Genomic DNA, 144,179 nt, shown 5'->3' on the forward strand with positions numbered 1-144,179 from the left:
TCTTATAGAAACACTACTCATGCGACTATCCAAAATTCACCCTCATAACTGCTCTTGAAGAGAAAGTTGAGAACTACATTTCATTTGTTATTACCTCTAGAAACTTCAGAGATAGTAGAGCATCAACAACAATCTCAAATTACTGGATGAGACGTGAGGACAAAACAATGCTCATTTCAACAAGATCGAGTGGTAGCATGTAATTATGCCACAAATATGAAATGGATACCAGCCATAGTTTTAGCAAAAACAGGTCCAATTTCCTACATAGTTCAAACCAAAGATGAACTGGTTTGGCAACGCCATGCTGACCAATTGTTGTCATCTAAAAATGATTTCTCAGAATCATCTCCAGAAATGCCAACATCTTTAGTCCCCAGTGTTGTGAATACTACCACAGGAGACTTAGTTGAATCTGAGTTGCCTAATGATTGCATTTATACTACTGTACTATGTGAAAATGATGCAGAATTAGTTCAAAGAGAATTGCTGAAGGTCCAAATCATACTTCTAGGGTCAAGGATAGCCAAATTCCAGAACATCATATACAACCAAAGAGAAATAGACACCCTCCTGATCGACTTTGTTATTCACTGTTTATAATGATTAATGGTGCATAGTAGTGTCTAAAATATTATTGATCCTGTGTATAACATCACAGTAATTTGTCATGACCACAGGAGTAAAAGAGGAGGGATGTTATATATTTAAGTGCTTGCTTTAAGAGCCGGTCACATGATTTGATGGTGATGTCATTGGCTGTTTCACATGCTCCTGCTTTAGTTTCAGTTTCTACTCTTGTACCCTGGCTAGCCATGAATACAAGTCCACATTGATTATGTTGCTCCATTCATGGGCACAATGTCTCTGCTCGTTGTTGATGCGCACTCTAAGTGGATGGACATTTCTGAAGTAAAGTCTCCTACGTCGCATGCTACCATTGAAAGATTATGTCAATGTTTTTCCACCCATGGAATACCTGAAGTCATAGGGCAGAATTTTCCCACCCCACCAGGCTGTGGGAATTGTAGCGGGAGGACACGGACCATGTAAAGGTCTGTTGACTTCGGGCAGTTCTTTCCAGTCTCGGGGCGAGCGCGGCTGAAAAATCCCACCCATAGTGTCTGACAATGGAACAGTATTCACAACTGCTGGATTTCAAAACTTCACCACACTCAATGGTGTAAAGTACATTAGAACTCTTCCTTACCACCCAGCATCCAACTGATTAGCTGAGTGAGCTGTCTAAACTTTACGTCTGACCTAAAAAAGCAGTCAGGAGGGACCTGGGATACCAGAATCTCATAATTCCTTCTGGGTATAGGACCACTCTACATGCAACAATGGGAGTCCCACCAGCAGAGATATTAATGCACCATCGTCTCAGATCGAGTCTGAGTCTTGTGTTTCCAAACTTGCCAGGGAGAGTTGAGGCCAGCTATACAGTCAGAAGGCAAGACATCATTCATCCTAGAGTTCTAAAGGAGATAGCTGAAGAAATAGTGGAGGCGTTAGTTATGATCTTTCAAAAGTCACTGGAGTCAGGGAAAGTCCCAGAGGACTGGAAAATCGCTGTTGTAACCCCACTGTTCAAGAAGGGAACAAGAAAAAAGATGGAAAATTATAGGCCAATTAGCCTAACCTCAGTTGTTGGCAAAATTCTAGAATCCATCATTAAGGATGAGATTTCTAAATTCTTGGAAGTGCAGGGTCGGATTAAGACAAGTCAGCATGGATTTAGTAAGGGGAGGTCGTGCCTGACAAACCTGTTAGAGTTCTTTGAAGAGATAACAAATAGGTTAGACCAAGGAGAGCCAATGGATGTTATCTATCTTGACTTCCAAAAGGCCTTTGACAAGGTGCCTCACGGGAGACTGCTGAGTAAAATAAGGGCCCATGGTATTCGAGGCAAGGTACTAACATGGATTGACGATTGGCTGTCAGACAGAAGGCAGAGAGTTGGGATAAAAGGTTCTTTCTCAGAATGGCAACCGGTGACAAGTGGTGTCCCGCAGGGTTCAGTGTTGGGGCCACAGCTGTTCTCTTTATATATTAACGATCTAGATGACGGGACTGGGAGCATTCTGGCCAAGTTTGCCGATGATACAAAGATAGGTGGAGGGGCAGGTAGTATTGAGGAGGTGGGGAGGCTGCAGAAAGTTTTAGACAGTTTAGGAGAGTGGTCCAAGAAGTGGCTGATGAAATTCAACGTGGGCAAGTGCGAGGTCGTACACTTTGGAAAAAAGAATAGAGGCATGGACTATTTTCTAAACGGTGACAAAAGTCATAATGCTAAAGTGCAAAGGGACTTGGGAGTCCTAGTCCAGGATTCTCTAAAGGTAAACTTGCAGGTTGAGTCCGTAATTAAGAAAGCAAATGTAATGTTGGCATTTATCTCAAGAGGCTTGGAATACAAAAGCAGGGATGTACTTCTGAGGCTTTATAAAACACTGGTTAGGCCGCATTTGGAGTACTGTGAGCAATTTTGGGCCCCACACCTCAGGAAGGACATACTGGCACTGGAGCGGGTCCAGCGGAGATTCACACGGATGATCCCAGGAATGGTAGGCCTGACATACGATGAACGTCTGAGGATCGTGGGATTATATTCATTGGAGTTTAGGAGGTTGAGGGGAGATCTGATAGAAACTTACAAGATAATGAACGGCTTAGATAGGATGGACATAGGGAAGTTGTTTCCATTAACAGGGGAGACTAGGACGCGGGGGCACAGCCTTAGAATAAAAGGGAGTCACTTTAGAACAGAGATGAGGAGAAATTTCTTCAGCCAGAGAGTGGTGGGTCTGTGGAATTCATTGCCACAGAGGGCTGTGGAGGCCGAGAAGTTGAGCGTCTTCAAGACAGAAATTGATAAATTCTTGATTTCTCGAGGAATTAAGGGCTATGGGGAGAGAGCGGGTAAATGGAGTTGAAATCAACCATGATTGAATGGTGGAGTGGACTCGATGGGCCGAATGGCCTTGCTTCCGCTCCTATGTCTTATGGTCTTATGTCAGTCAGCACAGTCTTTTCTGGTGGATGGCGCTGTGTATGTGAGGAATTTTGGTAGTTGATAAAATTTGTTCCTTGGAATCATTGTCTATAATATTGGATGCCTGTCTTATCAAGTGGGCGTAGAAAGATCATCTGAAAACACATAAAACATTTGAGAAAAAGAGAGATGCCCCAGTAGCCAGTTTTGCCATTAGGAAGTATATTGCCATCAGGAAATGTTGCTGACTATTTTAGCATTGAAGTACCTGGTCATCCTGAGGCGGGCACAACCGACCTCTCCATGGAAACACATAGAATTGAACTGCCTGTGCCTGAAGAGGCACCTGTCATTTTGTTTTCCGCTGACAGCAACCCTGTGGAAGCGTCCCAGGAAGAGGAGTTATGCCACTCCACAAGGATTCAGAAATCCCAGAAAGACCTGATTTATAATTGACTACATTCATGTACTAAATGTTTAGTTACCTAGGACTGTGTGAATTGAATATTGACATTTCATAGAAATCATGGAAACCTAACAGTGCAGAATGAGGCCATTAGGCCCATCAAGTCTGCACCGTCAACAAACCCACCCAGGCCTTATTCCCATAACCCCACATATTAAACCCGCTAATCCTTCTAGCCTATGCATTCTAGAACACTAAGGGGCAACTTAACATGGCTAATCCACCAACCTGCACATCTTTGGACTGTGGGAGGAAACTGGAGCATTCAGAGGAAATCCATGCAGACACAGGGAGAATGGGCAAACTCCACACAGACAGTGACCCAAACCAGGAATTGACCCAGATCTCTGGAACTGTGAGATAGCAGTGCTAACCACTGTGCTACCATGCCGTCCAAAGTATAAAGGGACTTAGTTGGGGAGGGATTTGCAGATTGTTCTTTTAAAGATCAATCTGCAGAGTAAGGGGCTCATGACCCAGGGAACCAATCAGGGTTAATGGTGGGAGATCGCCCTGGTAAGGTGTAGCCTCTGTTCCAGAACCTTCTCAGGAGCAGATTGCAGCCACGAGGCTACCAAGCCTCTGTCTAATTTTAATCTGTAAATAAGAGAATTGTGTTTTCCCTAAACTGGTGAACAAGCATCTTTATAAATGAGTACTTCAACATTTTCAGATTTTACTTCAGATTTCCAGTGTCCACAGTATGTTGCTTGTTATTTTTGTTCTCATATCTCTGGAATGCGACCTGGGGCATAGATGAGCCATGAATGGTGAAGCAGGCTGGTGACAGCTGGATGAATTATTCTTATAAAGAACAGAAGCAAAACACAGTGGATGCTGAAAGTCTGAAATAAAAACAGAAAATGCTGGATAAACTCAGCAGCATCTTTGGAGAGAAATAGAATTAATGTTGTGGAGCCGAATGATCCTGTTTTGAACAATTAGGCAGGGTTTTCTGTACATCCCCCCCCCCCCCTCCCATATTTCTCAGGGACCATTGGCCAGTTGTAGGATCTTCTGATCCTACTGCTGTCAGTGGAGTTTACCGTTCTATGTATACCCCACCGCCATGAAATCCACAACAGGGGTTTCGCCGCCAGTGGGACGGGAAGATCCTGCCGACGAGAACGGCTGGAAAATTCCAGCCGTAAGCTCTGTTTCTCTCTCCACAGATGCTGCCAGACCTACTGAGTTTATCCAGCATTTTCTATGCCTATAAAAAGTTCTAAAGAAAGCTCATGACTTATTCCAGCCCCTGCTGCACCCACCCCGCCGCACCCCCCCCCCCCTCCCCAGTACTGCCTGGCCTGCTGAGCCTGCCCAGCATTTTCTGTTTTTATTTCAGCGTCTGAAGAATTTTATTTTTGGTTTATTTCTATGTTGTTCATGTGTAGAAACAGTGCCATCCTCAACCTCTTCATGTCAGAGGAAAATAGATTCTCACTCTTGGTGTGCCAAATTTTGACACTATGAATGATGTTACACAGTGTGCTAGCAATGTTGTTACAGTCAGGCTGATGATGATCCCACTGGGTTCACAGACTTCGTAAGAGTTTTAACAACACCAGGTTAAAGTCCAACGGGTTTATTTGGTAGCAAATGCCTTCGGAGCGCTGCTCCTTCGTCAGATGGAGTGGAAATCTGCTCTCAAAACATTTGCTACCAAATAAACCTGTTGGACTTTAACCTGGTGTTGTTAAAACTCTTACCCCTGTCCAACGCCAGCATCCCCACATCTTCACAGACCTCAGCAGACGCGCATGCCCAGTTCGTCCCTTGCCGCTGGTTAGGGTAATGCGCATGCGCACCAGATCCAGCGCCGCCGCTGCCTGCAGCCAAAGCTGTTCTTCACTGCGCAGCGCTGTCGCTGTCCAAATTAAAGTCAAGTAATAACGGCTCATTTTTTAACAAAAACACACAATATCTCTGGATATACCTCGAAATTTGATTTTTTTCATCGTCTACAATTTATTTTTTCATCAGGCAGGTTTTGGAGTTGAAAGGTTATCTGTCCCGCATGCGCATTGACGTTCCTTCCGGAGCACAGCAATGGCGGCGTGCAGCGGCAGACTGGTTGGGGTTTTGCGGAGCTGTTGCGGGTGTGCGGTGGGGATGAATGTTCCTACTTATGTCAGGATGTCTTCAGTGAGTGTTGGGTTTTAGTTCGTAGCTCGGAATTAGACCTTGTTGGTTCTCGCGGAAAAGAAGAGGTCTAAAGTCGGGTTTTGGTCCTTGGGTTGCTGCTTCTTCATTTCATTCCCACCTGGTTATTCACCAGCTCCAGGACCTTCTCAAACAAACACGGAAAATGCTGGAAAATCTCAGCCGTTTTGGCAGCATCTGTGAAGAGGGAATAGAGCCAACATTTCGAGTCTGGATGACTCTTCGTTAGAGCCTCTGATGCTTTCATAGGCCTGGCTGTGTTGCCGTTCTTTCACCTCTAAATTGGGAGTTCATGGGGACTCGGGCCTTAATTCATAGATTTGAACACATGTACTGAGGGAATGCTGCACTGTCGAATATGAAGTCTTTCAGGATGAGATGTTAAATCATAATCATCTGGTTGGGCACTTTACAGCTTTTTGGACTGAACGTTGAGTTCAACAACGTCAGAGTGTGAATGTTTTCCTCCAGTTCCACTCCAATTCCATTTTATTTAATTTCTTCTCAATGTTATTTTTCCATTTTTATTATATGCTCTCTTTATTTTTCCACTCCTAAAATCTCACTTCCCATCTTATTTCACCCCCCCCCCCCCCCCCCACTAAGTGCCACATTTCTCCACTCTGCACCTTTTTTCTGCCATTTATACATTCTGATCTTTTAACGGATTGCCATCAGCACCATTCCCAGCCTTTATCAGCACCATTCACATTCCCTTTTGTCTACGCCATCCCTATTAATTATAGCCACATTGCCCCCCCCCCCCCCCCAGTGTAAATCTTGTCCTATTTTTCTTGTCTTCAGCTCTGGTGAAGGATGATCCTGACTCAACATTGGGTGCGATCTTACCGACCATTCATGCCACGCTCCTGCTGCAGTGAAGTTGGAGAATTTGGCTCCCAGCCAAATCTCCATTCACTGTAGCAGGATGGAAAAATCCTGCCTCCGTGAGCAGTCGTAATATTTTGGCTGTTGGCTCTATTCTCTCTCCACAGATGCTGCCAGACCTGTTGAGATTTTCCAGCATTTTCTGTTTTTGTTTCAGATTCCAGCATCTGCAGTATTTTGCGTTTGCATTAAATCAAGGCCCCATCTGTCCTTTTGCAAAAGAGAATGCCATGTAAATTTTCTGAAGAAGAGTCATATGGACTCAACATTTGGTTTCTCTTCACAAATGATGCCAGACCTGCAGAGTTTTTCGAGTATTTTCTGCTTTTATTTCAAATTTCCCTGGTGTCCCGATTAAGACTAAAAGGCCATGGTGCAAGGGTAACACATTGGTATGGATAGTAGATTGGCTAACTAACAGGAAATGGAGTTGACAGAAATGGGTCTATTTTGTGACAAGTGGTGTGCCACAGGGATCAGTGCTGGGGCCTTAACCTTTTACAATGTATATAAATAACTTGGATGAAGTGACTGAAGGTATGGCTGCTAAATTTGCTGATGACACAAATATAGGTAGCAAAGTAAATTGAGTGGGTAGATCTGGCAAATGGAGTATAATGTGGGCAAATGTGCAACACTCCATTTTGACAGGAAGAGTAAAAAGTAAGTTTATTATCTAAATGGTGTGAGATTGTCAAGGCCTGAGATGGTGGGGGGGGAGGGTGGGTTGGAATATCTGGGTGTCGCAGTGCATGAATCTTTAAAGGCTAGCATACAGGTACAGCAAGTAACTGGAAAGCTAATAAAATGTTATTGTTCACCGTGAGGGGAATTGATTTACAAAACTAGAGAGATTATGCTTCAGTTGTATAGGGCACTGATCTTTGTGGAGTATTGTATACAGTAAGATGTAAATGCATTAAAACAGTTCAGAGGTGATTTACCAGGAATGGGCAGGTTGCCTTATGAAGAAAGGTTGGACAGGTTAGGTTTGTGTCCCTTGGAATTTCGAGATGACTTGCTTGAAACCTTGAAGATCCTGAGGGATCTTTGAATATTTTTAAAGCAGAGCTCGATAGATTCTTGATTAACAAGAGTGTTATCGGGGGGGGTAGGAATGTGGGGTTGAGGTTACAGTCAGATTAGCCATGATCTACTTGAATGGGGCAAGCTCGAGGGGCTCAGTGGCCTGCTCCTAATTCATATGTTTGTTAACTTTATCATTTAATTGCTGCCTGTGGGTCCTCGCTGTTGTTTCCCTACACTACACATTTTTAAAAGTATTTTCACTCTTCATTGAACCAGCCTGTGCAACTTCAACACCTTTACTGTCACCGTGTTCCCCCAAGGATTTATTTTGCTATATCTTTGTGATATTTGAAAACAGGCATCTCCTACCTGCATAATGAGATCTTGTTCTATCTCTAAAATCTCTGATTCCCCTTTCCCCTCTCATTGATATTTGTGTTCAATATCTTTGTTACCAGAAAGGAGCCTGTGCATCAATGTCTGTCTTCTACTCGCCTACAATATATTGAAGGGATTTGAGTGACCTTGGGAAGGCAATATTTATTGCCCATCCTCAGTTGGTGTCAAAGCCCTGCCAGGTAGTACTATACTGTGTAGGAAAGAGGTGGTGCTTTCCTGAAGGATATTAGCGGAAAAATTAGAAATTTAGTGAGAATCTGCTAGTCATTTTTAAAAGTTCATTTACAGGATTTACAGAGTGTCACTGACTAGACCAGCATTTATTACCCATCCCTAGTTACCCTTGAGAAGGTGGTGGTGAGCTGCCTTCTTGAACCACTGCAGTCCCTGAGGCGTAGATACATCCATGGTGCTGTTAGGGAGGGAGCCTTTAAGTGAGCTCTGAATGCAATTCAGGAGTTCAAAATGTTGAATGTATGAAAATAAAATGTGGGGAACAAGAAAGGAAAACAAATAAGTCCAATAAACTTTCTGAAAATTACAGGATGAATCGCAACTTTAAAATTTATATGGATCATCTTATATGACAGCTAAAAATGGAGGTAAACCATCTGTAATTGTGAAATGAGTATGACTATCCTTGAAATCTTGTGTGCCAGAACTAGATGAACCCCATGCCAAGCTTTTCCAGTACAGCTTCAACACTGGCATGTATCCAACAATGTTGAAAATTGTCCAGTCCTGTCCACAAAAACAAGACAAATCCAATCTGGCCAATTACTGCTCCATTAACCTCCTCTCACCTTCTATCACTTTGTTGAAGATTATCATTGACAATGCCATCGAGTGGCACTTATTTGCCAATAACCTGCTCACTGATGCGTAATTTGGGGTATTGGCTCCAGAACTCAAACTCCATTCAAGCATGGGCAAAAGAACTTCAGAAGGGAGGTCTGCCTGACTGCCCTTGGAATTAAGGCAGCATTTGATCGAGTGTGGCATCAAGGAGTCTTAATAATATTTGTAATTAGTGAAAGTGCGGGAAAATGTCCCAATGGTTGGAATCATGCCAAGCATAAGGGAAAATTTATGTGGTTGTTGGAGGCCAATCAACTCCGTTCCTGGACTTCAGTGCCATAGCTCCTCAGGGTAGTGTCCTAGGCTTTACCCTCTTCAGCTTCTCTCGAGAATGTCAGAAATAAGGATGTTCACTGCTCATTGCAACTGTAGCATTTGCAACTGCTGTAATAAAATAGTCCGTACCATCATGAAGCAAGGCCTGGACAACATTCAAGCTTGGGCTGGTTGCCAAGTATCATTTGTGCTCCACGAGTGCCAGGCAGTGACCATCTCCAACAAGAGAGAACCTAACCATGTCCTTTCATTTGGCATTGCTATTGTCTGCCGTTGAGGACTTCTTGCTGGTTGCGAAAATGGAAAAGGCAGCAGCAACAAGGTGGTCCCAGTCATTGTTGACACGTCACTGAAGTCTGACTGCCAACCTGTCAGACCTTGTGGATAATAATGGTACTCAAAGATCTCCACGTTAAACAAAGTTATGCATAAGATCTTTTGCCAAGTCCTGTGGCAATGGAGAATTGGCGGCAGGGCTGTGAACTGGGGAGTCCCTGGCAATAGATGCATGGAGGTGTTTGAGCACCTGTGTTGGGATAGAGTTGTCTTTGGGCAGCAGCATCTGTGATTGAGCAGTCCTCCTGAGGATACCCTCTGCTCAACCCAAATGGGGAGGGGTTACCTACTAAAAAGTAGGTGTCCAACTCTCCCCTGGCTGAGGAACTACACCCTGTGGAATCAATATCTTTGTGGTCAAAGAAAGAACATTTTGAATTTTTGGGTAATCTTGAATGAAGACCTGGAAAGAAAAACTGCAATCCTATCACGTGAGCTTTCAGGACTCCAAATTGACATCATGCTCAGTGAGACCCACCATCTGGGCTGGGTCAGCTGAAGGAACAAGCAGGGGGAGGCACCTTCTACAGTGAAGGAAAGGCTGACAGCAACCCTCCTGTCCACAGAGTTGGTTCTGCCACACTGAATTGGACCTTCAGTGCACTGCCAGAATTCCCCAGTTGTATAAATAAAAGAATCATGATACTTCACCAACAGCTCAGCTGTAACCAATATGTCAATGTTGTCAGTGCTTAAGTTCCAACCCTTGACTCGGATGAAGGTGTTCAGGGAAAATTTATCCTCTGATCTCATTGAAGTCCTGGCTGCCATCCCAAAAGAAAAGATCATACATCTGGTGGACTTTAATGCCAGGGTTGGCTGTGACTTTGATGTCTGGAGCAGAACTAATGGAAAAAAACGGGGTGGGAAAAGCTAATACAAATGGTGTCCCCCTGACAAAGTATGCTCAGTGTGGCCTGATTATAGCAAACATCTGCTTCTGCCAGAAGGACAAATTCAAAAGTACATGGAGACATTCGAGATCAAAGCATTGGCACTCTGGGCTTGTGTCACTGTTAGGGTAAAAGATCTAAGTGATGTCTGTATCACTCGCTCCATGCGGGGGACTCATGCTTTCTAGACAGATCATCGACTTGTTTGATAGGTGTGGAACATTCACCCAACAACAAGATATTGCAAGGTCCAGAAATCTAGGATGAAGAAGATAAATGTCAGTTGTAAAGCAGTCTGACCAAAGAGAGGAATTCCGAGTGCAGCTCGTGACCATTCTGAAAAATCTCAACATGTCCAACCTCCAGAACAGTGGGATCAGATAAAGTCTGCAGAAATCTACTTGTGTGACCAGGCCACTGAGTATCAGCATCATTGTCACCATGACTGCTTCAGTACAAATGATACTGAAAAATGTAGCCACTGGAACAAAAAGAAGCAGCCTTCATTGTCTGTCAGAACAGTCTAAGGTTGCAAGTCAAGAAGTGCAGTGTTCGCATGTTCTTCCCATGTCTGCATGGGTTTCTTCTGGGTGATCTGGTTTCCACCTACAGTTCAAAGATGTGCAGATTAGATGAATTGGCCATGCTAAATTACCCCTTGATGTCCAAAAATGTGTAGATTAGGTGAATTAGAGGTGGTTAAAAATGTGTGGGGTTACAGCAATAGGGCAGGGGGGTGGGCCTGGCTAAGATGCTATTTCAGAGGGTCAGTGCAGACTCGATGGGCGGAATGGCTTCCTTCCGCACTGTAGAGACTCTATTGAAGACAGCATTCCAACAATTGACGCCCAAAAACAAATCTATAAGATAAAAGACAGTGGAGGGGAAACAGTCCAAGAGTTCCAACAATATGCTGGCCATCATGATGTAAAAGTTTTTGTTTGAAGCTGCTGAAACCATCTATAGACCAAGGCCAAATATGCAAAATCCCCATCATTCACAGGGTGATATAATTGCACTTAAATGGATGAGTGTGGCACCAACAATCAAGAAACTGAACAATATCCAGGACATGTCAGCCTGCTTGACATCACTTTAAATACTCCCTCCACTGGCCCATGGCTGCGGTGTGTACCATCTACATGATGCAATGCGGCAAGGTTATAAAAATATTATTTATTAGTCACAAGTAAGGCTTGCATTAACACTGCAATGAAGTTACTGTGAAATTCCTCTAGTCGCCACACTCTGGCGCCTGTTCGGGTCAGTGCACCTAACCAGCACGTCTTTCAGACAATGGGAGGAAACCAGAGCACCCGGAGGAAACCCACGCAGACACGGGGCGAACATGCAAATTCCACACAGACAGTGACCCAAGCCAGGAATCGAACCCGGGTCCCTGGCGCTGTGAGGCAGCAGTGGTAACTACTGTGCCATCGTGCTGCCTTGGCAACTTCCCAAGGCTGCTTTTAATAGCACTTATCACCTAGAAGATCAGGATAGCAGATGCATAGGAACACCACCACCTGGAAATTCCCCTCCAAGTCTCCCATCATCCTGACTTACAGGTTTATTGCTATTCTTTCAATGGGTCTTAATCCTTGAGCTCCTTGCCTTACAGCATTGTGAAATAACCTGCACCATGTGGACTGCAACGATTAGAGGAGACTCACCACCATATCCTCTTGGGCAAACAGTAAATGCTGGTCTTGCTAGGCTCTGATCACATGAACGAGTTTAAAGAAAATACTCTTATTATGCTCCTGGGATGCTTCAGACAAAATTTAACACCAAGCCACTGAGATATTAGGATAGGTGACCTAAAACTTGGTCAACAACACTGTTTTTAGGTGGAGTCTAGAGGAGAGGCAATGGTGAAGCATTGAAAATTGGAGATGTGCAAGAGGCCCAGAATTGGAGAAGTATTACGATCTCATGGTTATAGGCCTGCAGGAAGTTACTGAGACAGGGTAGTGTGAGGTCATGGAGGGATTTGAAAACAAGGATGAGGTATTGAGGAGTTGCTTGCTGAATTATAGACCTAATAAAGGAGTGCATGGGTGATGAGTGAACGGCTTGTGAGCATGAATACAGGCAGCAGCTGAATTTTGGATGACTTCAAGGTCTTTTGGCTAAGATGAAGCTTAGATCAAGCCCAGGAGGGGATGCAATGCCTCATCCTGCCAGCTTGGATCTTGTTTGATCAAGCTCAAGAAGGGGTGCAAGGACTTGTCTTGTCAGCTTGGATCTGGTTTGTCCCTCATGTGGGGACCATGATTGGACTTGATTTGAATTGAGGTTTTTTTGATTTAGAAATAAAGTACCGAAAGGTACCAAAAAAGGTTTATGGAGGGTGAAAGATTGTGGGAAATGGGGTGGTTGGCAACCAGAAAATTGCGAGTCACAATTTGCCTCTTAATTCATATCTAATTTGTGTTAATTATGAGTTTTAGCATTATTTCGTATTTGCTTTGTTTAACTTTTGTGTAGGAAAACTTCTGTGGAATTTTGTGTTCTCATTCTTTCAGTAAATAACTGGGATTTATTCACCGACTATTGCTGTAAATGGTTCAGGTAGAAGGAGTTTGTGGGATAAGAGTAATGTCTCTGGATTAGTAATCCAGAGGCCCAAGCACTGGTTCACATCTCTCCATGGCAGCAGGTGGAATTTAAATGCAATTAGTAAAATCTGGAATTGAAATCTAGTCTCCGTAATGGTGATCATGAAATATGTACGGTCATGGAATGTGATCTCCTTACCTGGCCTACATGTGACTCCAGACTATCAGCAATGTGGTTGACTCTTACATGCCCTTTGAAAACGCCTAGCAAACTAAGGAAGGGCAACAAATGCTGGCCTTGCCAGTGACACCCACATCCAATGAAAGAAATTAAGTAAAGGCTGATGTTTTGGGGACTTTTCATTTAATGTTGAGTACTCCTAGCTAAAGTTACTTGAAGAACAGACTTGGTAAGAAAAAGTAATATCGTCTGTTCATCGTGAAGTACTTAACACTGCAACAGAAAATACTGGAAAATCTCAGCAGGTCTGACAGCTCTCCACAGATGCTGTCAGACCTACTGAGGTTTTCCAGCGTTTTCTGCTTTCATTTCAGATTCCGGCATTCGCAGTAATTTACTTAACACAATTAATGTACATGCAACAGGGTCATAACATGAATTAGGAGCAGGCGTATTCCATTTGGCCCCTCAAGTCTGCTCTGCTACTCAATAAGATCATGGCTGATCTGATTGTGCCCTTAACACCACTTTCAGCCCACCCTGATACTTTTTGATTCCTTTGTTAGTCAAGAATCTACCTACCCCTGCCTTAATAATATTTAATGTCCCTGCCTCCACTCCTCTCTGAGGAAGACAATGTTACCGACACATGACCCTCTGAGAGAAAACATTTCTCCCCATCTCCATCTTAAATGGGCAGACCTTTATTTTTCAACACTGTCCCTGAGTGCTGGTCTTTCCCACAATGGGAAATATACTCTCAGCATCCACTATCATGTCCCCTGAGGATCTTTCATATTTTAATAGGATCACTTCTGAACGTCATTGGGTATGGGCCCAACCTTTCCTCAATAAGATAACGTCTTGATCCCAGGTACCAGTTAAATGAATTTCTCTGGACTACTTCTAATGCAGTTATAGAACATAGAACAGTACAGCACAGTACAGGCCCTTCGGCCCTCGATGTTGTGCCAAGCTTTGTCCGAAACCAAGATCAAGCTATCCCACTCCCTATCATTCTAGTGTGTTGCATGTGCCTATCTAATAACCGCTTGAAAGTTCCTAAAGTGTCCGACTCCACTATCACAGCAGGCAGTCCATTCCACACCCCAACCACTCTGAGTAAAGAACCTTCCTTGGACATCCCTCCTATATCTCCCACCATGAACCTTATAGTTATGCCCCTCGGGTGAATGTAGTAACAGCTACATTCACCCGAGGAAATAGTCTCTGAACGTCCACTCTATCTATCCCCCTCATCATCTTATAAACCTCCATTAAGTCGCCTCTCATCCTCCTCCACTCTAAAGAGAAAAGCCCTCGCTCCCTCAACCTTTCCTCATAAGACCTACCCTCCAAACCAGGCAGCATCCTGGTAAATCTCCTCTGCACTCTCTCCAATGTCCTTAATTAATTAACGAAACCAGAACTATACATAATCAGGACTCTAGATGTGGTCTCACCAATGCCCTGTACAACAGCAGCGAAACATCCCTACTTGTATCTTCCGTTTCCCTTGCAATAGACAACATATTGTTTGCTTTCCTAATCACTCGCTGTACATGCATACTAACTTTGATTCATGCACCAGGTCATCCAGATCCCTCTATACAATGGAGTTCTCTCTCCTTTTAGGCAATATGCTGATTTTCTATTCTTTTTGCCAAAGGCGTAAGTTCTCTTTTTCCCACATTATAGCCTATCTGCCAAAATTTTTGCCCACTCATTTAACCTACCTATATATCTTTGCTGGCTCCTTGTGTTCTCTCCACAACTTACTTTCTTACCTATTTTTGTGTCATCATCAAATTAGCAACCATACGTTCAGTCCCTTTGTTTAAGTCAGTAATATAGATTGTAAACCATTGAGGTCCTAGCACTGATCCCTGTGGCACTCCACTCATTGCATGTTTCCAACCCAATAAAGATCCATTTATGCCTACTTCTTCCTGTTAGCGAACCAATCCTCTATGCATGCTAATATGCTATCCCCTACACCATGAGCTCTTATTTGTGTTGTGACCCTTGATTTGATACCTTGTCAAATGTCTTCTAGAAATCTAAGTACAAGATTAATGAGCTGTTCACTTGTTTTACCCATGCTGAGGGATAAATATTGGCTAGAACACTGGGAGAACTGCCTTGCTATTCTGTGAATAGCACCTGAGATGTCAAACCGAACTTTGGTTTAACATCTCAACCAAAAGGCACACTTCCCATCAATGCAACACTCCCTGCTTACTGGCCTGAAATGGCCCAGATACAGGAGTGTTGTCACTGAGCCATGGCTGGATACCTAACAGAAAAGCAACCTCCTATGTGAAATATATCAACTGAAAAGAAGATTTCAAATGCTATTTGAAATCGATCTATTTTTAGAAATCTGTAAAGTTAGGCTTTTCTCTACACTGTTATATCACTACATTGTTATATTACATAACAGCCTATGTGAGCTGATCTTTGTAAACCGTATGGTGCATATGCAGTATTTCTTGAAAAAGTGGCAATAGGACAAAATGTTAGTTTGGAAAATTACAGGACATTTGGAATAAATGGTAGATAGCACTGACTTGATCAAAAAGATCTCAATGCTTCCCTTTTATATCCTTAGTAGTACTCTTCTGGAGATTCTACTAAACACTATCATTTAAAAAAAATCATTGACACTAAAACCACTGGCAGTGCATCTTCCTGGTGTTTTTATTATTGGTAAATTTTTATGCTCATCAAAGTAAGAACTGTCTGTGGAGGGAATAGAACATTTATTTTGCATTTAGACGCCTACTATCGATCACAACCACCAACAGAGTAAATCATAGTATAGAATCCCTACAGTGCAGAAGGAGGCCATCCAGCCCGTCGGGTCTGCACTGACAACAATCCCACTCAGGCTCTATCTCACGTATTTGCCCCGCTAATCCCTCTAACCTACACATCCTGGGACACTAAGGGGCAATTTAGTATGGTCAATAAACCTAACCCGCACGTCTTTGGACAGTGGGAGGAAACCTGCGCAGACACGGGGAGAACGTGCAAACTCCACACAGACAGTGACCCAAGCCAGGAATCAAACCCGGGTCCCTGGCGTTGAGGCAGCAGTGCTAATCGCTGTGCCACCCCCTCTGCTTACTCATTCATCAGGGTTTCCTTAGTCCAGAAAACTGTCCTACTGACCATGTCCTACTACTTGAATATGAAATTTCAAGTTCCCACATTCACATCTTTGGGATTCAAGGCTAGAGTTTTAGGTTTTACTGAATTGTGCAAAGTTTTGTGCCCAAGGATGGGTTGAGGAGTTCAAACTCATTTTTTGAGGGACTTTGTCAATGTGTTATGCGAGGGAACCTAGAAAGGCAATCTTGCTCTACTTGGGTGGAATAAATGTTTTTAGTTGGAAATCTGAATTGTTGGTATGTAAAGACAATCCGCTATGCTGGATCATAAGCTAAAAGATAATTTTTTTTGTTTTATTCTAGCTGATTAGATCAATCTGCAGCAGCTCCTCTTTACATAAGAAGAGTATGGCAGCTACATTCCATGCAAAATACACTGAAGAATTCATAAAACAGCAGATTGAAGAGTTCAATATTGGAAAAAGGCATCTGGCTAACATGATGGGTGAGGATCCAGAAACAATTAACCAAGAGGATATTGATGTAAGTTGGTCTCTTTTACTGTTCGCAACAAATTGCACATTTTCACACTCTTTCCCACCCTATATTTAACTTTGAACTTTCAGCTAGGGATCAAGTTGTAGTCTTGCTTAGTGTGATTGTTGAGGTGCATTTGTACTGGAATTGTATGAAGACAGGACCATACCAGAAGCATTTTAAAGAAGAACATAGATGAGATAGGTCAGTGCGTAGAATTTTAGAGCTCAGGGACAGGGTATTTGGTCCAACAGATTTGTTTTTTATTGATTTGTGGGATATGCGCATCATTGGAAAAACCAACATTTGCCCATCCCTAATTGTCCTTGAGAAGGTGGTGGTGAGCTGTGTACTTCAACTGCTGCAGCCTGTGTGATGTTGGTACACACACTGTGCCATTAAGAAGGGAGTTCAAGGTTCTTGACTCAGTAACAGTGAAGGAATGATGATAGTTACAGGTCAAATTGGCGGCTGACAAGGAGGGGAGCTTGCAGATGGTGGTGTTCCCATGCATTTGCTGCCCTTGTCTTTCCAGCAGTAAAGGTCATTTGTTTGGAAGGTGCTCTCAAAGAAGCCTTGCGCTGTGCCAGTGGTGAAGGGAATGAAAGTTTAAAGTGGCGGACAAGGTGCTAATCAAGTGGGCTGCTTTGTCCTTTGTCAAGCTGCACTCATCCAGGCAAGTGGAGGGTATTCCATCATTAGTCCTGATGTGTACCTTGTAGGTGGTAGTCAGGTTTTGGAGGGAGTGAGTTAGTCGCTAATTTATGCAGGTGTTTTTGCTGTGCGTGATTATCGTCCCATTTCAAGAAGGGTTAGCCTGTTGCATCCTAGAAAGTAAATTTTCTGAACCTGCTATTGCTTTGCCTCAGTTAATATTTCACAGATTTACCCTAAACATCAAGAAACTAGAGAAAAGTGGGTTAAGGGTAAGGGGTGAGCAGTGGAGGAAGATATAGCTTGGTGGACAGTTAAATGAATGGTCTTGATCTTTGTGACGGAAGTCCATGAGCTCCCTGCACTTGATGGAGATGAGGGTGAAAGGGGCAGGAAAGAAAGTTTTTAAGAAAGCGGTGGGTGGCGCAGAAGAGGGTAGGTGGTTAAGTTTGTTCCCCAAAATATTCTGGGATTCTTTGGGCAAATAAGAGGTGTAATGTCACTTGCTGTAGTCTAGCTGGATGTTGTGATAGAAGACTAAACCAGCTGTAGATAACACGCTCTCCTTTGACCTTGGGGAGCAAAGTTAGAGGACATACCAGGGCAATTGATGGGAATGAGACAGGGTACCCTTTCTGGGGGTACAAAGGCATCAAAGCGTGAAGTAGAGGGGCAGACATCAGCATGAGTATTGTGTTGAATAAAGGGCCACGAGCTAGACAATTAGGAGCTGGAAAGTGTTGTAATTTATTTGGGAATGTGTATTTTCCTGGGGTAGATCCCAGAAGGAAGTAGAGTTGGAAGGAGGTTGGTGAGAGATACAAGGAAGTGACTGGAGCTAGGCTTGAGGGTTAGTTATGGAAATAGGGGAGAATGTTGTATTGAAGGATAAATGTATAGCACACAGAGGGCATGGGGAGCTGAGCTGGAGAGTGAAGTTAATGAGGATAAAGAGTCACTCAGTGCAGAAGGAGACAAAGAGAAAAGATATCCCATGTCGGGGTGGGTATGACTCAAATCTCCTCTTTGCTGCCTTCTCTTCAAGGAGAATAGTCCCAACCCCTCCAATCTATCTCCATTACTGAAGATTCTCATCCCTGGATCCCTGGAATCATTCTTGTAAATGTCTTCTGCACTCTTGTTTATGTTCCTGTTGTGTGGCACCCAGAACTGTACCTACTATTCCAGCTGAGATCTAACTTGTGTCTTGCTCAGCATACATTTAGCTCATATTTGTTCAGTAATTTGCACCTGCAGCAATCTGTTGAATTTGTTTTATAGCACATGGCTGATAATTCACAAATTGTTCAATTTTTAGTTCTTTTCATATCGATGTAGACCTGTAGCTTGTGAAGAATGATCAGTATATTGTTACGAACCTTGGCTAGACTATGAAGTGGGGGGACATATGGTTAGGGATCGGTAATGTAGTTAATGGTTGAGATTAAAGACACCTGCCTTTGGAATAGACACAAGACTCCATGGGTTTTGAACAAACACAAACTTGACTCTGCAAAGTTAGAAAAGTAAAACAATCTGCAAATATATATACTTTAGTGGTATATAACCATCATCCCGGTACCTAAGAAAAACCAAGCAGCGTTCCTTAATGACTATCGGCCGGTGGCTCTGAATCCATCATTATGAAGTGCTTCGAAAGGTTAGTCACGGCATGAATCAATTCCAGACTACCTGGATCTGCTACAGTTTTACTACCGCCGCTACAGATACACAGCAGACGCCATTTCCCTGCCCCTGCATTCAACCCTGGAATATCTAGATAACAAGGACATCTATGTCAGACTCCTATTTATTGACTACAGCTCCGCCTTCAACACTATTATTCCCACAAAACTCATCTCCAAACTCCGTGGCGTGGGCCTCGGCACCTCCCACTGCGACTGGATCCTGAACTTCCTAACTCACAGACCACAATCAGTAAGGGTAGGCAACAACACCACCTCCACGATCATCCTCAACACCGGTGCCCCACAAGGCTGTGTTCTCAGCCACCTACTATACTCCTTGTACACCTATGATTGTGCGGCCAAATTCCCTTCCAATTCGATTTTCAAGTTTGCTGACGACACCACCGTAGTGGGTCAGATCTCAAACAATGACGAGACAGAGAATCTGGTGAATTGATGCGGCAACAATAATCTCTCCCTCAATGTCAACAAAATGAAGGAGATTGTCATTGACTTCAGGAAGGGTAAAGAAGAATATGCCCCTGTCTACATCAATGGGGATGAAGTAGAAAGGGTCGAGAGCTTCAAATTTTTAGGTGTCCAGATCACCACCAACCTGTCCTGGTCCCCCCATGCTGATACTGTAGATAAAGCCCACCAATGCCTCTACTTTCTCAGAAGACTAAGGAAATTTAGCATGTCAGCTACGACTCTCACCAAATTTTACAGATGCACCATAGAAAGCATTCTTTCTGGTTGTATCACAGCTTGGTGTGGCTCCTGCTCTGCTCAAGACTGCAAGGAACTACAAAAGGTCGTAAATATAGCCCAATCCATCACACAAAACAGCCTCCCATCCATTGACTCTGTCTACACTTCCCACTGCCTCGGCAAAGCAGCCAGCATACTTAAGGACCCCATGCACCCCGGACATTGTCTCTTTTACTTTCTTCCTTCAGGAAAAAGATACAAAAGTCTGAGGTCACGTACCAACCGACTCAAGAACAGCTTCTTCTCTGCTGCTATTAGACTTTTGAATGGACTTGCCTTGCATTAAGTTGATCTTTCTCTACACCCTAGCTATGACTAACACTACATTCCGCAAGCTCTTGTTTCCTTTTCTATGAACGGCATGTTTTGTCTGTATAGCACGCAAGAAACAATACTTTTCACTATGTTAATACATTTGACAATAATAAATCAAATCAAATTATATGTATGTACGTTTGCTCTGACATTCCGAATTAACATGAAGCACAAATGAATTATCAGACAAAACGTAGTTGTACACCCCACAGTGCACATCAAATGGCAGATGCAGTCAAGACAGATCCCACGGATTTCTCAGTAACACCCTGATAGTATTCACTGAGAGTTATGCAATCTCTTTAAAAACTCTTGTCTCCCTTTTGAGGAATTTCCAGTCTTCAATTTTGAAGTTCTAGCCTCTGAATTTTCCCCCCAAAATCGCTCCAATTCAGACTGCCTTCACCGCTCCCTTCCAGGATTTGCTCCTCAGGACTTCTCCCAAGCCCTGACTGCATGGTGACTGCTTACCACAACACCTCTCTTGTGATGAGCCTCTTTTCCCCACATCTGAACACCCTGTCACGTCAGATTTCTTGAGCCTCAACCCTTGGTTGCACTGAGCTATTAATGGATCCCAAAGTTGTTTCGTATCTGAACTCTCTCAGCAGCAGCATGGAACAAGCATGTACCTGAGTCCCAAATGCAAAGTTACCAATGCCTCCCAAGGCTAACTTTAGCTGCATGGAGCTAGTCATCTCCTTCTTCATCTGCTTATGATTAACTAACTGATTAAAATTGACTAACCCTTGAGCTGATCTGAGGGGACTAATCAACACACTTCCAGTGGGTTTGTGCTACTAGGCAGGAACCGCTGTAACAGCATTGGAACATGAACTTAAATTTTACAATCTCCACAGAGACTTAGATTGTTGAATTTCCTAAGTGAATCAACATAATGCAATGTAATATGTTCATTTGGGGAATTAAAATGGGCAGGAAGTAATCTTGTATGTTATAAAAGCAAATCATTGTAAGTGGGACAGTAAAGATATTGCAGATATTCTGGTAATATTTGGTACCAAGTATGTTTTTTTTAAAAAGTTCTTTCTGGCGCTGTACTGACCAACTGTAGAAAATGCTCTGCAAATTGGGTCCTGCTCTGATGAAGTTATGCCTGGCATGTTAACTTGTCTCTTCTCTCCAGTTGATGTTCTGTGACTTGCCAGCATTTTCTGTTTTTGTTTGATTCCCTGGATCCGCATTGTAATAATGCTAGAGGTGAGCCTTGGACTATGATTCTATGTACCTAGATATTTGTTGAGTGGACCAAGCTCTGTTTTGTCTGATAGGAAGAGCTGAGCCCAAGGGATGGGCAACTTCACCCCATGGCAGAAGGATAGTTGGCAAACACAGTAGCTGCATGTTTCACTTCATTGTAAAGCAAGCATATCTGAGCAATGTTAAACTGAACTTTTTAAATTAACACAAAATTGGATTAGTATTGGGTTATAATGTGTCATTATGTTTGTCAGAACAAATACATCCGAAGGTTGAATTGGTAACTTTATTTTTGAAGTAGTTGGTGAAATTGTGGTTTATTATTATTTGCGTGCAAAGTTAGGCCTTAGGTGGACCTTGTGGACTGAGGTTTGCAGAATACCTTCTTTACAATAAACAAATATTAAGGAGAAAAAAGGGATATTTTAGAAAGTACTGTCTGTAAAGCATGCTCCCACCTGCAAGTTTAATATTGTAATGCACTCTGCTGCATTGGTCTCCAGCTTCACTTTCCACAACTTTAGTGTGCTACCACTAATCCATTCCACTACCACTAATTCGTTACAATAACTCAAATTTCATCACTGGAGTGAGTGACTGATGGGACAGCTTCTTGGAACAAAGACAATTCCTGCTTTTTGAAGAGTGCTTCTAGCAGTAATATTTATCTCTCTAATTTTTATTACTAGGCTATAAATTAAAGGGTTTGCTTTAACATTTAATACTTCAACACAAGTAGGTATTCTTTGCCGCAATAGAAGATATTTTAACAAGTATTTTCAAAATGAGAAAAGAATTTGAAGATGCTAATCAGAACCACTCTATTGAACTTGTCTTTAAATATACTGGTATGCTTTTTTTCTAATTGATTTACTTTGCCTATTTCATCCATTATACAATTATTCATGATATATTATGATTTCTACTCATTTATAATAAATAAAGTTGTTAAGACAAGCGTGTCTAAGTGAAATTGACAACTAACATTAAGTGCCAGATGTTGATTATGGAACTCCAAGAATATGCTGAGAACAGTTTAAATAAATTAGCACCTGCACATTAGCTGGTCTTGCTATTAATTTATAAGCGAATCAGTAGAAATGACATTTGGTTGAGTCATTGATTAAGTAAATAGCTGCATTTTCACTACCCAGGCAGAATAACTAATTAATAGAGATGGCCAACATGACCTACTGCTTTCCTCAAGTCAATGATACAGTCATATTCAATTCTCTGTTGCTAGAACAGGTGAAATGGTGCCTACTTAGGCATTGTTAACTTGGCACTTGGCCTGGATTCTGCTAGCTAAATTAATCTTTAAAAATCTGATTTATAAATTCTCTCTCACTAGGACAGGTGAAACGATGCCCATGTAGTTACTGTCAACTTGGCACATGGCCTGGATTTTGCTTGCTAAATTAATTTCTAAATAAGATTTCCAAAATGCACAAAATTTGATTAGTGCTTCTTTGTAAGGAAGTTTCTGGTGTCAAATTATGTTTATTTAAAGAAGTACAATCTGTGCATTGTTGTGTTTGACTGTAATAATAGCCACATAAAGAAATCTTGTGGGCTGGCATTTCCAAATGAGTTTTAATACAAAAAATTAATATGATTCATGGGGAGTGGCATTTGTAAGTTTTAGTCTACTTGTGATAACTTAAGACTTCAAAGTGCTTGATAAGATTTAAACATTTCATAAATGTGCTAAGATTATTTTGTAAAATTAGGAAATACATAGATTAGGTTTCTTGTTAATCTCTTTTTTCACTATACCTATTTTTGCACCAACTCTGCTGTTTACAATTGAAGTGCAGCCTGAATTCAACCTCTTGTACAACCTGAATTGAGATTTCCTGAAGCATTGAGTCTTTGTTTTGGAGTCAGTTTTAGGCTTGCCACCTAATTGAAACTACCCAAATGTAGAGTCAGTGCAAAACCAAAGAAAGTTACTTTGTGCAAATGCCAAACTTGCGGTGTAAATGCACCATCAATGTGGTAAATATTGCTAAATACGTCATTAGCAAAAAATGCTTTTGGGCTTGAATGCAAAGAATTGGTTCACACACCATAGCTTTTGTGCATGTTGCAAATCACTTGTAGTTAATTGCTGTAGCAACATGCACTTTCAGATGCCTAAAGCCTGGAGAATTGCAGCTTGGTGCTACGGACTGTGATTATAGAGACTCCAACTTTATTTCTATCATGTGGCTGATCAGGAATCTCCCCCAGTCTTACTGCCTGATATTGGCATGTTTTGTAAATTGACGATTAGTTTGAGGCTTGGCCTGATAAGTAGTGATTGACATGCACAACAAACAAGTTCCAGGCAATAGTCTTCTCCAACAAGAGAGAATCTAACCATCTCCTCTTGACATTACCATTGCTGAATACCCTATCATCAATAGCTTGGGGGCCACCATTGACCAAACACATAACTAGACCAGTTGCATAAATGCAGAGGCTCCAAGAACAGGGTAGAGACTGAGAACTTTTTGGCACTTAGCTCACTGCCTGACTTCCTAAAGCCCGACCTCCAAAACCTGTCCACCATCTATATGGTGCAAGTCAGGATTGCAATGGGATACTCTCTGCTTGGATGAGTGCAAGCTCAACACCATCAAAACAAAGAAGTCTGTTTGCTCGTCACCTCTTGCAACACCTTAAATATTCATTTGCTCCAAAACTGGTGGGCAATGACAGGAGTGTATACCATCTACAAGATGCACTGCAGCAACTCACCAAGCCTCTTTTGACAATTCCTTCCAAACCTGTAACCTCTACCAGCTAAATAAGCAAGGCCTGCAAACACATGGGAACTCCCATCACCTGCAGCATCTTTTCCAAATTACACAACATCCTGAATTGGAAATATATCCTTTATTGTTGCTGAGTCCAAATTATGGAATTCCAGCCCTAACAGCACTGTGGCAAATGGGCTGTAGTAGTTCAGGCAGCAGCTCGCCCACATTTTCTCAAACAATTGGGGATGGACAATAAATGAATCCATCCATAACATTCAAGGCTATGGGCCAAATACTGGTAAATGGGATTAGGTGGGAGTTCAGGTGTTTCTCAAGTGTCAGTGCAGACTCGATGGGCTGAAGGGTCTCTTCTGCACTGTGTGATCTATGAATTGATATTGGCCTTGCCAAAGATGTTGACGTTCCACAGATGAATTAAAGAAATGAACCAAAACTTAAATTGAAATATTGAAAATATAAAGCCAATTGTAGAGTAGGTAAGTTACCTTTATAATATTGGTTTACAGTAAGGATATTACGGTTCATTTCTGATCTCAGTTCAGGCTAGAATTACTCGTTTGAACTCCTTGTGAGATGTAAAGTTTTGTAAAAGCAAAAATAAATCAACACATGAAGACAAGACAGTCCTTGATTAGTGTTACTTTATCATAAAAAGTAAGCAACTGTTTTACAATTCTTACTGCCTGGTGATGGTTTTCTCGTGAGAGATTTGACAGGTTAATGTTGGATCAACATGTGCTGTAGGCTGAAAGGTTCAGATTAACAACCCTCTAAACCAAGTACTGGGGTAGGTTAGCTCAATTAGCTGATGGCTAGCACGTGGTTCAAAATAACACCAACAGTGTGGGTTTGATTCCTGTTACAGGTGAAGTCTTGGGACCTACATTCTTGCCCTGCCCTTGAAAGCAGAAGATGAGATCAAACTACCACTGACAAAATAAACTGCCAAGAAAAAGGTTCAGAATAAAGCATCAGCCGACAAGCCAAGGACCTGCCTTCAGGCAGAGAACATGCCATGTCATAAGATGGAAAACCTTTACAGTTGGAACAATCTCTAGCTAAACCAAACTATATTCACTGCTAGGGAAAAGTAAAACCATTGGGAAGGAATTAAATTAAAATGGGGGAGGAGATAATTAGTAATAAATTCACTGAAACCTTGGAAAAATGAGGATTAGTGAGGAGCAAATCTGCAGAAATATATATGCTTCAAGAAGAAAATAGGAAAATAATGAGGTTGCAGTTTGCCAGGGAAGGTTTATATAATGCTAAAACTTTACTTGTAATTGTGGAATTTTAATGTTGTTGGCATATATTGGAAGTTATGGTAGAATAATCTGTATGCTCAAGCAAATTTACTGAAGTATTTATGCTGCAAAAACTGGTGGAGTGTGAAAGGGTAAAAGAATATGGAGCTCAGGCTTGAGATGCAGCAGAACAGGATTTATTTTCTATAATTGTGTGAAATGAGTGAATGCAGTTTGGTTCTTGCTAGTATTTGAAAATTAACCCTGGAGGTCCGGATTGCTGTGATTGAGGAACAATTAACCACCCCCAGCAGAGAGGATGAAGGATTTCTAGATGGTACTGCCAGAATGCAGTCACCACGGTGCTAGATCATTGAGGCCATGAAAATAATGGGGAGGATAACAACAGCGATAAAGATTTACACGGAAAGTTTAAGGAATTAAACACCAGATTGATAAACAAGACCTGAAAAAGAGCAATTGCTGGATTGATGCTTGGACGCACACCTTTAATAAGAAGTCAATTATAAACATGAATGTAGCTGTTGAGCTGGTGTAGGAGGGAAAGTTCACATTCTTGTGGCATTGGAGCAAGTTTTGGAACAATGAAAGGTCTTCATTTGAATCAAAGCAATGCCAGCATCCTTACATGGAGGTTAAATAGAGCTATGGGAACCAATTTAAATTATAGATTTGTATGGGGTGGGAAAGTATACATTACAGAACCTTAATAAAGTGGTTGCAATAGAAGTTGGACCAACAAGTAGTGAGAAAACAAGGAAAGAAACTTTGCGGTAAGGGAAACAAAGATGAGGGTGTGCACATGTGTGTGCTTGTGTAGATAAATATGCATGGGTGATGCCAGTGAACTAGATGCAAGGTGCACAGTCAAAAGTTTCCTGATATTTTCCAGTCAGAGTGTGCCTAGGTGATCTCATGGCGCTGTGGGATGTTGAGGCCTAGTAAGAGGTGTGGGAGTGTGCAAATCAAGTTTTTGACACTGGAGGAGCATGGTGCTGCAGATATGTTTATGTATGTACACTCAGACACATTTATATCTTGTACATAATATATATGTCTATTTTAGGTTCAGATGCTATAATGTGGCTTAAATTGGTCAGGAATGAGAGCTTAATACATGGTTACAATATTTTCGGGAGAAATGGGGCAAAAGGGCTTGAGTGGAAGTATTAGTAAATGATTCTCAGTGCTAGAGTATAGGAATGTCTGAGGGAGTTTTGTTAAGACAATCTATATGAATTGAATTAAATTATTTGTCAGGCCATTAAACAAGGCAGGGATGAGACTTACAGCTTGCTCAGGTATGAGAAGTCAGTAGCTTATTGAAAAAAGGGGGTACCAGAACCTCTGGTCCCAATTTGCCAAATCTGCTAGAGGGCTGGGCGAAACCAATATAACTCCTGTGTTCAACAAAGAAGGAAATAATAAAGCAGGTAACTATGTAGGCAAGTTGGTCTAATTTCAATTGTGGACAATTTAGATATCGATGATATAAAGATGATTTGCAGTTGGCATAAAATGACACTATGGAATTTGCAGCACAGAATGGTCATGCTGGTGTTTATGATCCACATAGGCCTTGTCCCATTGCACTGTATCTCACTCACCCCTATCGATATATCCTTTTTTTTTTCATCCTCTTATTTAATTTACCTTTAAATTAATTTTTGCCTCAACTATTCCACTTAATAGCATATTCCATATTCTTAACAGTGTCTGAGTAAAGAAGTTTGTCTTAAATTCCTTATTGGTTTTGATAGTGGGCCCTAGTTTTGGATATCTCAACTAGTTTGCTCCAGAACACTGGTTTGGCCTCAACTGGGGAATTGTGTCTCCACTTATGGATACCAGACTTTAGGGAGATGTGATCGCTTTTAGATGCATTGCAGCAAAGATTTGGAGGAATGATTGCAGAGATTAGGGACTTAAGTTATGTGGATTGATTGGAGAAGCTGGGGTTGCTTTCATGAAGAAAGAGAAGATTGAGAGGGGATTTGATAGGGGTGTTCAAAATCATGAGGGGTTGAGATAGAGTAGACAGGAGAAACTGTTCTCTTGGATCGAAATCCAGAGGAAACTGATTGAGGATAAATGGTTAATGAAGAAACGGTGGAATAAAGCAGTTTTTAAAAAATGTAATGTGTGGCTATCGTCTGGAATGCGTTGCCCAAGAGGATGGCGGAGGCAGATTCAATTGTGGCTTTTAAAAATGAATTTGACAAGCACCTAAAGAGAGAAAAAATGCAGGGCCAGCGGGGTCAGAGCGTGGAGTGGATTTAGCTAAGTTACTCAAGTGGTACACTCGCAAGAGGCTGAATGGCCTCCTTCAGTGCTGCAACCATTCTGTGATTAGTCGGTTGGGAGTACAGAACTTGAGTATTGCTGATAAAAGGAGACATGCTTTTTATCTTGCACTTAACAGGACAGATCGCAAGATTATCAACAGTAAAGGGAACAGTTTTTACTGCATGAGAAGGGAGTGCTGATTGCTTGGCAAGTGAACTCTGTTAGAGGTGTTGTAATCGAAAATGTGGCAAGGAACACTTAGCTGTCAAACTTTTGTTCAAATTCAAACCAGGCAAGTTGGCTTTGGTCAAAGCATTGCCTTGGAGAACGAACCAGGGAATGGTTGTCCCCCAAGCTTTTTACTTGGAAAAAAAGCGCAATGCATGCACGTGTTCCCTGTGAAGATATGTGGCTTCTAGCACGTGTAAGCGAGCCACACTGAGCCCGAATGATTAGTGCAATCAGGATTGTTTAACAAGTGCTATCCAGTCGCAGAATCACATTTACTGTTGGAAACTGTGCTTTTGAGTTTTGTAAGCACTGGCTTGTTGGGTACAGTCAATATTTTTGCCTGTTGTGAGCAGCCAAAGAAGATATGTGCTACTTGATACAATCTGCCAGTCGTTGGAATGTATGGCCTACATACTTTAGAACATGCAGTTTTCATGTTAAACTCACCTTTGATGGAATAACAACTGACTACCCTTGCACATTTCTGCTACATTTGATTTATTTGAGGCTGCAGGTAAAAACTTCCTTACATACCTTAATGGATTCCATCGTGCGCTCAAATACACCGTTGAAATGAATAGTCAAATGAGCTCCCTTTCCTTCCTTTCTCCCTTTGAGAAATCTGCTGATGTGTTCTCTATTACCGTCTCTGCAAACCTACCTTCACTGGTCATTGTAAGTGTTTCAATTCCTACAGTTCCATGTGCTGTAAGATTGACTTTATTACCAACCTAGTAAATAGGGCCCGAGCTATATGCACACTGCAAGCTTAATTCTAAAATAGGATGCATCAGGCCATCCTGCAGGATAATGGCTACCCTGATCAGGATGTGGAGATGCCGGCGTTGGACTAGGGTGAACACAGTAAGAGTTTTAGCAACAGGTTAAAGTCCAACAGGTTTATTTGGTAGCAAATACCATTAGCTTTCGGAGTGCTGCTCCTTCGTCAGATGGAGTGGAAATGTGCTCTCAAACAGTGCACAGAGACACAAAATCAAGTTACAGAATACTGATTAGAATGCGAATCCCTACAGCCAACCAGATCTTAAAGATACAGACAATGTGGGTGGGGCATGGTTTTATTAGAAGGTGTGTCTCACGAATTTAATCAAATGATTTGGAAAAAGTAACAAGGAAGATTTGAAGTTAGTGCTGTTTTTGTTGTCTACTTGGATTTTAGGGAGGCATTTGACAAGGTCCCACATGACAGACTGGTCAGCAAAGTAAAAGCCCATGGAAAGCAGGGAATGTGGCAAGTTGAATTGAAAATTGGCTCTGCTACAGGAAACAAATGGTAATGGTCGATGGATGTTCTTGAGAATGAAAAACGGTTTTCAGTGGCGCTTCACAGGGCTCAGTACTGGGTTCCTTGCTGTTTGTTGTGTATATTAATTATTTGGACTTAAGTATGGGAGCCATAGTTGGGAAGTTTGCAGATGACACAAAAATTGGCTGTGCAGTTTATAGTGAAGAGGAAAGGTGTCTCCAGAATCATATCAGTGGTTTGGTTGAGTGAGCAGAAAAGTGGCAAATGGAATTCAATTTGAAGAGGTGTGAGATAATACATTTGGGGAGGGCAGACAAAGGGAATATACAATTAACAGGATATTGAGAGGGGTAAAGGAAATGACAGTCCAAAGCCACAGGTCCCTGAAGGTGGCAGGGTAAGATGGTGAAGCAAGTTCGTGGAATGCTTTTCTTTATTGGACGAGATATTGAATACAAAAGTAGGGATTTAATGCTGGAACTATATAAAACGCTGGTTGGGCCACAGCTGGAATTTTGTGTCTATTCTGGTCACCACATGACAGGAAGGACACAATTTCTCTGGGGAGAGCAGAGAAGATTTACAAAAATGTTGTCAGGGCTTGAAAATTGCAACTAGGAGGAAAGATTGGATAGGCTAGAGTTATTTTTCTTTGAACAGAGGCAGTTGAGGGCTGACTTAATTGAGGTGTACACGATTGAGGGGCTGAGATAAAATAGACGTGGAAGATCTGTTCCCTCTAGCTGAGAGGTCAGTTACCAGGGGGCACAGCTTTAAGCTGATTGGTAGGAGGATTAGAGGGCACATGAAGAAAAACGTCTTCATCCAGAGGGTAATGGCTATCTATAATACGCTGCCTGGTTTGGTGGTGGAGGCCGAAACCTTCAACTCATTTGAGAAGATCTGCATCTGAAATGCTGTAATCTGCACAGCACCGGACCAGGGTTTAGAAAGCTGGGATTAGAAAGGGTGGCTAGTTTTTAAAGATTTCTCAGCTGGAACAAACACAATGGGCTGAATGACCTCTTTTTGTGTGCTAACTTTTCTATGGTTCCACCAAGTGTAAATATTTTCTTTACATCTGCCTTATCAAACTGCTTTGTTCTCCTCTTTAATTAGAAAAATTACTCCAGCTATTGTGTCTCAAATTTAATTGAGTTTTTGAAGGGGTAGATGAGGGCAGTGCAGTTGATGTTGTCTACGTGGACTTTAGCAAGGCCTTTGACAAGGTGCCGCATGGTAGGTTGCTGCATAAAGTTAAATCTCACGGGATCCAGGGTGAGGTACCTAAATGGATACAAAATTTGCTTCTTGACAGAAGCCAGAGGGTGGTTGTAGAGAGTTGTTTTTCAAACTGGAGGCCTGTGACCAGCGGTGTGCCTCAGGGATCAGTGCTGGGCCCACTGTTATTTGTCATTTATATGAATGATTTGGATGAGAATATAGGGGGCATGGTTAGTAAGTTTGCAGATGAACCAAGATTGGTGGCATAGTGGACAGTGAAGAAAGTTATTTCCAATTGCAACAGGATCTTGATCAATTAGGCCAGTGGGCTGACGAATGGCAGATGGAGTTTAATTTGGATAAATGCGAGGTGATGCATTTTGGTAGATTGAGCCAGGGCAGGACTTACTCAGTTAATGGTAGGGCGTTGGGGAGAGTTACAGAATAAAGAGATGTAGGGATACATGTTCATAACTCCTTGAAAGTGGAGTCACAGGTGGACAGAGTGGTGAAGAAGGCATTCGGCATGCTTGGTTTCATCGGTCAGAACATTGAATACAGGAGTTGGGAGGGACGTCTTGTTGAAGTTGTACAAGACATTAGTAATGCCACACTTGGAATACTGTGTGCAATTCTGGTCACCCTATTATAGAAAGGATACTATTAAACTAGAAAGAGTGCAGAAAAGATTTACTAGGATGCTACCGGTACTTGATGGATTGAGATATAAGGAGAGGCTGAATAGACTGGGACTTTTTTCTCTGGAGCATAGGAGGCTGAGGGCTGACCTTATAGAGGTCTATAAAATAATGAGGGGCATAGACAAGGTAGATAGTCAATATCTTTTCCCAAAGGTAGGGGAGTCTAAAACTAGAGGGCATAGGTTTAAGGGGAGAGATACAAAAGTGTCCAGAGGGGCAATTTTTTCACTGAGGGTGGTGAGTGTCTGGAACAAGCTGCCAGAGATGATAGTAGAGGCGGGTACAATTTTACCTTTTAAAAAGCATTTAGACAGTTACATGGGTACGATGGGTATAGAGGGATATGGGCTAAATGCAGGCAATTGGGAATAGCTTAGGGGCTTTTTTAATAAAAGGGTGGCATGGACAGGTTGGGCCGGAGGGCCTGTTTTTTTTAATATACTTTTCCAATTCAATCAAATCAAATCCAATTCAGAGTCTCAACAAGTTGAGACATTTCAGATCCAGGCTGACAAGACAGGGCGAGCGACCAAACGAAGGGCCTGTTTCCATACTGTAAACCTCTATGACTCTATTCAGTCTCTCCTGATAGTTGTACCTTCACAGTTCTCTTCCAGAAAGAAGTCAACAGAAACCATTGTAAATTTTAACAATATTAGACTTGGTTACAAATGACACAGAAAATAGTAACATTTCTTATCAATCTAAACAGAATGCATCATGCCAATTCTGCTACATTTTGTGTTTAATACTTGTTTCTAAGTCACCTTTTGTATCAGTTATATGTACACACTATATATATTGTGTGTAACTGCTGCTAATTGCAAATTGCTGTAAATTTGGGTGTATGGTGCTCAGAAGGTGGTCATTTGGCCCATTTACTTTCTTGGAGCAATCCAAAACTAATCCCTCTGCCCTGTTCTCGCCTCATAGCACACCATCACCCTTCAAATGTTTATCTGGATTTCCTTTAATAATAATATGGTCTCTGCCTCGATTACTTACTGCCTGTGGAAAAACATTGCAAGCTCATAAGAACTGTTTAAAAAAAAATGTATCTGTTCTCTTGACTATTTTAAATTGCTAATCTGTTGTTACAGATTTTCTAACCAGAGGAAAACATGTTTCTTGTATCCATATTATCAAAATGCTTCTTCATTTTCAAAATTTCTATTAAATCTCCTCTTAATTTTTTCTGCTGAAGTGGAAATAGTCCCAATACCTCAAGTCTTTCCTCAGAATCTAGTTTCTTGCAACATCCTAGTAAATCTGTGCTGCAAATTCTCCATGGTTTTAATACACTTCCTATAATGAATGGGTGGCCCACATCCATTGTTGGTGACCCTATGAACATCATTTGCTTTAATCCTAACTGTTCCTCTCCTGAAAGGTGAACCATTTTTGGATTTAGTGTCACAAGTACCTATGGTGTCCCGCACTTTGCCCTAGTGGCCAGGGTTCAAAATTTATTTTGTTTTTGCTGTGTAACTCTTCTGCATAGAATCCCTACAGAAGAGGCCATTCAGCCCACCAACCACAATCCCACCCAGGTCCCATTCCCATAACCCCATATATTCACCCTGTTATACGCTGACACTAGCGTCAATTTAGCATGGCCAATCAACCTAACCTCCACATCTTTGGACTGTGGGAGGAAACCCATGCAGACACGGGGAGAATGTGCAAACTCCACACAGACAGTGACCCGAGGCCGGAATTGAACCCGAGTTTCTGGCGCAGTGAAGCAGAAGTGGTAAGCACCGTGCCACAATGCTGCATATTGTTGTGTTTTTTTAAAAGACAGCTTTGCTTTCATGTGAATCTCTAGCTGGCGGTGAATAGTGCTTAAAGTATTGCCATCAGTTTATGCAAAACTCGAACAAAGGTTTTCTATGTAATCTTGTGGGCATTACTTTATTTATCTTTTTTTTTTCTAGAGAGCTATCAGATACCTTTTCCCATCTGGTTTGTTTGACAAGAAGGCTAGGCCGATCATGAAGGTAATGAAAATGTTCTGTCTCCAAGATTCTACTTTGATTCATTTATTATCTGCTTACTTACATTTGCTAATTCTAATGTGTCTGATTAATTGCAGCATCCTTTGGAGGTCTTCCCAAAGCAGAAGGGTAAGACTTCTCTTTAACTGAACAGTGGTGAGAAGAGAGAAGAATGTTGCTCATTCTTTGCAGCATTTGAATGTAGATTACCATAAACTTGTAACATATATCCTAACGTCAGTTATTCATCGTTTTAGATTGTGCAGTTACCATCTGTTCATTACTACGCTCTGTTGTGTTGTCTGCTTACTATAATCTTTTCCACAGAATTATTTTCTTATTCTGATACAAGCTTGATGTGAGGGAGCTACCTGAAGGGAACATCACAGCACTTGGCATTAGCCATAACTCTAACATGAGCAAGACTCCCAAATAATTTTTACGTCAATGCGCACAGATAGCTGCACATCAAATAACATTTTAGAACTGTGACCATTCCATAAAATAAATTTTTAAATAAAATAATGAGTGGTTTGGTGCAAAATATTAAGGGTATGCAAATTAATTGCCTTGGGGAATTTAATTTAAATTTTAGTAAAGTGCTTTAGCGTATTTCTTGAAGAATTCTGTTACAATTATAGGAAAAAGTTGCAATGTCTCCTATAGCACTTGGGGCCACCCTTTCAATGCATAGTTGCTTGCATTTATGAGGAGAAATTGAGTAGAACAAAGCAATATCAGGTCCACCTCTTGTCTGCAAAAGCAACTCTCTATTCTAGAGTCATCCTAGAATGTTTTCATATTGTACCTTGTTTTATATTCCTCCTCTCCTGTCTCCTCCATATCACCACAAACAACAAATGAGATAAACTTATGGGGCGGGATTTTCCGGCCACGCTCGCCCCAAAGCTGGAAAATCCCACCCAAGATCAGCAGACCTTTGCATGTCCGTGTCCCGCCTGCTACGATTCCCATGGTGGGCAGGACGGAAAGTTCCGCCCATGGACTTCTTTGTCACTAAGGTTGAGACCATCTGATCAATTTGCCTCTGCCACTTCCTTCTCTTCCCCTAGCCCACTGGACCAAACTTAAGCACTCACACTTCACAGCCCCTGCTCTCTGCTTGAAATTAAACGCAAGAACTAGGAGCAGGAGTAGGCAATTCAGCATCTTGAGCCTGCTCTGCCATTTAGTACGATCATGGCTGATCTCATCTTGGCCTCAACTCCACTTTCCTGCCTGTTCTCAATAACCCTTCAACCCATTACGAGTTAAAAATCTGTCTATCTATCTCAATGTCGCGGAATCCATTGCACCCTGGAGAATTCCAAATTTGCTACCCCTTATCCTAAAACTCCTGTTCTGGATTGCCTCACAAGAGGAAGCATCTGCTCTGCATCTGCTCTACATCTACTTTGTCAAAAGCTTTTATCATCTTGTATATCTCAATTAGCTCTCCTCTCATTCTTCTAAACTCTAGAGCATATAGACCAATCTCTCTTCATAAGACAAGCCCCTCGTCTCTGAATCAATCTAGTGAACCTCCTCTGAACTGCCTCTAATGCCACTACAACCTTCCACAAATAAGGGGATCAAAACTCTACACTCATCCCACCAATGCCTTGTATAGTTTCAGCAACATCTCCTTACTTTTATACTCTATTCCTATAGCGCCAACAATCCATTGGTTTTCCTAATCACCTACTGTACCTGCAGCCTAGTTTTCATGCACCCAGATCCCTCTGCACCACAACAACCCAAAGTGTGTCTCAATTTAGATAATAAATTGCCTGTCTACTTATCCAACCAAAATGGGTAACTTCACACTTCTCAGTTAAACTCCATTTGCCACATTTTGTCACATTGCCACACTCCTCGACCTACCTATATCCATTTGTAAATTTCTTAATTCCCCATTGCAACTTACTATCCCACCTATTTTAGAGTCATCTGCAAATTTGGTTATCGTACCTTCTATTCCTGAATCCAAGACATTAATAGAGATTGTAAGTTGTTGGGGCCCGTGGACTGAACCCTGTGGCATCCCTCTAGCTCTGTCTTGCCAATCAGAAAAAGACCCATTTATTCTGACTCTGCCTTTCATCAGTTGGCCAGTCTTCTATCCAAGCTAATTAATTACCTCTAACTTCATGTGGTCTCTTGTGTATTAACCTTCTGTGCGACACCTTATCTAACACGTTCCTGAAGTCCGGATATACTAAATCTGCAGGATCCCCATTATCCATTTGGCTTGTTACATCTTCAGAGAACTCTATCAAATTAATCAAACGCAATTTACCCTTCGTAAAACCATGCTGACTTTGATGGATTGCAATTTGACTTTCCATATGTCCTGTTACTTAATAATGGATTCTAACAATTTCCAGCAACAGAAGTTAAACTAACTGATCTATAGTTTCCTACTTTCTGCCTCCCTACCTTTTTGAATAAGGGTGTTACATTAGCACTTTTCCAATCCGTTGGAACCTTTCCCACATCCAGGGAATTTTGGAATACTATGACCAATAGATCCACCATCTCTGCCGCCACCTCATAGAATCCCTACAGTGCAGAAGGAGGCCATTCAGCCAATCAAGTCTGCACCCACTCTCCAACAGAGCATCTTACCCAGGCCCTATCCCCGTAACCCAACGTATTTACCCTGTTTATCCCCCTAACCGACATGCCTTGGGACACTGGGACAATTTAGCATGGCCAATCCACCTAACCTGCACATCTTTGGACTGTGGGAGGAAACCGAAGCACCAGAGGAAACCCACGCAGACAAGGGGAGAACATGCAAACTCCACACAGACAATCACCCAAGGCTGGAATCGAACCGAGGTCCCTGGCACTGTGAGGCAACAGTGCTAACTTCCTTTAATAATCAAGGATGTAAGTAATCAGGCCTAACAATTCCATTGTTCTTTAGTTTCTCCAGTTCTGTCCTTATGCTCTGAGCTCATCTTGTCTATCAAACCTATATTCTGCCCCTTCAACCCTATTCCCACTGATCCCAGTGCCGCAGGGAGCAGTGACCGCTGCTGGGGAAGCCAGCAGTCCCATGAGATACTCTATCTGGCTCTGGGACAAAGTGGAGGTATTGTGGCCGAGGCAAGATGGAAGACCATTATATGGCCACTTAAAGGGCCTCAATTGGTGTAAGGGCAGATGGGACCTAAGCTTCACCCACCTCCTGTAAAATTGTGGACAGATGGGGGATGATAGCGAGGAGGCCACCTGGAAATTTTCTGGGCATTTCTGCCTGCCAACTTACTGACAGGTCTGTAAAGTTTTGCCCAGGGTGGCAAGAGAATCTGAGGGTTATTCTTTTGTGCAGCGTAAAAGCTGGCAAAACTAGCCCAGCTAGGGTCAAGCACTTTTAACCAGCTACCTATCAATCCTGCCACGCTCACTTCTAAAATAAACCTCAATTTTATCAATGAATCTTCAATGTGGCATTTTCTCAATCTTTTAAAAATGCATGTAGAGCATCCATGGTGTTTCTTTAATCGAGGTAGACTGTTTCTTCATCCAAAAACTCCATTAAGTTTGTCAGATATGGCTTGCATTTATAAAATCACGCAGGCTATCTTTTTACTGGTCCATCCCTGTTTAGGTGAATGCTAACCCTTTTCCAATGTGTCCTCCAGAAGCTTCCCAGTATCAATGTTAGCCCAGCTAGTGCATCGTTGCCTGATTTATCCCGTTCTTTTTAAACGGAGTTGTTACATTGGCAACTCTTCTGTTCTTTGGCACAACTTGGACTTTAAGGATAACAGTAGCTAAAAGTATCAACTTGAACTTGAAACTTTTGATGGCAGTAAACATCCCAAGGTACTCCAGAGATGGAAGCAGAAATTCCTGGATGCAGAGCTGAAGAGTTGGTTAAAAGAAGTCTTGTTAGAGTGGTTAGAAAAATGTATTTTAAGGAAGAGACGGTGGATTTATGTAAATAATTCTCGAGCAGCAAGACCTTACATTTAAGTAGGCAGAACTATACTGATGGCCTTATAAGATTGTTTTGGTTGCATTGCTTTTTAGCTGTAATTAGGAATTCCTCTGCTTTCAGCTTTTACAACAGAATATAAACTGGAAAGTGTAGAGTGTCATTTTTTTACGTAACAGTCACTAGTTTAGCCATCAACTGTCTGCAGTAAGCTTCGCAATGACTGACTGTGCATCGTCTCTCCAGGACTAATTTCTTGTGCTCTTCCATGAGAAAAACTGTTGACAGTCTCATGCTGGGATTTTGGAATTTGTGCTACCACTGGTAGATGTTGTGTTATTCGTGGGGGAGGGGAATAGATCAAGTAACCATCTGTCATTTGCATGGTTCAGTTATTACTCATTCACCTGTTCATGAAAATGTTATATTCTGAATACGTTAGAATAAAAAAAAGACATCTATTTCTGTGCATTGAAACCCGCTTTCTTCCTGAAACTTTCATATTAAAAGAAGCAAACTTTGATTCAGTCTTTTAAAAACAACCATTACCCCTTAACATCTGACTGTGGAGTTTAAATTTACCCAAGTCTGGTGGAATGGATGTCTTGGCAGTCAGATTCTATGTAAAACGCGAATGAGCAGATAAAACTCAGTAGTTTGTGAACTACCAAACTGCCTACTGTTTGGTGGGGCGGCATGGTGGCACAGTAGTTAGCACTGCTGCCTCACAAAGCCAGGGATCTGGGCTTGATTCCTGGCTCGGGTCACTGTCTGTATGGCGTTTGCACGTTCTCCCTGTGTCTGCATGGATTTCCCCCGGGTTCTCTGGTTTCCTCTACAGTCCAAAGATGTGCAGGTTAGGTGAATTGGCCATGCTAAATTCTCCCTCAGTGTACCAGAACAGGCACCAGAATGTGGCGACTAGGGGATTTTCACAGTAACTTCATTGCAGTGTGAATGTAAGCCTGCTTGTGACTAATAAATAAACTTTTACAGTTATGAAAGCTTGCAGTAATGGCTGTTGCTGCATATGGAAAAAAAACAAACTGCTGCAGTTTTTGAGAGGTGAGGGAATCTTTAGGTGAATTGGTTATTTGGAGATCAGTGTAGACATGGTGGGCGGGATGGCTTCCTTCTGTATTGTAACAATTCTGTGATAACCCCAGCTTCTTTTCTGTCTTCTACGAAGACTGTCTTAAACCATAATCTAGATTATAAATACCTGACACCTCACCACTGATTCTTGTTACCCTACTAATTACATTCTGCCAACTGAAAGTGACTCATTCATTCCCATTCTTCTGTTTTCTGCCATTAACCAACTCTTAGTGCATGCTAATGTATTACTTGCATTCCATGAGCCCTAATTTTGTGTAATAACCTTTTATTGGGCACCTTATCACATGCTATTTGAAAATCATCTACCTTGCTCATTTTAACCTTAAAGTACTGATTAAGACCTTTAAGTGTCCTGTTATGATATCCCCAATAAGAAATTCTAGCATTTCCCTATTAATGATGTCAGATTAACTGCTGATCATTCCTTGTTATCTTTCTCCCTCCTTCCTTGAATTCCTCTAGAATCTGAGGAATCTTGTAAAACCAATCCTCAAACCGCTATATCTATCGCCATCTCTTAAAACATCAGGATGTGGGCCATCAGGTCCAGTGGATTTGTCAACTTTGAGTCCAACTAATTGCTCTCTTGTCACTTCTTTGCTCATACTAATCTCTGTAATGCCTCATTCCAGCTAAATCCTTGATTCTCCACTTTTTCCATTTTTATGTCTACTAGGATGGTGTCAGATACAACATTTTAGTTTGTCTCTGTCAATTCCTTTTTCCATTATAATTTCTCTTGTCTCTTTATCTAAAGGGCCCACATTTACTATTGTTAATCGCTTCCATTTTGCAATCTTTATGTATATTTGTTGCAACTTATAAATTAATTCTTTAATTGTAATCATTTTACATCTACTGCCAAACATTTTGAGGAGGAGACAGTAGAGTAGTGGTAATATCGCTGGACTAGTAATCCAGATGCACAGGCTAATGCTCTTTGACAAGGATTCAAATCCCACCATGGCAGCTAGTGGAATTTATATTTAATTAATAAATCTGAAATTGGAAGCCAGTCTCGGTAATGATGACCATGAAACTATCATTGTTATAAAAACCCAAGTGGGTCACTACATATCCTTTCAGGAAGGAAATCTGCTATCCTTACCTGGTCTGGCCTATGTGTGACTCCAGACCCAAAGCATTATGGTTGACTCTTAACTGCCCTCTGAAATTGTCTATGAAGCCATTCAGTTCAAGGACAATCAAGGATGGGCAATGCAGAATGGCCTTGCCAGCAATGCCCACATACCATGAAAGAATAAGCTAAAATTCATTTAATTCCTGGACTACTACTTGAGCCATGTTGTCCTTCGTGCCCACGTAGTTTACAGATTTATGACTAATTTGGTTCAATCACACTGAAAGGAAATGTAAAATTCTTTCATATTATGATCAATCTCCAGAGAGACTTTTACAAAGATTATTGGTCAGCCTGTTCTCATCGCACAATACTAAATCTAAAATAACCTGTTCCGTAATTGGTTCTTCAGTGTACAGATCTACAAGAAACTAGGTAGAGTCCATTCCATGAGTTCATCCAGCACACTGAATTTCCCAGGCTATGATAAATTGAAGTTTCCCATAATTACCATAGATGTCAGCGTATAAGTTCATCTTTGAAACCTCAAAAAATTCCTCCCAAAAAATGGGGGCAGACTTGTATGCCGAGTATAAAAGTGAACCACCAGTATGGGTGGTTTTGAAATATGACAAAAACACATCCAGTCATTCATTATAATGTGACATGCTTTATTGAATAAATTAACTGTATAAAGACACTTTTAACTGCAAATTTATCGTTATCATCTGATGCAAGGAGTGGATGTGTCTTTGCAACACAGCCCACATCACCTGCCTGATTCTTAGTACCTAGTTGTAAGATACTGGTAAGTAAAATACATATTTGTGGGGTCACAAAATTGAAGCCAACTACTAATGCCAATATAGCATGTTTTGGCTGAAAAAGAAGTCAATTTATATGCTGTGTATATGCATAAACGTGATTTTTGGGGCCCGAAAAACGAGATCATCTTCTAACACCAGGTTGCCTTTACACCATAATCTACAGTACTGTATTACCCTTATTACATACATCTCCATTTTCCAAGTTACACTCCAGCTGACACTGCAATTACCTTCAGAGAACCTATAAACTACTCCTAATAATGTCTTCTGCCTCTTGTCCTTTCTTAGATTTGCGCGAACTGATGTCACATTTTGATTTTTCTGAGCTAAGATATTTCTCTTTACTATCTTTATCCCAGCCTTTATCAGGGCTATAGCCCTCTCTTTATTTTCCTCATCTCTTCTAAAAGTTAATGCTTCATTCTCAACCGTGTTTCTGTAATTGCTTTGAGATCAAACCCATCTATTTCTATCCATGCTATTAATTCATCTGTTTTGTTGTGAATCATTTGCACATTCAGAAACAGTGTCTTTAGTTTGAACTGTTTTCTATTTTTGCTGCTGTCATGTCAATCACTAATGCTCTTACTTTCAAGTTCTCTGCCCTTGCCTGAATTAGTCTGCTCATTTTTACCAGCCTTGACATTTCACTTACTAATTTTGAAGATGCTTCTTTTGAGTTCTCCCACCTTCTCGCCCCCTACCACCCATTAGTTTAAAATCCTATATCCACCACCCTAGTTAATTGATTTCCGTAGATACTGGTTTAAGTGAAACTCATCCAAATGGGATAGCTCCCCTTTTCCTAGTACTGGTGTCATAGTCGAAATCTCTGCTTCCCACCCCATTCTATCAACTATGCGTTTTGCTGAATCTGTTTGTTTTAATGGCAATTTGCATGTGTCTCAGTCAATAATCCAGAGATTATCCCTGTGAGGTTCATGTGTTTTAATTTCAACCCTGACTCCTCAAATTCTCTCAGAAGAACATCATTCTGGAAAATCTCGGAGTCATCCAGACTTGAAATGTTAGCTCTGTTCTCTCTCCACAGATGCTGTTCGACCTGCTGAGATTTTCCAGCATTTTCTATTTTTGTTTCATATTCAGCTTCAACAGTAATTTATTTTTATTCTGAGTCCTACCTTTGTCATTCATTCCTACATGGACTACTGCAGGTGGATTATCCCCCTCCCAACTCCAAGTTCTTCTCTGGCCACGACTAGTCTTTAACCTTGACACCAGGCAGGCAACACCATCTTTACAACTCACTGTCATAGTTGCAAAGAACTGTATCTAGCCCCCCTGACTGTACAAACCCATATAACTGTCACATTCCCTGTAACTGTACCCCACCCTCCCCACCGCCGTATTTGAATAGCTTCTGTACCATGGTCAGTTTGCCCATCCACCGTGCAAACTTTGCCCTAACACAGGCAGCTAGCACCTTTACCCTTCTGGGTATGGGCAAAAGCCAAGGCTCCTCTGGCATTGCACGTATCTGCCTGACTCTCAGACATCCTCCTTTCCATGACAATGAACCAGGCCTGCAAGATTGCCTATCTCAAGGGGTGTGACTGTCTCTGGATCCAAGTGTCCAGATAGCTCTCTCTCTCCTCCCCGATACCCCACGATGTCTGCACTTCATACTCAGCTGAACAACTGCTGAAGTTCTTCAAGATGTAAACATTTGCAGCCAGTTGTAGTTGTCCAGGATTGCAATACTGCCCCAAACTCCTACATGTTGAAGTTGAAGCGCACCACATGCACCACCATTCTTATCTAATCTTGTTTCATTTAATTAAAATTAAACTAAAATTCAGCAGCTAGATTTTAAGAAACAAGATATTTAGCTGTTTATCCCCCCAAATAATCCCCCTCAGTGCTCCATTTCCTATGCAAGCTGTGATTTCATTTTTTTAGATTTTCTGTTTTGGTTCCCCTTCCCGCTCTTAATTTAAGTTTTGAAATAGTTATTAATCACTGTAATGTATAATATTTACTTGACTACTTGGAACTAAATTATATATTTGTAATAATATAGTAATTTAAATGCTTGGCTCCACCTTCTCTGGATCAGCTGCCCCTCCTCACTTGTGCTAATTGTGACATGACTGATTTCTTTCTGGCTTTGTTTCACAGTCCAGGTGAACTAGGCTGCCATGTTGCTCATTTTTAAGCCACTCTACCTCATGTTCTTTTACTGTTGGACTGCCACGATGCTCTTTTTGGAATTGCTCTGGTCCATGCTCTGACTCTGCTGGCTGGGCCGCCGCCACAGTGCTCTTTTTGAAACTGTGTACATGCGATATGTAGAGAGACCGGTGTCCAAAAGCTTAGTCAAAGACATGGGTTTAAAGAACTTTTAAAGGAAAAGAGAGAGAGAGAGAAGTTTTGGGAGGTATTTCTGGCACTTCAGTACTTGCCAAGTGATGGCAAGGATGTGCAACAAAAATTGTGGACTTACAATAGGCCAAACTTAGAGGAGTGCAGAGATCAACATCCACAACAACAACTTGAATTTCTATGGCACTCCTACCATGCAAAATGCTCCAAGGTGCTTCACTAGAGCATTTTTGCACTGAGCCACCCAAAGCAGTGTTACAGCAGATGAGCAAAAGCTTGATCAAAGAAGTAAGTTTCAACGGTTTAGGGTCTTGTGTTATGATCTCTATAGAGATTGATGACATTTAAAAAGAAATTTGAATTTCAGTTAATAGATGAAAAGGATGACTTGACCAGACTTCTTGTTTTAAAATTTTTACCGGAACTTAAAGCACTATTTTTGTAGACATCTTATACTTTAAGCTACCAAATGGAATGTTCTCTTTATACTTATTACAAATCTCACTCAGTACAATTATCGTCCTTATAGCAAACAAGCCATGTTTGCTCTTAGCTTCCATTGAGTTTCTGTATCCCTGTTTCGCCAAGTAGTAACTTTCACTGACCGCCTTCAGGCATTTTCCCCAGGTGTCAGGCAGTTTCATAAATGTGCCATCAGCAGTAAAGTCTATTCTGATGGGTTTTTTTCTGACCATGCCAGGATAAATCTCCCAGAATCCTTTAGATGGTTAGAGGATGCGTCTCTGACTAGTGTGTCCCCCTCCCACATTCGGCAGTGGTAACTCGCAAAGCCAAAACAGCCTCTACTCTCTACTGACCACATAGAACTGCTCTGTCTGTCTGAGGTGTTCATTAATTTGCAAGGAAGCTTGTAACCTGATCCCAAAAATGGCTTCCTCTGCCCTCTTCCCCAAGGCAGCATAAAATACATTTACCTTGCATCCAAGTAGAAATGTTGATTAGCTATCCTTGACCCAAATACATTTTCATCCAAGTAGTAAATGGACAGTTTATAACATAGCTACTTGCAGTACTTTACAGAGGCTTTTTAAGACTCAGAATCTATCTGTTGTGAACCTGGAGACTGATGCCACTGTCTCCAAATATACATGCCTTACACCATCTTCCCAGTAAAACAATCCTAAGCCTTCTGTTGTTTTATCAAACCACCCGGGCTTACTGTCAGGCAAACTTCAAAACTGATCACAAGACCCTAAGCTTAAAATTAGAGTTCCAAAACATAATCTTATAAACCTCATAATTGTAACACTTGAGAGCTGAAAAATTGTCTGCCAATAGTTGAACAATTAAATTGGGAACATTCATAGCCAGCATTGGAGGGGCACAGATACCTTGGTGTAGGGCTGGAGGAGATTAGAGAGATGCAAAAGAGTGAGACCATGGGGAGAGTTGAAAACAAGGATGAGATTTTTAACATTGGTCCTTTGCCAAATAACACTTCATTGTAGATCAGCAAGCAGAGGGTGATGGCTGAATGTGAGTGATGTAAATTAGAATATGAGTAGCAGTGTGTTAGATGGCCTCAAGTTTATGGAGGAAAGTACCTGGGTGGCCAGCTAATAAGAATAGTCAAGACTAAAGATAATGAAGGCATGAAGGAGAGTTGTAACAGTAGATGAGCTGAGGTGGTAGTGAAATTGGGTGATGTTATGGAGGTGGGAATAGATGGTTTTGGTGGTGGTGTGGATATGTGGTTGGAAACCCATCTTGTGATCAGATATGACACCACGGTTGCACAGAATCCAGTTCAGCCTCAGATGGTTGTTAGGGAGAGCGATAATTAGGATTGCCAATCCTCCACGATTGCCCTGGAGTCTGCAGGAATTGAAGATCAATCGCTAGGACAATGCTGGAGAAAAATAAACAGCAGGATATTAAAAAATATTGATTTTTTTTCTTTCAATATTTCTCTTTACAAAATATAAAATTATTGAAAATGGAAAAAAGGCTGTTTGGCTGACAGTTGAGCATCACCCAATTGGGTAATCAATTCAGTGCTGACAGTAAATTTGACATGGTTGCATTTGGTATTGATAAGCTTGACTTGAAATAATAGCACTGTGTAAATGCTTGTCCTTAGCACTTCAAGTATAGAGCTAGTGGCAAATATGGGAAATTTGGAGCTTTAATATTAAAAACAAAATCTTGGGAATTAGGAGTATACATCCTAATTCCCAATATATACTTTGGTGCACTGAAAATGCTAGATACAGATTTGCTTCACTGTTGTCATTAGAATGTTAAAGTATGTAGTAAATAAACTAAAATGTGACTTTTTTTCTGTGTTTAACAGCTGTCCAATGGGGAGAAGATGGTCGTCCTTTCAGTTACCTTTTTTACACAGGAAAGCAGTCCTATTATTCACTTATGCACGTAAGTGTACAAAAATTCAGGGACAATGACTATGTCTTTAAATGGCTGTGTTCACATCTTTTAAATTAAAATTTACTTCTCAAAATGGTTAGCACTGCTGCCTCTCAGCGTCAGGGACCCGGTTCAATTCCCGGCTTGGGTCACTGTCTGTGCAGACTCTGCACGTTCTCCACGTGTTTGCTTGGGTTTCCTCCATGCACTCTGGTTTCCTCCACAGTCCGAAAAATGTGCTGGTTAGGTGCATTGGCCATGCTAAATTCCCTCTCAGTGCACCCGAACAGGTGCTGGAGTGTGGCAACTCGGGGATTTTCACAGTAACTCTATTGCAGTGTTAATGTAAGCCTACTAATGCTAATAGATAAACTATAAATAAAATTTGAGAGCAAGCATATGTACAAACAGCCAGCCATTTCAGATTTTGCATCATACTGGTTTTATTTCCATTGTCGAAATTAATCCAGACATGACTATTCAAATGCTCTATTGCCATAAAGAATGGCTTATGCAAAATTCTGCCTGCCACTATCCTCTTTTGCATCAAGTTCCATTCATTATGATGTGGAATTTATGCCAGCCAAATAAAATGTTAGAGTGAAATCTAACAAATGCAGCGTGGTCCACAAAACGTGTGCATTTGTGTACCCTTAAGCTCGTATTATTTACATATATTATAATGCTGTTGCCTTGTGTGATGTCTTACTAGACTTTGTACTTTTGTCACATTTTCACTCACCTTATTCTTCTATTCATATCTGCTTTTTTTCTTTCGTGATGTTAGAATAAATGAATATCAAAGGTCTTGGAATAAGGTGATCATTAACTGGCTGGATTTTGTTAACTGCAGTTTTCATTTCATAGCTTAAATCTTATTTCAAAAAAATCAAAGGAGCATAACTGTATTTAAAAAAATATATACATATATCACATTTCAAATAGTTTTAAACATTAAAAGTTTGAAATGCTGCCTATTCCTGAAAAGTGAATTCTATTGAAGAAGGAAGTGTCATTGTGTACTGCAGGATTGAACGTTTTGATAATTTCAGTCTTTGAATATTGAAAATAAATTGTGGTTTTTTAGTTGCTACTCCCAATATTGGCACAGACACAGTTTCTGAAATTATTTATGTCCAAATTTATATTGAGGGACTTCTGAGTTAGACAGTTATCCAATTAACTAAGCTGTCAAATAGTAACCAATCAACAAGCTGACATATCTGGCGTACCATCTTTGAGTCACTGAGTTCAGTTGAATTGCACAAGTTGAATGTAAAATACCTGTGCCATTTCAAAGCTTGTGAAAATAGTACTGATCTAAAAGGTGTGTTATTTGTTCAAACTTTCTGATGCAAACTTAGATTTTGGTTAAAATAAATGAGGTAAAGTGGAACTTGATGGAAATGTTAGCCTATATTTTCTAAAGTAGGGGCAGATGTGGGAAAACAGGTTTTGCAAACTGTTTATGATTACACTAATGCAGTATTTTTGCCGTTGAATATGTTTGTTTTTTGGTACGTTTCCTGCTTATGTGCTGGACAATATTTAATCCAAGTTGGCTGCTGTTCTTCTCACCACCGCTTTTCCTGTACAGATTGACAAGGATTAGTGTTTGAGCTGATATGTTTTCTGTTGGGGCATTTACTTCGTAAAAGGTTGCGCTTTTTTTTTCAAAAAGCAAAGACTGGCAAAGAATAAGTGGTCATTGCCCTGTCACATTTCCTCCTTTCACAGCCCCCTCTGTTTGTCTCTCTCTTTCTCTCTCTCCCAGTAAAATTGTAATCTTTTACACATAATTGTAGTTTATATATTCAGGAGGAAATAGAGGCAAGCAATTATGATATGTATACTTTGTGCATGAACACAAATACAGTTCACTCACATGATATTGAACACACATGCAGTTCACTCATGGTATTTATAAAGCAAAATATGTTAAAGTAACTTGTAAATTTTTTATAAACTTTAAAGTGATGAAGTAAATACAGATTTGTATGATGCCTTATTGCTCATTTGATTTCTTAATACAAATGAATTCCAACCCAGAATTATAGTATATCCTGGTTCAATTCTTTAAACTATGTACTTTACCGTTGCAAGTCTGCAATAGCTTACAACTAGGAAATCTACACCTTGCAATTTGTTTTTTAAAGGACACTGGTAATATTATGGGTCCTGTGTCACAAATTCAATATACCTTCTGCTCCTCAGTCAAAAAATCAATTTGTCCTACATCACATGATATTACTTGTATCTTTAAACAGAAATGCAATGAAAATCAATGTCAATTTTTTTAAAGTATGAAAATATCATGAGTGAATTTAAAGACATTAAATAAAGTCTGTTTGCTTTTGGAATTTCTGGTGTTATAAACTTAGAGCAAACCATCACTTTAGAATTCAGTGAGAACTTTCTGGTAAATGTAATACACTAGTAAGAATTACTTAGCTTTTTAATAAGAAGGCACGATATAGTGACCATTAATACACTTTCACAAATTATGATCTGACAACCTGGAGCATAAGAACAGGAGGAGGCCATTTAACAAATCAAGCCTGTTCTGTCATTCAATGAGATTATGAATGATCTGTGACCGAACTCCATAAACCCACCTTTACTTTCATTGGATGTGGGCATCGCTGGCTAGGCCGGCATTTATTGTCATTCCTAATTACCCTTGAGAAGTCAGTGGTGAACTGCCTACTTGAACTGTTGCAGTGTTGTTAAGAAGGGTATTCCAGGATTTTGATCTATATCCCTTGATAGCAACCAGTTACAAAAATCTATCGATCTCAAATTTAAAATAAACAATTAACCTAGCATCAGTTGCTGTTTGCGCAAGAGATTCGGACTTTGCATTTAAAAGTGTTTCCAATCCACTCCTAGAAGACCTGGTGCTAATGTTTACAAAATGCCCCCCATCCTAGACTCAGCAAGCAACAAAAGATTCTCTCCATCACCTCTGGAAGACTTCAAATCTATTTTCTTTTTTATCCATGGTATGTGGGCATTTATTAAATGTGGTATTTATTGTCTAATTACCCGTGAGGCAGGGGTGAGCTGCCTCCTTGAACCACTTTGGTGTAGGTAGACCCACAGTATTGTTAGGGAGGGGGTTCCTGGGTTTTGACAGTGAAAGAATGGCGATATATTTTAACTCCAGATTTTTTAAAAATTGAATTCAAGTATCACCATCTGCCTTGGTGAGATTTGAACCTGGAGCATTCCCTGGGTCTCTGGATTACTAGTCCTGCAACATTCTCACTGTACCACTTCTTCCCTAGTTTATGTAATGTCTCATAATTTAACCCTTGAAGTCCAGGTATCAATTGGGTAAATCTGTGATGCACTCCCTCCAGGGCTAGTGTATTCTTTCTGAGGTGTGATCAGAATTCCTCACAGAACTTCAAGTATGGTTTAATCAGGACTTTGTATAGCTAAAGCATGAATTATATCCCCTTGTATTCCAGCTCTCTAGAAATTAAGGCCAGCATTACATTAGCCTTTTTGATTATTTTTCTGTACCTGTTAATGAAATTTTAATGATATATGTACATGGCCTGCTGCCAAATCTCTCTGGACCTCCACTACTTGTCGCTTCTCGTCATTTAAAAGTACTTTGTTTTATTCTATTTGGGTCCAGAGTGGATGACCTCACATTTGTCTGCATTAATATCCATTTGCCACAGTTTTATCCGTCCACTTAATCTATTAATATTTCTTTCTAATTTTAAACTTCCATCTACACTACTTGAAAAGCTGCCCATCTTTGTGTCTTCAGCCAACTTGGGATGTGACTTTCTACTCCATCAACTAAGCCCAATCAAGTGATGATTGATTGAGGTCCCAATCCTCAAACCTTGCAGTACACCATCCCGACCAATAAGAACACCTATCCATTATTCCTACTCAATCAATTATCTATCCAGGTCAATAATTTACTGTGATGAACTCCAACTTTAGATAACATTCCTTTGTGAGGTAAAGGTAAAATACTGCAGATGCTGGAATCTGAAACAAAAACACAAATGGTAGAAAATCTCAAGTCTGACAGAATATGTGGAGGGAGAATAGAGCCAATGTTTCAAGTCTGGATCATCGTTTGTCAGCTCTGACAATATCCAGGCTTGGGCTGACAAGTAGCCTGTAATGTTTTGTGCCACATAAGTGCTAGGCAATGACTATCTCCAACAAGAGAGATTCTAACCTTCGCCCCATGACATTCAATTGCATTACCATCACCGAATCCAGCCACTATCAATATGCTGAAGATTACCATTGATGAGACACTGAACTGGAGTAGTCATATAAATATTGTGGCTACAAGAGCAATCAGAGGCTTGGAGTAGCTCACCTCCTGACTCCCCAAAACCTGTCCACCATCTAAAAGGCACAAGTCAGAAGTGTGATGGAATACTCTCCATTTGCCTGGATGAATGCAGCTCCAACAACAGTCACGAAGCTTGACAGAATCCAAGAAAAGGCAGCTTACTTGAATGGCACCCCATCCACAAACATTCACTTCCATTGCCGATGCACAGTGGCAACAGTGTGTACCATCTACAAGATGCACTGCAGCAACTCACCAAGGCTCCTTCAACAGTACCTTCCAATTCCATGATCACTACTATCTAGAAGAGCAAGGACGACAGATACATGGGAACACCACCACCTGGAAATTCCCCCCAAGCCACTCACCATCCTGACTTGGAAATATGTTGTTGTTTCTTCACTGTCATTGGGTCAAAATCCTGGAATTCTCTCCCTAACAGCACTGTGTGTACCTAAACCACATAGTCTGCAGCAGTTCAAGAAGGCAGCTCACTACTGACCTAGCCAGCCACACCTAAAATAAATGAATTTATTTTAAAAATCTGGAAGTCAATAGGCTTTCCCCTCTTGACTATAGTCAGCTCTACAAAAAAATAGTCAATTGTAAGATGGACGTACCCATTACAAATCCTTGCTGACTCGTTGATCAACCGAAAATCTTTAAGGTGTTTAGTCATTCTATCCTTAAATATAGACCCTAGTATTTTCCCAGCAAGTGGTGTTAAGGTAACTGGTTTTCTCCTCACATCACTCTGCTAGTTAAGAAAAATGTGTAAAATAATGTAAAGGATTAATTCCTGGATCAAGAGAACTTTGGATAATTATAGTTGGGGCATCTGCAATATTGTCACTGACTTTGTTCACTTAAAGCATCAACAGTATTATATAGTTGGAAAAGACGTACTTTTAGCTCGAGTGTGTGCCCTCTTCTTCTATATTCTCTCTTTCTCTCTTCTGCATTGCTTTCCTTTTACTCTCTTTGCTCTACTTTATCTCTCATTTTCTTTTTTCTCTTGCTCCCTTACACGCTTTCTCGTGCATATTTTTCTTCACTCAATTTCTAATATTTATAAACTACAAATGAGTAAATAAATATCTGTTTATTCAAAATTGTGCTCCGGGCTTAACGCTAATCCAGAGTATAGGTGATCATAAAATACTTGAACCATGCTTCTATATTCCACCTTGATCATTATCTGAATGCCACTTAACAAATGTTGGTACCAGAACATGGAAGTTCTTTCTGTAAATTATTCCATTATTACTTGATGTTAGTTTTGTTGTGCTTTTGAAATATTGCATCCATAATTTCTTATCACATTCATAATAGAAGCTGGCAAGGGCTAGCATTACATTCTACAAAATCGTGTTAGAAAATATATATCTTGTGTAGCCCTTGAATTTGTTTCAGCACGTATTTGCACTTATTCTTAAGCTTGTACTTACCAATAAACAGTTTAGAACCATAGCACTATTTTAATCCCATTGGTTGCAATTGCCTTGCATGTTTTATTAATTCAAATATTAGATTTGCATAATACTTCCAGATTATATTGCAAATAATTTTTAATGTATTTGAACTCAAAGATAAACTACATTTTATAGGAACAATGTGGTGGTGTAAAAACTGGCAAAAAATGTGATTTGACCTCCGAAGTAGCCATTTTCCAAAGGTTAATGAAAGATAACTAGAACTATTTTTTCAAACATCTCCATCAATTGTATTCTCCAATATGAAGTTGTTGATGAACTTGTGCCTAAAATTCAATTCTAATCCATTTTTGTAGAAAGTTTAAAAATGCTTGCTGAAATGTTAACATGTTACATCTGCTAGGTGACTTGGTATGCTGTGTTCTTTAACTCAAAGCCAGGGGATACACTTGCTTCTCTTGAGACTAATATCCCGTCTCATAAGTATTTTAGAATGCAGGCATCCTAATGGGATATAAAAGTAATCATTCAATTTAGAAAAAGATAAAGGAATTCTAAAGCATGGCAAGTAGTTGGCAGTTTTTTTAAAAATTGGAAAATGAAGCTATGCTATGTGGGTGCTGGTGTTCAGATTGTTGTATTGATTTAGCTTCATTGTACACTCTTGCCAAACCTTTTCTCATTTCCAGATGTTAGCTAAGGGCTGCATAATTTTCAGTGTAATGCTCACTATTAGGATTTTTAAAAACTGTTCTTGGTCAATGTGAATTGCACAGGCGCAAGATATAGAATGACCCCAGTATGTTTGTTTTGCAAAGCATTTTTGCACAGAAATTAAGTGGCAAAAACACTCCAAAAAAAACTGCTAACCAGCTCAATACTATACTGTTGTTTTCTTTGCAAATGTTTAATAGATATTATTACATAGGCAACATAAAAGCAATCTATATTTAGGTGAAATCCAGCACAAGACCCATTCAGTGTGGTGATATTTACATTTCTTACAAAATGGGCTACTCAGCTGCTAAATCAGGAGAGTTTTATGCTGAGTTTCACACACTAGAGACTATTTTTGTTTGTTACCTTAGCCATCAATGATTATGACCCACTCTGAGATTTAATTTCAGATGTTTTTCTGTGGGTTAAGAGCTACGATTTAGGTCCTTCCTGAGCACGTTAATGAGATTAGTTTAAGTTCGTTGATGGTTATGATCTGCAGTGTTACATTGGATGATGACTGTCAAATCCCATTTAACACATTAATATTCAAAATCTTACAGAATACTGTCTGTAAAATGTATTAAAACACAGGTTTTGAACCTTTAGGCACAGTAGGAATTCACTTTGGGTCTTCTGTTGTTTCTGAGGAGAGCTACAAGACAAAATCTCGGCTTGTCAGGCGCATTAATTTCTTGAAACCCTTTCACTCTTCATTGACCTTGGGCAAATGAGCTTATTGCCCTAGCTGAAATGAAATGAATGATAAATGCAGAAAGTGCCTTTGCTGAGTAATGGGACTGCAGCAAAGGCTTCTCCACAGAGTTTTATTCCTCTACAGCCTGAGGCAGCTCAAGGCCCCCTGCTGTTCATTTAAATAGGTATGTCAAATCTGCCTTGAAATGCTGCCTGTTTGATCTGTGGTAATATTTGTGAAGGTTCCATATGGACTTGAACCCCTGCAGTGGCAAGAAATAATGTACAACGCTTCATAGTGCAGACACAAATTTTCAAGAGGATGCAACACCACATTTTAGTTGTCGGAGAAGGTGATGTAGCTGAAATGTGGCACTGTCAGCTTCTCACATGGTTGAGCAGAACACAGTGCAAATCTCAAATTATGCTTAACCTTCCATTCAGTGATCATTTAAACTTTCAAATTGTAGGCTAGATTAACTAATTTATCTGCATTCCATGTATTTTGAATTATTTTTTAAAATAATTTTTATGTTGAAGTACTCTGTGCAAAATATACTGTCCAAAATTAAGTTTACTGAAGTGAATTTTAACAGGGTAGTTCTAGACTTCAATTCTTCTGCATCCCCTCCCTTCTCTATAAAAATTATTGAGTCGATGGGAGTAGAAAAGCAAAACCATTGCTAATTAATCACTAATTATACCACTGGAAAATGTAGTTAAACATTATAACAGATTACATAATGCCATGTTATTTTCAAAAAACTGATTCAAGGAGATCATAATTTTGCATTCTGAAAGAAATGGTAACTTGAGCACTTTTATGCCATATCTTGTTTCCAATGCTTGATTTTGATTTATTAGTTGGGAAGGAGACGATTGAATGACACTCGTGTGAATGAATTTCTTCAATTTATGGTAATACTGTTTCCTTCAAAGACAATTAAAAATGGGATATTTTGTCTTTAATTTAGGGGTAATCTTTGCTTATTTTTAACTTTTCTCACCACCAAAAATCATTGGCCTAGCAAATATTTTGACAATTTATGCTTTTTTAATGAAGTACTTTTAACATATTACATCCTTGGTATGTTTAAACATTAACAAGCTTGTTCTGTAGATTCTTAAAAATTCCAAATTTTTCCCCATGAAGTTTTGGAAGGGGAATGGAATTTGGTGCCTAAATCAGGTGAACTCAATTTAACACCATTTAAGTCCACAATAAGTTCAAGTAAATTTGACTGCTGCCTGAAATGCATGCACCCCCCAAAATATTGCATGAAGTTGACAATATAATAAAAGACAAAAACTGTCTTCTCAGATAGTCTTCCATTTGCAGTTGAACTGCACCCAACTTAATTTACTTTTGCTTGCTACAGGTATAACTTACCAGCTTAGCTTGTCCAGTCAGCAAGAGGTTGAGCTCAAATCAACTCTTCACATGCTGACTTACCAGAGAATTTCACATAATTACCCTTCCAATTTGCACCTTGTACCTTAAGCAAGCATTTTTTTAAAAATGCAAATACTGCATAAGTATGGTACTCCACATGATTCTAATTCTCAATGCTACAGCAGGCATTAATTCAGTTTGTGGGGGGGGTTGCTGGAGAGTGAAGTCACAGGCCAACTTCTCAGTGCTGTTCTTAAACTTATTCTGGTGCTACTTAAAGACTAGTGGCAACAGTGGCACTTAGCTGCATTGAGGTTTTGGAATCCAGGTGGTCTTTCGCTAAGCTTACCAGTGCATGGGCAGCCTGGTCCTGTATGCAGTTGTCCACATGAACAGGAATCTGAGATGCTGGCTAAAAAATTAACTCTCATCAAGCAAGAGGATATCACTGATGTGATATGGGACTATGTGACCAGAAGATATAGGAGATGGAACTTGTGTCGTATTGTGTACAAGCTGCCCAAGACGAAATCCACCTTCATGAGGCTATCCTCTTGCGTCTTGGGCAGCTTGTACACATCAGTGATAGCAATCATTAGGTCTGCTATGACAGGAAACAGCTGACAGATAATGTTGCTAGTGGCATCCTTGAAGTTAACTTTAATGATAGTATATTTCCCTCATTATAGACCAGTGTCCATGACAATGTGTGGAGGGTATGTGGTGCACACATTATTTTTATCCATCCTCTTCATTTTATTTCCGTATCAATTCTCTGTTCAATTTGACCAGGATATTTTCATAATCTCAAATACTGACTGCCCATGGATAGTTGCTGCCATTCTAACACAGGCAGCAGAATCAAAGCTGTACATCCCTGACAAATCCTCCCTCTTCGGCACGGTAGCACAGTGGTTAGCACTGCTGCTTCACAGCTCCAGGGTCCCGGGTTCGATTCCGGCTTTGGTCACTGTCTGTGTGGAGTTTGCACATTCTCCTCGTGTCTGCGTGGGTTTCCTCCGGGTGCTCCGGTTTCCTCCCACAGTCCAAAGATGTGCGGGTTAGGTTGATTGGCCATGCTGAAATTGCCCCTTAGTGTCCTGGGATGCGTAGATTAGAGGGATTAGCGGGTAAAATATGTAGGGATATAGGGGTAGGGCCTGGGTGGGATTGTGGTCGGTGCAGACTCGATGGGCCGAATGGCCTCTTTCTGTACTGTAGGGTTTCTATGATTTCTGTTGAGATATGTGGCCACCTCAAGCCATTCCACCTGATTACCCATCTGAAAACTACTGAAACATGGTTGTGGTGGGTAGCTGAAGAAAAATGTCAGTTAAACTTTGGATTTGAAATTACTTCTTCAGATGAAACAATACTGTTCTACAAGCAAATCCACCAAGTTGAATTCATTCCGCTTTACGTTAAGATCACTTACAGAAGACAAGGATGAAAACAGATTCATCTCTTGACAAATAACCTAGCAGGGGTTCAAGCCACCAGATAATTGCCATGATGAACGAAATTTAATGTTGTGTTGTACTCCAAAAATAGAATCCTTTTGGGTCTTAATATTTTTTCTTTAACTAGTTGAACTGGAAACCTGCAGCAAGGCCATTGTCATAATGTAAATGGTCATTGCACAATGTATTGCATATTTTATTTTATTTGCTGGGGAAAGATTTCACTTCTGGCAACCTACATCTTACCCTTCCCTTACATGAGAACTCCCTTTAATCTACCAAATAAAATAACAGCCTTAGGAAATTAGCAATTCTTCATTCCTCTACGCACTCTTAACTATTTCCTCCATCTCTGATCTCTTGTGTATTCCTCTAATTGGCAGCTGTCATTAGTTCCTCCCTAAACCTCTCCGTTTCTTTGGCCCTCCTCCTCTAAGATGTTCCCTAAAACCCAAGCCATTCGTTACCTGTGCTACTGTCATCTTGTTCGGCTCCAGATTGATTTATGTTTAATTATGTTGTGACCTGACCAGGGATATTTTTCTACTTTGTAGACACTATATGAAGGCACATTGTTGTTAAATGTGGTAGCTTCAACGTTTGTAGAACTGCAATTGTTTCTATGCTGTTAATTGATGAGGACTTTTGCAATTTTCTGTACCTTGCTGTCTCCAGATTTACCAGGGGGCTATCTTTGTTAAGGTCTTTTGGAGATTGTGTACAGGGAGCAATACATGGGCACCTTTTCTGGTCCTGGGTTGAATCCACGTGCCATTTGGAAAATTTATGTTAATCTTGTATAGTTTCTAGTCTTATAACTCCTATCAGTTAACCGAAGCTATTCCATGGTAAATCTAAAAATCTATAAAAGATGAAATTTGTTTTTTTAAAACTAAAATTGGAGATGGCTACCTACCTATCAAAAGTAATTATCCGTATGTTTTTACTTTTCACTGGATTATATGACTTTGTCTTAGAATTTTTTACATTGCCTAATTTAAACAACATTTTCTTTTAAATACTGCAGATAAAATAATAGGTAAATTAGAGGATGTGTTTATGTTGGTAACTGGTTCCGATGCTGTAAACAGCTTTGTTTGATATTCATGCTACTCATGCAATTAAATGAATGCATCAAAAATTTAAATCTTAAATTCCAGTGTTTGAATTTCCCATGGAATTGTTAAAGCTGTTTCACTTTGTTCTAAATGACTATGAATTGTGTATCTGTTCCATTCCAAATCACCTATGATCTGAGCAAAAGCATATCACACTACTTTTACAGTTCTTCAGGATAATCATTGGATCACTGCCATACAGTTATTCCCTCATAGACCCTTCACTCCTGATCAGATTTTCCTTTTTAACAGATTTCTGGCAGCATTTTTAATATACTCAGCCAATTCTAGGAACATGTACATAGTTTATATCTGTGCTGTTCACCATGCACTAGTGCTGATTATGATTCACTGGAAATGCCTCCATGTGTAACATTTTGTCCCTCCAGACAATTGCCATTGTGGGTATGTAAATTTCCCCATGGTCTAAATGTAGTCCGTGGAAGAATTTCATGCCAGATTTGTTTGGAGGGGGAAGTGGGATTGATCAAACTTTGGAACCATTGCAATATCTCAGGCCTAAACCTATTTCTAGACAGCCATGTGCACCTTGAATCCTTTGTAGTCACTCTGGTATCGGAGAAGGGAAGAAAATATTTGCTGTTGTGGTAGTATTAAAGAGCCTCATCTTTACAAAGCAGTTAATCTAAGCTAAATTGATTTCTAAAAATACCTTTTCCGCCCATTTGTTGGGTATACAGGATATAGTGGAATATGGCATTTATTCCACAAAGCATCTTACTGTGCATCTCCTGTCAGACTGAAAATAAAATGATTTAATGAAGTAAATATAATTAATGCATTAGTTGGAATGTAGTTTTTACAATCCTTAATCTGTTTGACTTTAAGAAACAGTTTGTTTTGGGTTTTTTTTAAAAAGCATGAAATAGTTTTTGATAACTTTATTGGAAAGTTTGGAAAACAGTAGTAGAAAAATAATTACAGCATTAGTGGTAAATTATTGAATATTAGCACCTAAACATAATACCACTTATTGCAGTTGCAAACTTTTCTTTTAAAAGGCCTCCAGCTCTTTAGTTTTTTTTCTCTTCCATGATGGAGCATAATTCCGTGGTTTATAATTGTATTTCAGTAAATTGAGTGTTTGCAGGCCGGCTCTCAGAATATCACAGCTGAATCTGATTTTGGCCTCCGTTTATGTCCACTTTTCTGCAGCGGATTCATTACTATGAAACTGTATAAAACTTTTGACCAATTTGATGTTACCAGGTTTTTTTCAGTTTATTTATTAGTGTCACAAGTAGGCTTACATTAACACTGCAATGAAATTACTGTGAAATCCCCTAGTTGCCACACTCCAACGCCTGTTCACGTACACTGAGCGAGAATTAAGTATGGCCAATGCACCTAATCAGCACATCTTTCAGACTGTGGGAGGAAACCAGAGCACCCGGAGGAAGCCCACGCAGACACAGGGAGAATGTGCAAAATCCACACAGACAGGAATCCAAGCGGGGAATCGAACCCACAACCTGGTGGTGTGAGGCAGCAGTACTAACCACTGTGCCACCGTGTTGCCCCCTTGGGGCATTTTCCTTTGTTGATCATCAGGAGGTACATTGATAGCCGAGTGTAACTTGTTCCACAATTCCTCACTCAGCTGGTTCTCTATGATGTACTGCCTGATCTGAATAAATTTGTGGAACATATAGCATAAGTTCACATTGCGCTACCTTAAAAATGTCAGGATTTAATTTGATACTTGTTGCTGCGGAAAAAAATTATTGGGAGCTATTGATACTTCACGAAATTCTACCTTCAGGGTGCCTTCCCCTTTAGAGTTTTTGATGTTGAATGTTGCATTATTCCTGCAGCCCGTAGTTTTGAGCACACTTACCTGTGTACTAGGAAGTTAATGTGAATAATTGTGTCACATCCCTTGTGTTTATATGAGAATCTTGGACTTAATGGATCTCGAGAACACTTGTATATGCTTGACTCTGCACACTGAAATCAATATCTAGAATAAATAGTATTTGCGCCTTTCAATGCGTACATTCTGCATTACTGTTTTGACAAGATGATCTCTTAAATTTCTTGAAATATTAAAATAGAAGAAATAATAGCTCTTTTGCGTTTCTATTCCTGGCTTCTCTCGTATAAGGTATATTGTCCTACGGTGTTAAAACTTTGGTTTATTATTAATTGTTATAATGCATGAAACAGCATTTTACCATTTCTATATTTTAAAAAATCTCAAAGATCTGCATTTAAATTTTTATAGGATACCTATGAACAATTTCTAAACATCCAGATATATGAAGATCAGCTGAGATCCAAAGGATTATTTTCCCTGGATACCAAGCCAATGTAAGTTGCTGGTTGCAAGAGTGAATGTGTACGTGGTAGGAGAGGGGAAAAAATGCTAGTCTCCAGCTTAGAGTTGAGGAAGTGCTGCACTGTTGGGAGTGCTGTTTTTTGGATGAGATGTGAGATCAAGTAAGGGTAATCAATTCTGGCCAATATACCTCAACTAATACTTGAGAGATTATCTGGTCATTATCACATTGGTGTTTATTGCACCTTGTTGTCCACAAATTGCTGCTGTTTTTCTTTCATTTCAATAGTGACTTCTCTGCAAAGGTATTTCATTGGCTTTAAAGCTCTCAAACGTCCTATGGTTGCGAAAGGTGATATATAAATGCAAGTCTTTTTTTTCCTTCTAACAACGTTTTAAAATGAACCAAAGTACTTACCCGGAACCACCTCTTGACAGGTTGTCAACTACTGTAGTGGAGTATGTCATTGAAGGCATCCTAAAAATAACTATACTAATATATCAAGCATATTTGCATTTCCCAACTGAAGGGCATGGACAGCGTTTTGAATAAATCTATTAAAAAACAAGAATTGAAAAAGCACCTTTTATTTTAAAGTGGCTGTTTCAGTTGCTAGTTCCATTCTTTGTCTCTAAATGGGGAAGTAATTATTTACAGTCATGTGAATCACAATAACTAATGTTGATACACAATAATTACTTAAGTCATTTGAATAAATTTGCCATGAAAAATGTAACCGCAATTTTCAGTCTATCAGAATCATTTAAACCTAATTATCTGATATTTTTGCCTGTCTCTGACCATTGTTTATAATAATGACTTTTGAATATACAAGTTAAAATGTTAGCTATTTTTAGTTTGAAGAAAGTGGAACTTTCTTTGTGTGCAGTGTATAGTATTGAACTCCTTTTAAGGAAGGATGTAAATGCATTGGAAGCAGTTCAGAGAAGATTTACTCGACTATTATCTGGAATGGGCAGGTTGTCTTATGAGGAAAAGTTGGACAGGTTAGGCTTATATCCACTAGAGTTTAGAAGAGTAAGAGGTGACTTAATTGAAACATAAAAGACTCTGTGGGGTCTTGACAGGGTGGAAGTGGAGAGAATGTTTCCTCTTGTGGGAGAATATAGGACGAGGGGTCACTGTTTGAAAATAAGGGTCACCTATTTAAGACCAATGAGGAGATTTTTTTTCTCTTAAGGGTAGTAATGTCTTTGGAACCCTGTTCCTCGAGTGGTAGCAGAGTCTTTGAATATTTTTAAGGCAGAGCTAGATTCTTAATATAAAATGGGGTGAGAGGTTTTCGGGGGTGGGCAGGTGTGTGGAGCTAAGTTTACAATCAGATCAGCCATGATCTTATTGAATGGTGGAGCAGGCTTGAGGGACCAAGTAGCATACTCCTGCTTCTAATTTGTATGTAAACATTTTTTGAATTGAAAGCTGTAAAGCTGTCAGAGTTTATAGTGTGGTAAGATATTATCTTGAAGGACAAGGTATAACTATTCAGGGCTGCAGTAGAGTAGTAACACAATTTGTGTTAGGATTTGCGAGCTAGATAAAATTATCTTTTACGTATCTAACTTCCTTATGCCCAAGGCGCATAGGCACTAATGGGGACATTTTACAAGTTTTTCATATCAAACAGTGTTCATTGATGGAACTAGATGGTTCAGCATAGTTCTTAAAGTTATTTTGCAGTGATTTTAAACCGAGTTACACTCAGATGGAGAACTGGACAGTTAATGAAAATGCTTTGTTGATTTTTGTTGATAAACCCCTTTTCAGTTGTATCAATAAAACTGCATCAGGTTACCACTCTAGAATGCATCAACGAGTGCTTTTATTGGAAAGAAAGGAAGCCGTTGCATTTTGTTAAACTGCCTGATTCCTCTCCTTCATTGAAGATTTTACATTTGTGATTATGCAAGTGAATGTTGTTAGAAACTTCATGCCCATTGACAGACAGGGAGAAAGCAGTTGGTCCATCAAGCTTTCCTCACACCTTAACAGCCAGACCATCATAACATCCCCTACCGTCTCCCAACCACTGCAGAGTCACGTGACCTGGTAGAGGCAAAACAGAAGAGCAAATGCACGGCCAGTAAAGGAAAAATATTCTGTCTTTCACTACCTTGCTGCTCTGCAGCATCTAAAGTTAAAGTAAAGTTAATTTATTAGTCACAAGTAGGCTTACATTAACACTGCAGTGAAGTTACTGTGAAAATCCCGTAGTTCCCACTCTGGTGCCTGTTCAGGTACACTGAGGGAGAATTTAGCACGGCCAGTGCACCTAACCAGCACGTCTTTCAGACTGTGGGAGGAAACCAGAGTGCCCGAGATCATGCAAACTCCACACAGAGAGTGACCCAAGCCGGGAGTCGAACCTGGGTCCCTGGCGCTGTGAGGCAGCAGTGCTAACCACTGAGCTACCGTGCTGCCCCATCTTGTGCTTGTTTTATCTCTCATTATTTATAGACTGAAAAGAAAGGTCAGCTGTGCAGATTCCATGTTAAGCCCCCAGGGCCAGTGACACCCTGACATAAGTTTTTTAAAAATACTTTTTATTTGCAGTCAACGAGGAAATGAGATTAAAGCTAGCTCAGTCAAATCTTAACTACTTTGTGCCTTAGACTCTTTGTTTTAGTACAAAATATATAAAATAGCTCTTTCACCCCCATCCCCACACCGAATCCTTTCTGTGGAAAAATGGCCAAAAGAGACCATGTGCCTTGCTAAACTACAGCAGGTTTTTCTGCCCTGGACTGCAACTCAGCAGACTAATTTAGTTGAGGATAATCGTGGCCACCAGAAAGAAGTTTAGTCAAGTTTCAACAATCCTGACATAGAAACAAAAGAGCAATATTCAAACCATTGCCACACCATCCTTGAACTGTTGGACATATTGTGCAGTTGAATGCAGCTTTTCATTCTCTTTGCGAAACACAGTTTGATGGATAATTACCATATTCCTGGTAATTATTTAGCTGAATTGTTCTACTGTTTCCTTTTCCTCACAATGCATTTCTTGGTTCCATCCTCTTTCCTAGGTGATATAACACCAACTGAGATGAACAGGATTTTACTACTTAGATTTGTTTTCACTCACTAGTTTGGGTACTTTCAACAAATGTGACAATATAGCTTGTAATTTCTTAGTCAGCCTAGACTAATTCAGATCTGAGAACTTGGGGTGTACAATATATTAAGTTAAAAATCAATTGTTCATTCTTTTTTCATTCAAACTTTTTTATCCACTGCATATTAATCATTAAGTTGTTAACAGTAACATTTTTTTTGTTAATTCAGCATGACTGAAATATAGAATCATGAAATGTTAGTCAAAAGGAGACCATTCAACCCACCATGCCTTTGTTGGTTCTTTTCTGGAGCTCTCTAATTTGTTGCACTTTCCTACTGTTTCCCATATCCTTCTAATTAGGTTCCCTTCATGTATTTATCCAATTTCCTTTTGGAAGTTATTAAATCTTATTTCACCACAAATCCCCCTTTAACTTCTCTGCTCAAAGGAGAAAAACCTTAACATCTCCATATAACCGAAGTCTTTATCCTTGGTATCATTTGAGCAATTTCACCATGATGAAACTTAGACCATGATGTCCTTGTGAAGTGTAATGCCCAGAATTGAACACAGTACTCCACCTGAGGTTTAACTCGCGTTTTATCATAGGTTAACATAACTTCCTTGCCATTGTACTCTCTATTTCTATGAATAAAGCCAAGGATTCCATATACTTTTTAAACAGCTTTTTCAGTTTGCCCTGCTACCTTCAAAGATTTATCTGGATACACCCCTTGGTCTAACTGTTCCTGCACCCTACCTAGATAAACATAGAATTACATTAGTTCTTGTTGGTGTTTATTTTCCACTTGGGCCTTTTCACAATCTTCCTCATCTAACTATTATCAGCACAACATACAATGCTTTCTCCCCCATGCTTCCTACCTTCCTCTTAAATACAATTACACCGTTGACCTCAACTACTCCAAATTCAAAAGAACTGGCAAGGTTTCATCACCCTCTGGCTAAAGACATACGTTCTAAATTTGCTATTCAATTTTTTTGGTGGCTGTCTTATATTGACTGTGTCTAGTTTGTTCTTATTCACAGGAGGAAACACTCTCTGTTGACTCCATCAAAACCATTCAGAATTTTAAAGTGCTTTATTATAGAACATAGAACAGTACAGCACAGAACAGGCCCTTCGGTCCACGATGTTGTGCCGAGCTTTATCTGAAACCAAGATCAAACTATTATGTCATTCTTCAGCTGCCTTTTTTCAAAACAAAGAGATCCAGACTGTTCATCCATTCCTGAAAGTTATAACCTTGCAGTTCTGATATTGTAAATCCTTTTACCCCCTCACCAGTGTGTTTATAATATAGCAACCGGAATTGTACACAAGACTCTAAGTGTAGTTTAAAATGATTCAACAAAAGTTTAGCATAACTTCTCCACTTTTGAACTGTATCCCTCTAGAAATAAACCCAAGTGCTGGCTAAATTGTACTATTTAGTTAATATTATGGGACAATTAAAAAGTAAACTTTCCTTTCAGTGGGAATGTCTGGATTAATAGGCTATCATTGGAGCAGCAGATATGCACCATTGGGAAGGCCAATATCTGTTTCCCATTCATAATTGCCCTTGGTAAATGGTGCTGAGCCAGATTCTTGAACTGCTGCAGTCTATTTGGTGTATGTACACCCAGAGTGCTATTAAGAAAGGAGTTCCAGGATATTGATCCAGCGACAGTCAAGGAATGGTAATATAGTTCCATAATGTATGGCTTAGAGTGCTGGTTGCAGGGGGTGACATTCTCCTGTGTCAACCATCATGTCCTTCTAGTAGGTAGAGATCACTGGTTTGGAAGATGCTAACAAGGGGGCATTGGTGAGTTGCTACAGTGCGTCTTGTATGTGGTACATAAATACTACTACTACTTGGCGTTAGTGGTGGAAGGAGTGAATGATTGAGTTGGTAGTATGAATGGCAATCAAGCGGGGAGCTGCTTTGTCCTGGATGGTGTCGAGCTTCTCGAGTAGTGTTGGAGTTGCACTCATCCTGGCAAGTGGAGACTATTCTATCATGTTTCTGACTCCTGCCTTATAGGTGCTGGACAGTTTTATTTTGGTTGAGGGGGATGGTCAGGAAGTGAATTATTGGCCTCAAAATTCTCAGTCTCTCAGATCTTGTTGAATGGCTCAATGGACCCAAGTAGCTTACTCCTATGTTCCTATGGGATATGGGGATAGTGCAGGAAAGTGGTATTGAGATAAATGATCGTGACCTAATTGAATGGCAGAGCAGGCTCAATGGGCTAAATGGCCTACTCCTGCATCCATGTTCCTATGTTATTAGTGGAGGATTTAGTGATGGTAATGTTGACTATCAAGGGGAAATGGTTAGGTTCTATCATGTTGAAGATGAGCATTGCATGTCATTTGCAGCCTGCACATCACTCGCCACTTATCAGTGCAAGCCTTAATGTTGTCTAGAGCTTTCTGTATATGGCATAGACTGCTTCAATGTCTGAGGAGTTGCAAATGATCCTGAATGTCATGCAGTCATCAGCAAATATCCCCACTTCTGACGTTTATGATGGAGGTAAGGTCATTGATGAAGCAGCTGAAGATGGTTGGGTCTGGGATAGTACCTGAGGAACTTCTGGAGCGATTTCCTGGGACTGAGATGATTAACTTCCAACAACCACAACCATGTTCCTTTGTACTAGATGTGACTCCAATCAGTCGAGATTGTGCTCCTGATTCCCAATGACTTCAATTTTTCCAGGACTCCTTGTTGCCACACTCGGTCAATGCTGCCTTGATGTCAAGGTCAGTCACTCCCACCTCTTGAGTTGAGCTCTTTTGTGCATATTCAGACCAAGGCTGTAAGGAGGCCAGGAGCTGAGTGGTCCTGGCACAACCCAAACTGAGCAGGTTATTGCCGTGTAAGTGTTGCTCGCTGGCACTGTGAACACCTATTGCTTTGCTAATGGTTGAGAGGAGAGTGGTAGGGTGGTAATTAGCCAGATTGGATTTGTCTTTTGTGGGCAGGACATACCTGGGCAATTTTCCACCTAGTCGGTTACTTCTAGAGACTTCTAGACAAATCTTCAGTACAATCACAGAGATGTTGTCAGAGCCCATAACCTTTACAGTCATCGATTGTTTTCAGCCAATGCTTGATATTACGCAGAGTGAACTGAATTAGCTGAAGGCAAATAATCTGTGATGCCGGGGACCTCCAGAGGCGGCCTTGCTGGATCATCCTCTTGGCACTTATGACCAAAGATGGTTGAAATTACTTCAGCCTTGTGCACTGAAGTGTTGTTTTTTCCCTATCATTGGGGATGGGGATATTTGTGGAGTTGTCTCTCCTGGTTGGGTGTTTAATTGTCCACCACCATTCACCACTGGATGTGGCAGGACTGCAGTTTTGATCTGATCCATTGGGTTTGGAATCAGCTTTGTATATCACATGCTGTTTCTGTTGTTTGACATGCAAGCGTTGCACTCATTTTTTGGAGTAGGACTTGAACCCCACAATCTTCTGACTCGGAAGCGAGAGCGCTACCAAGTGAGCAACAGCTAACAATTACAAGGATGGCTACATTCCTTGAGAGCCTAAGCATGTACTGCGTGCCTGCATGTTTTCATGGTGCAGAAGAAGTTAGCTAGGACATTATTTAAAAATATGTAGTTATTGAAATTTAAGCTTTTTTGACATTATCAGCATAGGTTGCAGCCATTAATTGTATCAGATCAAATCATCCCTCTAATTAGGGTAAATTTTCTTGGATTTTTATTCGCCTGTTTTAAAAGAACTCGTTTTATTTTGATGGAAGAGTAAGAGGAAAAGCATTCTGGAGTAGTTCTATAGTTGAGAAAGTTTGCTGCTTTCCCTGCTTAATTTTTTGTTGCAAGCAATAAAGGTCCCTTACCCAGATCCATTCCTGTAATACATGCATTCACCCTTTTTTTGAGCTGTATGGTAATCAGATGCTCATGAGGAATAACAGGAGTTTGTCATGTTTAGTTTTTTACCCATGGCCACTACACACATTTGCATCATTTGGTTGGTTATATGATTCTGTGGTACTGAAAATCTCTTTCTGTTATCCATTTACTAGATTTCTTAGTTGTTTAATGTTAGGTGCCAGTTCTTGCTTTGAGGTCAGATCGTTTACTCGAGGACTGGATTGTGCAATATTGTGAAATTCTAGTCCTCAGTGTACAGCTTGTCTTTCCACTTCCATCATCACCATTGTGTTTAATTTGCTTCATGTGAAGAGTTGATTTGTTATAATGCATCTTTGTGAGCACCAAATTAGATTTGTTTACTCCAGATGAGAGAAATTGCTTTTCAACTGGCTTATTTTGTAAGTGGATACGTTGGGATTTGTCTATACATTTGTTTTTGTCCTTTAAATGGCGATTTGTTACCACAGGAGCTTTCAGGCACCACCTTGGATCTTAACCAGTGTTGATAAATGATTACTGGTTCAGACACTCTTCTATTTGGCTTGTGAGGAATTGTCATACCACACGTTAGTAATTTTTGTCTTGGAATGCTAACTTTAATTTCAATAACTTAAATCTAATTAGGACAACAGAAATGTTGTTACCTCGGCAGTTTCAGGGGTTTCTTGCAAAAACAAGCTAGCTTGAAAATATCCATATGCCCATTCCTACATCCGTAAAGGTGTCTTGTAACATGTTGCTTTATTAGATTGTCACCAAACATAACGTGTAATTTTTGTTTCCTTAAGCTTAAGCTGTGTGTCAAAGATGGGCTTGTTGGAAAGTGTCCATGCATCAAAGTATTTTTCCTCCCTTAAACATTAAGGTTGTGTCGTTGCTCATCTCACCCAGGCAAATGCATTACCTGCTGTGCCCAGCAATGAATCATTGACACTGACGTTGTAATTTAATTTGCTGCAGCGTTGATCCTGTTCTGCACAACAATGCCATCTGGTGTTTTCTTGGGAATGGGGACTGCAGTAAGAATGACGGCAGATTCCAAGAAGTGGCTTAAAGAAGATCCATTGGACCCGGTGCTGCTCAAATTGCACATTTCCCAATTTTCTAACTTTAGTTTTGGTATTCGGAAGCAATGGATCCTAAAACACATTAATAGCACTCACAAGTGGAAATTGTTGCTGAAAATATTTTGCACTGCAATCCATGCAGTGGTTATACATACCTTTAGCTTGTACGGTTAATTTTAGTCAACATTTCGCAGATGGGCACTCTCGAATGGTAGTCGCATTTTTTTTTTTCAACCACTTTCTCGGGTACCTCCTAAGAAGTCATTCAGCTGACAAATAAATGGCAAGTTTTGGTTTTGCATTTTTCTTCCTTCCTCAATATAGCCTAAATGCATGATTGATAGGTATTATACAGCAGTAAAGCCAAATATTTTGAAGAGTCTTACTGCAATATATTGCCTCCAGGACCCTAATTTTTGAATGGAGAGTAGATAGCATTTGGTTAACATGGTCCAATATTCAAACTGTCAAGCATTTATAATGTAATTCACTCCTGCCTCCTCTCTCTCCACTCCCTTAAAAGATTGTTGCAGGTGAATTCCAAAAATAAATTATTTTTTGTTGCTGTTTGTTGAGGATGCATCTTTTTATTTTGGAGCATGATATGCCTCCACTTTAGGAATCACTTTTTATTAATCCAACAAGACTTACCAAGAGCACTGTGGCCATCTGGGTATAACCTAGATTCCACATGAAATCAGTATTTTTGTTTGCATGAGTAGATTGGATTCAGAGGATAAGGGAAGCTGTGAAGTTTTCCAAGCCTTTGAATGAAGAACAGTCCCAGGAAAGAGTAGAATTATCTGATGCTGGCACACTGGGAGGGCTATTGAAAGGTTCGTGAAACATTGAAGGAATTGAATGAAGGGGAAACTGAGTGCAATAGAGTCTCGCAACAAATTCCAACCAGCAATGCATCTTCCAAAAAAATTCTGACTGGCTGCAAGTCCATGATTACAGCAGCAACATCACCACTTAAAAACATAAGAAATAGGAGCAGGAGAACTATACAGTTGTTGAGCCTGCTCCACCGTTCAGAATGATCATGGCTGATCTTGGGCTTCAACTCCACTTTCACACCCCTTTCCCATATCCCTCGATTCCCTGAAATACCAGAAATCTGTCTATCTCAGCCTCAAGTAAGGGGCAATGGTGAAAATAGCATTGTCACTGGGCTAGTAATCCAGAGACCCAGGGCAGGTTCAAATCCCAGATGGTGAAATTTGAATGAAATAAAAACCTGGAATTAAAAGTCTAATGATTATGAAACCATTGCCGATTGTTGTAAAAAAATCCATCAGGTTCACTAATGTTCTTTAGGGAAGAAAACCTTCTGCCCTTACCTGGTCTCATCTACATGCAACTCCAGATCTACAACAATATGGCTGACTCTTAACATGTCTTCACAAGCCACTGTTAAAAAGCAATTAGAGATGGGTAATAAATGCTAGCCCAGCCAGCAATGCCCACATTGAATGAATTTTAAAAATATATATATGCAATGATGGCACATCCACAACCTTCTGGGGTAGAGAATTCCAAATATTCAGTCCTTTGAGTGAAGAAATTTCTCCTTGCGTCGATCCTAAATGATTGAAACTGTGCCCCAACTAAGGAAGCGACATCTCCGTATCTGCTCTATGAAGCCCCTTCATAATCTTGAATGTTTCAATGAAATCACCTCACATTCTCTGAAACTGCAGAGAATACAGACCCAATTTACTCAGACTTTTGTTATAGGGCAACCCTCTCTTTCCAGCGACCAGCCCAGCGAACCTGATATTCCCTCCAGTGCAAGTATATCCTTCCTTAAACATGGAGATGAAAATTGCGCACACTGTTTTAAGTGTGGTCTCGTCAAAAGCCTGTACAATTGGAGCAAGATGTCCTTATACCTATACTCTAATCCTATGAAGTAAAGGCCAACATGCCATTTGCTTTCCTAATCACTTGCTGTACTTGTATGCTTCTATATTCCTTGTATGAGTACACCCAATTCTCTCGGTACATCAACATTTATAAGCTTCAAGCCTTACAAAATATTCTGCTTTTCCATTTTAATGTCCAAAGTGAATAACTTGACACTATCAGCCACGTTGTTGCCAACTAACTTTACCTGTCTATATCCCTTTGTAGCCTCTTTGTATTCTCTTCGCTGCATACCTACCTAACTTTGTACCATCGGCAATCTTAGATGAAAAGAGAGTGTAATGTATCCAAGTCATAAGCATAGATTGTAAATAGCTTAGACCCTAGCAGTGATCCTTGCAGCACTCACCAGCCGCAGCCTGCCAATTTGAAAATGCTCCATTTATCCTGACTCTCTGCTTTCTGTCTGTTGAACAAACTCTATCCATGTTAATATATCACTCTCGACTCCATGTACCATTTTGTTCTGTATTAATCTTTTGTGTGGCATCTTCCAAACTCATGACTTCTACCACCTAAAAGGACAAGATATATGGCGACATTACCATCTGCAAGGTCCCCTCCAAGCTGCACACCATCCTGACTTTGAATTACATTGCTGCACCTTCACTGTCGTTGGGTTTAAAATCCTGGAACTCCCTTTCCAATAGCACTGAGGGTGTTTCTATATAACATGGAGTGCAGCAGTTCAAAAAGGCAACTTACCACCACCTTTTCAAGGGCAGTTGGGGATGGGCAATAAATGCTGACAAGCCAGCGATGCCCACATTCTATGAATTAATATAAAAATTAGTGACTGCCTCTTGGAAATTTAAGCTTATTAGTGGAAATCCAAGTATATTACATCTACTAGTTCTCCTTCATCTAGGGTAAATGCATGGTGTTATGGGATCAGACCTGAGTGGGATTGTGATTGATGCAGACTTGATGAACCAAATGGCCTCCTTCTGGACTGTAGGATTCTATGATTACAAACTCAAATTTAACACTTTTGTCAAACTATGTTGACTTGTTCTAATACTGTGCTTTTTTAAGATGACATAATAGATGTCAGCACTTTCCCAATGACATTACAGGCTAGTTTCTGTTATCGCTCTCCTCATTTCTTGAATAGTGGAAAATCATAGTCAGTGGTTGAAAATTTCCCATCTCGCCCAGCGCCGGAATCGTAGTAGGCGAGACAGAAAATTTGATGGACCACTTAAAGATCCGTCGAGCTCAGGTGGGAATTTCCAGTCTTGGGGTGTGTGTGGCTGGAAAATCCTGTCCAGTGTGTCTACTATCTCGCAGATATTCCTTTTTGATCCTGATGTAGTCCAGCAGGTCCTGGAGATTTGTTGGATTTCAGTCCCTTGAGTTCCTCCAGTATTTTGTTCTGCTGATATTAATTAGCTTATTTTCCTCTTAGTAACACCTCTTTTGCCCTTAATTCTGGCACATAATTTGTGTCTTCCCTTGTGAAGATGCACAATATCTGTTCAATGTCTGTGCCATTTCTCATTCCCCAAATGATTATTTCTGTTTCTGCTTCTCAGGGACCAACATTTACTTGAGCTACTCTCTCTTTTGTTTACTCATTTTATTTTTTCTTCATTTTATCATCCTTTTGGTAGCCTTTGCTGGTTTCTGAAACACTCCTAATCCTCAGACTTACTACAGTTCTTTGCAACATTATAAGCCTCTTGTAATCTAATGTTATCCTTACCTTCCTTAGTAAACTATGGATGGATCATTCTTGCTTCGTTTTTGTTTTTCACTGGAATGTATTTTGTTGAACATTTTTAATTGTTTCTTTAAATGTTTCCCACTCTTTATGGCCATACATTTACTAAATTAACTGTAGCCAGTCCCCTCCCCTCATCCAATTGGCTTTGTTTAAGATTGATTCTTGTTTCTGACTGGGGTATGTCGTTTTCAAACTTAACACTTCATCTGTCACAGATCCCACTCAACCTTGGTGTATCATTTAAAATTACACTTTTGTTAGATTTGTACAGTTACTATTCAAATATCTTACTGATGCATTTAATTCACACTGATAAAATCTTTAAATTAAAAATGCTAATGATCTCACGATCAAGTTACTACAATGTTTTAATTGTAACGTCCTCCCTACCTGTATCTGGAATATGTAACCACTTTCTGTGATATTTGATTTGTGACACTTTTTAAAAAATCATCACTGTTTTCTTGTCACAATTTAGAAGTTAGTACTTTGTTTACTCGAGTAGCTTAACTACATTTTTTAATCTAGCAATAGAATTGGAAAAACCACTTCCCTTAAGTCTTGAATTGTGATCACATGCACGGGCTACAATTCCAATAATATCAGTGTTCACACATAGAGAAATGTAATTGCAAGCTTGAATAAGATAGTTTTTAGGTATCACTGAATTGGGTAAATCACTCGATTTTCTCCTTTTCTCCAATAGAAATTTAGTTGGAAGTAGATGGTTGATAAAGGAAGAGCTGGAAGAGATGCTGGTTGAACAAATTTCTGACCATGACGTGAGTAATAGTGTTTTATGGGTTATATGTTACTTAAAAGATTTGGCCTTTGCAATATTGCCAGAATTGCAAAAAAAACTCACTGGATTTTCTTATAGGTTGCTTCCAAAGTTGAGAATTTGTGATTTTAGTCTTGTGAAGATCCAACTGGATACTAACTGGAGCAACTAGTATAAATTTGGAGGGGAAAATAAGTTCCAGAAAATGGATGGAATTGAGCTTTTGACAACCTGGGAAAAATCCTGTCCACCTTTTCATTCAGACTGAAGAAAAACTTAGAGTTAATATACATATTGCTGTGCTTTCCCATAATTATAACAGCTGATTAAATGATCCAGAGGATCTTAAATGTTTACTTGGAGTATTTAAAACTTGTGTGCCTACCATAATCTAATTCATAAAAAATTAATAAGGCTATTTAATTCTTTTTAGACAAATTTCAAAGCAATTGAACTATGTGACAAATGTTGATTAAAACCACCTTACTAATAGTTTCCATTGAGCTTCACTAGGAGATTAACTTGAACTTTTATTGGAATCAGACCCTGAAAGAGCAATTTGCCATTGGCTAAAAATGAAAAATATTCAAAGATTTAATTTAAAGACAGGAATTGAATATTTTTCTTTTGCCCTTGTTGAGCCCATCCATAATTGTCTTGACTTTCACAAGAGAACAGGAAGCGTGCTTGCTTAACTTAACACCAATAGTGTTGGGATAATAGTTTTTATGTAATATATTGACAGTGTATCAATACTCAATGTTCTGAGTGGAAACAACAGTTGTTGATGATCCTACAATTAATTTTCTGACATATTAGATGCCTAAAGTGTCACAGTTAACAATTTACAACACACTGGTTGAATGTATAAATATTTGATCACTGAAATTAAATTTCCATTTGTTTTTATTGGTATCTAGTGTAATGCTGATGCTATCAAAAGACTACATAGATTCAGAAAGGAAACTTTTCTTTAAAAAAAAGTCTAACTTGGTTTCCTCTTTTTTGTTTGAAGGGTATCCATATATACTTGGAATTGAAATTACTCTTCCTTCTCATGCCATGCAAACATTTGATTTTGCTAAGATGATTTTTAATTTTCTGATTTACAAAGGTAAATTTCCCACCTGGAATATTCAATCAGAACCTGGCAGTTCTGATTGAAAATCCATGACCGTGATTTTACCATCCCGCCCGCCAAGGGAATCAGAATGGGTAAGGGGTGAAACCATGGAACGGTCCGTTGACCTTGGGTGGGAGTAAAATCCCACCCCATATGTCTGCTAACTTGCTGTAAAGTGCCAGTAGGCCTCTCTTGTTCAGCTGATCAGGGGTTAGCATTCCTTTCAGGTTTTTCGTGCTAAATCACGATGTTGATGTCAGTCTTAACTGCTGCTTTGATGCCTTAATTGATGAATATGTCACAATGTGGTATTGAGCTATACAGGACAGAAACATCTACACTGGAATACTACTGCCTTGCCTACCACGAGAATCGGAGCAGGTGAGGGGCAGACAATGAGAAGGTCCTTTGACCTCGGGTGGGATTTTCCAGTCACGGGTCGAGCGAGGCCATAAAATCCAGTTCCTAGTCCTCGCTTGAGTTAGTTACTCTCAGTCTGGACAATATTTAGGTACCAGAATTGCCCTCAGAACCAGCGGATATCAGAACATTTGCTCCTATTAACTGTTGGTATCTTTGGTGGAAGGTGCTTGCGAGTTGGTCAATTCATATGTATGTGATGCCATGCACCATCGAGTAGGCTACTGACGCTGCTTTTCAAGTTAATGCATACAGACCTGCATTCTGGTAAGATACTGGACAATATTGCTGCCCAAGGAATGGTGACCCAACAACAGACAGTGTCTTAATAGTAGGGGAGAGGAAAAATAAAGCGCTTAGTGGGGAAGGGGAGAGCCGGGAGGGCAGGAAGAAGGTTCACCCTTAGCTGAAACTATGTAGATAAATGAGAAAACACCCGGATAAAAATAAGAACAGAAAATGAAATTGATTTCTGCTCAACTTAGATTGAACAGTGGATCCATTGAATGCATAACAAAAATGCAAGTAACCAAATATAGAGAGGGGAATTATGGGGGAACAGACAGGATGTGAATAGCAAAATTTAGTTTGTTAGAATTTGTAGAGAATGGCACTCGAGGCCAACATGAAGGACATTGGAGATTTGGTGTGATCTGGTCCAGCCAGAGTAAGCAGTCAAGAGTGCATAGTTAATGCCAAAACTCCAGACATTTTGGCAGTTTCTTTGCTTATAGGTGGATAATATTTTATATATAAAATGCTACAGGGAAGAAAACTTGGAACTGTGTCTATTCATAGAAGTCATAGAAACCCTACAGTACAGAAAGAGGCCATTTGGCCCATCGAGTCTGCACCCACAATCCCACCCAGGCCCTATCCCTATATCCCTACATATTTTACCCACTAATCCCTCTAACCTACGCATCTCAGGACACTAAGGGGCAATTTTAGCATGGCCAATCAACCTAACCCGCACATCTTTGGACTGTGGGAGGAAACCGGAGCACCCGGAGGAAACCCACGCAGACACGAGGAGAATGAGCAAACTCCGCACAGACAGTGACCTAAGCCGGGAATCGAACCCAGGTCCCTGGAGCTGTGAAGCAGCAGTGCTAACCACTGTGCTACCGTGCCACCCGTGTATACGAACGTATGCATACACTCGAGTAATGGTAAATAAATTATTGACTCATCTCTACTCAAAAGACATATGTTCACTGAATATTCATTTCTATACACACTATCATTTAAAATAAAATTAGAACTCTAATATACATAGAGTACATGAAAAAAAGGTTCCCTTGTCTGAGTTGTTCTATTTTAATTGAAATGAGCAATTCCGAGTTCATTTGAATTCAAGTTATTCAAAACATGTTGCATTTAATTTCTGCCTATCAAAACTGCATCCTCAAAAATTATGTTTTATAATCATAATTGTGTGAAAATTCTTGTTGACTTTGACAACTTCCAGTTTTTATTATGGGACAAACCAAATGTAAAATCTGAAGAGAGCCGGTTATAAAATAACAGCAACTTACATTAACATGTCTATAACATAGTATGAAAATGATTAACATGTCTTAATACTTGAATGAAATGTTTACAGCCAGATCTTGCTTGGTATATGTGCAAGCTGGTTAATCAAATAGCTGAAAAATGCTACTTAAACAGTCCTTTATCCTGTAATTAGGTTAATTCCATTTTTACACTAGCTTAACAAGAAGGCTAACAACGAATTAAGCAGTCTTTTTCTCTTTGTCACTTCTCCAGCCATTGAAGACATTGCTTGTAGATTGTTGGTCTAGAGGGACTGGCTGTTTCTTTTTAATAATTAAATGTTTACTGTTGTGCGGTTGATTATATGCTTTCATGTGTCCATGATCCTTGTTTCTATTGTATAACAGTAGTCACAGAATTTATTACAATGTAGAATAACCAATATTAAATTATAGATTAATAACAATTCTAGAGCTTGAATTTTATTTGCTATAAAGAGATGCCTGTCTGAAGCATGTGTATTATCTTTTTGACTTCTGGTTATTTCTAAGTTTGCAACTTTTTGTTTAAAAAGATTATAACTATATAACAATCACTTGCTGGTGACGCAAGAAAAGGACTTGTACATTTCTGGCAAAGCATGCCTCCAGTCGGTGCACCTCAGTATGATATTCCTAAAGTTGTTTGCAGGCAGAACTATTATTTCCACTAGGTCAAGGAATGCACATAACACAAGGCTTTGTTTAAAAAAAAATTGTATCTTGCAGTGAAAATCTTCTTAAGGCAGTAGGATTTTACTTTAACACTACGGTTTGTAGATTTTCTAAATATCATACACAATCCAGTGAGAATTCTAACTTAATATCCTTATAATTGTTAAAGTCCAAAGATGTACTGACATCCCTCCCAGATGAATTGTAGATATATAATAGCCAGTGCCAAACTACCAATCTCTGTCCACATCCCACACAATTTCTATCTATCAATTCTGATTTGAGAGTCTCAATTCTCTGTGGAAGGAGATAGTTTTCAACTAGTGTACAGCTTCTGTTCCAGTCATGGAGAATAATAAAAGCCTGCTTAGTGAGTATTTCATTATTGTCTTGCTAGAAAATTGGTTCTACTGTATATTAATGCAAATTGTTCAAACTATTCTCCGAACCCAACCCTTATCTATTCACAACCCAATCCCAATTTTGGAGCTGCCAGAGCTAATGTATGCCATATTAAGTGTAGGACTGTGCAGAAGATAATGTGTTTAATTGTCAATTGTCCTGTTTAATAAATAGCTGACCTGTATTAAGTAACATTAGTCTTTCCTTTTATGCTTTAAACAGTACGTGCACTTTATTCAGTTACTGGAGCGTATGCTGTCCTTATCATACTGCAGTATTAAGGAAGAATATGTGTTGAAATTTCGTAGAAAGATGGAAGATCAGTCCAAGAAACAGATAATTGAATCTTTACAGCTTGATGAGAATGGAGTAGCTTTCAGTAAAGGGGAAGGTAAGAGAAAATCTACCGTAGAGCCCAGCATTCATTTCTGTCTATTCTGCAAAGTATGAAGTTCAGCTGTTGTTTTCTTAAACTAGTGTGGTGCTCTGACCTTCTGCAGTCTTATAATATGCCATTACTATTATACGATTAGACCCATCATCACTTTGTTTAATGTTTGTGCACAGTTCACATGTGTTCTGTTCCATTAGCCATTAGGAGGAAACTAACTTTGGAGGAAATATATTGCAAATTCTTTATTTTTCAAATTTAGGAATTTTCTTTAACTATTCTAACAATAATATAGAACTATGTGCCTGTAAATGCCATTCTGGTATTCAGTTACTGGCAACACAGCCAGAAAAACACTCTCAGTCGAACTATGCATCATGTTCTTTAGCAAAGCAGAACTCAACTTTGAAATGTATGTGTGAGACTTATAATATTACTTACTTTGGGGATGGGAATTCGACTTGTTAAGTTAACAGACGGCAACTAATGGAAGAAGGATTGTGCAAGAAAGGAGTTTGGCTGACTTCCAGCTGTTTATATGACATGCCTCATCTTGTACGTAGAGTTTGCCATGTTATATATTCCAGTTATACATATGGTTCACAGATTCTGGACTCCTCAGTAATGTAAATGAAACCAGACTGCTTGAAATTTCTCAGCTTCACAATGCGATGAAAACTGAATAAATGATAACTACATTTATTGGTTGCGGGTCGCAGCTGCATTACTAGAAGGCATGCATGTCAGCATGAGTATGACTGACTGCTGATGTGTACAATATGAACTTCACAACAGATTTTACCCTTGCAGCACAGAATATTGGACTTAGTGTTATAGTAGCAGTTATAACCAGAGAAGTCGACACATTCAAGCTCCCAATCCTCAAACAAGTGTCTTTTATTTCGCCAAATCAACTATAAGCACCTGAGGAAAGTCATAGAAATGAGCTTCAAATACCAAAGATCTATTAAATCTTATACCTGTACAAAATTTAGATGACAGGTTTGTACTATTCTGTGTTCTGTGTAACATAGTTATTTTGAAGAATATTCAAGAATGTATGGCTGCTGTTTCTAATTCCAGCAACTGCGTAAAGCTCAGCCCAGGGCACCTCTGTTGCACCTGCATTATATTTACTATTGCTGCATTCAATGCCACAGACAGCATTAAGTATGTGTTACTTCAGTTTTTCAAGACTTCTTTTGGATGAGACATTAAACTGAAGCCCTGTCCAATTTGGTAAGATATAAAATATCACTTAGAACTATTTGAGGAGTAACAGAGAATATTCATTTTCGGGGCCAAATGTTTTCCCTTAATTGACACAACCACACAATTGTTACAATACAGGAGGAGGCTATTTAGCTCATCGTGTCTGCACTGGTTCTCCTAGGAACAATTTGCTAATGCTACTTGCATATTCAGACAACATACCAATTTCCTCTTAAATGTCTCAATCAAACTTGCCTCCACCTCACTCTCAGGCTGTGTATTCCAGATCATAGTGACTCACTGTGTGAAAACCCTTTTCTTCATGTTGCCATTGCATCTTTTGCTGGTCCTCAATATACATCACAAAGAGCAAGGGTCCCAACACTACCACTCCAAATCTTCCAAATAACATCCATCAATCATTATTAACTGTTTCCTGTCACTCGGCCAATTTTGTATCCATGTTGCTCCTGTCACTCTTCTTCTATGAGCTATAACTTTTCCCACAAGCTTGTTGTGCAGCACTTTACCAAATGTGCTCTAGAAGCCTATGTACACCACATCAACAGCATTACCTTGATCAATCCCCTTGTTACTTAACAAATTTGTGCTGTCTTTCCTTAATTAACCCACATTTGCCCAACTGACTATTAATTTTGCCTTGAATTCTAATTTCTGGAAGCTTCCCCATTATTAAGTTTGAATTGATTTAGTTGCTGGGCTTATCTTTACACCCTTTTATGAACAATGATGTAACATTTGTAATTCTCCAGTCATCTGGCACCACCTCTGAGTCTAAGGAAGACTTGAACATTATGATCAGTGCCTCTGCAATTTTCACCCTTCTTTCTCTCGGTATCCTTGGATGCATCTCATTTGGTCCCAGTACCTTACCAGACAGTCTATCTAACACCACCTCTTTATCAATTTTAAACCTTTCAGGTGTCAGAATTACCTTCTCCCCACGCACCCCTGATCGACACACTCCCATTGGAAAAAGATACAAAAGTCTGAAAACATGTACCTACAGACTCGAGAACAGCTTCTTCCCTGCTGTCATCAGACCTTTGAACGGTCCTATCATATATTAAACATATTTTTTCTCTTCGCCCTACCTGTAGCTGCAACAATATATTCTGCACCCTGTCCTTTTTCTTTTCCCTTATGTGCTTCATGAGTGGTATGATTTGCCTGTATAGTGCGCAAGAAACAATACTTTTCATTGTACCCAGTACATGTGACAATTCAAATCATCCACCATGATTGTGCAACACCTTGTTCCCTGATGAAAGCATATGTAAAATATTCATTTTATATCTGTCGTGTCCTGCCTCTGTACGCAAATCCCCTTTTTTGGTCCCCAATTGGCCCCTATTTTCACTTTTCACTATTTATATGTCTGAAGAAGACTTTTGAATTCCCTTTTATATTAGCTGCTAGGCTCTTTTCATATTTTTGCAAAGCTTCTCTTATTTTCTTTTTCATTTCCCCTCTGGACCTTCTATATTCAGCCTGGTTCTCGGTTGTATTGTCCATCTGGCATCTGTCATAAGTGCATTTTTTCTTCTTAATCCACTAATCACGATCTCTCCTGTCATCCAGAAAGATCTGAATTTGTTTGTGCTACCTTTCCACTTTGTGGGAATATACCATGTCTGTGCCCAAACTAATTGCCCTCTAAAGGCATCCCATTGTTCAGATACTATTTTGTCTGGCAAACTTTGATTCCATTTGATCTAAGCCAGCTCCATTCTCATCCCATTGATGTTGGCTTGACATTGTTAAAAACACTAACCAGTTATTTATATTCCTTGCTGTTTGTCAGACCTTCCTGTCCTCAAATTAACTGCCATGTTTGCCTTCATAACAGTGACTACATTTAGAATAGTAAATCATAGACAAATACTTAGAGACTGGTTCATAGAATTCTGGGGAGTGACATTAAAACCAGAGTAGGTTGTTCAGCTTCTCAAACTAGTTTTCATCATTCAATCAGATTATATCTAATCTGTAGGCATTTGAGACTAGAAGACTTGGTATTGGAAAATAGTCTCTACAGACCTTTGAGGAAATCTGTGTGTCTGAAATATCCTTTCTCTCTTTTAGAACATGGAACATAGAAAAACTACAGCACAAACAGGCCCTACGGCCCACAAGTTGCGCTGGTCATGTCCCTACCTACCTAGGCCCCTCAATCCTATTAAGTCCCATTACTCATCCAGAAGTCTCTTAAAAGACCCTATTGAGTTTGCCTCCACCACCATTGACGGCAGCCGATTCCACTCACCCACCACCTTCTGAGTGAAAAACTTACCCCTGACATCTCCTCTGTACCTACTCTCCAGCACCTTAAACCTGTGCCCTCTCGTAGCAGCCATTTCAGCCCTGGGAAAAAGCCTCTGAGAATCCACCCGATCTATACCTCTCAACATCTTGTACACCTCTATCAGCTCACCTCTCATCCTTCGTGTCTCCAAGGAGAAAAGACCGAGCTCCCTCAACCTATCCTCATAAGGCATGCCACCCAATCCAGGCAACATCCTTGTAAATCTTCTCTGCACCCTTTCAATAATTTCTACATCCTTCCTGTAATGAGGTGACCAGAACTGAGCACCGTGCTCTAAGTGGGGTCTGACGAGGGTCTTATAAAGCTGCATCATTATCTGCCGACTCCTAAACTCAATCCCTCGATTGATGAAGGCCAGCACACCATACGCCGCCTTAACCACCTCCTCTACCTGCAAGGCCGATTTAAGAGTCCTATGGACCCGGACCCCATGGTCCTTCTGATCCTCTACACTGCTAAGAGTCTTACCCTTGATATTATACTCCTTCATCCCATTTGACCTGCCAAAACGGACCACTACACATTTATCTGGGTTGAAGTCCATCTGCCACTTCTCTGCCCAGTCTTGCATCCTATCTGTGTCACGCTGCAGCTTCTGACATCCCTCCAACCTATCCACAACACCACCAACCTTCGTGTCGTCGGCAAACTTACCAACCCATCCCTCCACTTCCTCATCCAGGTCATTTATGAAAATGACAAACAGCAAGGGTCCCAGAACAGATCCCTGGGGCACTTCACTGGTGACCGACCTCCATTCAGAAAAAGACCCATCTACAACCACTCTCTGCCTTCTGCAGGCAAGCCGGTTCTGGATCCACAAGGCAACAGCCCCTTGGATCCCATGCCTTCTCACTTTCTCGAGAAGTTTTGCATGGGGGACCTTATCAAACGCCTTGCTGAAGTCCATGTAAACCACATCTACCACTTTTCCTTCGTCATCGTGTTTAGTCACATTTTCAAAGAACTCCACCAGGCTCGTAAGGGACGATTTGCCTTTGACAAAGCCGTGCTGACTACTTTTGAGCATACTAAACTTCTCTAAATGTTCATAAATCCTGTCCCTCAGGATCTTCTCCATCAATTTACCAACCACTGAAGTTAGACTCACTGGTCGGTAATTTCCTGGGCTATCCCTATTCCCTTTCTTGAATATAGGAACCACATCCGCAATCCTCCGGAACCTCTCCCGTCTCCATCGACGACGCAAAGATCATCACCAGAGGCTCTGCAATCTCTTCCCTCGCCTCCCACGGTAACCTGGGGTACATCCCATCCTGTCCCGGCGACTTATCTATCTTGATGCTATTCAAAATTTCCAACACATTATTTTGAGAATAATTCGATCGTGCAGCCACTGTACCTATACTACAAGCCTGCATTTTTAGAGTGCCATATTATGTTCTCAGAATAGAATAATCATAGAATGCTTTACAGCATGACAAGAGTCCATGTAGCCCATCAAGATCGTACCAACTTTCTGCAAGAGAGATCCAGCCAGTCCTACTCCCCATGTCCATTTCATGTAGTAATGTTTTTCCTTTCTGATACTTAATTCCCATTTAAAAGCCATGATTGACATTGGCACATAGACAATGCAACCAAATCATAACCACGTGCTGCATGACAAAATATAACCTCGTCACCTTTGCTTCTTTTGCCAGACATCTTTAATCTGTGTCCTTTGGTTCCTGGTCCTTCCACCAAGGGAACAGATTCTTCCAGTCTAGACTCCTCAAATCTCTCAATGTTCTCTGTTGTAAGGAGAACAACGGCATTAATCCAATCCATTATTGTAACTGAAGTCCCTCTTCCCTGGAACCATTCTAGTAAATTTCTTCTGCACTGTTTCTAAGACTTACACATTCTCCCTTCAGTAAAATGCTCAAAACTGTTCAGACTACTCCAGTTGGGGTCAAACATCTGCTTTTTTGAGTTTTACAATAAGTACTCTATGCCTTTGTTTATAACACGCAAGATTCCTTGTTATTTTAAAATTGCTTTTTCAACTTACCCTATCACCTTTAACGATTTGTGCACATATGTATCCCAGTCTCAGTTCTGCATCCCCTATAGAATTTTACACTTCAGTTTATATAGCCATGTCCTCTTCCTACCAAAATATATCACTTCATACTTCTCTGCATTAAATTTCATACTTGCCATTCTCCGCCTATCAAAATCCTATTTCAGTTCATCACTATCCTCTACACACTTCACAATACTTTCACATTGTGTGTCATTTGCAAATATTTGCACCCTGTACACTCAAGTCCAAGTCATTAATGTACATCACAAAAAGCACTAATAGTACTGACCCCTGGAGAACATTACTACTGCTTCCTAACAATCATTCACCGCAACACTTTCCTGTCGCTTAGCCATTTTCATATCTATGCTGACACCGCCCCTTTTAATCCAGGGGCTTTAACTTTGTCAAATCACTGCTGAAAGGCCTTAAAGACCACATCAGCTGCATTACCCTCATCGCATTACCATCATCAACCTCTTATTTACTTCTGTAAGAAACTCAATCAAGTTGGTTCAACATGATTTGCCTTTAACAAATCTATGTTGGTTTTCCTTAATTAATCCACACATGCGCAAGGAACTGTTAATTTTGCCGCAGATTATTGTTTCAAAAGTCTTTCCTACCACCCAGGGTTAAATTGACTGGCCTGTAGTTACTGAGAATATCATTGCATCCTTTTTTGAACCAGAGGTTAACATTTTCTATTTCCAGTCCTCTGAAACATGTCTCTCTTGGAAAATTAAGGAAATTTCCACACCTACTTTCCTCAGCATCCTCTGATGCATCCTATTTGGATTCTGGAGACCATTCTATTTTAGGTACAGTCAACTTTTCCAGTACTCCCCTTTATCACTTTTTGGCCCACCCAGTATCTCAATTGCCTCTTCTTTACAATGACTTTGATAGCATTATCTTCCTTGGTAAAGTACACCAGCAATGTGGATACAAAATTGGCTGAATAATAGGAAGCAGAGAGTAACGGTCAAGTAATGTTTATTCGGGCTGGAGGAAAGTTTGTAGTGGTGTTTGCCAAGGGTCAGTATTGGGACCCTTCCTTTTCCTGATGTATATTAATGATCTAGATCTTGGTGTGACAATTTCAAAGTGTGCTTGACAAAAAACTTGGAAGTAGTATAAATTGTGAAAAAGACAGTATAGAACTTCAAAAAGACAAGTTGGTGGAGTGGGTAGAGAAGTGTGAGGTGATGCAATTTGGCATGAAGAACATGGAGAGACAATATAAAATAAAGGGTAAAATTCTTAAGGATGTGCAGGAACAGAGGAACCTGGGTATATATGTGCATAGATCATTGAAGTTGGCAAGACAGGTGAAGAGGACAGTTAGTAAAGCATGTAGTATTAATACTACATGCTTTACTAATTTATTAATACTCTGATGTATTAGTCAGCCTGACGTCTGTCCATGGCTCCTCCAGGATACCCACTCTCCTCCAGCACTGTACTATTTTTATTTTTTATCATATTTTACTGCCACCCTCCCTCCTTTTTTTCCCTTCTTTACCCAGTATCCAAGAATATTTAGTGCCCAAACCTACCCTTTATGGAACCAGGTCTATTATTTTGCACAAATCACATTCCCATGTGGCTATTTGTGCCTACAGCATACTAACATTAACCGCACTTTGTGTTTACACACATGCACTTCAAATCAATCTTAGATCTCCCACCCCCCCCCCCCACCCTTGATTTCTCTTAGTCTGATCCCATCTACAACCTAACTATTTCCATCCCTATTGCTTTCTGTCACCCTCGATACTTTGTGCGCCTTGTTTCTCCTTTCTACATCTCCATCCCCTGTCAAATTAGTTTTAAATTTCCCCCACACAACTTGCAAACCACTCGTCAGGGACATTGGTCCCAGCTCTATTGAGCTGCAACCTGTCTGGCCTGTACGTTTCCACCACCCACAGAATGCTACAGCAATTCCCTTCCCTCCTGCACCATCTCTACAGCCATATGTTCATCTACTTCATCCACCTATTTCTATCCTCACTAACGCCTGGTACTGGGAGCGGTCTGGCTATTAATAAGCATAATTACAAAAGATACTAAGTAATCTGTTTCTTAGCTCAGAAAAAATTCCCTGCAGGATATTATCCTGTTTTCTACCATGTAATTGGTACTAATATGGACCAGGGCCTCTGGCTGTTGAACCTCACCCCTTGGAATGTTTCTGCAGCCGTTCAATGACATTCTGGACTCAGACATCAGTAAGGCAACATACCATTCTGGAATTACACCTGCAACCACTGAATTACCCTGTTGTTCCCCTAACTATTGCATTTCCTAGAACTACTGCATCCCCGATCTTTCTGCTTCCCCACACCCATATAACTGAGCTATGAGTGGTGCATGGCAGTGACACGAGCTGTTGTACAAACTCTGAAACCTGGATCTCCAGCTGACTACATTTCCTGTACTTGTGGTTGTACATGCAACGGGAAGCATCCTGAAGTTCTCACAAGCACAGGAAGTACATTCAATGGGACTAAGTCACCCTGTAAGAAGTCTCTCAACACCAGGTTAAAATCCAATAGGTTTATTTGGTAGCACAAGCCACTAGCTTTCGGAGCGCTGGCCCTTCATCAGGTGAGTGGGAGTTCTGTTCACAAACAGGGCATATGAGGACGCAAACTCAATTTACAAAATAATGGTTGGAATGCGAGTCTTTACAGGTAATCAAGTCTTAAAGGTACAGACAATGTGAGTGGAGAGAGGATTAAGCACAGGTTAAGGAGATGTGTATTGTCTCCAGCCAAGACAGTTAGTGAGATTTTGCAAGCCCAGTCAAGTTGTGGGGGTTACAGATAGTGTGACATGAACCCAAGATCCCGGTTGAGGCCGTCCTCGTGTGCGGAACTTGGCTATCAGTCTCAGCTCAGCGACTCTGCGTTGTCGTGAAAGACTCGCATTCCAACCATTATTTTGTAAATTGAGTTTGTGCCTTTATGTGCCCTGTTTGTGAACAGAACTCCCACTCACCTGATGAAGGGGCAGCGCTCCGAAAGCCAGTGGCCTGTGCTACCAAATAAACCTGTTGGACTTTAACCTGGTGTTGTGAGACTTCTTACTGTGTTTACCCCAGTCCAACACTGGCATCTGCACATCATGACTAAGTCACCCTGCCATGATTCTAAATATGTAACTCCTAATTAAACGTAACATAAACGCAACAATTTTTTAAAAAACCACTAGTTACTTACCAATCAGCTTCCCTTGTGCTGTTGTCACTTTACGCTTTGTCTGAACCTTGCTTCCTGATCTCTACACTCTGTCATTCTGCTGTTCTCTCTCACCTGGCTGTCTGATTGGGGTCTGCTCCCACGACCTTGCTCTATATTCTCCCTTGCTTCTCTGCTTCCGAACTCCTTCACGTCTGCATTCCTTTCCTCTGGAGTCTATGATTTGATGTCTCGGAAGTATTTCAATTCAGCAGTAATTGAGATTGGACATGCTGCTCCTTTTTTAAAAAAAAAAAAATCAGGGCAGGGCACTTGGCCTCACGGATGAGGGAGTTCTCTTTTTATAGAAGTTTTCAACATTTTAGAAAAATAACCTTTTTGAAACAGTTTCAAAGCAGTTACGAGATATTAGCCTCGGGAGATAAAAAAGCTCATCGTCCTGGGCAGTAAATTGTTTCTTTCTTCCAGAAAAAAACAATGGATTGATTCCTATTTTAATAAATAAAGTGTAAAAATTTTGAACTTAACACGAGTGAGTGAACAACTAATTTAACAGCTTCTGAAAAAAAAATCTCTTGGCCAAAGGATTTTTTTTTTGTTAGGTGTACTTAAATGAGTAGAAATTGAAACAGAATTGTGATAGTAAATGGAGGAGTGTTTTTCAGAGACTGTATTATGCTGGCTTTCACTTAATTATGGCTCAGCTAACGCACAGACTTATGGAGACAGTACTCTGGTTAAAGATGTTTCTTTATTTTCCAAGCTTGGTTCAACATACAAAGGAGAAACGCTCCTACAGTAATCATAATTGCTCTTAACTCTAGGTCAAAGAAAAACAGCAAAAGCCACAGTCATTGTACAAGATCATGGAAGTGGAAAGATAACAGTGAATGGAGTGGACTATTTGCTATACTTTCCATCACTACAGGAAAGGTAATCATCTAATGGTTTCCAGTGGGATGGTACAAATATTTTCTTCTGCAACACTTTGACATCAAAGAAAACTTGCTTCAGAGCAAGTATATAATGGGCAGATTTGGGAAAGAGGATTTAAAAAATTACAAAGCATATCATGTGTTTTGTTTTCAAATGTAGCTATTGTTTTTGCCGCCTACAAATCCTTTTCCTGTGAAAATGCAATAGGTTTACTACGAATATACAATAGCATAGAAAATAATTCCAGGTTGTACTTGCTGAGTATTTCCAGCATTTTCTGTTTTTATTTCAGATCTGCAGCACCTGCAGTATTTTGCTGTTATAGAAGCACTTTATGTTAATACTTGAAAAACAGTCTCAAAGTACCTGAGCTTAGGGATGAACCAAGATAGTGGCCAAAAATATTTTGAGTGATTTATATGTTTTTTTGGTAAATTGGTGGAAATTTGTTGAACAATTCTTGATGGTTATAAAATTGTAAATGGAATTTAAAAAATGAGGTGCAACAGAGGAAGTGAAAGTGCTGAAATGTGATTGACAAGTGCACATCATATGTAACACATGCACTTACATACACCAAAGGATCTCTTGTGGCATTGTTTGTGACAGGACACTGGTGTATACTGTACTGTATAATGCTCATTTTGCAGTGTTCCTTTAAGCCATTAAAGTAGGAAGAGCATCGTATCACCAAGAGTTTAATTTTCCTTTGGTTAAAGAATTGAATGGGTTTTGGGAGCACTGTTGGGTCCTGCAATTTAGCTGCAAAGGATAATATCCAAGCGATTAACAAACCTGAGGGAGAATTCATTTTTAATGAGACTGACCATTCAAAGCACCAGTTCTTGCCAGCTGCTGATCCTTCCTCTATCCAGTAATGGAAGCCATTATTAGTATTCTAAAACCAATGTGACCTTTAAAAACTTTATCCAAGGTAACAGGATATATCTAACTATATTAACAGGATGTTTCAAACTATATTTAAGTGATTTGAATTGAATTTATAACATATCAGCTCAGATTTATTTATGTAGCTATAATGTGAAGGAAACCAGTTTAATTCTTCTGTCTTGAGTGAGGAAAACAATGTATATAATTTATTAAAATATAATTATCAATGAACAATACATTCAGTTTTTTGCATATTCAGTGTCACAGAATTACTGGTTCAAATTTTGGAGGAACCAGTCACAAAATATTGAACTGTTTGAGTGCATGCTTCAACTTTCATTCATTAACCAGCACCTCCTATATCGCAATGTGCAATCTCTGACTCGCCATGAGTTGTGCCACGGGAAATGCATTTATATTATCGATATAAGTACAATACTTTTGTTTTAACATATTTTCCCCATGATTTCCAGAGAACAATTGATGTTCCCTTTCCAGTTCCTGGACCGACTAGGGATGCATGACATGGAATGTACAGTATATGCAGGTGGCGTGTCTGCACAGGCAGGAGCTATTCGTTTGGCTGCTTCAAGGGCCCTGCTTAGCTTTATCACTGAGAAAGAGGTGGAATCCATGAGACAAGGTAACTAAAATCTCAGTTTAAATTCCAAAATAATTTATATCTGGTTCCTGCTGGTTGCAAATATTGCTACATGGCAGCCTTTCCTTTCCAATTAGATCGAGACAAAGTTTAAAATATCCAGCTCAAAAAAAAAGTACCAACCTCTTGCTGAGTATTTTTCTGTCCTGTGTTCTGATGCTAATTTTTAAATGGATATAATCGTTTGTATTTGGTTCAGTAAAATGAAAGTTTGTGGGGGGAAAGAGAGATAAGGAGAAGACTGACATGAAATTAATTGTGCCAACTTTGTCATCCAATTTTTGTATTACTTTTGTTGAAGTAAAATTGGTAGCAACTAGTTTAGAGACTGGTTGCAATTATTTAAGAAATAATGATGAATGGCTTTGAGCACAAGTTACTGTAGAACTAGCATCTTAGGCACATCACAAATCCTTAATAAACTACATCCTTGGAAGATGGATTTAAAACAAAAAGCAGTATTGCAGCTGATCTCTGGCATGGATGCCACTTCCACCTTCTCCGGAGATCGTGGATTCTTTATACACCAATGTGTCGTGTATATTTTTAAACCAGGATGAACATTTATTTTATGCAGGTATGAGTATTAATCAGTGCATAATTGTATGCAGTTAATGGAGAAAACCACTGCAACATTGAAGAATTTCAAATTTAGAACTGGTTTAACTTGCAATGTGTATTAGATTCTTTTCCCATTTACATAATTTCATAAAGAGAAGTAAAAATTAGCATCAATACCTTTGGGAATTCTTTTAGCTAAAATGTTAACCTTTTGCATTCACTTTTTTTTCAACTGTTTGCAGCTGGCTTGCTGACTCCTGATCCTCGTGTGAGAGAGCGGAAGAAGCCTGGTCAGGAGGGAGCCCGCAGGAAGTTCACATGGAAGAAACGTTAATCAGTGGTTTTTCCTGTACAGCAACCCTGAGGTGGTTTGAAATCAGAAGCAGAACTCCCAACAAGACCTGTAGTATGGACACCTGCTCAAACAGTTTTGAGGGCTTGCAAGATCATTATTGTCTCAGACCTCAATTTCCTGCACATGAGAATAAAGTCTACCTATGGTTTTATTTATCTACAACAATTCTAGGAATGAACCTTTCAAACATTTATATATTTTTTTAAATCCTTTATTAGGCTGTAAAAATGCTGTATTTGTTGACACCGAGAACATTTAATACTTTCCACTGGTATATTTTATCACATGTTTGTTTTGTATATTTTATTATATGTTTCTTTACTGGTCTACACACTTCACCAGGTTAAAATGCCCAGTTTCTATAATGAGCAGCCAATCCGCAATGCCATTTTTACCCCAGATGACAAGTTGAAAATCTACTTCAGTGTAACTATTTGATGATCCTTGTTGAACACATCTCAAACTGTTCTTTGTATCACTTTTTTTGTGGATCCAATGCCAAGAGGCATTGTTCTTTTTTAATTCCATTATTTGCATAATTTTTTTCTTTTGTTTTGTTTAAGTAGGAAATTTGTTTTTTTGGTGTCGTATCTGATTTCTGCTTATCTCAATTTTTTGTTTGTTGTGCTACAACATTGTATTAAAAGTTTTGATCGTCAGACTCTGCTGTTTAAATTTGTAAGCACTGTAGGAAGGCAATTTGTATCAAGTGACTCATGTAGACATGAATGATTTTCTAGTCTTTAAAAGATAGTGCTGTTTTAGGCAACAGAAGTTAAGCACCAGAATCTATTTTGAAACATATCATTCAACATTACCTTCTGCCAACAAATGACACACAGCTTCCAGTGTCTTGTTAAATGTTGGCTCTGCTTTTTGCAAACTTTGGTGATGGTCCCAAGGAAATTCCCAGATGAGGCTCCCTGTTCAACAGTGTTGAGACTTTCAAATACAATCTTCAATTTTTGTCCAGTATATAAGGAGATAGTGATTTAAACCTGTCCAAATCATTTTGTGTCTAGAATCATACTGTGTAAAAAGAAATATTCACACCAGAAACAATTTCTGAACAATCAGGCACAACTTGTGAAAAATCATCTTTAGTCGTAGGTGTCACCCTTGGCTCCATGGTGGTACTCCCTTCTGGACACGAAGGTCATGGTTCAAGAGTCTTGAGCACATAATCCAGATGGACACTTCAGTGCAGCACTAGGAGAATAAAAGGTCCCATGATAATGCTGAGCGATAGAGTATTCCTGACATATTGGCCGACATTTATCCCTCCACTATCACCACTAACATTTTACAAAAGCAAAATATCATGAATGAAAATCTGAAATAAAACCAGAAATAACATCTGTGGAGAGAGAAACAGAAGGTCTATGACATTTCTTCATAATGCAACATTCAGACCTGTGTATTTCCAGCATTTTCTGTTATATCACTAACATGTTACTTGATCATTTACACTGTTTGTGTGGTTGCTGTTGAACAGAGACTACATTTTAAAAGTATTTAATTTCCTGTGAATCATTTTGGGGTATCCTGCAAGGCACAATATAAAAACAAATTGCTTTTGGTTTGTCTTCATTCTATGCATATAGCTGAACCTTATGACATTCAGTTTGTACAAATATTTGCTCCTGTATCAAGTAAGGGAATATCTGTTGCTCAACATGACGGGGATGATTGGTAATAGTTTCCTGATAAATGATTGAGAAGTTGACTAATATCTATCATGCTCCAGCTATTCTTCCTGCTGGGGAAATTTATTTGCTTTCGGAGCGCTGCTCCTTCCTCGGGTGAGTGGAGTGACTCCACTCACCTGAGGAAGGAGCAGCTCTCCGAAAGTTCGTGATTCCAAATAAACCTGTTGGACTTTAACCTGGTGTTCTGAGACTTCTTACTGAACCTATTGGTGAGATGATGATTGTGCTTTCAGTTTTGTAGAGAATGTCATTGACATTTTATCCCATCAGTAACTGAGTAATGATGGAACAATGCAAGGTGAAGAGTTTCCTAGATCTGCTGGAGCTTTGTTTCACTTACTTTTCAAGCAGAATGTAACTTTGTGGATTGATTACTCAGGATATAAATGAATTGAAGAGTCCACACAATAGAATAAATTGTACTTGGTCTTAGGAGAACAAAATTTGATGAGCAAAATGTCATTTGATATTGGGTAATGCTGCAGGCCGTATTGATTGCCAATACTGGTAGTCCTAAGTATGGTGGTACAGTGGACCTTCTTTCATCACTTCAGTCACTGGTATTGATCACATTCCTATGATATTATTGGGCAGGGAATTCATGGATTTTAATACAAAAATTACGAAGGAAAGTATTTTACAAGGTGGGGTGTGATCTAGGGACAGTGATGACCTCAGGAATTTGCTGTTCTTTCCTTGATAGTACAGGTTGTAGATAGTGCTGTCAAAATAAGGTTGGCATGCAATGAATCATGTTGATAATGTGTATTGCTGTCATAATGACCTAGTGGTGAAGGATTTGTGTGCTCAAGTCTCAGGAGTGAACCAAAAACTCATAACACTCTTTACTGGAGGCATGAGTATTACTGCTGAGCCTGACATTTAAAACGGTATCACATTGGGTCAAGTAACTCTCATACAGTGATGACACCCAGCTCTATCCATAGTTTCTTTCAACTCCTCAATTGCATCTGTGCTATCAGATATAAGTCAAAACCTTCCCCAGCTTAACATTGAAAAAAAAACTAATCTTTAACGTTTACCATAAGCCCTGCTCCATTTGCCACTGACTCAATTCCTCTCCTTGCTCACAATCACAGGCTTAACCAATTTGCTTAGGATTTTGGTATTTTAAAAATTAATTTATGGGCTGTGCGCATTCCTGACTTTTTTGCCAGCATTTATTGCCCTTGAGAAGGTGATAATGAGCTGCCTTTTGAACTGCTGCAGTCCCTGTGATTTCGATGCACCCACTGCTGTTGGAGAGGGAGTTTCAGGCTTTTGGCCCAGTAATCGTGAAGGAACAGTGCTATATTCCCAAGTCAGGATGGTGAGTGTCTTGGAGGAGAACTTGCAGGTGGTGGTGTTCCCATGAATCTGCTGCCCTTGTCCTAGATGGTAGCTGTTGTGGGTTTGGGAAGACGCTGCCTGAGGAATCTTGAGTTTCTGCTTCTTGTAGATGATACACATTGTTGCCATTGTTTGTTGATTGTGGAGGGAGTGAATGTTTGTGTATGCGATACCAATCAAGCAGGATGTTTTGTCCTGGATGGTGTCAAGTTTCTGGAGTGTTATTGGAGCTGCACTCATCCAGGCGAGTAGATAGTATTCCATCACACTCCTGACTTGTGCCTTGTAGATAGTGGGTAGGCTTTGGGGAGTGAGGAGATGGATTATTCTCCACGGATGCCTAGCCTCTGACCTGCTATTGTAGCCACTATATTTATATGGCTTGTCCAGTTGGGTTTCTGGTCAATGATAACTCTTGGGATGTTGGTAGTGGGGGATTCAGTGGTGGTAATGTCATGGGGCAATTGTTAGATTCTGTTTGACCCTGGGCTGATATTGCCATTACTAAAGCCAATTTCTTCCACTTCAACATTGCCTGTCTTAGTTCTTCTGCCTTGGAAACTCATACCTGTTTTTGTTATCTCCAGACTGAAGTATGTTAAAACAATGTACAGAATTTACCTTTCCCGCCCACCACGGGAATCGTAGCGAGTGGGAGGGGGGGGTGGGGGAGGTGGATCATGCAACGGTCCGTTGACTCCGGGTGGGGTTTTGGGGCGAGTGTGGCCAGAAAATCCCAGCCAATGTGTCCAAAACCCTGCCTATCCTGCAATATATCAGTGATCCATCACTGCCATCCTTGTTGGATGATCTGTCTTCTGGTTCTGCAATAAATTCAAAATTGCCTTTAATTCCCTCTGTGGCTTCATTCCACCATTCTCTGCAATCTACCAACTACGATGCTGTAACTTCTCTAGAACACGGAGTTTGAGCCTCTGACTCTGGTCCTCTATTCCACACCTAACATCACCGCACCGTTGTTGGCAAATTAACCTTTAACTGTTGCAAAATTGACCCTATTCATGGGAGTTCATTCGTTAAACTTCTCTTTCCTATAAAACCTTCAAGATTTATCCCCACCAAGCTTTAGCAGACAGTTTTATTCCCGTGTAGTCATTTTCCACATTATAGTCACCAGGATTGCTTGACAATTTCCCAAAAGTAGAAATGTTTTCTTTTCTCCAGTGTTGATATCCCCTGAACATAAGAAAGTATAAATTTGTATTTTAAATGAACTCTGGATTTTTAGCACATTAAAAGTCTCCCACTAGGTGTCACCCTATACAACCAAATATCCTTTCAGTAAAGTACATCGAATGGCTACTAACCTTTCAGCAACAAGAGCATGACAGAACATTTTTGTTTATTTTAATATCCTAATTAATGCAAATCAATGGGAAGGAACAGTACCTACCCTTTGATGCTCATCCCCTGATGGTCCAATTTGACCAGATATAATAGCAAGCAAACACATTGGCCCAAATCCTCCGGTTTCAGATTGTTGGAGACTGGACGTATGAGTGAAGAAGCGCTTCAGAATCCTGTGGAAGTCCTGACGTGCTATAAAACCATACGATAGAGGAGCAGAATTAGGCCATTCGGCCCATCGAGTCTGCTCCACCATTCGCAGGTGCTGACCTTCCTGGGAATTGGGCGGGAAGTTTGATCTCCCGATGGGGAATTCCCCTGCTCCTCAGGATCCTCCATGAATGTCTCCAACTCAGAGACTTGGGACAGTTTGATTTACTTACCTGAATAGTTACTCAGGAAATGTTGGACAGAAAAAACCTATTGTAACTCCTAGGTAGCTCCAGATCTGACTCCCAGCTCCCTGCTCCACAACCACCCTCACTACCACCTCAGCCACCTACCAACATACCTTATCCAATTGCCACCTTCCCCACCCCCAACCTCACCCACCTATTGCCATACCCACCCTACTCATTCAGTAATATGCAAACTGGACCGGTAAACTTACCATTTTAGCAGTTGGTACTGTAACAAGGGGCAATGTGCTTGTCACCCCAGCAACTCAATTCCGTTGCAATGGAGCTCTCCAAGGAAATGAGAGCTCCTCATTTCTGGGATAACTGGGTTCGGAAGATCCAACGTGAAATGTGGTGCAGCGTTGAGTCAGGGGAAAGTTTGAGCAGAGCAGTAATCCAACAATGATTGCTGCTCCTCAGGATAACCGGGTTTATAGGTCCAGTTTGAATGTTACTGAATATGTAGGGTGAGTTTCACTCACAACAGTAATTTTTACTAATTTGGGTATATGTGCTCTGGCCTAAATTACCCTGAAATAATAACCATAGTATTCCATCAGTTTATTGCCTTGTTTAGTTGATGCTGCACTGAGACTACTGCACACAGGCCAATTTTAAAGTCTTAATTTGCTTTGTGGGATGGCTCAATGTTTATAGAGAATAACAATATTTTGCAGAGTGCAGATTTAAAAATGTTAAAATTGGATATTTCTAAATAGTGAAAAGCTAGAAACAGTGCAAGTCCAATTAGACATGGGGGAACACGTACATGGATCAAATTCAGATAATAATCAAAAAGGCTAACTTTTTTAATTCATTCATGGGATGTGGACTTCGCTGGCTATGCCAGCATTTATTATCCATCCCTAATTGCCCTTGAGAGCAATTAGGTGATGAGTTGCAGAAGTCCATGTGGTAAAGGTGGACCCACAGTGCTGTTAGGGAGAGTGTTCCAGGATTTTGACCCAACAACAGTGAAGGAACAATGATATATTTCCAAGTCAAGATGGTGAGTGGCTTGGAGAGAAACTTCCAGGTGGTGGTGTTCCGTGTATCTGCCGCCCTTGTCCTTCTAGAAGGTAGTGATCATGTATTTGGAAGGCGCTGTCTGAGGAGCCTTGGTGAGTTCCTGGATTGTTGGTGTTTATATTGAGAGAACTATAATACAAGGAGGTAAGAAGGGTTAAAGTCATGCTTTAGATTTATAAAGCTTTGATTAGACAATATCTGGAGTACTGTAAGCAATTTTGGGCAAAACATCTTAGGAACATTGTATTGGCCTTGGAGGGAGCACAGTGTGGATTTATCAGGATGACAGATGAACTCAGGGTCAGGCCACAAGCAGAAATTAGTGTTGCATGCTATCACATTTAGACGGTTAAGTAATGGTTTGATCAAATTATTCAAGATATTAAGGAGAACAGAGAAGGTATAATGGGAAAAAACTACTTTCCTTAGTTAAGAGTGCCTAAGTCTAGGCGACAGAGTCTAAAAATTAAAGCCAGACCTTTCAGGAGAGAAATTAGGAAACATTTCTTCTCACTAACATAGAACATAGAACATAGAACATTACAGCGCAGAACAGGCCCTTCGGCCCACGATGTTGCACCGACCAGTTAAAAAAAAAAACTGTGACCCTCCAACCTAAACCAATTTCTTTTCGTCCATGAACCTATCTACGGATCTCTTAAACGCCCCCAAACTAGGCGCATTTACTACTGATGCTGGCAGGGCATTCCAATCCCTCACCACCCTCTGGGTAAAGAACCTACCCCTGACATCGGTTCTATAACTACCCCCCCTCAATTTAAAGCCATGCCCCCTCGTGCTGGATTTCTCCATCAGAGGAAAAAGGCTATCACTATCCACCCTATCTAAACCTCTAATCATCTTATATGTTTCAATAAGATCCCCTCTTAGCCGCCGCCTTTCCAGCGAAAACAATCCCAAATCCCTCAGCCTCTCCTCATAGGATCTCCCCTCCATACCAGGCAACATCCTGGTAAACCTCCTCTGCACCCTCTCCAAAGCCTCCACATCCTTCCTGTAATGTGGGGACCAGAACTGCACACAGTACTCCAAGTGCGGCCGCACCAGAGTTGTGTACAGTTGCAACATAACGCTACGACTCCTAAATTCAATCCCCCTACCAATAAACGCCAAGACACCATATGCCTTCTTAACAACCTTATCTACTTGATTCCCAACTTTCAGGGATCTATGCACACATACACCTAGATCCCTCTGCTCCTCCACACTATTCAAAGTCCTCCCGTTAGCCCTATACTCAACACATCTGTTATTCCTACCAAAGTGAATTACCTCACACTTCTCCGCATTAAACTCCATCCGCCACCTCTCGGCCCAACTTTGCAACCTGTCTAAGTCTTCCTGCAAACTACGACACCCTTCCTCACTGTCTACCACACCACCGACTTTGGTGTCATCAGCAAATTTGCTAATCCACCCAACTATACCCTCATCCAGATCATTAATAAATATTACAAACAGCAGTGGCCCCAAAACAGATCCCTGAGGTACACCACTTGTAACCGCACTCCATGATGAATATTTACTATCAACCACCACCCTCTGTTTCCTATCCGCTAGCCAATTCCTGATCCAATTTCCTAGATCACCCCCAATCCCATACATCTGCATTTTCTGCAGAAGCCTACCATGGTGAACCTTATCAAACGCCTTACTAAAATCCATATATACCACGTCCACTGCCTTGCCCCCATCCACCTCCTTGGTCACTTTCTCAAAAAACTCAATAAGGTTAGTAAGGCACGACCTACCTGCCACAAAACCATGCTGACTATCACCTATCAATTCATTACTCTCCAAATAACTATAAATCCTATCCCTTATAATTTTTTCCAACATCTTGCCGACAACAGAAGTGAGACTCACCGGTCTATAATTCCCGGGGAAGTCTCTGTTCCCCTTCTTAAACAATGGGACAACATTCGCTAACCTCCAATCTTCTGGTACTATACCAGAGGCCAACGACGACCTGAAGATCAGAGCCAGAGGCTCTGCAATCACTTCTCTTGCCTCCCAGAGAATCCTTGGATAAATCCCATCCGGACCAGGGGATTTATCTATTTTCAGACCCTCCAGAATATCCTGCACATCCTCCTTATCAACTGTAATACTGTCTATTCTACTCCCTTGCAACCCAGTGTCCTCCTCAGCTATATTCATGTCCCCTTGCGTGAACACCGAAGAGAAATATTGGTTCAATGCTTCACCAATCTCCTCCGGTTCCACACATAACTTCCCTCTGCCATCTATAACTGGCCCTAAACTTGCCCTAACCAACCTTCTGTTCTTGACAGTGGTAGAAGTTTGGAACTATCTTCCTCAAATGGCAATTGATGCTCGGTCAATTGTTAATTTTAAAAAGTGGATTGATTTTTGTCAGCCAAAGGGATAAGGGGCAATGGCAGGAGTTAGGTCACAGACCATTCAACATCTCACTGAAAGACAAGAAGCTCAATGGCTTAAATAATCCACTGATCCAATGTTCCTACCCTCTTTGCTTTCTATTTGAGAATATCCAATACCCCCTGTGATACAAATTATACTCAGCCAATATAATGCTCGGTCACAAATCCTTTTTTCTCTCTTGCCAATTTTCTCAACAGTTTTACTTTCATGAAAGTATTGCTTATTGGGTCTGATTTTTGTGATGTCTGGACATTCTCCACTCCTGTTATATATTTTAAAAGGCTGCAGTCTGCTTTAAGAGCTGATCACATGTTTTGATGGTGATGTCGTTAGGCTGCTGTTTTACTTTCAGTTTTGTATTCTGATGCTCTTCAATAAAACCTGTTGTGTGTTTGTTTGAATCCACATGTGCAAACCATCTTCTTTTCTTTCTGTAAAACCCACAACCTTTAACAGACATTATAACTACCTTGCTTGAATGGTCATTAATCAAAATGTCAGTGTCTCAACCTGATGTTGCCCGCTATCATTTGTTTCGGTAGGCAGCACTGGATTGTTTGTGGTATATCACTGAGGATCGGAGGAAAAGCCCTGGTTTGACTGAAGGAGAAGATGACCATAGTTATCACTAGCCAACCATTGTAGCTCCGGGATAACACTACAGGAGTTCATAGAATCTACAATGCAGAAGGAGGCCACTTAGTCCATCGAGCCTACACCGACAACAATCCCACCGAGGTCCCACATGTTTACCCTCCTAATCCCCCTGACACTAAGGGGTAATTTAGCATAGCCAATCAACCTAACCCACACATCTTTGGATAGGCACATAGCCCAATTATATTCAGCTGCTTCATCAATGGCCACCCCCCTCCACCCACCTAAACACATCTTGATAAAATGAGGCGTGTGGCTGTTCAATAACTGTGTTCCATTCCATTCACACACCACTCTCTATAAAGAGACTTGGAAAACATCCAGGCTTGGGTTGAGACTAGATTATTTTCTAAATTAGGTGACATCTATATTTCACCTTCGAGCCTGAAGGTTGAAAAGAAACTCATCATTCTTTTTCACCCCATATTTATAGTTACTCCTGAAACCGTTTTCTTTGCTGTGCCCCTAACATGAAACTAGTTTCTATGTCAGCATTTTCATTTAAAAGAGAGTTGTGTGTAACAGCTTTTCACACGCTGCCTACTAATTACTTGTTGAATACAATATACCAGCGTTGAAAAATTCTGCCTCTCGATTACTCGGAATTTCGATTATTTGCCTCTTTCTTATGTCTGATAGGATGCAAAGATTCAGCTGCTCATTTTCCCTTGCAGGATAGCTGAAAACTAGTTGAACAAACTGATGAAGCTCTGTCATTAATTTGGTGCAACATCTATCGCCAGCATTACCCTTTTCTCCTTTGCAAAATCAAACAATGAAACTGCTCCAGAGTCAATCTGACAAATCTATCGATATAAGAATGCAATTTGAAACTGTATCAGGTAGCACTGACCTTTGCAAAGAGAAAACTTACACTGGAATTCTTTTTTAACCACACATTAAATGAAAATAGCATTTATATTATTAAAATTAATGCATTTCTGATGAGTTTCTGTAGTTAGTGCACTTCACAGCAATTGTTGGGAAATTGTTTCGGAGGTGCTGTCGCTACACCGGTGTTAGTCTGCCAGAGCCCGGTTGCAATAGCATTGAATGTGAGTGAACACATTACACTTCCACTGAAGTAATGCTGGCAGAGCGGAAGCAGTTCTGAGAAATTTTCTGCCCCATATTTGCAGAACTGTGGAGCTGCGTCTCAGTTTAAGGTGTACTGTATCATCAAGAAGTACTTATCGATGATCATTTTCATTTTTGACATGGGCAGTAAACTGGCACTTGAGATGATCTGTCGTTTTATATCTCACCCAATTTTCTTTTCAATTGACTCTAATACAACATGCACATAACCAGCCACTGGCCCGAATCCACAAATTTACTCCTCATGCAGAAAATAATAATCTGCCCATTGCGTGGATGTGGTACAGTACAAGTAATTTCACCCCCTTCTCACCCGAGCCTTAGGGCAGCATGAAGCCAATCATAATGCCTTTCATTGCTGACCTGACCGTAATCAGTTAACACAACACAGATCGAAAATTAAGTTTGGGATATGTAAACGTAGAATTATAGAATTGTGCAATGGTTACAGCATAGAAGGAGGCTATTCGACCCATTGATGTCATGCTAGCCCCACTCACCTGGCCTTACGAAATCGGCCCTGTAATTTTTTTTCTTCAGATAATTATCCAATCTCCTTTTGAAAGTCATAATTGAATCGGCTTTCACCACACTCTCAACCAATGTGTTACAGATCCAGATCATTCACGTAGAAACGTTTTTCTCATGCTGATATTTGCCACTTTAAATCGGTGTTTCCACCCGCTTTTCGATCCTTCCATCCATAGGAACAATTTCTCTCTATCCACTCTGTCTGGCCACCTCATGATTTTGAAGCCTCTATCAAATCTTCTCTCAATCACCCCTGCTGTAAGAAGACCAAGATGTGGAGATGCCGGCGTTGGACTGGGGTAAACACAGTAAGAAGTCTCACAACACCAGGTTAAAGTCTAACAGGTTTATTTGGTAGCAAAAGCCACTAGCTTTCGAAGCGCTGCTCCTTCATCAGCGCTTCGAAAGCTAGTGGCTTTTGCTACCAAATAAACCTGTAAGAAGACCAACCACAGTTTATTAATCTATCCACACTGAAGGCAGTGGCCTTGTGGTAATGTCACTGGGCTGGTAACCCAGGGGCCGAGGTTAGTGCTCTGGGTACTGGAGTTCAAATTCCACAATGGCAGCTGATGGAACATTAATTCAGTTAATAAATCTGGAATTAACAGCTAGTCTCAGTAATAACGACTAATACAATCATCGATTATCGTAAAAACAGTGCCTTCTACGGAAATAAATCAGCCTTCCTTACCTGGAACCACAGCAATGTGGCCGAGCAAGCCACTCACCACCCCTGGCTATGCGGGCCCAGGCAAGAAAAATCCATGAGGCTTGGTGTACTGTTGGGAGAGAGTGGCCCTGAGTGTCCCCAACATTGATCCTGGACCCCATGAGGTCTCATGGCATCAGGAAGGAAACAAAGTCAGTGAAATCTCCTGCTGATGATTAAGGGTGGCATGGTGGCACAGTGATTAGCACTACTGCCTCACAGCTCCAGGGAACTGGGTACAATTCCAGCCTCGGGTCACTGTTTTTGTGGTGTTTGCACATTCTCCCCGTGTCCATGTGGGTTTCCTTCGGGTGCCCCAGTTTCCTCGCACACTCCAAAGATATACAGGTTTGGTTGATTGACCATATAGAATAGTTGCCCCTTAGTGTCAGGGGGACTATCAGGGTAAATATGTGGGGCTACAGGGATAGGGCTTGGGTGGGATTGTTGTCGGCACAGGTTTGAAGGACTGAATAGCTTCCTTCTGCACTTCTATGATTCTATGATTTTATGAAGTGCTCTTCCATGTTGAACACTCCTTGGAGGAAGCACTGAGGGTGACAAAGGCACGGAATATAAAGTGGATGGGGGAATTTAATGTCTATCACCAAGAATGGCTCAGTAGCACCACCACTGACTGAACTGGCCGTGTACTAACAGACATAGCTGCTAGCTAGTGAGTGAACCAATAAAAGGATAATCTACTTGACACTGTCCTCTCCTACTGGTTACAAGTACATCTGTCCATGACAGTATTGCTACGAGTGACCACTGCACAGTCGTTGAGGCGACCATCCAACGTATTGCATGGCACTACCACTCTGCTAAATGGGATAAGATCAGAACACAGCATTCATGAGACATTGTGGGCCAACAGCAGTAGCAACAGAATTTTATTCAACCAGAAACTGTAACCTCATGGCCTGGCATATTACTTATTCCATCATTACCATCTCACCAGAGGATCAACGCTGGTTTAGTGAAAACTGTGAGAGAGCATGCCAGGAGCAGCAAAAGGCATACCCAAAATGTGGTGTCAACCTAGTCAAACTGCAACATAGGATTCCAAATAGTGGAAGCAGCGTGCAATAGACAGGGTAAGTGATTCTACGACCAATTGGCTCAGTTTTTTTTATTATTCATTCCTGGGACATGGGCATTGCTGGCTGGGCCAGCATTTATTGCCTATCCCTAGTTGCCCGAGGGCAGTTGAGAGTCAACCGCATTGCTGTGGCTGTGGAGTCACATTTAGGCCAGATCAGGTAAGATTTCCTTCCTAAAGGACATTAGTGAACCAGATGGGTTTTTTCTGACAATCAACAAAGGTTTCATGCTCATCAATAGATTCTTAATTCCAGATACTTACTGAATTCAAATTCCAACATCTGCTGTGGCGGGATTCGAACCCGGGTGCCCAGAATAATAACTGAGTTTCTGGATTAATAGCCTAGCGATAATACCACTGGGCCATCGCCTCTCCTTTATTTTAAGATTTAAGCTTTGCATTCTGCCACATCAAGTTATGAAAGGTGGTGGACAATTAAACATCTAATGGGAGGAGAAGTCTTCACAAACATCCTCATCCACAATGATGGGGAACTCAGCACATCAGTGCAAAAGATAAGGTTGCATCTTCAGACAGAAGTTCTGAGTGGATGATCCATCTTGGCCTCCTCCTGAAGCCCCAGCATCACAGCCAATTCGATTTACTCCAAATGATATCACTAAATGGCTGAAGGCACTGGATACTGCAATGGCTAATGGCCCTGACAACATTCTGACAGTAGTAATGAGGATGTGCTCCGGATTAGCTGTGCCCCTAGTCAAGTTATTTCAGTGCAGCTACAACACTGTCATCTAACTGACAATGTGCACAATTGCCCAGGTGTATCCTGTCTACAATACCAAATCCAAACCAGCCAATTAAAAGTATGATTGCCTACTTTCGATCATCAAAAAAGTGATGGTGTTATCTCGTGGCACTGACATAGCTTACTGACGCTAAGTTCGGGTTCAGCTAGAGTCATTCAGCTCCTGACCTCATAACAACCTTGGTCCAAACACAGAACAAAGTGCTGAACTCCAGAGGTGAGATGCGAGTGATTGCCCTTGACATCAAGGCAGTATTTAATCAAGTATGGCATTAAGGGCTCCTAGCAAAACTGACTCAATTGGAATCAAGGAGATAGCTCTCCAATGGTAGATGGTTGTGTTGTTAGAGGTCAATCATCTCAGTCCTGGGATATCAATGCAAGAGTTCCACAGGGTACTGTCCGAGGCCCAACCATCTTCATTTGCCTCCTTACTGACCTTCCCTCCATAATGTCAGAATGATCGCTGATGATTGCACATTGTTCAGCACTATTCACGATTCCTCAGATGTGGAATATGTCCATACATCAAGACCTGGACAACATTCTGCCTTGGACTGATAAATGACAAGTGGCATTCCCCAAGTGCCAGACAATGACTATCTCCAACAAGAGAAAATCTAACCATCTCCCCTTGACTTCAACATCTTGGGGGTTACCATTGACCAGAAAGTGAATTGAACCATCTATATAAACGCTGTGGCTCCAAGTGCAGGTTAGAAGCTGGGAATCCTTCAGCGAGTAACTCACCTCATGACTCCTCAAAGCCTGTCCACAATTTACAGGGCACAAATCAGGAGTGTGATAGAATATTTTCCACTTGTCTGGCTGAGTGCAGCTTCAACAACACTCAAGAAGCCTGGCACCATTCAGGAGAAAGCAGCCTGCCAGATTGCACACCAGCCACCACCTTAAACATTCACTCCCTCCACCATCAATTCACAAGGCAGCACTGTATCATATACAAAATACACAGCAACAACTCACCAGGATGCCTTTGCCAGCACCTTCCAAACCCATGATCTCTACCACCTAGAGGGACAATGGCAGCAGATGCATGTGAATACCACCACCTGCAGGTTCCCCCATCCAGGCCACACAACATCCAGACTTTGAACTATATCGCCGTTCCTTCACCGTCACTGGGTCAAATCCTGGAACTCCCATCCAGGAGCACTGTGGATTCACCCACAGCACATGGCATGCAATGGTTCAAGATGATCGTTCACCACTACCTTCACAAGGGCAATTAGGACTGGCCTTGTTGGTGATGCCCACATCTTGTGAAAGAGTAAAAAAAGCTCTATACCTATGGTTACAAGGCCCAGGGTCCCTGTGCTTATTCAACCTGTTTTGCAACCTTCAACAATTTGTGCACATATGCCCCCAAGCTTATCTGTTCCTGCACTCTCTTGAGAATTGTACATTTTATTTTATATTCTCTCCTCATTCTTCCAAATGTATCACTTTGTACTTCTCTGCATTAAATTTCACCAGTCATTTGTCTGTCCATTCTAACAGTCTGTCTGTGTCCTCTTGAAGCTTATCACTATCACAATTCACAATACTTCCAAGTTTTGTGTCATCTGCAAATTTTAAAACTGTGCCCTCCACAGCCAAGTATGAATTAATATATATCATGAAAAGCAGTTGGCTGAATACTGACGACTGGGGAAGCCCACTGTATGCTTCCTCCAGTCCAAAAAAGGAACAACCACTCACTACTAACCTCTGTCCTTGTTGATGTCATTCAGCCACTTTGTAACCATGCTTCCATTATTGCTTTTATTTCATGGACTTCAACCTTACAGGCAAGAAATATTGTAAATATTTTATTAAAGGCCTTTCAGAAGTCTGCATAGACTACATCAACTGCATCACTCTCAACAACTCTCTCTTTTGCCTCATCCAGAAACTCAATCAATCTTGCTGAAAAGAGAGACATCTTGCCGAAACTTTTCATCTTGCACTCATCAGGACAAATACAAGAATGCCAAATGTCAAATATTCACAGCATTTTATACAATAGGAGAAAAGGGTGCTGATTTATTGGAGAGTTGACTCTGAGTGGCCAAGGTCTTGTCATGGAGAAAGCAACTGGGAACTATAGGCTCTCCAGGCTCCTGTTTCAATAAGGGTGCAAGGCTTGAACATATTCCTTTAGTTTGCAGAGAACTGGTCCCTGTGTATGAATGTATGTCACTTCTAATAAGTATACATGAGCCACATTACGAGCTCAACTGATTATCTTAGATTGGTTGTTAGTGTAGCTATGAGCACATTCAGGATTGTTCCAAAGGTGGTTCCCAATTACAGAATCAGACTTAACAATAGCCCTTTTGTGTTGGGTTACAAGCACAGACCATAATCTGCATATTACAAAAATGCTTTATGATTCAATCAATTGTTGGGGCATATGGTTTATGTGCCTGGCATTGTACCAGTACTGAAATTCAAAGCTGATGTTGCTCAATTATGTGGTAGGCAGAATGTCTTATCGGACTGATGGCTGAATCCTGTTAGTAGAAAATGTCACTTGTGTAGCCACATGTATTCTATGCCAGCTTGAAACAACTCACTTAACCTGTTACTCAAATTTTTGAACTACTTTGTCTTTCCAGGGTAATTTGACGTAGACCAAGCACTTTTCCAGTCCAACAATGGCAGTCTTTGGTCTATTAGTGAATTTGTGCAATACACAGTGAACAATGATCTGATCATGATAGCCAGGATAGCATTGATGCACTCTCTTCTGCATCAAGCAAGATAAGTAAATACCACAACTTACAAAATTGCTGATAAGGCCAGTCTTATAGTGTGTGGAGCTATGCGAATCCCAGTGTGTATATTAACCAGTGAAAGTAGACTCATGGTCAGCAGTGTGAAGAACACATTTGTGGATTTCTCAACTAGCACAAAGGAAAATTGTCAGGACCACCATTAACTCAATTCTCTGCTGCATTTGACCAAAGGCCTGGAATAAGAATGTAAGAACATAAGTTCTGAGAAATACAAGTTTTTGTGAAGAGCTGAAGTAAAACAGAATTAGTAGAGAAATGGTTTTGGGGAAATTAATGGGATTGAAGGCAGATAAATTTCTAGGGCCTGATATCTTCATCCAAGAGTACTTAAGGAAGTGGTCCTAGAAATAGTAGATCCATTGGTGGTCATTTTCCAAAATCCTTTGGACTCTGGAATGGTTCCTTCAGAGTAGCTAATGTAGGCCCTGCTATAGAGAGAGTGCAGCAAAGGTTTACCACACTGATTCCTGGGATGGCAGGACTGTCATATGAGGAGAGACTAAGTCGGTTAGGATTATATTCATTTGAGTTTAGAAGAGTGAGAGGGGAGCTCATAGAAACTTATAAAATTCTAACAGGATTAGACAGGGTAGATTCAGAAAGAATGGTGGCAAAGTTCAGAACTAGGGGTCATAGTTTGAGGAAAAGGGGTAAACCTTTTAAGACTGAGGTGAGGAGAAATTTCTTCACCCAGAGAGTGGTAAATCTGTGGAATTCGCTATCACAGAAAGTAGTTGAGGCCAAAATGTTGTCTGATTTCAAGAAGAAATTAGATCTAGCTCTTGGAGCTAAAGGGATCAGGGAATATGGGGGGAAGGTGGTATTAGGGTATTGAATTTGATGATCAGCCAATGATCATAATGATTGGTTGAGCAGGTTCGAAGGGCCAAATGGCCTACTCCTGCTTCTAGATTCAATGTATCTATGTAACATAAAAAATAAGATCAGGAATAAGCCATTTGGCACCTAAACCCTGCTCTGCCATTTAATAAGGTCAAAGCCAATCAAATTGTGCCTTAACTTCACTTTCCTGTCTGCCTCCCTTTTCAACCAAAAATCTGTGTAATTCAGCTTTGAAAATATTCAGTGATCCAGCCTCTACTGGTCTCTGGTGTAGAGAATTCCAAAGTTAACAAAACTCAGAGAAGAAATTCTTCCTCATCGCCATTGTAAATGGAAGACTCATTATTTTTAAACTGTGTCCCCTGATTCTGTATTCTCCCATGCAGGGAAATACCCTCTCAGCATCTACTTGTCGAGTCCCCTCAGAATCTTATTTGTTTCAAGAAGATCACCTTCATCCTTCTAAACTTTAATGAGTATAGGCCAAGTCTGTTTAACCTTTCCTCATAAGACAACCCTTTCATCCAGGGAATCAACCTAGTGAACCTTCTCTGAACTCCTTCAAATGCAAGTATATCTTTCATGTAAGAAGACCAAAACTTTACAAAGAACTCCAGGTGCAACCTCATCATGCCCTGTGCAACTTTAGCAAATCCTCCCTACTTTTACATTCTATCCCCCTTGCAATAAAGGCCAACTTTCCATTTGCTCTGACGAAAAGTTATCTAGACTCAAAACGTTGGTGATATTCTCACTCCACAGATGCTGTTAGACTTGCTGAGATTTTCCAGCATTTTCTGTTTTTGTTTCAGATTCTAAAATCCACAGTATTTTGCTTTGATATTCTATTTGGTTTCCTAATTACGTACTGTATCTGTATGCTAACCTTTCGTGGAGACAATAACCCTCAACTCATTTAAAAGGTACTTGATCTGCACCCGAAGAACTGCAACCTGCAAGGCTACGAGCCAGGTGCTGGAAAGTGGGATTAGAATGGCCAGCTATTTATTTATTTTTCAGCTGGCACAGGCTTGATGGGCTGAATGTCTCTTCCTGTGCCATAAATTTTCTATAGTTCTATGTCCAAGGACACCCAGATCCCTCTATACTGTTGAATTCTGCAGTCCCTTTCCATTTAAAGAAAATTCCCCTTTTCCTCCTGCCAAATTGAACAACCTTACACATTTCCCCACATTAGACTCCATCGGCCAAATCTTTGCCCACTCACTTAACTTATCTAGATTCCTTTTGAGGCTCTTTGTATCCTACTCATTACTTGCTTTCCGACCTATTTTTGTATTGTATTTTGCTATTGTGAAATGTGCCAGGATGATCCTTTGTCAGAGCTGACTCGAAACATTGGCTCTATTCTCTCTCCTCAGATGCTGTCAGACCTGCTGAGGTTTTCAAATATTTTCTGTTTTAATTTCTGATTTCCAGCATCTGCATTATTTTGCTTTGGGAGGGAGTGTTAGTCTTGTCTACAGTTGAAGTTGCAACACCTCTTGTTCACATGGCAAGGCTCTTCCTGATTTATCTGTGTTGAAGGGGGTTTTTTGCAGTTGTTTCTCAGCTTTATAATCGGACATGAATAAATGGGGGTGGGGACTAACGCAAGTGTTTATTTTTGACCTCCCCTATACAGTGTAGCTGAGAATATGGAAGGGAATATGGAGTGGCTCAGAGGTTTGATGTACGTCCAAAAGGCAAAAAAAGACTGTCAAATCCTTCATTGTATTGCTCTTCCTAAGTTTTTTAACTTTATTTATTAGTGTCACAAATAGGCTTATATTAATGCTGCAATGAAGTTACTGTGAAATTCCCCTAATTGCAGCACTCTGGTGCCTGGTCGGGCACACTGAGGGACAATTTAGCATGGCCAATGGGCAGCACTGCTGCCTCACAGTGCCAGGGACCTTGGTTTGATTCCTAGCTTGGGCCACTGTTTGTGCAGAGTTTGCACATTCTCCCTGTGTCAGCATGGGTTTCCTCTACACAGTCGGGGTTTCTCTCTCCACAGATACCGAGTAGCTCTAACATTTTCTGATTTTATTAAACATAAAGAGAACTTTATGTGGGTTTCCTCCCACAGTCCGAAAGACATGCTGGTTAGGTGCATTGGCCATGATAAATTCTCCCTCAGTGTACCCAAACAGGCGCCAGAGTGTGGCGATTGGGGGGTTTTCACAGTAACTCCATTGCAGTGTTAATGTAAGCCTACTTGTGACATTAATAAATAAACTTGAAACCTAATCAGCACATCTTTCAAACTGTGGAAGAAAACCCAGAGGAAACCCACGCAGACACGGGGAGAACGTGCAAACTCCACACAGACACTGACCCCAGCCGGGAATCGAACCCGGATCGAGGCAGCAATGCTAACCACTGTGCCACCGTGCGGCATTTCCCATCAATGTGTCCTCCCCATCCCCCTGGCTGGGAGCTGCCCTTTGGCTTCACAGCTCGCTCAGTGTATCACTATCCCCGATTGCTTTTGTACACCGCGCTGGCCAGGGCGCTCAGCCTCCCGCACCCAGTGTGGACTCGGAGCAAGAAGTGTTCGTGGCGCCTCTCCGACAACCGCAGCAGAGGCATTGGTGCTTGGATCACAACTACACACACACTGACTGCCTTCCCCTTCCCCTTCCCGTCTGAGTGAGTGACTGCGGGAACTCCTCTCCATTCACAGCGGCTCCGAGCTTAAACCACTGCTCTCTACGCTGCTTCGCCGTGTATCTTACTGCCCCCATCCCCCAACTCCAGATTTCCCCCTCTTTTTCTGTGATTTAGATTCGTCTGGTGAACGGGACCGAGAAGAAAGGTATTTAGATGTTTCTTTTAGCGACCTGTGTGTGTTCGGCTGTTCTCATTGTGTAAATCTTGGTGCGTTCCTAAGTTTCTGCTTTCGAGTGGAGGAGAATAGAGACTTTTTTTTCTCTGCTAAAGGGGCATAAATATGATGAGAGTGAAGCAGTTTAAAATGTGTTCAGCTGGAGCTCTGCAAGTCTCAGCACTGAGTACATTTCACTGATCGGTTGTAGAATTGGAACAAATGTTCAGAGCAGTATCTGTGGAGAGAGAAACACCTGCTGAATGTTTCTTGCATTTTCCAATTCGATTTCAATTTTCCAGCATCCGCAGTTTTGGGCTTTTGTATCACTATTTGTGTGTAAAGTAATAGTGTCATCAATTAAACATTATCATCAGTGAGGATAATTACAACCTTTCCCAGTGTGACGTTAATAATATCACCTACACTGTGGTAAGATTCATATTTCCACCAGTAATCTGCATAATTAGTGTTTTTAGCATTTAACTTACACTTTAAAAAGTTGCAGTACAGAAATTCCTCTGCAGGAAATGTTGCATCTAACCACACTGCTCAAATCCCATACCCTGAGATTTCATTATTGGCTACTTCTGACTGGTCCAGGAATTAAATCTGCCTGAAAACAGCCTGTGAAGGTGATTTTTTTCCCCCCTGGAACAATGTGTATGTGCAGATGGTTAAACATTAGAACCTCATTTACAGGAGTAAACCATATATCGGTAATCAAATACTGGATTGCAAATCAATCAAATTGGGTGGCAAACACTTTCTATTTGTTGTCATGTTGATGTGGAGATGCCAGCGTTGGACTGGGGTGGGCACAGTAAGAAGTCTCACAACACCAGGTTAAGGTTCAACAGGTTTAAAGTCGATCAGGTTCAGGTGATGAAGGAGCAGCGCTCCGAAAGCTCGTGATTCCAGATAAACCTGTTAGACTTTAACCTGGTGTTGTAATGTTAACGTTTGTATAGTATGCAAGAAGTGTCACTTCCACTCAAAGTGAATAGAGATTGCAAGAACTGATTAGATGAGCATGAAAGCAATTGGTTGGTGAGTTTTCAGATTTTATCCCTCTAAATGGGGAGCAGTGGTTTAAACTGCTGCTACGAGAGATATGAATATTGTTTTAATTGCATATCCTAGCTGATTAAGCTGCAGAATATAACTACAGAAAACAGTTGTGATGTTTCTAAGCTTGACACCTAATTAGTTAAAAAAAACACACTTGGCTGTCAGGACAGGTGTTGTATTGCAGCCACAACATGTAGGTACTGCCAGACACCAAAGCAACCCAATCTGCAGTAAGTGTCTGCAGCTTGAGGAATCTTGGCTCAGAGTTGATGAGTTGGAGTCTGAACTTTGGGCACTGCAATGCATCAGGGTTCCAGGGAAGGGGGAGAAGAGGAGTTACATGGATACTTTGTTCCAGGCGACACTCTTGATTTGGTCTGTAGTCAGGGGCAGCTGGTGTGACTGTGAGTGAGGCAGATATGGCAACCCAGAAGGGAGCAATGGAGGAGCCTCAGTTCCTGCAATTGTCCACCAGATTTGTGGTTCTTGCAACTTGTCTGGATGAGCAGGAACTGCAGGGAGGATTTATAAACTGAGCATGGCACTGTGGTCCAGGGAGTTATTCAAGTGAGAAGGAGTAAAAAATAATGTGGTTGCAGCATGGAATAGTATCGTTATGGGGTTAGATACTGTTCTCTGCAGCTGAGAGAGAGTCACAAAGGCAGTGTTGACAACCAGGTGCCAGAATTAAGGGCACCACTTGAGGGCTGGAGATGTGAGAGGGAAGAATCCAGCTGACCTGTTGCACATGGGTACCATTGACGTAACGAGAGCAATGAATGATGTTCTGCTGGAATTATGTGCAGCTAGGAGCTATTTTTTTAATAGAACCACAAAGTTATTAATCTGTGGATTGCTACCTGCAAAATGAGCAAATTGGCATAAGCTAAGTAAGAACAGAATTTTGAATGCATGGCTCAAAGATTGATGTGGGAAAAATGTGTGGGATTCATAGGACACAGGTGACAGTACTGGGGAAAAGGGTAAGTTGTACCATTGGGACAGTCCACATCTCAACCTCACTGGGACCAGTGTCCTGATAGGTCTAATAACTAATGCGAGGCCTTTAAACTAAATAGTGGGGAGGAGGATTCACGTGAGGGGAGATCTGATAAAGGAACAGGCAATGATGCAGGGTAACGATATGGGGAATGGTAACCAGAGTGTGACAGGAAGTTACAGAGCATACAAACATAATACACCAGCAAACATGGTTAGAGAAGGGTAAAATAGCCTTGAATTAATGGTGTAGGAGGGTTCTGATGAAGGGAGATTTAAAAATCAAAAGAAATAGAGGGTAAACTCAGGGTTAATACATGTGAAAAAATTAAGGTAATTAATATCAGCAGATGAAGAGTATTGGAGAAACTTGAGGGACTAAAATCTGACAAATCCCCAGGACTTGATGGCCTCCGTCCCTGGGTTCTAAAAGAGATAGCCACAGGGATCATGGAATTGCTGGCTAAAATTCCACAGATTCTGGAATGGTCCTAGCAGCTTGGAAATTAGCAAATGTGACACCACACTTCAAGAGAAGTGGGAGAGAAATGATTGGGAACCACAGGCCAAAGATGTGCAGGTTAGGTTGATTGGCCATGCTAAATTGATTCTAGTGTCAGGGGGATTAGTAGGGTAAATTTGTGGGGTTATGGGAATAGGGCCTGGGTGGGATGTGGTTGGTACAGACTCGATGGGCCAAATGGCCTCCTGTACTGTAGGGGTTCTATGATTCTATAGGCCAGTTAGTCTGACATTACGCATAAGGAAAGTGCTGGATTCTATTATTAAGGAAGTCTTAATAATGCACTTAGAAAAGCATCACATGATTAGAACAGGTCAACTTAGTTTTATGAAAGGGAAATCTTGTCTGCCAAATTTGTATGTAACTCTTAAGGTTGATAAAGGGGAATCAGTGGATGTAATATACCTGGATTTCCAAAAGCCATTCAATAGGAATGTATATTGATATGGGAGAAGACAAGTTGTGTGAGAAAGGAAGGGGCAGAAAGTTTAACACTAATAGTGCATCAGAAAGTGAGGAAATAACAGTAAAACAAAATTGAAGTAATTTTATCTAAATGCAATGAGCAACTGCTATAAACTAGATGAACTGGTCAAGTGCATTGACCCGAACAGGCGCTGGAGTGTAGCGACTAGGGGAATTTCATAATAACTTCATTGCAGCCTTACTTGTGACTAATAAATAAACTTTAACTTTATCTAACAACACAAATAGCGATAAATGGTTTAGATCTAATTGCCATTACAGAGACAAGGGCTTGGGAAATAAATAATCCAGGAAACACAGCATTTTGAAAAGACGGGCAGAATGGAAAAGGAGGGGTACCCTTGATAATAAAGAATGACACAAGGGCATTAGTGAGAAATTATCTTGGCTGAGAAAATTAGGAAGAAGGATCTTTGGGTGGAAATTAGGAATATCAAAGATCAGAAAATGTTGTAGTGAGTAGTTTGTAGGTCCCTAAACTGTAGTTAGATTGTTGTACAGAGTATTAAGTAAGAAATTATTGGAGTTCACAGTCAAGGCAATGGAATAGTTGCGGTGTCTTTAATCCTCAAGTAGACTGAACCATTCAAATTGGCAAAGGTATCTGGAAGATGGATTTGTAGAATGCTTTTGGGACAAAAGCAATATGTCGTGGAATCAACCAGGGATAAAGTTATTTTAGATCTAATATTGTGCAGTGAGGCAGAGTTAATTTGTGATGTAATTAGTAAAAGATCCACTGGGAAATAGTAATCATAAGACACTTGAATAACACATTAAGTTTGTGATTGGAGTATGTTGTTTTCAAACAAGAATCTTAAACAAAAGGTATGAGGAAGGGCTGGCTGATTGGGTAACACTAGTGGCGTTTGCTACCAAATAAACCTGTTGGACTTTAACCTGGTGTTGTTAGACTCTTTACTGTGATTGGGTAATAGCCATGGTGGGAAATGTTTAAATATTTAAATAAATAATTCAAAGTTTTCAGCTAAAATACATTCCATTGAAACATAACTCAGCAAGAAAGGTCCATCTATGGCTCACATGGCCATTTATGGAACATATCAGAATAAAAGAAGAGGCTTATAATATTACAAAGAATAGAAGTAAATCTAAAGAATTAGGGGTGTTTTAGAAACCACCAAAGGGCCACCAAGAAGTTGATAAAAAGGGAAAAATGGAATATGAGAGTAAATAAGGCAGGAATTTTTTTTTAATTGTAAGAGTCTTTACAGGTACGCAAGTAGATTCCGTAGAACCAGAGAGGAGAAATTATCATAGGGAATGAGGAAGTGGCAGAGACATTGAACAAATATGTTGGGTGGAATTTTCTCCCAAAAATTCCAAGTGCCACAAAAGTCTGACTCCAGTTTTTTCAACGAACTACCCCAAGCGATTTTTCCACACTCTTGTCAATATTTTTTGGCAGTCGGGAGTTTCACGCCAGTGGGGGAGGAGCCTAAGCTTGCCAGGGAAGCCGGCTACAGACTGCTAGACATGTGCCCTCATCTCTCATATTCTGTGTATAAGTGTACACAGTATGTGGGAGATCTGTCAACTGTTCCCCCTGCCCTACAACAGCCCACCCCCCTGCAACCCAAATTGAAGCACTGCAGTACTGCCGTATCCAGTCGTGAATGGTACAACACAATTAAACAATTAACTTGGGGAGAACGCTCCATGAAAATCTCCATCATTACTGATGGGGGTGTCAGTAAAAATGACACGGCTAAAGCACTTGCCGCCTTCTGATGTTGGTGACCCATTTTTGGCTTCCTCCTGAAGTGCCCAGATTGATGTGAAGGCATTCTGGACACAGAAAAATACTTTGGGTCTTGTCTTTTGTACTGAAGACTTGTGCTCCAGGACTAGCTGCACCTCTGGCCAAGCTGCTCCAAGTTATAACACGAGTAACTTGAAACAAAGTAGAAAATTGCCCAGTTGTGTCCTATCGACAAAAAGAACAATCCAATCTGAAAATTTCTACCCCATCAGTCTATTTAATCATCAATAAAGTGGTTGAAGAGGTCAGTGACAGTACTATCAAGCAGCATTCACTCACAAATAACCTGTTCACAGATGCCCAGTTTGCTACCTAGAAGGACAGGAGCAGTAAGTGCATGTGAAGTCTCTTCCTGACTTGGTAATATATCAATGTCCTTCATTTTCCCTGTGTCAAAACCCTGGAACTCCATCCCTAACAGCAGTGTTGGAGTACCTTCACCACGTAGACTGCTGTGGTCCAAGAAGCTGGTTCACCACCACCTTCTCAAGGACAGTAAGGGATGGGTAATACTTGTCAGTATCATTCATATTCCATGAAATCATATTTATAATGAGAAGCAGGGTATCCTTTCAAATATTTGATGCATGTACTACACTAATACTCAAGAGGTCAGAGAACGTGAGTTCAAATCTTAAAGTGACGGTTCGAAAATTTGAAGTTGATTTTTTTTAAATTCGGAAAATAAAAAGCTGGCTTTGATAAAATCATCTCAAATTTGTCATAAAACACAACTGATTCACTCTGGTCACCTTAAAGAAGGAAACTGCCATCTTTTACTGGTCTGATTTACATGTGACTCTAGTTCCGAATTAATGTAATTGAGTCTTAGCCGTCCTCTGAAGTGGCCTACTCACTCGGTCGTATCAAAGCTCAACAAACAGTTCAAGAAGGCAACCACCACAACCTTGTCAAGCTAAGTACAGACAAGCAATAAATGTTCATCTTGTCATTGATGTGGGAGAATATATAAATAAGTACAGTGAGATATTTAGATTCTTATAGAACCTATGATTTAAAAATGTTACAGAAGACAATAAGCAAGCTTATTCCTAAACAAAAATGGAATACGCTCTGTTTTATAAATTACTTAGTGTAAACCAATTGATACCCATACACTTTGGCAAGTTAGATCAAACTGCGAACACACAAAATGTGTTTATTCTCCATGTTATCAATGCCAGCTTTCAAACTGTCTCTCTGATAAACATTATTAGCTCAACATTACCAATTATCTGTAAAATCTATAGACAAAAACACTGGGAATTTCTTTGGATTGATGTGGAAATGGGGTTTTCACTGATTGACTGAAGTTACAGTAGGTGATTAACAGAATCTCTGTGAAATTTCTAGTCGAACATCTTCAAAATGGTTACATGGAGAATGTTGACAGTGCCCACAAATATACAATATCTGGGGTTGGGTTTAGGGACAAAATAAAAAACTTCTAATCAATTTTCCAACACATTCTATTCACACTGGATCAAAACATTTTTAACTTAGTTGATTTTTCTGATCAGAGCAAGCAGCCTAGAGGTGTTCTCATAGTGTATTGATTCTTAGTAACTTTGCAGTGAAAGTACTGGGATCTTTAAGTACCTTGGTAGTAGACAACGTATGTTTTGGCTTCCTCCTCTTCCTTACCTACATGCTGCCACTCATAGATGTTGTCTGCAGGAAATGGGTCAGCTGCCATGTGATGCCTGGCTCTACTCCACCACCTCTTTAGACGCACAACCACGTTGTGCAGTCAGATTGTCTGTCTAACAAGGAATGGATAATTCCTGAATTGAACAGGACGAGGAGCAAAGCCATTGTTTTTGCCCCCTCTGTGAACTCCACTCCCTTGTCACTGACATCTAGAATCTAGATGGTGCAAAGCTCTGACATCCTTTCCAACCCAGAGCTGAGATTTCAATCTGAAATCTTTCTAATGCGAAAATTGCTTATTTTATGTCCGTACCTCAATCCCTTCACTGACGAAGCAGCAATCGACATTTTGTTCTCTGCCACACTATCTCTTGTGTAGGATCAACCTGTTTGCATCGCAATATTCAGGGTCTCCTTATGTATACATAGATAAAACCTTCCAAGCACTGCATTCAATAACACCAAAGATTCCACTGCTTTTCACCCTTCTGAAATGGATAGTAGATACATTTTGGTCATGTATTCCTGCCCTGTAGGAACTAATGATATTCCCAATGTTCCCAAGGGCAAGCCTTCTGCTGGCCATTCACAGTGATTGTAAGTATTATACCAAATTCTGTGAATTAGGAGCTACCACACAGCTCCTGCTAATCTTATGTTCATGGGTAGTGTTTTGTCTCAGTAACTGTTCCCAAACTCCTGTTAGATCAACAATTTTCTATTCCACTTCAATGCATTTCTAACATTTGATTCTCCTTGATATTGTCCCTCGGTGGGTTGATAACAGACTCACTGGATACCAGATTCAATTTGGGTTTGCTGACCTGCCTGCCAGATAATGCAGAGCCTCAATCTGTGCAGCACTTACTCATGGTCTATCTGGCTTTGGCGTTTTGACCTTTGACTCAGCAATCACGTACTTAAATAATTTGGGAAACTAATATTAATTGAGCTATTCCAATGTTACGTTAATCACTGCCCCCGAACCCACCCCCCAGCAAACCATCATCCCATAACTGCCATTTTCAATATTTCACCCATTTTATTGGCAATTCTCAGTTCTGTTGCCCTGCCCTTCCCATAACATTAAACTTGCACCATTATTATTTGGTGTCAAGTCAAAAGCAGCAATAATTGCTTATTTTGAAACATCATAATCTGTGCTCTACGATGAATCTATGCATGAAAACTCAGTGTGCACTTTTGCACAACACGATAGTGCCAGACTCTCCGCATTAACTTATCTAGCTCTACCATTTGTAAGTGCTTGCTGTTCACATACTTCGAGAAAGAAAAAAACTTTTGTTAATTGACATTCCAAATGCATCAACACAAAGTATTTTGGAGTTACTGTTGCAAGGTAGGAAATGCAGCAACCAATTTGTACGCAGAAAACTCCCACAAATAACAATCAAATAAATGACTAATCATCTGCTTTAAGCGCCAGTTGAGGGATATAAATGTTGACCAGGATCTCGGGAGAACTCCCTGCTCTTCTTTGTGTAGAAATATGAATTGCTTATGGCCAACTGGGAGAATGTTAAATGCGCTTTATATGTCTATGTACATTTTTCTTCAGTTTTACACTAAAACATTATTGCAGCATTATTGTATACTAAGGATATAGTTGCAGAATTTTTAGTACAAATTGTAAGTAATAATATGATCATTTTTCATGTTGCTTGACAGCATGATTCTAAATTGATTTTAAGTGGGATTCAGTTTTAACAGTGAAATAGGATTCTATGTCTGCCATTCTGAATATGAATTGTCAGGAGGTATGGAGCATTATTGCTAACCTGCATTTTGACCCCCTTTTCCTAGGAGCATGTGATACTATTAAGGAGCAGGAGCTGGCATAATGAAACTGAGAGAACCATGCTAACATAGTTGCAGTTGAGCACCTACAAACAAATGGGCTCAAGTAGAATAATGATACATTTCCTGTAAGATACTACTGTGTATATTGCATTTGCCTGTAAGTTTTTATTTCCTGTGAATTTGGGGTTTAAGTTGATTTATGCACCTGTGTGTGATCGTTCACCAAACGTTTGCAAGGAAGGGCGAAGTTACAGTCAAAAGTATTGTCCTATGGAAACCCATCTGTCATTGTGTTGAATGCAATCTAGACAGATGAGAGGTCAGCGAAATTTGAACGAATAGGTTGAAAACTATGGACAGATGTGGTGTTTCTTTATTGCTGTATGTAAGAAGTCTCACCTCTTCTGCTTGTCACAACGTGACATTCTAAAATTTACAAGGAAGTCTGTCTGTGTCTGTTCATTAAAGTCAAAGCACTCAAAACATTTCTTCTCAAAATATATGCTGTTGCGATCAGCTGAGAGGTGAGAAAAAGGGGGAGAATATCGCACACCTCTTTCTGTCCAGTCTACATGAGCAGGGGTAGTGAGAGAATGTGAAAGAGATGGCAATTCACTTATAAATTGAATGGTTTGTGACTTTGCATTTTTGTGTATTTTAGTTCTTTTCTCTTATAATGCTGCTGTTAGTATGTTGGACATAGCTGTAGTTTAAGTCATGATAAATATATATTCCACTACACATCCAGTGTGGCTACTTCTTCCTGGAAATATAATCCTAAAACACTAAAAGTTCCTAAAATTCAATATGATATAAAGAGTTTTCATTTATTCATAGAAATCATTGAAACCCTACAGTACAGAAAGAGGCCATTCAGCCCATCAAGTCTGCACCGACCACAATCCCACCCAGGCCCTACCCCCATATTCCTACATATTTTACCCACTAATCCCTCTAATCTACGCATCCCATGACACTAAGGGGCAATTTTAGCATGGCCAATCAACCTAACCCACACATCTTTGGACTGTGGGAGGAAACCGGAGCACCCGGAGGAAACCCACGCAGACACGAGGAGAATGTGCAAACTCCACACAGACAGTGACTCAAGCCAGGAATCGAACCCAGGTCCCTGGAGCTGTGAAGCAGCAGTGCTAACCACTGTGCTACCGTGCCGCCCATTCAGTTGCCTTGAGGCAAAGGGCATTATTCAAAATTGATTTTTAATTGTTTTTCTGAGTTACCAACGCAAAGCTTTGTCAGCTTTTATTGTGTTCATCAGTTTTTGCAGAGATTTGTTGGTTGGCATGTTAGGTCAAATTTGTCTCATATTTGACTGGCTATGGTCTGTATTCTTTACACTATCATAACAACATCCCTGTTGCCTGACTGCATAGTTGTCTTGCAGCTGATTCAATGGCTTAGATGGTGTTTTGATCGTATCTGTCCCAGAACAGCTTTTGTTGTTATTTTTTTCAAAGCAGCTAGCACACAAAGCTACCTTATCTGTGTGATCTGTTCCAATGCAAAGTTATTTTCCAAATAAAGCAGTGCGTTAGACCAGTAAACATCCTGTGCTGTGGCTTTTCACACCCTGAGAGTTTCGCACAGCTAAGGTCTCTGTCTTTGGGATGAGGAGGCATCACGTTAAAGTGAAAAGTGAATGGGTCCATTTTATGTTCGTCTTATACCCATTCCTGCGGGCGGAAAGTTCCGGTCCCGCTGACAGTGGATCTCCGCCTTGGGTTTCCTGGTGGTGGTGGGGGTGCATACAATGGAAAAGCCTGTAGGCAGCGATAGGACCAGAAGATCCCGACCCCCCCAGCCAATAGTGAGTTGCTTCTGCCACCAGCAAACACACCGGGGGGAGGAGTAACCCCCAATGGCAGCAGAAAATCCCGCAACATGTCTCCATTGGCCATGCAATGGCGTTTGACTCCTTATATAGTCTTGGGGTTTGAGCAGTGAGGGGTGAAGAAGGCCACAAGCACGAGGAGCAGGGTTCCCATGCTTAGCTCCACTGCCTTATGACTCAATATGAAATTTCTGCAAATTTTGACCCTGGTGTTTTCTAATTGATTCTTGAATGTGTGTCTCAGCATCTGTCTCTGTCTCATGGTGCTTACACCTCGATTTTCTATTATCAACAAAGCAGTGCTGAAAATTGCTACTTTTCTGCTTCCTTTCAAAATTTGACACGAGAATCTAAAATAAGTTAACAAAAGACAATCTGGACTTTATCTTTTTCCTGCTGAAAGATTGCTGTGGAAAAGGAGGCAAATTGGGCAGTGAAGCCTGCCACTGTGTTCCTGTCCTGACCTCCATTTTCCTCTCTGCACCTCAACAGATACCTGCTCGACATCCCTTCTCCGCTCCCTAATGTACCGGTAGGGTTGATGCCCAGTCAGTTTTCCTTCTTGCTGTCCTCTCCATCGCCAAAAGAAAGGTGATGATGGCAGGCCCTAGACCTGCAATGGGAAGTCCGCAATGCCCATCAATGATGACTTTTCCCCAGAGTAACCTCCCAGTAAGCTACCTTTGTAGGCCTTCCTCTTGGCTACCAAACTTCTAAAAAATAAAAGCATTATTTCCTTTGGCCTTCTTCCACCGTCCTTTAGCAGTCCTGTTGCAACACCGCCAGAATCCTTCAGTTTGCTCCCTCCTGATAGAAATGCCCAGGAAATTGGTCAGACTCCTCACAGTTTCATAACAAGAGTTTGAAGTCCAATCCTCAGTGGGAAGAGGAGAATCCAACCCCTTATCCCTACCCCCTCTGTCTCTCGCACTTTACCATATTTTCCGATGTCTATGCAATACATAGAAAAGCAACAACAAATGTGGAATCATTTTTTTTTCCTGCTATAGAAAGTGTCTTTGTTTAAGAAAGTGCATTATAATTAATTTGATTAAAACTTTGAAATTTAAATAATCTTGAAAAACATCTTGAGTAGAAGGTGCTGAAAACTGGAGAAAAGTATTCTAGCTGGTTAAATGGTATGGTGCTGTTTTTTGCAATTATGCACATTGTGCATAGAACAAAGAACAATACAGCACAGGAACAGGCCCTTCGGCCCTCCAAGCCCGCGCCGCTCCCTGGTCCAAACTAGACCATTCTTTTGTATCCCTCCATTCCCACTCCATTCATATGGCTGTCTAGATAAGTCTTAAATGTTCCCAGTGTGTCCGCCTCCACCACCTTGCCTGGCAGCGCATTCCAGGCCCCCACCACCCTCTGAGTAAAATATGTCCGTCTGATATCTGTGTTAAATCTCCCCCCCTTCACCTTGAACCTATGACCCCTCGTGAACGTCACCACCGACCTGGGGAAAAGCTTCCCACCGTTCACCCTATCTATGCCTTTCATAATTTTATACACCTCTATTAAGTCTCCCCTCATCCTCCGTCTTTCCAGGGAGAACAACCCCAGTTTACCCAATCTCTCCTCATAACTAAGTCCCTCCATACCAGGTAACATCCTGGTAAACCTCCTCTGTACTCTCTCCAAAGCCTCCACGTCCTTCTGGTAGTGTGGCGACCAGAACTGGACGCAGTATTCCAAATGCGGCTGAACCAACGTTCTATACATTTGCAACATCAGACCCCAACTTTTATACTCTATGCCCCGTCCTATAAAGGCAAGCATGCCATATGCCTTCTTCACCACCTTCTCCACCTGTGACGTCACTTTCAAGGATCTGTGGACTTGCACACCCAGGTCCCTCTGCGTATCTACACCCTTTATGGTTCTGCCATTTATCATATAGCTCCTCCCTACATTATTTCTACCAAAATGCATCACTTCACATTTATCAGGATTGAACTCCATCTGCCATTTCTTTGCCCAAATTTCCAGCCTATCTATATCCTTCTGTAGCTTCTGACAATGCTCCTCACTATCTGCAAGTCCTGCCAATTTTGTGTCGTCCGCAAACTTACTGATCACCCCAGTTACACCTTCTTCCAGATCATTTATATAAATCACAAACAGCAGAGGTCCCAATACAGAGCCCTGCGGAACACCACTAGTCACAGGCCTCCAGCCGGAAAAAGACCCTTCCACTACCACCCTCTGTCTTCTGTGACCAAGCCAGTTCTCCACCCATCTAGCCACCTCCCCCTTTATCCCATGAGATCCAACCTTTTTCACCAGCCTACCATGAGGGACTTTGTCAAACGCTTTACTAAAGTCCATATAGACGACATCCACGGCCCTTCCCTCGTCAACCATTTTGGTCACTTCTTCAAAAAACTCCACCAGGTTAGTGAGGCATGACCTCCCTCTCACAAAACCATGCTGACTATCGTTAATGAGTTTATTCCTTTCTAAATGCGCATACATCCTATCTCTAAGAATCTTCTCCAACAACTTCCCCACCACGGACGTCAAGCTCACCGGCCTATAATTACCCGGGTTATCCTTCCTACCCTTCTTAAATAACGGGACCACATTAGCTATCCTCCAATCCTCTGGGACCTCACGAGACAAAGATTTGCGTCAGAGGCCCAGCGATTTCATCTCTCGTCTCCCTGAGCAGCCTTGGATAGATTCCACCAGGCCCTGGGGATTTGTCAGTCTTTAAATTCTCTAACAAACCTAACACTCCCTCCTTTGTAATGGAGATTTTCTCCAACGGTTCAACACTCCCCTCCGAGACACTCCCAGTCAACACATCCCTCTCCTTTGTGAATACCGACGCAAAGTATTCATTTAGGATCTCCCCTACTTCTTTGGGCTCCAAGCATAATTCCCCACTTTTGTCCCTGAGAGGTCCGATTTTTTCCCTGACAACCCTTTTGTTCCTAACGTATGAATAAAATGCCTTGGGATTCTCCTTAATCCTGTCTGCCAAGAACATTTCGTGACCCCTTTTTGCTCTTCTAATTCCCCGTTTGAGTTCTTTGTTCAGGATGCAGGATTAGCCTTCATTTAACAGTCATTTCCCTGAGCAATAATACCAAGTCCAAGCCTAGACTTTTAGACTAAAGCCTTCAAACTTTAATGAAGGTATTAAAATACAAAAAATGACAATTTAATGACATTGCTATTAATTTGTTGTTTTTTTAATGTTGTTTGTCACGGTATCTTGACATTAGAAATTTTAGTTATTGAGGAATAAATTAAAGACGCAGATGGTTTCAAAGAACATTTTGAAAAACCCAATTGTTCACCAGCAAAGCATGATGTTATGATGGCATAGGGACCGAGAAATTCTAGCATGTCATTATCTCACCAGAAATGCAACATTAAGAACCTTTGGCCCAAACAGGGTGATGTTTTGGAACAGGGAGAATTTATGGTTAGATTTCATCAGATTCTGTGAAGATTTGAGCTCAATGTCATGTGTGACTTCCCCCACCCATCTCCCCACCTGAAAGCCAATAGATGATTTGGCCGGGTGGTGGTGGGGGAGAGAGAAAGATCACCAAGGAAAATGGGTGAACCAAGGTTTGGAAAAGTTGGTGACCACTTTGAGAGGGGCTGAAGGATTGGGCATAACTGTGGTAGGTCGTGAGTGACCCGTGAGCAAGCTGAAAGATCGCAGGGAGGGGGAGAGATTGTGATGCAGGTTGGGTTCACAGAATTAGCTTGTTGGGCCTGGAGGAATCACTCCTCCTCTTCCAGGAGAAATGATCCTCTGTTATGATAAAAGAGGAAGCACTTCACATGCTCATTTGACATTCCTTTCTTCACTATTCTCCCATATTCACTATTTTAGCAAGAGTTGCTTAATCATTGAGGATAAACAGGTTGCTGTTTATATTAGAAGAGGAACATGGATGGAAGACAGTTGTATAGCAAAGGACTTTCTATATAGTGAGGTAGCTGGAAACAGATGACCAAAGCTCTGCTTCAAGGATGCTAGCAAACACGATATGAAGGCACGAGACATCTATTATCGCACCCAAGGGGAGTCGCTGGCTGATGACAGAGGAAAAGTGGCGACACCTCCTGTGGGCTGGTGTGCACCTACACGATGACCAATGGTTTGGCAGCATACAGCATTCCACAACAGCATTTGGTAGCTTAATTGAAGCATTTGTGGCAGAACCTGCCTCTCAAGGATTGGTCCCTTCAGCCATCAGCAAAGGTGGGCCATATGAAGATGCCTAATCAGAAAAGGATTTGTTTGCTGCACACCCATCATTTTTGGAGATGGAAGGATGCCCAAAGAATGAACAAATAAATGTTTCACATATACATTAATCAGAATAAGTGGAAGTTTAATAAACAAGGTTATTATGTTAAGATCAACAGAAATGTTTTGGCCAGTTTCTCTTCTATAATTGTAAGAATTTATTCATTGGTTCAAAAAAGATACTGGGCGGGATTTTCTGGCCGCACTCGCCCCAAAACCAGAAAATCCCACCCGTGGTCAAAGGAACTTTGCATGATCCACTCCCCACACCCCCGCCCACTGCGATTCCCGTGGTGCATGGGACAGGAAAGTTCACCCCACTATATTGTTAGGGATCAAGCAAAGATGTAAAATGATGCTCCAGATACATATACTCCTGCTGACGAATTACTGTCTGAGTCAAAGGGAGGGCAGCGGTGCTGCTGTCAATAACATAGCCACTGACTCTGACCTAAACGTACAAACTGTCACTTAGTGACTCTTGTCTCCTGTGTTGAGTCAGATAGTTAGAGATTATCTTCACAGGGAGGATAGTTAGCAGATTGATGAAATGGCATCATTGATCTGTACCTCATTAGCACAGTTACAGTTTGTCTTTAAAATCTGAGTCAGAGCCATTAGTAATATATATGATTTGGAACCACAGCTGGTTTGTCTGGGTAGACATTTTAGTTCACATTTAACATGAGCTTTTATTTAGTTTTGTCCTACACATTTCACTTTTTCCTCTCTACTCTCCTTGTCCCCCAGAGGAATTGGTTCAACAACACCTTCGGCTTGCGTGTGTATACCATGGTTCTAATGTATTCACATTTTAAGTGTCTTCAAAGTGGAAAATTGGGTAAAATGACAGCAACAACTTGCATTTATATAGCACCTTTAATGCAGCAAAACACTTACACGTAGCCGGGGAGGAAGAGCATGGGGAAGTAGTCAAAAGCATGGTCTGGGAGGAAGGCCACCTCACAGTCCTGACCTGAGATTTGTTGGTATGTACAGCTTGTGCTGCACTTGACCACTGAGCCATCGATGGATGTCTCGCCTTAAGAGACTTGATCCTTCAACTTGACCTATACTTTATCCTTTTCCACAACTCCTCCACTTTGTTGCCAGTTTCTCTAACAGACATGACCCAATCCTATGAATGTGCAGTTGTTTGAACGTTACAAATTGCTACTTCATTTCTGGCCATGCACCTCTCTCCGTGACCCAGGAACACCAGCCCAAGCCAACTGTTACATTATTGGGCAAGTGGCCAGAAAATATTTCTGCCCGTGAAACCTGTTTGTCATCCCTTGAGGTCCTCCTCTGGAAGATGGAGGACAAGTTTATTTGTATTCCAGAGCTGCTGGCACTAACAGTACTGTAACATAAAGGAGCCATGAGAAGGGGCAGTCATTACTAAATGCTGTTAATCTGCTCAAAGTGATGATTTCCTCTAGGCAGTCAAACACTTGGTAGTGTTACATAATTGCTTTACAATGTAGAATGCTTTCCGATTGCTCTGTTTGAATTTCAAGACTTTGGGCCTGTTTTAGAGTTTATTTTTCATAGAACCACAGAATTGTTACAGCACAGAAGAAAGCCATTCAGCCTGTCATGTCTGTGCTGGCTCTCTGAATGCGCAGTGCACCAAGCATCATTCCACCTAGGATATACAGAGTAGACCTAAAGTCTGTTCAATCATTTATTAAGGTCATGGCTGATTTGAAACTTACCTTCATATACCCACTGTCGCCCCATTTCATAGAATCATAGAATCCCCACAGTGCAGCAGGAGGCCACTCGGCCCATCAAGTCTGCACCGACCACAATCCCACCCAGGCCCCACCCCCATAACCCCACGCATTTACCCTAACGAGTCCCCCTGATACTAACGGGAAATTTAGCATGGTCAATCCACCTAACCTGCACATCTTTGGACTGTAGGAGGAAACCGGAGCACCCGGAGGAAACTCACGCAGACACGGGAAGAATGCGCAAACTCCACACAGACAGTGACCCAAGCCATGAATTGAACCCGGGTCCCTGCTGCTGTGAGGCAGCAGTGCTAAGCATTGTGCCACCATGCCATTCTCTTAAGATTTTTGGTTAACAATTATCTAAATTAGATTGGAAATTAATCATTTTTTATTTGATATTAATTGCCATTTGCAGAAGAATGTTCCAAATTTCACCACCTTTTGCATGTAGAAGTGTTCCCTAATTTCTCTCCTGAAAGTGTTAGCTGCACATAGCAATCGTTCAACAGGCAGCACAATGGTGGCATGTTGCCTATGCTTAAAGTAGCAGATGTGGGGTCATCCCACACTATGATCCCCATGCCATTTTTGGAGGCTATCCAATGCAGCACCCCTTCCTATTATATTACAAGCTGTCACACTGAGCCAGAGTATTTTAATGGTGCCACATACTGCTGACATTGTGTAAGTAAGTATTAAAGTGCCAATGCCAGAGACATGATCTCCGTGGATCATGTGAGCTATCATTGAATATTTTCACTCCTCCAGTCCACTCCTCCAGCGGTAGTGAGAGACGATATAGGCTCTAAGGAGCAGAATGTGAAATCGTTGTGGGTGGAGATAAGGAATAGTAAGAGGAGAAAGTCACTGGTGGGCGTGGTCTATAGGCCCCCAAATAATAACTTTGAGGTGGGTCGGGCTATAAACAAGCAAATAATGGATGCGTGCAAAAACGGAACAGCAATAATCATGGGGGATTTTAACCTGCATATTGATTGGTTGACTCAAGTCGGACGCGGTGGACTTGAGGAAGAGTTCTTAGAATGCTGTCGGGATAGTTTCCTCGAACGGTATGTTACAGAACCTACGAGTGAGCGAGCTATCTTGGATCTGGTCCTGTGTAATGAGACAGGTAAAATTAATGATCTTCTTGTGAAGGATCCTCTTGGAATGAGTGATCATAATATGGTTGAATTTCTAATACAAATGGAGGGAGAGAAAGTAGGGTCCCAAACCAGTGTCCTCTGCTTGAACAGAGGGGAGTACAATAGGATGAGGGCCGAATTGGCTAATGTAGACTGGGAGCGCAGACTAGTTGGTAGGACAGCTGAGCAACAGTGGCGGATTTTTAAGGAGATTTTTCTCAGTACTCAGCAAAAATATATTCCTGTGATAAAAAAGGAATGTAAGAAGAGGGATAATCAGCCGTGGATAACTAAGGAAATAAAGGAGAGTATTAAATTAAAAACCGATGCGTACAGAGTGGCCAAAACTAGTGGGGAATTAGAAGATTGGGAAAGCTTTAAAAAACAATAAAGAACTACTAAGAAAGCGATAAAGAAAGGAAAGATAGATTATGAAACTAAACTAGCACAAAATATAAAAACTGATAGTAAAAGTTTTTACAAATATATAAAAAGGAAAAGAGTAGCTAAAGTAAATGTTGGACCCTTAGAAGATGAGAAGGGGGATTTAATAATGGGAAACGAGGAAATGGCCGAGGCCTTAAACAAGTTTTTTGTGTCGGTCTTCACGGTAGAGGACACAAATAGCTTACCGAAAATTGATGGTCGTGGGACTGTAGGGGGTGAGGTCCTTAAAACGATTACTATTACTAAAGAGGTAGTGCTTGGTAGGCTGATGGGACTAAAGGTAGACAAGTCCCCGGGCCCGGATGGAATGCATCCCAGGGTACTGAAAGAAATGGCAGAAGTAATAGCGGATGCGTTGGTTGTAATTTATCAAAATTCGCTGGACTCTGGGGAAGTGCCGGCTGATTGGAAAACAGCTAATGTGATGCCACTGTTTAAAAAAGGAGGTAGACAAAAGGCGGGTAACTACAGGCCGGTTAGCTTAACATCCATAGTTGGGAAATTGCTGGAATCCATCATTAAAGAAGAAATAGCAGGACACCTGGAAAAAAATGGTTCGATCAAGCAGACGCAGCATGGATTCATGAAGGGAAAGTTGTGTTTGACAAATTTACTGGATTTTTATGAAGATGTAACGAATGCAGTTGACAGAGGGGAACCGGTGGATGTGGTGTTTTTGGATTTCCAGAAGGCGTTCAATAAGATGCCTCATAAAAGGTTGCTGCAGAAGATTAGGGTACACGGAGTTGGGGGTAAAGTGTTAGCGTGGATTGAGGATTGGGTATCTAACAGGAAGCAGAGAGTTGGAATAAATGGATGCTTTTCTGGTTGGCAGTTGGTGACTAGTGGCGTGCCGCAGGGATCGGTGCTGGGGCCTCAACTGTTTACCATATACATAGACGATCTGGAGGAGGGGACCGAGTGTAGGGTAATAAAGTTTGCGGATGATACAAAGATGAGTGGGAAAGCGAATTGCATGGAGGATGCGGAAAGTCTGCAGAGAGATTTGGATAGGCTAAGTGAGTGGGCGAGGATCTGGCAGATGGAGTATAACATTGACAAGTGTGAGGTTATCCACTTTGGAAGGAATAATAACAAAATGGACTATTATTTAAATGGTGAAAAATTACAACATGCTACTGTGCAGAGGGACCTGGGGGTCCTTGTGCTTGAATCGCAAAAACTCAGTTTGCAGGTGCAACAGGTGGTCAAGAAGGCAAATGAAATGTTGGCCTTTATCGCGAAGGGGATGGAGTATAAAAGCAGGGAGGTCTTGCTGCAATTGCACAAGGTACTGGTGAGGCTGCAACTGGAGTACTGTGTGCAATTTTGGTCCCCTTATTTGCGGAAGGATGTATTGGCCTTGGAGGGAGTACAGAGAAAGTTCACCAGGTTGATACTGGAGATGAGGGGGTTAGCTTATGAGGAGGGATTGAGTAGATTGGGCCTGTACTTGTTGGAGTTCAGAAGGCTGAGGGGAGATCTTATAGAGACATATAAGATAATGAAGGGGCTAGACAGGGTAGAAGCAGAGAGATTCCTTCCACTTAGAAAGGAAACAAGAACTAGAGGACGCAACCTCAAAATAAGGGGGAGTCAGTTTAGGACAGAGTTGAGGAGGAACTTCTTCTCTCAGAGGGTAGTGAATCTCTGGAATTCTCTGCCCATTGAAGCAGTGGAGGCTCCCTCGTTAAATATGTTTAAGTCACAGGTAGATAGATTTCTGATCAATAAGGGAATTAAGTGTTATGGGGAGCGGGCGGGTAACTGGAACTAAATCACTATTAGATCAGCCATGATCTTATTGAATGGGGGGGGCAGGCTCGAGGGGCTAAATGGCCTACTCCTGCTCCTATTTCTTATGTTCTTATGTTCAGCTCAGCGTCTGGTAAAGAGGAAAATCACCTTGCACTTAAATAGCTTTGAAAAATGTCCCAAGGTGCCTCACAAGAGGTATAACATTAGAACATGAGGAGAAGAAGGAGATTGCGAAAGGGTGAGCAAAAGCTTGGCAAAAGAAGTGTAATAAAGAAGGTATTAAAGGAGGAGAGAGAGAGTTGCAGAGGCAGAAAATGCCAGGGAGGCAATTCCAGAGTGGGGCATAGACAACTGAAAGCCCAAATGCCAGTGATAGAACGGAGGGTGAGAGGGATGTACGCAGAGGCAGAGATAACTGGAGGATTGGGGGTGTGTGGGTGGAGGTGATTAGAGGAATTGTGAGGTTGGATGGAGTTGTAGAAATACAAAAAGCAAAGCCATGAAGGTGTGTAATGGTTGAACATTTTATACTTGAGCAGTTGGGAGGCTGGGAGCCAATGTTGGTCAGGAGGCATCGGGATAATGATTGAGGGTTTCACCAGCAGATGATCTGACATGGACATCTTTGTGATGGTGAGGATAATGTGTGCAGAAGCTCAGCTTAGTCAAAGGGGATGCTGAGGTCGCAAATTATCTGCTGCAACCTGAGACAGTCACCATGGAGGAGGATGGTATTGGTGGAAAGACACTGAATTTATGCTGGGCCAAAGACCATGACTTTGCTTTCTAATCTTTAGCTATAGAAAATGAGAGGTTATTATCATAATAATGAAAGCAAGGCACCAAATTACGTCCGGGAAGATTGAGCTTTAAATAAGACCTGAGAGGTTTTTTTAAATGAACATGCAAGCCAAAGATGGCTGAGGATGTGAAGTCAGTCACTGGCTGAATTGGGTGACCGTGAGAGAGACAATGGAAACACTGTATTTCCAGACAAGGTACTTCTAAAGCATCTAGAAACTAATCTCTAGTATCTACTCTTCAAATAATATAAGCTGCCATTTCTGCTGTTCTAATCAGGATCTCTCTCCCAGGAGAAAACTGACAGCACTGATCCTACGATTTTTCTACTTCCCAACATATTCAAAAGGCAAACTATGTTTGAAAAACACTGTAGTATCATCGTATGGGAGCAGTAAGGATAAATTACACAGAGCTCCCAGCAATACGGTTTGGTCTTTTATAGTCTGGAGACCTGACTTATGGAACTTCAATCTGATCATCTGAGCAGGTAATACAGTTTCTGTACGAAACGGCAGGGTAGATAAGCAGATAGCTACTGATACAAAGATAATCCCAAAAGACTTTTAAATAGTATGAGAATGGAAAGGATTTCAAGGTTAACAATTCAAGGCAGTGTGATAATCTCAAGTGATCAGTCTTTCTGCCTAACACGGTGGACCTGTGACTCTGTAGCGCAAGCCCTGTAAATGATCCCTGTTAGAAATAGAATTTTTTTTTAAAAAGGTATCTTAGTTGACTGATTCATAGGGTGGTTGTAACATGCAGCTACGATGGTCCCTGGTTCAATTTTTGATGAGGTCTGGGTTATTAGTTGTGAGATGGCAATAACACAGTAAATTGGATTCTAGGTTATTTTGCTAAATCTCCTGAGATCATGCTGAAGCTGTGCAGTGTTCTGGTCAGGCTAGGTCTGGAGCACAATGTAGAATTCTGGTCACCATGACACAAAACTGTGAGGCAGGGCAGAGGAGAACAACAAGAGTGATCATCTGAAGCAAAGGTGAAACTCTGAGGAATGACTGGATAAGCTGAGGCACCTCAATTCTGAGAGGAGATACCTGAGGCATCATCTTAGAGATGTATAAAACTTCATAATCTTCAGAGATAGATAACACTTGACAGGATTGTCAACCTAGGCCAAGACCTGCAGCAGGTCGAGGGGAATCAATGTCAGGAGGTATTTCTTTGCGAAGAGGGTGATTGACATTTGCAGCACATTGAGACCCGGCTTCATGACCTGGAGTCATTTGCACAACTGTTGGGTGCTGTAATGGGACAAAGGTAGGTCTGGTATTCTGGAAGCAACAAAATAGACTGCAGAGTCTGATTAGAGTGTGGTGACCCAGGTCCGAATGAGCGGAGATGTTACAATTGGCCTCAGTATAACAGGGGAGGAGAAAAAGGGTAGGATTCAACTAGTCATTCTGGAAGCATTTATATAAGTCCGTTATATTTTTGTACTCTCAAATCCTATTCATTTTTAATTCAGTTTAATTGCAATATATTAAAGGAGCATTTTCCTTGCTCTGCTGAATGGCACAACATTTAAATAAACAACTTATATTTATTAAGGCTCTTTGCAGAACCAGATGAAAATCAGTACCGTGCTAAATATATATATCTGGCTCTCTGCATGCCAAATATAGAAATGATTCATGAATTTGTCATTTAGTGAGGGTTTTATAGCATTGACTCAAACCAGTAGTGAAACAGTAGCTGATACACAGTCCTCAGTATCAGCTTGTCTGGCACAATGAGATCACACAAAATGGCAAAAGGTAGGTTGAGAAGCTCCATGTAAAGAGTTGGAAAGGTCTTGTGCAATTCTGGCAGCTGTTTGCTTGCAGATTTGAAAATAACAGCAATTTGGAGTCTTGGAACCTATTTGTGAAGGAATGTTACCATGTTTTGATGAGCAAAGCCACGAAATATTGGAGAATCCACAGGTCTGTCAGCATCTGAAAAAGAAAAATAGATTGCTGGTTTAATTAAGTGAACCCTGCAATTGGTTTTTTTGTCATCCATGAAGAAACGAAACAGGTTCTGTGATGTCTGTTCTAATATTCCTAGTTTAGCAACAGATCAGTTAAGATTGGCATTTACAACTAATAATAAGCATCATTGTGATATAATCTTGCCTAGCAACAGCACATCTGCTTGAAAATACCTTGTGTTGATCTTCCCAACAACAAACTTACTATTGCTCAAAGAAAGAAAATGCTGGAAAATCTCAGTAGGTCTGACAGCATCTGTGGCGAGAGAATAGAGGCAATGTTTCGAGTCTGGATAACTCTTCGGGCCTGATTTTACCAAAACTTCGCGCCCGTTTTTGAACGCGAAATCGCGGTAAAGTTGGGCATCAGGCCTATACCGCGATCTGCACCCGATTCCGAGCAGATCCTGGCTTTACCGACACCCGATTCAGGCGCAGGTCCGGCGCGTGCCCGAATCGGGCGGCCCGACGATTTAAATGCATTTGCATGCATTTGAATCGACTTAATGAACCGCGCACCCAACCCTACCGCCAAATCCCACTTTACCGTCTTCTGGCCCGATCCGCGTCCGCGCTGTTACCGACCTGCAAAATAAAAGTCTGAAGTCGCCGCTGTAGCCTCCGAAGAGCGGGGTCAGAGACTGCAAAGGCTCCCTGACCCAGGTCATCCTCTGGTCGGGGGGGTTCCGCTGCCTGTCTGTGGCCGATCCCTCCTGGCACCATCACTGGTACACTACCAGCCACAGATTACTCTTCCCTGCAGGTGCGGGAGAGATGGCTGTGGCTGGTAGTGTACCCGTGATGGTGCCAGGAAGGATCAGCCGCAGACGGGCAGCGGAACCCCCCCCGACCAGAGGATGATCGGTCACACCCCCTCTCCTCCTCCTCCCTCCCCCCCCCCCCCCCCCCCCCCCGCCCACCCCCCCAGGGGATGACCGGTCACACCCCCGCTCCACACCCCCCCCAGGGGACAATCGGTCACACCCTCTCTCCCCCCCCCCCACCCCCGCAGGGGATGATCGGTCACACCCCCTCCCCTCCCTCCCACCCCACCCCCCCCCACAACCCCCCCCAACCAGAGGATGACCGTCAGAGAGCCGCTCTCTCCGCTTTCTGCTTTTTTTTTCGCGCCCGGGCCTTCTGTCAGATTTGTTTTGAACTGCACATGCGCAGTTCAGAGCTGCGATCGGTCCGCCAGCGCTAAGCCCCACCCACAGTGCGGATCGGGCCGGAGCCGGCAAAACGCGTATGGGCGCACTGGAAAGAGGATTCCAGGCACGGATCTATTTGACGCCCAGATCCGGCACTTGGACTCAAAATGGTAAAATTCCCCCCTTCGTCAGAACTAAGAGCAAGGAAAATCAGCAGAGATTTATACCATGAGGATGGGGGAGCAATTATAATTGGACAAGGGGAATGTAAATGAGAATGAAGAAGGCTGAGAAAAGTGCTAAAAGTGTCCATTAAGTGATCAGAATGTGTGAATGGCAGAACAGAGATACAGATGGTTAAGGGACTGCCTGAGGAATAGGACAGTTGCCCTGAAAGGGGCGAGGGGCAGAATGGAGAGCAGGAATGGAGAAGTGGAAAAACAGGAGTGAGAAAGAAGGATGATAAAAATGGATGAACAAGATGAAAAGAAGAAACAAAATGAAATAAAATAAATGGAAATGGGGTGAAGGTGGAGGGGAGGGTTCATGCTCTGAAGTTGTTGAGCTCAATGTTCAGTCCGAAAGGCTGTAAAGTGCCCAATCGGAAGATGAGGTGCTGTTCCTCCAGTTTGCGTTGGGTTTCGCTGGAACATTGCAAAAGGCCAAGGATGGGCATGTGGGCAGGAGAGTAGGGTGGTGTGTCGAAGTGGCAAGCGACAGGAAGGTCTGGGTCCTGCTTGCAGACGGACCGAAGGTATTCAGCAAAACAGTCACCCAGTCTGTGTTTGGTCTCACTGATGTAGAGTGGACTGCATGGGGAGCAGCGAATGCAATAGACTAGATTGAAGGAGGTGCATGTGAAGTGCTGATTCACCTAAATGGGGTGTTTAGGACCTGGGATGGTGAGCAGGGAGGAGGTAAAGGGGCAGGTGTTGCACCTTCTACGATTGCATGGGAAGGTACCGTGGCAGGGGCTCAGGTATTGGGTGTGATGGAGGAGTGGACCAGGGTGTCCCGGAGAAAGCAGTCCCTGTGGAATGCTGACAGGGGAAGGGAGGGGAAGATGTGTTGAGTGGTGGTATCATGCTGGAGTGAATGCGGAGACTGGTGGGGCGAAAAGTGAGAACAAGAGGGACCTTTCCTGGTTCTGGGAGGGAAGGGGGGGGGTGAGAACAGTGGCCCCGGGTATTGAAAACAAGAAATGAGGAAGAAGGAAGACATATCGGCAGCATTTACTATTGCTCAAGTACGATAAAGCAACAATGATATACCTTTTTGCTTTTTTGCATAAAATTTCAATATAAAAATCTAGAAGCAGTTGCCTGAAAATAATTAGCCTAATGCTATTAAAATGGTTATTAAAAGACGGTATAACAGAAAAGTGATAATTATTGAATCACTGATCTTCTTTAATGGATAGAATTGCATTGGTATGAAAGTTTATCAGATGAAGGATCGATATGTACAATATTGCCTCCATTTTCTAAGCCTGTGTTGGTGGTAGGGAGCTTATCCCATTCGAAAATTGCCAGTCCAGTGAAATTAAGTTACTGCCAACCCCCCTTTAATTTTCTAATATAGTAGGTGAGGTTGCTAACAGTGCAAACTCTTCCTGGTCCCATCAGGAGGGGGCTTGAAGTTGGGACTGGGAGAAAAATCAGATGTGGAGATGCCGGCGTTGGACTGGGGTAAACACAGTAAGAAGTTTAACAACACCAGGTTAAAGTCCAACAGGTTTAACAGTCTTGCCTGGTGATTGTCGAGCGGTGTTCATTCATCCGTTGTCGCAGCGTCTGCATAGTTTCCCCAATGTACCATGCCTCGGGACATCCTTTCTTGTAGCGTATCAGGTAGACAATGTTGTCTACCTGATACGCTGCAAGAAAGGATGTCCCGAGGCATGGTGCATTGGGGAAACTATGCAGACGCTGTGACAACGGATGAATGAACACCGCTCGACAATCACCAGGCAAGACTGTTCTCTTCCTGTTGGGGAGCACTTCAGCGGTCACGGGCATTCGGCCTCTGATATTCGGGTAAGCGTTCTCCAAGGCGGCCTTCACGACACACGACGGCGCAGAGTCGCTGAGCAGAAACTGATAGCCAAGTTCCGCACACACGAGGACGGCCTCAACCGGGATATTGGGTTCATGTCACGCTATTTGTAACCCCCACAGAGTTTCACTGGCTGTCTTGTCTGGAGACAATACACATCTTTTTAGCCTGTCTTGATGCTCTCTCCACTCACGTTGTTTTGTTTCTTAAAGACTTGATTAGTTGTAAGTATTCGCATTCCAACCATTATTCATGTAAATTGAGTTTGTGTCTTTATATGCTCTGCTTGTGAACAGAATTCCCACTCACCTGAAGAAGGGGCTTGGAGCTCCGAAAGCTTGTGTGGCTTTTGCTACCAAATAAACCTGTTGGACTTTAACCTGGTGTTGTTAAACTTCTTACTGAGAAAAATCAGAAGCATTAGTGTCACATCAAGGGGCTGACATGTAACCATTGCCAGGCGATCCTCCCAGAGCCGCTCGTCACTGGCAACAACTATCTTACTAGTCCGGGGAGCGAATTCGAATAATGAATTACTCATTTATGGGAAGAGTGGGACACCTCTGAGATTTTCCCAGCCTGTTCAGTGCCTGGAGGAGGCTTGTCAATGGCTGGCCCTCATTGTGGGCCACCGAAACCTCCTTTTTCAACCACCCCTCCCCATTACCAGAGCAGTGGCCACACCTGGGACCAGAGATAATTTTTTTTTGATTCTAACTCAAAATATTATGGTCCTTATCTTGCAGCAGTAGTGGTCTACTCCATCCGTGGGGCATACTTTCTTCAAAGGCTATAGGCTCTCTGATTTGGCCTGCATTCTCAAGAACACAACCTCCTTGACATCTTAATTGGCTGCCTCTGGGGAGCCCTCCCATTCTGCACTAGAACAGGCAGTACAAGGTCAAAACACAGCTTCAACCCAGTGAGTACCTGCTTGGAGCATTTCTCCTTGTAGTTCAGCTCAGTTTTGATGGCAAATGTTGCTAACATTAATGAAAATTCAATTCCAGTTTATTTTTTAAAAATCAAAATCTATATCAACAAAACGAATTAACTGTTTGAAACACTGAGAAATTGGGATATCCATTTGTACTACCAAACTTCTTTTTGTGGATTAGGTTTATCCAGTACCACCAATATACTGTAAAGTAAAGATAAATTCCACCAAAATATCCATTGGTTCAGACATTCATTTATCTCAAATTTCCAGCATTTATTGATTTTTTTTCTACATCTCTTTTATTGTTTCATACAGTTTCACAGAACATCATAGAAAGGCTGTCTTTACTTCAGATAGATAAGGGCTGAGATCTAACATCCCCATGCACCAAGGGTGCAAATCCCATAAAAATGGCTGCTAAATCTCATGAGAGGCCAAAAACTGGATTTGTGCCAGCGAGGTGTCAGAATGAGATCTTCTTCACCCCTGCTGGTGACGTAACCAGATTCATGCCCAAGAAGGGCATTGGCCTGATTTGCATAAGTAAACATCATATTAGTGGGTTTGATGCCTCTACCTCCATTCTCATCCTAACTACCCACCCAGTCAAAATGATGTCACACCAGCGTGGCTAACTACTAGTTTTCAAAAACAAAAAAAAAGCAGTCGAGGTGAGCACACCGGGACACACAGCTAGATAGTGGGGGGCAGTGAGGGGCAAAATGGACATTGCCACTGCATTCTGGCAGTGCTCCTTGGCAGTGTGCCAGGGGGCACTCTGGGGAGCAGGGGTTCCCTTTACCCATGGGTGTGGTTGCCCTCATCTAGTGGGGCGGCCCTTCTTCTTGGGGAGGTCTCAATGTCCTTGCTAGGGGGGTGGGTAGGCGGGGAGGGCCTTTTATTTGAATTGGAGGTCGGGGTGCCCTTTGAAAGCAGTGCCCCAATCTTGGGATTCTCAGCCTTGCTGGTTTTCTGAGGCTTTGCCTTTCTAGCTGACTGTGCAAGTTCAAAGGGGAGGCAAGATTCAGAGTGTTGTTCAACACAGCGAGAAACGCATACAAGCTTCATGCTGGTTTTCTTGCCTGAGCCAACACTCTCTGCAGTTTGGGAAGATTCTGGCCAAGGTGCCAGGACTGGATGAGATGCATTCAAAAATACTGAGGGAAATGACAGTGGAAGTTGCAGACCCTCTAGCCATAATCTTTCAGTCTTCCTTAAACACAGTGTTGGTGCTGGAACTGAAGAATTGTGCTTGTTACACCCTTGTTCAAAACGGGGTGCAACTACAAACCAGTCAGCTTAACTTCAGTGGTAGGAAACTATAGTTCAGGCCAAAATCACTAATCAATTAGAAAAATGCAGGATAATTAAGAAAAGCCAACATAGACTCATTAAAGGAAAATCAAGTTTAACTAAGCTGCTGGAGTTTTTTGAGGTGGTAACAGAGAAGGTTGATAAGGGCAATGCTGTGTAGTATGTGGATTTTCAAAAGGCATTTGATTTAGTGCCATACAACAAACTTGTGAACAAATTTCTAGCTCATGAAATAAAAGGGAAAGTAGGCACTTGGATAAGAAATTAGCTGAGTGACGGGAAACAGAATGTAGCGATAAATGGTCATTTTTCAGGTGGAGAAAGGTTTGTGGTGTTACCCAGGGGTCAGTGTTGGGACCCTTGCTCTTCCTACTATATAATAATGACCTAGACTGTGGTGTGCAGGGCATAATTTCAAAATTTGCGGATGATACGAAGATTGGAAACATCAGTTGTGATGAGGATAGTCTTGAACTTCAGAAGGATGTAGACATGTTGGTTGAATGGGCAGACAAGTGGCATTGGGGAGGCACGGTGGCACAGTGGTTAGCACTGCTGCCTCACAGCGCCAGGGACCCGGGTTCAATTCCGGCCTCGGGTGACTGTCTGTGTGGAGTTTGCACGTTCTCCCGATGTCTGTGTGGATTTCCTCTGGGTGCTCTGGTTTCCTCCCACAGTCCAAAGATGTGCGGGTTAGGTTGATTGGGCATGCTAAATTTCCCCGTAGTGTCGGGGGATTAGCAGGGTAAATATATGGGGTTATGGGGATAGGACCTGGGTGGGATTGTTGTCAGTGCAGGCTCGATGGGCCAAATGGCCTCCTTCTGCACTGTAGCGATTCTATGACTCTATAAGAGTCTTGAAGTTCAATGCAGGGAAGTTTGATGTGATTCATTTTGGCAGGAAGAATGTGGAAGAGAGAGTATAAAGGGAGAATCTCTAAAGGAGGTGCAGGAACAAAGGGACATATATATATACATAAGCCATTGACGATGGCAGGGCAGGTTGAGAGAGCATTAGTAAAGCAGAAAGTATCTTAGACTTTATTAAAAGGGTATTGAGTACAAGAGTAAGGAGGTCATGTTGAACTTGTGTGAAAGAACAGTTGGCCTCATCTGGAGTGTTGAGTCCAATTCTGGACACCATACTTGAGGAAGGATATGAAGGCATTGGAGAGAGTACAGAGGAGACTCACAAGAATAATTCCAGGGATGAATAATTGTAGACTACTTCATTGCAGTGTTAATGTAAGCCTTACCTGTGATTAAAAATAAACTTTTACTTCAAAAGTTTGGAGAGGTTGGGACTGTTTTCTGTTAAGAATAGAAGGCTGAGAGGAGACTTGATAGAGGTATTCAAGATCCTGAGGGTAGATAGTGAGGAACTGTTCTCACTCAAGAGAGCATCAAGAACTAGATGGCACAGATTCAAAATGATTGGCAAGGAAAGTAAAAGTATCATGAGGAAAATTATTTTCACCCAGAGGGTGGTTGGAGACTGGAACTTCCTGAGAGGGTGAGGAGGCAGGTTTGATCGAGGCATTCAAAAGGGAATGGGGTTGCTATTTGAAAGGGAATAGGGTTGCTATTTGAAAAGAGAGAATGTGCAAAGTTACGGGGATAAGGCAGGGGAGTGGGACTAGTAAAATGTCCTTTCAGACAGGCAGTGTGGACTCGATGGGCTGAATGACCTCCTATACTAAAGATTCTGTGATATTGTATGACAGGTCACATTGTTATATTTACTCAAATGTCACAGTAAAGTTGCTCATAATTTACAGGTAGCCCTGATTTTCTTTCAGAATACTGATAGTGGGATGGCTGCACAATCCACTTTTGGTACAGGCTGCCTATTGGAAGTGAACAGATCTTTGAACTTCTCAGAATGCCAGACTTAGTGGAGTTTAAATGCTGAAATCTTGATATATGATTAAACCTAACTGGGCCTTGGTCATGTGTCTGCACCAGTGCCATCTGCCATGCCAATAGGAAAATTGTACCCTTGTGATTGTAGTATATTATTGTCAATAAGGTCACTTTCCTTTAAATTCTATGTGCTAATTGCTCCTGGGGAGACGAGCTGATTTTATGGAGAACAGAACATTTAATTTTTAAAGTGTGTACTGAAAGCCCAGTCAGTGTAATCGGAGAATAGTAGACCAGGGCCAGAATTTCACCAGCACACCTGGCTTCCACCACCAGAATCAAATGCGGTCCCCAAGCCCCTGGGTGTGAGTGGCAGGATCTTGGATGGGACTTTACTGATGGCCAGTTAAGAGGCTGCCACTGGGCCTGCTGCTTCATTAAGGCTGCAGCCTGAGGGCCAATCAGAGGGCCAGTGGTTCAGCACCACTGATCATGGTGGTCACTACTGAGTTTGCCGGGAGAACAAGAGGCCTTCAAGTTGAGGCATCCTCGGAGGGACAGATGAAATATTTTTTACTGTGCTGGCAAGCCTCAAAGATCAACAGGGTGAACATTCCAGCTGCAGCCTTGGAACTGCGGCTGTGGCATTGCAGCTGGAGGGCCCCTCCATGGGGGATGGAGACCCTGGGAAGAGTGGGTTCTCCCCACCACTGCTAATTCACTGTGAAGCATCTTCAATGCACCTGCCTCCCACATGGTGGGAGCCATTCTAATGCTGGTAAAATGCCAGCTGAGGCATAGAATGGCTGGTAATTGACCAATTAATTATCCAGCTTGCCATTCCCACTTTTCACCATGTCCTGTGGCAGTGCAAAGACATTGGGCTTCCCTCCATATGCCTTCCTGAGCTTAAGAGTCCTGAAAAGATGAGTGGAGGTAAAGGCTGGGCCATGAGAAGGTGAGCGTCTCCCTTCAGAGCGAGCTATAAGATGCATTTTTTAAATTTAAGCCCTTAGTTTAGAACTTTGTGTACGGAAACATATTTGGCAATTTGGGAAAGAAGTCAGAAGGCCATCCATAATGTTCCAGATTTCAGCCATCTTGCTGACCATCTCAGTTCCTGACAGGAACATTGGACCTTAAAGCGGGAGGAGGCTATTTGGCCCTTTGAGTCTGATCCGCCATTTGACAAGATCATGGTTGATTAGTGTGGTCTCAGTGCTACCCTTCCTGTCTAACCTCATAACCCTTGACTCCCTTGCCCATCAAAATAGGAACACATATACTGCTAGTGCCCGAAGCTCCATCATATTGTTACTTCCTCAGTGCCGTTTACTGAACTGTATCATATAAGACGCCAGGGAGGTAGGAGCCACATCAAACTGAGTGAAAGGATGAGTTTCAAAAAGATTTGATTCCAAAATTGGACATAAGGAACTAAGTGGGAGACTAAAGGACACATAGAGGAGAGTAAGGTAATGGAAAATCTCACAGGATGTGCTGACATTTGTTTCCAGATGTTTAATACGTGTAAAGTCTTCTACCCTTACAGCGCCATTCACCGTAATGTTGCGGAGATACAGCAAAACCTCATCCCAGTTACAACTACTTGCATTTTGTGCCTTGCATCCAAGTATACGTGGTGTGCAAATAAATTAAAGATAATCTATAAATGACAGATTGTTAGAGAAAATGGACTTGAATCATGAAGCCTTTGCATTGTGACATACAATTATTACTACTGGAGAATACTAGATGGGTGAAAGTAGATGGTTAGAAAGTAATTCAATTGAGCCATTCAGATCATACTGTGAATCACAAGAGCAAAGTCTGGGCAGTTTATTACTCTCCTGAAGTCAAAATTAGTTACCACATTATTCAGTATTTTTGCATTACAGATTGTTTTCTAACTCATTCTAGTGCTTCCGTTCTTTCTTTCCATTATCATTGGGTAAAGATGCAAAATGACTTGTGTCATCAGAGGATACCAATTAATAGGCTCTTCAAGTCTGGAAAGTGGTGAGCAGATATTGTGGCATTTCTCCAGTGAGTGAAACATTGTATGTGGAATGATAATGAAATTATTAATCCCCTGCATAATAATGCTTTATTACAAATTTGAATTTGGCACTGTGCTGTGATTCTGTGGATTGAGGATGAATGAGCAGAACATTGACTGGAAATATTGTACTCCCCCGTCTGATAGATTTCACTGAGCACCCAATGGAGCTGTGCCAAGGTGGGAAGTACTGGTATCTTCTTTGAGATCTAGATGGGAAAGTCCAGGGCGGATGATTACTTGATAGTTTCTTACCACCCCTAAGTCATTGAAAGGGGACCATTGGCATACTGTTGGTGTAAGCTGCTTTCTTGCCAGCAGTGATACAAGTCCAGGTAGAATGGAAGCTGAACAAAATCAGCATTTAATTTATTCATGTAATAATACTTGGCTTGAGTTTACAGTATGGTCGCTTTATTCACATAGTTCTGTCAACATTGATTAACAAACACCGGAACAAAATTGTTGATAAACTTGATATATCCACTACTGGTATTTACACCTTTTAGTTCCAATATTTTGCACTATTAAGTATTGCTTTAATATTGTTTTGAACATTGTTCAGACTTGCTTCATGGACCATAGGACTTTGATATTATGTGATACATTACACAACAATACGGTAAATGTTTTCAAATATTTTCCAAGGTGGAAAGCATCGGTTTTTAATCATAGAATCCTACAATGTAGAAGGAGGCCATTCGGCCCATCAAGTCTGCACCGACCACAATCCCACCCAGGCTCAATCCCCACAACCTCAAGCATTTACCCTCGCTAGTCCCCCTGATACTATGGGGCAATTTAGCATGGCCAATCCACCTAACCCGCACATCTTTTGACGGCAGGAAGAAACTGGAGCACCCGGAGGAAACCCACGCAGACACAGGGAGAATGTGCAAACTCCGCACAGATAGTGACCCCAGCCGGGAATCGAACCCGGGTCCCTGGTGCTGTGAGGCAGCAGTGCTAACCACTGTGCCACTACGCTGTGTGAGCTTAGCTCAGTTAGTAACCATCTTGCCTCTTGGTTTGATGATTGTATCAGGAGACTAAAGTTAAAAAAAAATCGAGAATTTAGTGCAGTCATTTGGATGAAACGTTAGATATCTTCCTACTCAGCTGGATATTAAATCCCATGGCACTTGTAAAGAAGAGCAGAAATTTTCTCAGTGTCCTGGCCAACGTTACTTCTTCTGCGAACACCACCAGTGTTATCTGGTTGTTTAGTTATTTGATGTATGTGGGATCTTGCTATAGGCAATTGATTTTCTCACAGAACCGAAACTGCACTTCAGAAAGTAATCCCCATTGCTTGTGAAGTACTTTGAGACATCCTTGGGATGAGATAAGATGATCCTTAAATTCATGTTCCTTTCTTGAATGCAACAGTGATATTTTATTGAACGTAAACATTGCTATCCACCTCTGTAACTGTATCTATCTCAGGCAGTGTTGCCCTTGTAGTATTCTGAGATTTACTGTGAGTGCACATGAATCAATCTAGCTATATGCTCAAGCAGGTTTAAACTCTTCAGATTCTTCCAGTTGATGCAGTGTCACAGTCGAGTTTCTCTCGATACCTAATTTACCAAAGACACAAAAGTACCAATTGTAGTTAATATGAAGAAAGCTTCAGGAGATTACAGACAGGTTAATAGATTAGACCAATGTTGAATAAAATAGTGTGCAGCGATACGAGGCAATGTGTTTTTAGGGGAAGAATGAAATGAAATATCAAATAATAAAACTTTTAAAAGGAGCAAGCAAGCAGAGAGATCCAAGAGTTCTGAAACACTAAGGAGACGAATTTTTAAAAAGGCTTCTTTATGTAATGTCAGGATAGTGGCTAAATTATAACAGGGGCAAAAAAAAATCCTAAACCTATTTAAAACATTGGTTACGCCACAGTTAGAACATTGTATGCAGTTTTCAATGAAGATTAAAATTCGTCACTTAACATAACTAGCAGCCAATCTATAGCACCAGTTTTAGGCCTAGGCAGCCAGTTAAAATCTACCACTTAAAGTCATCATCAATACATTTCCTTCAAAAACCCAGCAATATTCTAATTAGTTTCACAATTTATTTTATCTGACTGTTGGTATTGACATCATCAGGAGGACTGGTTTGGATGAGCTGCAGAACGTAACACAGAATTGTTGACACAACAACAATGGGTGGCACAGTGGTTAGCACTGCTGCCTCACGGCACCAGGGACCTGGGTTCAATTCCGGCCTCAGGTCACTGTGTGGAATTTGCACTTTCTCCGCATGTCTGCGTGGGTTTCCTCCGGGTGCTCCGGTTTCCTCCCACAGTCCAAAGATGTGCAGGTTAGGTTGATTGGCCATGCTAAATTGACCATAGTGTCAGGGGATTAGCAGGGTAAATATGTGGGGTTGTGGGAGTGGGGCCTGGGTGGGATTTTGGTCAGTGCAGATGCGATGGGCCAAATGGCCTCTATCTGCACTGTAGAGATTCTATGATTCTATGGGTTCGAAAAGAACATGCATTTATAAATGAATCATAGAATCCTACAGTGCAGAAGGAGGCCATTTGGCCCATCGAGTCTGCACCGACCGCAATCCCACCCAGGCCCTATCCCCATCACCCCATGCATTTACCCTAGCTAATCCCCCTGACACCATGCCTTAAAACACTCTTCTCAGAAGCGTTATAAACAAAATTTGACACTAAGCCACCTAAGAAAATATAACTTGGTCAAAGGATTGGGATTTAAGGCATGTCTCAAGGGAAGATGGCAAGGTGATGGCAAGGTTTACGGAGGGAATTCCAGAACTTGGAGCGTAGGTAGCTGAAAGTAGGTGCAGCAATTTAAAATAGGGGTTTCGCAATAGGTCAGAACTGTGGCACGGTGGCACAGTGGTTAGCGCTGCTGCCTCACAGCTCCAGGGACCTGGGTTTGATTTGTGTCTTGGGTCACTATCTGTGTGGAGTTTGCACATTCTCCCTGTGTCTGCGTGGGTTTCCTCCGGGTGCTCCGGTTTCCCCCCACAGTCCAAAGATGTGCGGGTTAGGTGCATTGGCCATGTTAAATTACCCCTTAGTGTTCCAGGATGCGTAGGTTAGAGGGATTAATGGGGTAAATATGTGGAAATAGGGCATGGGTGAGATTGTTGTCGGTGCAGACTCGATGGGCCAAATGGCCTCCTTCTGCACTGTAGGAATTCTAAGATTCTATGAAGGAGCACAGAGATCTGAGAGGGTTGTGAAGCTAAAGGATAGGGAAGGGGGAGGCTATTGGAGGAATTAGAAAATGAGGATAAGAATTTTAAAATTGAGCTGTTGTTAACAGGGAACCATTGTAGATCAGCTGAAACAGGTAAGAATCATAAGTGGTTCTGAGAAGATGGACAGTTACATTTGGCTTTGCTTACGCTTATAGAGAATAGAAGTTAAGTTCGGCCAAGTCACACAATGAATTAACAACGGCATGGATTCAGGTTTTAGCAGCAGATGAGATGAGGCAGGTCAGGGTCAGGCAATGTTGCAGAGATAGAAGTCGGTAGTCTTGGTGCTGGTGGAGATGTAGTCAGAATATCATCTCGGGGTCAAATATGGCATCTAGTTTTAAACAGTCTGCTGGAGTGATGCCAGAAAGAGGAATTAAGTTAATATCTAGGGAACTGAGTTTGCGATGAACACAAAGCAATGCAATCATTTAGCTTGCAGGGATGCTCCTGTAATTTCTGTCTCTTTTTATTATTCATTTGTCGGATGTAAACATTGCTGGTGAGACTAGTATTTGTTGCTCATTTTTAATTTCCCTTGAGGAGATAATGGTGAGCTAGCCCCCTTCTATATCACATGTACTGCGTCAGTTAAAGGTACACCCACAGTACTGTTAGGTAAAGAGTTCCAGGATTGAAACCTAATGACGCTGAAGGAATGTTGATACATTTCCAAGCCATGTGAATGACTTGGAGGGGACCTTGCAGGTGATAGTGTTCCCAATGTGCCAGCTGCCTTGATTTTCTAAGTGATGGAAATTGTGGGTTTGGAAACAGCCTGAGAGAGTTGCTGAAGTGCATTTTGTAGATGGTACACACTGCTGCCACTGTTTAAAGTTTAAGTTCAAAATGTATTTATTAGTGTCACACATAGGCTTACATTAACACTGCAATGACATGACTGTGAAAATCCACTAGTCGCTACATTCTGGCACCTGTTTAGGTACCCTGAGGGAGAGTTTAGCATGGACAATCCACCCTAACCAGCATGTCTTTTGGACTGTGGGAGGAAACCAGTGCACCCAGGGGAAACCCACGCAGATACGGGGAGAATGTGCAAACTCCACACAGACAGTGACCCAAGCCTAGAATCGAACCTGGGCTCCTGGCGCTGCGAGGCAGCAGTGCTAACCACTGTGCCACCATACTGTGTGCTGGTGTTGAAGGGAATGACTGACAAAGGTGGTGGAAGGGGTGTCAAACAATCAGGGCTGATTATTTTCTGGATGTTTTTTGGATGTTGTTGGAGCTACACTCATCCAGGGAAGTGGAGAGAATTCCCTTGCACACCTTGTACATGGTGAACAGGCTTAGAGGAGTCAGGAGGCAAGTTACTCAACATAATTCCTAGCCTCTGACCTGTCCTTGTAGCCACAGTGTTTATATGGCTGGTCCAGTTAAGTTTCTAGTCCATTGGGACCGAGAGGATGTGATGGTGGGGTTTCAGGAATGTCAAGGGGAGCTGCTTAGATTCCCTCTTGGTGGAGATAGTCATTACCAGATACTTGTGTAGTATAAATTTTATTGACTGCTTACGAGCCCTGACCTGAATGTTGTTTGGGTCTTCCTGTATACAGGAGTTGGCTGCTTTTCTGAGGGATTGTGAACTGAACCAAACACCATGCAAGCGTTTAAAACTAGATCAGTAAACATCCTTACTTCTGATTGAAGCTACTAAAGATGGTTGGGCATAGGACACCACCGTGAAGAAGTCCTGCAGCTTTGTCCTGGGCTAAGATGATTGGCCTTCGAAAACCATAGCCTGTTTCCTTTTTGCTAGGTGTAAGTAGTAAGTAGTAAGGGATGTACAGAGAGGAGACAACGTCTGACAGCATCATAGACTTAGTGCAAAATCAGGAATTTGGTTCACATAATAACATGTGGTAAGTCTTTGTTAATTTTACACTTAGAATACGAGTCAGACTGACAGAAACTTCAGACTGCAAAGTTTTAAAGTTTATAAAGCTTATTTACTAGTGTCACAAGTAGAGTTACATTAACAATGCAATGAAGTTACTGTGAAAATCCCCAAGTTGCCACTCCCCTGCTCCTGTTTGGGTACACTGAAGGAGAATTTA

The 144,179-nt window shown here is 41.2% G+C and overlaps 1 protein-coding gene across 3 annotated transcripts; it reads left to right on the plus strand.

Annotated features, from left to right (window-relative positions):
• Positions 1–5,475: 5,475 nt before the first annotated feature.
• On the plus strand, positions 5,476–89,367 carry mrps9 (mitochondrial ribosomal protein S9). Of its 3 annotated transcripts, XR_013498879.1 has the most exons (12): positions 5,476–5,603; positions 16,519–16,698; positions 33,021–33,083; positions 33,179–33,209; positions 44,714–44,793; positions 58,180–58,265; positions 70,667–70,742; positions 75,119–75,287; positions 84,906–85,014; positions 86,382–86,551; positions 87,373–87,856; positions 89,326–89,367. XR_013498879.1 is itself a non-coding variant. In XM_078221959.1 (11 exons), exons 1-11 carry the CDS (start codon positions 5,508–5,510, stop codon positions 87,462–87,464), a joined length of 1,152 nt encoding a protein of 383 aa, XP_078078085.1. In that variant the 5' UTR covers positions 5,476–5,507; the 3' UTR covers positions 87,465–89,064. The 3 variants fall into 3 exon arrangements, 2 of the variants coding, with proteins under 2 accessions (XP_078078085.1, XP_078078086.1); XM_078221959.1 differs by lacking the exon at positions 89,326–89,367 and having other exon boundaries at positions 87,373–89,064; XM_078221960.1 differs by lacking the exons at positions 5,476–5,603; positions 16,519–16,698; positions 33,021–33,083; positions 33,179–33,209; positions 89,326–89,367 and adding an exon at positions 35,652–35,975 and having other exon boundaries at positions 87,373–89,064.
• Positions 89,368–144,179: the final 54,812 nt, after the last annotated feature.

The sequence above is a fragment of the Mustelus asterias genome, chromosome 10, assembly GCF_964213995.1.
Source record: "Mustelus asterias chromosome 10, sMusAst1.hap1.1, whole genome shotgun sequence".
In the NCBI taxonomy this organism is placed as follows: domain Eukaryota; kingdom Metazoa; phylum Chordata; class Chondrichthyes; order Carcharhiniformes; family Triakidae; genus Mustelus; species Mustelus asterias.

Excerpts from the sequence above, each read along its gene's own strand:
- mrps9 (XM_078221959.1), top strand. The coding sequence starts at position 5,508 with ATGGCGGCGTGCAGCGGCAGACTGGTTGGGGTTTTGCGGAGCTGTTGC. Across the intron at positions 44,794-58,179 it reads CCTATTATTCACTTATGCAC|GATACCTATGAACAATTTCT; the intron begins GTAAGTGTACAA and ends AAATTTTTATAG. Across the intron at positions 75,288-84,905 it reads AGCTTTCAGTAAAGGGGAAG|GTCAAAGAAAAACAGCAAAA; the intron begins GTAAGAGAAAAT and ends TCTTAACTCTAG.